This window comes from Gavia stellata, chromosome 15 (assembly GCF_030936135.1).
Source record: "Gavia stellata isolate bGavSte3 chromosome 15, bGavSte3.hap2, whole genome shotgun sequence".
Classification (NCBI taxonomy): Eukaryota; Metazoa; Chordata; class Aves; order Gaviiformes; family Gaviidae; genus Gavia; species Gavia stellata.
The window spans coordinates 5,862,420-6,006,598 of NC_082608.1; the positions used below are offsets into that span (position 1 = coordinate 5,862,420).

The 144,179-nt window shown below is 36.9% G+C and overlaps 1 protein-coding gene across 5 annotated transcripts; it reads right to left on the reverse strand.

The window, feature by feature from the left end:
- Window positions 1-5,105: 5,105 nt before the first annotated feature.
- CHD9 (chromodomain helicase DNA binding protein 9) lies at window positions 5,106-86,373 on the reverse strand. 5 transcript variants are annotated; one of them, XM_009814714.2, is made up of 38 exons: window positions 84,952-86,373; window positions 60,908-61,245; window positions 51,313-51,424; window positions 47,702-47,848; window positions 46,413-46,481; window positions 46,269-46,324; window positions 44,739-44,856; window positions 44,123-44,209; window positions 42,617-42,754; window positions 40,317-40,438; window positions 38,810-39,053; window positions 37,490-37,666; window positions 36,698-36,841; window positions 35,934-36,189; window positions 34,997-35,207; window positions 32,688-32,883; window positions 31,743-31,910; window positions 30,968-31,147; window positions 29,262-29,372; window positions 28,375-28,571; window positions 27,377-27,576; window positions 26,714-26,873; window positions 25,664-25,753; window positions 24,535-24,638; window positions 24,291-24,408; window positions 23,553-23,610; window positions 23,189-23,231; window positions 22,811-23,030; window positions 22,477-22,679; window positions 21,317-22,225; window positions 19,028-19,188; window positions 16,722-16,946; window positions 15,699-15,867; window positions 14,485-14,624; window positions 13,748-13,969; window positions 12,813-12,941; window positions 10,676-10,780; window positions 5,106-8,542 (listed from the first exon to the last, which is right to left on the reverse strand). In XM_009814714.2, exons 1-38 carry the CDS (start codon window positions 86,371-86,373, stop codon window positions 7,679-7,681), a joined length of 8,613 nt encoding a protein of 2,870 aa, XP_009813016.2. In that variant the 3' UTR covers window positions 5,106-7,678. The 5 variants fall into 5 exon arrangements, with proteins under 5 accessions (XP_009813016.2, XP_059680959.1, XP_059680958.1 ...); XM_059824976.1 differs by having other exon boundaries at window positions 16,674-16,946; XM_059824975.1 differs by having other exon boundaries at window positions 16,674-16,946; window positions 19,028-19,191.
- Window positions 86,374-144,179: the final 57,806 nt, after the last annotated feature.

The following is a 144,179-nucleotide window of genomic DNA, read 5'->3' on the forward strand; positions in this document are numbered from 1 at the left end:
GAGGGCTGTGCAGAGCATTTACCCAACCACGTAGAAACACTGACATCCAGTTCTTCAAACGCATTTGAAGAGTTTTAGAGCGTAATAAAACCCAATTTCAAAGAAAAGCCACAAAGATTGACTTTTGATTTGAATCCCTTTTGTTTGAGTCAAAACTGTTAAACAGTTGGCACAGTAACTGGAAGTGAACCAGGTGATTTCAGTTTTCAAAGAATAAACAGCAACACATTGGAAAGATACAGCGAGAGCTCCTGTTGGAAAGGCCCTACCGCGTAGAGAGGAGACTCCCAAAAATAAGCCTTAAGGAGAGGTCAGTCCTAGAGCAGGTACATGTGAATGAAGAGTTCTGTAAAACAGACCGTACTTGAGTAAAAGGCATTTATTGACTATGCTTGTTTGCTTTTGTACTACTAATACTTCAAAGCTAACAACAATGAAAGCTTCAGGGGAAAAAAGAAATGTCTAGAAAAGATGATTTGGCTAACCTGAGCTGTTTTCCAGGACATGAGTATGCATTTTTACCCAGCAGCGAGAGCACCAGATGGCAGCAGAAAGCCTGAGCTGGTGCTGGAAGATGGCGATGACAGAGCAGTCCCCCCACGCCTGCAGCCCGCAGCCTGCCAGGACAACTTGGGGGTCTTGGCCATTTCACTATAACATAAAAAAATAATGGCTAGGCTGTATCCAATGTCTTACATCTCTTTTTTAACACGGAGGAGCTGAGAGCTTTGCAGTGAGGCAGCAGCTGCTTCAAGGTGTGCAGGGCATTAATGGGATGCTCTCTACCACCCAGAAGTCTGTATGTAATACTGCAAGGCTTTTCTCTTAAGCTAGATTTACAGTATTTGTTAAAACAGAAAGCAGCAATAACTTACTACAGTATTTTACTTTCTACTGAGAAACATTAATCTACTGTTTCAAAATCCTTTAGATAAAAAAAAAGTAACAAACCCCCACAGTATTAAAACATAAAGCTTAGGTTAAATGTAAAGTTATTATGCTGTGATTACACCTGCATACAAAAACCTGTGTTTTTATGCATCCAGACTTTGTAAATAAATGGTTTACCTTGACTGCTCTTGTGTAGAAGACTTAAAAAAAGGTATTTTTTCATTTAAGGGTCTACTGAAAACTTAAGGGACGAGAAAAATTTTAGACATAATAGACACACTGAAATCTTTTTCATCCCTGAGGACTTAACTTCAACTTGTTCCTCCACTTCACCTCTCCCCCCTTTTTTTCCCCCCTTACAAAGAAGCAATTTTATTCAAGACAACAGTAATGTTCAACATGAACACTGAAATAAAGAGATAGCCTCATTTGGCTTGCTAATTACTTGAATCATTTCCACTACTGGACTCCGTATTATATCTACCAATATTGTAAGAATAAGTTACAGCCACTAGTGCTACCACCAATGCAACACTCTAATGGGGATACCACATACATCCTCTCCGTCTGGGTCCTTTACAGCTGCTAGGCTATCCTACAATAAAATACAACTTTCACTGTTTCGAAGTTTCAGAAACTTTGCTCATGAACGTAACTATGAAATGGACTTCCGTATGAACTGCAACGGTACTTAGAGCATCAAAGGGCTTCAGGCATAGGTATTTTCTTTGTGTCACACTAGGGAATGCAGCCGTGGCAAGCTGAGCTCTTCAGACAGGTAGCACTCCAGGGACACAGCTACTGTCTGCAGCTCACAGAACAACTAGTGAACCTTTTCAAAATAGGGTTGCACAAAAATAAGGTAAAAGGCCTCAAATTCTTTCTATCTTGGTGACTTTGAAAACAAACTGTAGTTTCCTTGCAAAATACAAAAAACAGGTAGCAAATCTTGAGGCCAAACAAATACCGCACTATCATAGCACAGGCCCTGACTCTACTGGCTCCAAGTAGTGAAGATTGATTGTGACAAATTTTTGAAATGGTGGTTAATGTTGTCTACCTGCAGGGGAATAAAGTAGCCCCCCAGATAAGGCTAGATACATACCAGGCAAAGTCTGATCTAATAAGGAAAGTCCAAGACGACCAACTCTTGGAAGTACACCACAAAAGCCTTTCTTCCAGTTTTCTCCCTGGGACCTCCCCAACACAGCCAGTCTTCTGATACTCCTGATGCGCTTTTGTCAGTGTGCATGACTTCATCAGGAATCTTCCAACATTTTGTATTTTACCGTACGTCTCAGCTGATGAAGACCCATGATTACATGAAGATTTCAACTGTCTTTTGAAAAGGAGAATGTTTCTTCATCTCATGACTCTGAGAAACATTCATAACACTAAAAAGAAAAAAAAAATCAGTTTATTTAGGTTAGAATTGTTGCTGCATTAAAATAAATGAAGCAGTGTACACTTATCTTATTTAGGGACTAGGAGTTAGAAACTCCGCCTTACAGGAGCAAAACGCCAAGCTCCGGCAACCTGCTTTGAGAAGCTGAACAGAGCTCAAACAGCATGAAGCAGGGGAGCTGACAGAGTAGTTCCCAAATCAAAACCTGTTCTGAGAAAACAGCTTGAGGACATGCTTTCGGTTTTGTTGAGCACTGGTGAAAAGGAAAGATTATGATACCATTCTGACATTAAGATCCCAAAAATTTCCCAAACCAGCCTCCCTTATATGCAGAAGAAACCGTAAAAGGGTTAGGCACAGGAGACCTTACCTGGAATACTAATGAGAATTTTGCACTCTTAGGTCTCGTTCTCGGTTGAAGCAGGCAAGAGGCAGGGGAAAAAAAAGTCCTCATCAAAAGAGTAACTTTACAGCAGGATCTTGTGAATGACACTTTCCTTCCTTCCTGTGTGAGAGCGCCTGAAAGGAGGTAGTGTTAAAAAATAGAAATCATAGCCTTAATGTGTCTAATTTGAAAATGCCCCTGGCTCCTTTTCAGTAGAGAAATGCTAGAGTTTGATTGATGCTAAGTAGTCTGGGTTTTTTAAAAAGAAAACTGAATGTTAGCTAGCCAGAGTATAAAATAATTTAAATTTTAGCTTCAGTTTAGAATATGTAACTCGAAGTGTTTTGGGGTCATAACTATTCTGAATGGAGATACTTACCTGTACTTCTCCAAGACTTCAGCCTTCCTTAATTTTTTGTATTTATTTCTCAGTCAGCAGTGTTCCTAAAATGCTGGGTTAAAAAATTGAAATATAACCATCAAAATATTGTTTATCATTTCTGGCAGGCTGGAACTTCTGGCAGTGAGGAATGATGCGATTTACTCACACCACTAGTTATAATGCATTTCAACATCCTTCCTCTGTGTATATTGTCAATATTTTCAGAAACCTATCTTACATATCTTTAATTACTAAAAGCTAGAGGTGGTTTTCTCCTAGAAGAATAGTTTTCCTCAGGGAAATGTTAACTGAAACTTACCTTTGTCATCAAAGACACTTAAACACCAGAAGTCCTTGCTGTATTTTTTAACAGAAAAATTTAATTTTACAAATCATTAAAGTGATTTTCTTACTGTTTAGTTACGGAAAGCTATTATTTCCTTTTCCTCTAAATGTGACAAAGAAATGATACTGCCTGTCTGTGTAACATTAGGGCCATTTAGATAAGCCAGGAGAGTTATTTTGTAAACTCTTGTAGCTACACTAGTAGAACTAGTCTCCTCTGTAGACACCAGCACAATGCTTTTGTCCTGACAATGTACAGCTGTAGAATTTGAGGTCACCTACAGCAGTGTAAATCTGTGTAAATGTGTAAATCATTACACTGATACAGCTTGCTTATGTTGACGATAATTATAGGTGTAATAGAACTAGATCAGAAACTGTTTACACAGCTAAATGTTAGTAACTTTCACTTCACAAATAATTTCATGTAATGCCATACTGCAGATCCCTTTGTATTAACCATATACACCAGGCACACTTTATCTCACTACAGCTTAAATGCAGGCATTAAGAAGTAAGCATTCATTTCGATGGTGTATCAGTACTGTCGTACAGAGCAATAAATGAAAAATATATTACTAAATAACATGGCAGAAATAATTTACTCAGAGACAAAAATATAACAAATAGGACAGGAATTTGCCCGGAACACCTTGTTAATAGCCTCATCTAATCATCATATCCAGATGCTGTTTCAAAAAAGTTCAAAGGAGTGCAAGAAATTAAATACCAATACTGTGCCCTAGATCATCTGTTCCTTGGAAATAGTTCCACTGAAAAAGAGATCTAGTTATATTTTAATTTACAGACTAAGATGATTGGATTGTAAAATTACAAGACATAATTTTTCCCTTTATTTTTTCCTTTTTTTTTTTAATCTGCGAGTTTTCTAGTAGACCTGCTAAAAATAAATTGAAAAATTACTATTAGGGATTCTGCAGGACGTCCAAGGAAAAAAGAAACAAGGCAAACATGAGAACAGAGCTCATACACATATATGCATTTTTATCACCTGTGTACAGATTTGAGAAAGCAGAAGCTCAGAAAGGATGATCATGATCTGAAGACAAAATTCAGACTGGAATAAGAAAGAAAGATACCACTGAATCATTCAAGTGCAATGACAGGTTAAAACAAGAAGGCACTTGACAACCAGAAGACAACTTGCATTCAGAAATGTCCGTGCCCTTTATGAAATATATGAAAAACAGCAATAGTAAGTGCTGTGTACATAATTAAAAAATTCAGTAAACATGTAGGAAGTAATGCAGAGTTTTAAAAAGAAAGATTCAAAAGGCACTTCACTGCCAGCATGCTTACCCTGGAACATTAGATGCATCATCATTTCAAATTAAGTCAACTTTTGGACCAGAACCTAGACTGTATACTCCTTCCTAACTGTAACTACTGAAGGGCTGGAACAACAGCTTATTTTGTTTGTAAGACAACAGAATTACAGGAAATTGATTCCCAGAAAAATTGCACAACAGTAAAGCACCATCTTGGGCAGGGGGGAGGGTGGGGGGGTATGTCACATCCTTGGCTTGAGGTTTGTTGTTTTTTGGGGGGTTTTTAAGGTCTTAAGAATAATTTCAGTTTTAGAGCTTAACACTGAAACTTAAGTTTTGCTGCTGAAATACACGTTTAATCCTTACACAAACAGCATTACTTTCACATATTGAGGCCGACATCATGGGTAGTCAAAGAATATGTTTAATAAAAAATAATTAAACTTCCATTTGCTCTATAGAACATCATAGAAAGTAATTCAATAAATTACAAATGACTTTTTAAGACACTTGTTCAACTACAGAAAGCAAATTCAGACTACACAGAACACAACTGGCAAATATTGCAAATGTCCAAAAAAACCTGGACTAAGACTTGGATCATGAAGCCTGAAACAAGGGATAGAAATACAAGGCAATAACAGCTAAGGTTCTTTTAGTAACTACCAACACACACTTTATCATCACCTTGGATATCCTTTTAACTTCAGTATTAGTGTAATTCTACTGAGGTTTCCTTATAACCCTTAACTTTATACAACCGTATTTGCATATAGTTTAGCTGATAGTGGGACATTTTTTCCCCTTCTGGTTCAAACTGATTAAAAATAAACCCAATATATTATGTTCAAGTCTACACCAGCCTTCATTACTTGAAACTGTAATTGCCTTATTACATAGAAAGAATCACTAGAATGGTAACCAAACTCACTTGACCATAATTAGGAAAATACTTTATTTCATAAATCTGATATAAATTAGGTTTTAGCCACAAGATTTAGGATTTGTTTTCTGGGGTAAGGGTGGGAAGTGATGGTATTGTTGACATACTCCATCAGCAAACTAAAGTTAATAACTGTTTGTAAAACTTTGGCTATTTCATAGATGCATCCTAGTTAAATAAAAGTGCTATATTACAAAGGGCAACATATTAAATATGAAATACTTTTTTTTTTTTCTGATGAATTGCTACCCCCTTCTCTTGGCAGTTTTTAATTTTCACTATTGCTAAGACACTGCATGAAGGGCCAAAAATCAGAATACTATTTGGAAAAATACGTAACCAGCACAATCCAAATGGTATTTGTGTAATTACATGGAATACTGCTTCTAATCATGGGGCTAGTTATTTTGCACATAGAAACTTATATTTCATTGGTAAAGTTCTTGATAAAAAACAACACAGTTGTTTTACTGTACAAGCAAGCAACAGAACTATATCAAAATATACAGTTTTTGTTTTTTATTTTTAAATTTATCCCTTTGTAAAGCTTTTTCAATGACTTCTACTAGTACCTGTATCTATTTTCTCTTAACACTTGCCTATTCTTGGACCGCAAACAACATAACCAAGGTCAACTGAAGTCTCAGTCAGTTCAGAACTTCTGTAAATGTGAATCTGGGCCTCGACTGTGTCAGAGTAATAGCAGCTTAAGAAGAAGGAGGAATCATATCACACATCAAATATTAGACAGATTTTATATAGTAAAGGGTTCTAAGGATTTGGACTTAAACAGATGCCTTATGCCCTGTTATTGTGGTTTCTAGGAATAATTTGTCTTCCTTACTATTCAAAGTGCTTTTTCTTTAGTGGGTAACTCAGCATAATATATGAAGTGATATCCCAATAATGATTTTGGGTTATATTTAATATTTAGTCAGATTTAAATCTGCAGAGAAGTTTAAACTCAAAAGGAGTTCAAAACTATCTATACTTTATTTACCATTATTAACTGGTAACTCCAGGAGGTTTTATGACATAAAACACAAATAGAAATCTACACAAACAAAGCAAACAAACAATTTTTACATGAAGTATGCAGTGTTGAAAGGTCTTTTCAGTGGCACTTTATGACAGTTTGCCTCTTCTGAGTCTTGGGGAATCTACTCCTCATTTTGGGACTTCTAATTCTGCAGAGGGAGCCCAAAACTTTGCAAGGTGTGAACTGAATAGATCTACATGGTGCCAAGTATCATGAGATAAGACAGTTTTTGCTTTAATGCCCCCTTACTGCTGTCAAAGTGAACAGTTGTAATAAGGGGGGAAAAAAACCCCAACAGTCTTATCTCAAGTAACTCAGATTTTAACATGATATACAGGATGTCTTTAGAAAACAAAACAAAACCTGAAAACAAGTAATAGAAACCAATGTAAACTTCCTAAACTAACTCAGCTGAGGTAACAGGTAGCCAGTTTAATTGGCTGATTGGGAAAAATTTATCTTCTTTTAAACACACTTGTACCTGAATTGGAAACAGCAGTGCATCACAACACTAGAGCATTTTCATGTAATTAAAGCAATGGATGGTGATGTAGATTCTACAGCTTTCATGACATTCATTAGCTGCCCAAATTATTGCTGAGTTTTGATCTGTAAATTATAAGTGTCAAGGAGGCTGTAAAACTATATTCAAATTAAATCAATAATATGCATAAAGTATTCTGTGTTCACTGCAAATATATTAAATATACAGCTCTTACTTGAGCATTATTTTCATAAAATTAACCCCCCAACAAAATTATAATGCCTTTTGTTGTAATTTTACACCGTTGTGTATTGATAGTACATACAAGTTCAGAAACTTATGAACTTCAAGAAATATTACATGCAAAACGTCTCTGAAAGCAGTTTGCACTTCTAAACAAATACTGAAATGTTCGGTCAGTAAATCATTGATGCACTCAACACTGGGTTATTTACAATGAAATAATTAAAGAATAAATTCAAAATCAGTTTATAATTTAAGTGCAGAGTCTGGGGTCAGTCTTCATCGCTAGAATCTGAATCCTCAGATGAAGACGATGTACTATCAGATCCAGATGAAGCATCTGCTTTCTCTGAACCCTCATCTGTGCTGTTTTCATTGTGAGAGCTTGGCTCTGTTCCCCCTTTGTCTTCCTGATCTCTAACCCTAGAATTTTCCTCCTTTTCTTCTGTGGGCTTGGCTGAGCCTGTGTCATTGCTTTCACTGTTCTGTACATCAAAAATATTAGACTGAGACAAAGCTGGGATATGAAGATTAAGGCCTGGAGTGAGAAGCATCCCTGGGTAAAGTATGTTGGACAAAAGTAAGGGGTTAAGAGAAAGAGGATTGGCAGCTGCAGCAGCAGAGGATGTTGAAGGAGAACTTGAAACAGAGTTTTCACCACCAGTATCCATATTTTGGTCTTCTGTCCTTTCTTTCTTTGTATCTGCCTCCTTTGAATCGCTTCCCTTTTTTTCCTCTGAAATAGATTCTGTAGACTTTGTTAGAAGTCCTCCCATGCCCAGCAAGTTTGGTAATCCAGCCATCCCTGACAACAGCATGGGGAACATGGCAGCCATGTTCTTAGCTTCTCCTCCAGCAGTCAAGCCAGCTGGCATTCCCATTAATCCTGCTGTTACTTGCAGCGACTGCAGGTTTTGCAGGTTTTGTTGTAAGGCCTGAAGACTAGGCAGATCCACTCCTGGAAGCAATCCGTTAGCTAGCAGAGGGTTAACTGATACGCTTGCAGCCGTGGCAGCTGCTGCAGCTGCTGTTGCCTTAGCAATCTCACTTTTGGGGCGCCTTCCTCTCCGGCTTACTTCTTCCCGCACAACAGGTCCAGTGAGAATACGGTCAAACATACCTTCTGGAAGAAATCCCTGCAAGACACACATTGGGTATTTTTAGTATTTTGAGAGCTTAAAGATGTAAAACTAAAAGCAAACAAAAGACCCAAGCATACAGTAACAGTGTCAAAGATTATTCTGGTATGTTAGCACAGCAGCTTGATCTCCAGACAACTCATTGGAATTTGTGGTGACTTTGTGCTATCACATATCTCAAACGCCTAAAGGCCCATTTCCACAGTGAGGTCTACACAGCTATTTTCTCAGACCCTCTGCTAACTCATCCTCAGAGGTCTGTTTGCAGATCAAGCCAAATACAGCTAATTATAGGAGCAATCTCAGTTTAAGATCTAAACCAGCACTGCTTTGCAATATTACCACATTCCAATCATTTGACAGTTTAAATTGAGTAGGTTTTTTAATTAAAGTTAAATAAAAATGTGTGAATGCACAGAGACCAACATCTCCACGCTCTTTTTATGATTGCTAGTGTCTGTTTCATGTCCTCATATTTCACCTCATCCATAAACTTAAGAATAAACAGTAAAGACTCAAGTTCAATTAAAATGAAATTCAGAGCACTTCTTTTTAGGGCTTGCACAGTACTACTTCACCTCTATAAGCCCTCCTACCTAATGATGAAGAAAGAATTGCAATGGACACTAATATTTTCTTTGAAATGCATTGTCTTAAAAACTCCTCCTAAAAATGGCAATCATAAGATCAACTATTACTCACCTACATACTACAATAGCCTTTTTTATCCCAGCAAATATCTCCAGTTTAAACTATCCTAACACAACTAGAGGAATTCAGAACTCATCCTCCGTTCTTCTGTCCTGTGGATCACTATTAAATTCTACAAATAATTCTGCTGTTGTTTGTATCTTTATTCACTGCAGTCTAACTCTGTTCCTAGTTACCTGTTTTTTCTACCAGAATGTCCCACAAGGGTACTGGAGAGAGTGGCATTTAGAACTTCACAGAAAAAATTACAAGTCCTGTTGATAGTGAACTAGAAAAAAAAATTAACTTGGTCATTTCTTTTCAGAGGCTGAAGGAGTAGTGTAAATATAGTATATTTGTGACAAGTTGTAGTAGGTGAGGAAGGAGACTTCACAAGAATACTGACAAAACCATCCTCACTTCTGTTAGACACATGGAATGGAAGAGGATCTGGGTTACCCAGAAACCATTCTTTATTATACAACACAACTTTTGAAGTTCAAAATATGTCCTTATCTTCAAGGCAAACAGGCAATGAACTCAGAACCATACACCATACTTGAACCAATGACACTTAAAAGGAAAGAGAGACCAGATAATATAATAGTTCCCGTAATGAAAATGCATACCTGCTGTTTTGTTGGAACTGTGGACAAAAAAGTCTATCAAAAAACTTTCTTCTTTTAAATTCAACCAAGTACAAACCTCAAACAAAACAAAACCTCAAACTCACTGAATGCATCTTGCTGCTAGTAAGAAGCTGGCTCAGGACTACCAGGGAATGTAGTACTCTTATCACTAACTCTGTTGGTAATCCATACAGAAGGAATACATGGGCAACACTGAAGTTGTAGTGCAGACCTACTCCTAAAAATATATATTAACCTCGTTCCCACCACTGGAGTCTCAACAGTAGTTTTTACCTAAAAAAAAACCCTCCAAGAAATAGAAATTCTAAGTAGCAGAAAATAGCTATCTTAATACATGATTTACATTTTGATTGAGAATAGTAATTTCTTAAAGGTGCACAATGAAAGTAAATTAATTAAAAAGTAAAATAAATATGTAAAACTATATTTATCTTCCTATCTGTAACTTAAAGAATAAGAAAGTATTCTGTGGGCTAATACCTTTCCTAAAAACCTTCAAGGCTACATTCATGAGATGAAAAAGTCTCCATATTACAGCACTCAAGTGAATCTAATTCGGGGTTGCCAGCCACTGTCACTCCCTTCCTCCTACTCACAGCTGTGCCAGCAAACGGTTTAGGGAACTGAGCTGGCAGAAAAAAAAAAAAGCTAACATTGACTCGCATTCTGCATTTAATAGAATACCAGAAATGAAAAGCATGCCTTTTGGCATGCCTTTTTTTTCCTGTTTGCCTTGTTTGTTTGCAAGATACATTTCATGTCACGGTTATCTTATTCTGCAAATACTCACAGACTGTTTTACAACTTCTCCCCATTCAGGAGCCACTCCATACTCTGGATTTTCTTTCAAGAACCTGCACAAATCCTTCAGAGGGGGAGCAAACGCACCCCCCACCTGAGAAGCAGAAGATAGAAATCAGTAAATACTTCTCATTCGGTAAGAAAAAGGCAACATTCATACCTGACACTGTTTCATTTTTGCCTTTTATATAAAACAATACAAATAAAGTCTGATTTCAAATTATCAAGGAGTATTATATAACTTTTGACTGATTCCTGGTGGTATATGCGAGATACTCTTGATTTGTTCTAAATCTACTGAACTCAAACCCATCTATTATACTCATACTTTGCAACTTCAGTATTTGACATTCCTACTAATGTTTAACATACCAGAGTTTATTTAAACATGCAATGAATGGAGGAGTAACCACATGAATAGAGAACAATATTGGTCCAAGTATTACCAAGAAGGTTGTAACTACAATCCTGTTAAACTTTTCCTTTATCCACTAAATCAGTCCTATCCTATCATCTCAGTCAACTTCTAAAAGTACTTCCATTAAGAGGCTCTGCTTCTCTTGTGAAATTATTTATTGTATTTTTCTCATATGAAAAAGGCCAAGTTAAGATTGCTAGACAGCATGGCCTAATAAAATCGTATAAGCAGGAAAGTAAAACTTTCAAATTAATCAGAAGTATTATTCAGATCCAGAAAGAAAGAAGAAATGGTGGAAAGAAGAAAGGAAAAGGAACTCCAGTTTCTGCTCAGCTTTCTCTATAAACTGCAACTTAAACTCACATTTTCTAGACTACTTTGGGTCCCCTCACCCCCTGCTACTAAACGTATAACTGAACTAAAAAAGAGAATGATATGAGTTTGGTGATGCAGAGAAGTTGGGGACAGGTTATAAATGGGAAAGCTTAGGTTAATAAAGTAACAGAGTCTCAAATATGGTGTGGAAATTTATTAGAGAGAAAAAGGCCATCATGAAAACACAGGCTTTTACAGCAAGCACAGATCAAATCTCTCACTTCTTGATCATCAACTTTGAAAAGACTCCTCAGGGCATGGCTTACTGTAGAGCAGCCAAGGGTCTCTTTTTCAAGAGACTAGCAAGCATACAGGTTCCTCTTTAGAGCTGCTGTCTCAATTCACTGAAGAGATTAAAGACTCTTAAATTCTGCCTCACCCTCCTCCACAGATGCAAAAAGCCAGCATAAAAAAAATTTCCTGCTTTCCTCACAACTGCTCTCTAACAAAAAGAAAAGCTAGCAGTATCACAAGAGAAAATGCTCCATACATCAACGCAGTACCTCAAAGACTCCCACTGGACTGCTGCTTTGGTAATACCCTGATGTTCAAAGACACCATCCCACACATCTATCCAAATACGTTCAATAAACAACAGTAATGTTCTGCATGCTTTTCTTGAATATTGCCTTTTAGCCTTCCCCAAAGCCTACTCAAATGCATTATGCCTTTCCCAAACTTTGATCAGGTGTCCAAAAACTTGACTTTAACACCTGGTCTCCCATCTTCCACTGTTGGGATTTTATACAATAATTCCCCTTCTACTTCTGTTCCCCTGTTACACGACTGTTTAACCTAGCAATGTGATTTATGATGGATATATACTGGTGAACCATAAAGGTCAAATGCTAGAGATAAATGAAAAAAGAAAAAAGGAAAATAATGCAGTACACAGGATTTAAGCAATTCCAGTGGACAAGTGTCTATGCAGGATGCACTACCAATACACTTTTAATCATGGCAAAAGTAGTAATTAGAAGATGTACACAAAATTTAGAACTTATGAGAATGTTACTACTTTGATCAGAACAACATATATTTCAGTGGCTGTGCTTTTGTATTAGTCAATGGCATAAATATTGCAATATATTGAGTGCTCAATTCTACCTGAACATAAACCACAGGGTAAGTTTCCAGCCATATCTTACATATTTTCATAGTTGCAAAACATCTACTAGAAGATTGTCATTGACCTTCTTGCTCTGTGCCAAAACCTTAAAACAAAACCCTTTCATTTGTACACAGTATTTTAACAAGCGTAGTATATAGAATTCTTTATTTCAGCTAACTTTTCATTCGGGGAACATCAAAATGGGAACAGTATTATGAATACCTTTCTTGCGTTTCTTCTATTTATGAGCTGAACACGTTCCTCACCAGTCAAACTATTAACGTCCAGTTTATTAGGGTTTCGACAACGGTGTCTTTTTTGTTTGGGTCTCCCATCGTGCAGCTGCATCCTCTGTTATAAAGAAATTAAAAAGCCAATTATCTTTCTGTCATAACTGCTTTAAAAAAGGTAAGATATCTGTGCATTCTCTCAAGTCAGGCATTCATTTGAAGTCATCTTCAGAAATATTTTTAGTAACAATACTAATTTACTAATCACAATTATATAATAAGCAGCCCAGTAGACAGCACTAAATCCTCTCTCTGATGCCTCTATGCATTGCTTTGTTTTAATAATTTTTCAGTTTTCAACAGTGCTTTAACTGTCAGGAATGTTGCTGCTATTTTGTATTATAACATCTTTATGGAGAAATAAGGTTGTTATTCCAGACATCATAAATATGATTTTTCTTACATTCTGTTCAACATTAACAAATCTCAAATTCAGAAGTAAAATGAGAACATCATACCCCCACAAACACCACTACCATAGCACTGTAATGTACGTATGAGATACACCCCACAGCGACGTCTTTAATCTTCTCGCACATCCCTAAATATGCTGTTACACATTTTCAGCTCCGATCATCAGTATCAAGGGAATATGAGTTTTCTTATCCAAGCTTATTTTTTAATCCTAGGTGAAATTAGACCAAGATCAAATGTCTTTGTTTAATATTGCTTTTCTTGGCAATTACATTTGTGAGGGAAAAGGCAGGAGCTTAAGTTACATAAAAAGAAACAGACATTTTCCTTTTCCTAAACAAAACAGAAGAACAAAGAAACAATAATTCCACGTAACACAGAACACAAACTCAAATACATTTTATAAGAAATGTTTTACTATTTAGCTAAAACAGAGCTGAAAGGAATACTCACAGATATACAAGCTCCTGAATCTTCAACATATCCAGGATGTTCTTTAAGCCACCTTTCTAAATCTTTTCTTTTGGGGGCATCATCACCTGCAAGCCTTGTTCCATCTTTTAGGTTAATAACAGGAACTGGACTCTCTGCATCAAGCATGCCTTGGGACTGCGTGTAAGTGAGTGCTGGGTTTATTCCTGCAGCAACTTGACAGGAGTTAATACCTGGATTAACCTGGAGAAATTAAAAACATTTGACTAAGTTCTCCATAGAAAACAAACATCACAATTAATTCATGTATGATACAATGAAGGGCACAGTCCTGCAGATCATTATTGCACACACTCAAGGACTCAGTGAGGTAACTCATGCCATAAAGATAGCTCCCTTTAAGTCACGGTACAATCAGGTCCTGTAACAGATGTTACAGGAAAGGATGTCAGAAAGTGTCACTAGGTCAAATATCAAATTTTTAATAAGACATTGTTAATTACAGTTCAACAAAACTAGAATTAAACTTACTTCTTAAAAATATTTATCAGTATTGAATATATCTAGTATTTAGTAAAACTCTACCAGTTCTCATTTGTGTAGTCATAAACCGTCAGTGAACAATTTCAGGAAAAAACCCAACCCAACAATTTTGAGTAATGAAGTTTTTGTTGTATGTTGACAGCTGGTTATGCCCAGTTAAGGGACTAACAGTAATTCGGACCTTATTTTTAGATATAAAAATCAACTTTACTTACATGATTAGGCTGTTTATTTCTATTTATAAAAAGGACATCAACTCCCTCTACATTCTTCCTTCTTCCTCTTCTCTTTTTGGCTACAGGCTGACTGTCAACTATGACTCCATTGGCACTGGCTGTTAAGTGACTGGAAGTACCTAATTAATGATGCAATAAAATTAGTGTCAGATGCTTGAGCTGTTTATAACAAGAAACATGCCTGAATAAAAAAAGGAAATAAAACTACTTGAAATAGTGCAAGTGCATGTAATTTCTACATGAAATATCTAACAGAAATTGCCTATTGTTTTATGACTGTTTAAAATACTTAGTATCAGGCTCTGAAAAGCTACTCTACTATGAAAGTTTCCTATTACTGCTTGCCACCCCCTCCAAATAAATCTGTACAGGGAAGAGAGCTGTTAAAAACTGCTGACATCACACACACTCAGCAGCAGACATACCTAAATAAATGTTTATAACAAGATCTTAATGGTATGTTGCAAAAGAACAAGAAACAACAAAACGCAAGTGAAGGGTAGTATTCTTTCAGAGGAAATGTTTTCATCCGCATATGTATGCAATCTCAATGAATTACAGTCATTTATTTAATCATAAGCTGGCCTAAACCAAGCACCCAATTCTAATAATTTCAAATATTTTAATCCAAATTTTAACTGCTTATTTTAGGCTTATTTTTATTTGTCAGTGTACATCTACTGTTACTTCTTACGAGAATAAAAAGTAAGTTTTTGGCTATACGCCAAAAAATTGGTTCTAGACTACTGTCATCCACTGTTTCTTTACATGAGACACAGGAAAGAATACGAAGACTGCAAATTACACAGGTATAAATTTGGAACTCTTCACCTTTACTTACAAACTAGCCACAGTAAGTTCTAATTAAAACTATCTACTGTCAGTGTAGAGTGATGCACTTCATAATTATTAAAATCTTTTTGTGGGGGCGTTTATAATATATATCGGCATCCTTCTTATGAATGAAGGTTACAGTAACTGACACTGTGAGAGAGTATTCATGTGGTTTAACCTCGTGCCTCAAGTTCGGTGCCCAGTTTCCCTAGCACACCAGAGAGAATTCCTCCAGACTGCAGTTTAGACCAAATAACATTGCAAACATCCCTCTCCACTGCCTACACGTGGAGATCAACAGAAGAACCCAGAAGGTAAGATTCATTATTAACTCTTATGCCCTCTGACATTTTATGTACCTGATTCAGGAAGCGATTTTGGGAAGTTGACAAGGCCGGTTTCTGAAGCATTCTGGAGTTCACGTAGCCGAGCCAGGTATTGCTGCTGTCCCAATGCACCTTCCTCGCTTTCAAATGGCCTTTTCTGAGACAGTCCCTGCTTCTGAAAAGTCAATTTCAAACCACCTTCCTGTTAAATAAATCCCAGGGTTAGAAGAGTCTCTTCTGAAGCAGAAATGACTACTTCATAATCAGGATTCTCACAGACAGTTACTCCCGAAGAGTTGAGGAAGAATGAAAACATTGTATTAGACCTTAGAACAAGCCTTGCTTATCTTCCATGTAAAAAAATCTGAACAGAAATTTCATGAAATTGCTTCTATGAATATACATTTTAAATTATCTACTATCTTAACTGAAAAATCCAGACATGAACAGTTGTCTAGCTCCCTAATCTAGTCCTAAAGAAATGCCAAGCCCAATTACATGAGGAAGTTTTCATACGTTTTTTATGTGCTACCAACAGGTCTCAAACTACAGATAAGAAAAACATTTGAAACTTCTAGCCTGTATTTAAACCGGGAAATTTACCTGTAACCCTCCAAAAGACCATGAAATAAAATGCTTGCTGAATAGGAGATATTGAAAAGTTCAAAAAAGCCAAACAACAGAAATAACTTTTTTTTTTTTTTACTAACCAGATTTCTTAGAAACAGCATAAAATAGGCTGTCTGAGGAAGCACCAGAATGGCAAAATTTCAGTGCAGAGAGCAATAACAGTGATTCCTTCCAGTGGCTTACACAAATTTAAAAAACAAAAAAACCCCCCAAAACCCAAACCCAAAAACTGAACACTCAATGCCCAGAAGCAGCAGACCCAAGTACCCAAACAAGTGTGTGAAGGAAGTTAGAGTGAGAGCAGGCAGCCACTTGCAGGTAAAGCATGCCGCACACCGCAATCGCAATCAGGTCCTAGGGCAATAAAAATAAACATACGTCATTGATTTTCACTGTAAACTCCTTTTCTCGTACATGCTTCTTCACCTTTGACATCTGTGGTGATTGATCGTATTCTTCTTTAACACCTGTAAGAGGGGGTGTTGGTGCACTGGGCTCACTGTAATCTGCAGCTGCACCTGGGCTATCCATAAGTTTGGTTGTATAGAAAGATGCCACCGTATTGCTGTCATAGCTCCTTCTTGCTGAAGGCCATTTACCTTTCAACACTGTTTGACAAATACTATCAAGTCGATTAATCATAACTCGATCCTAAAAAACAGAGAAAATACTTTTGTTAGAGTAACGCTTACCAACACTGTACACATTACATTTGCATAGTATCTTCTATTTCTAAAAAGAAGAGAAATTACCAAATGGTTAATCGCTAGGCTTGGACCTAAAAGATTTCTAAGTTCCTGGATTTGTACAGATTCCCTGTAAAACTTTGTGAAAGCCATCTCTGTACTTAATTTCACCACCCGTAAACAAATACGCAATCTCATCTATACAGGGTCTGGGGCCTGCAGGTGCTTAAAACACATTATCTCACCGATTTTTAAAGGAAAGATACATTAACTACCAAAGTAGTATTGGTGGGTCTGGCTTTGATCCATTGGTAGCAGGGTCTGAACCTGTGGGCAGCACCATAACACATCTGGCAAACAGCATTTATAACACTAAATCTACAGACTTTTATTCATGTCTCATTTTAGCTTTTGAAACCATATTATTCCTCATGCACTTTCTTAGACACCAAACACAGATTTGACTTAACACACCTGCATTAATACACAGATGTCAAGTCCCAATAAACTCAGCTAAGTACATGTAGATTCCAGAAACTACCAAGCTTTCTGACACCGTCAGAGCACAGTTATTTGTAAATAAAAAATGCGAACACTAAAATTATTTGTTCTGTAAGCAAACATTTTTCGCCAAGTTCAAGACCTTCCCCCGTGTTTAAAAAGAAGTCTGATTTTGTACACTCTGAATGTCATTTTTCACAATCTGCCAAGCACCTGTGACATGAAAGTTATGCTCCCCTTCTCAAAATGAACATTCAAAAATTATGAAAAGTAGTATTTAGACTTAAATGCATCTTCCAGGAGCAAACGTAACGATAACTAAAAGTTCCTGAAAGTTCAGAGCCTATATTTATTTTCACTGTTTCATCACCCTTTTTATCTCCTGCATTGCCCTTCCTTTTCAGACTTTCCTCAACTGCCTGACCTTGAGAGTTTTCCTTCTTTACAAACTTGTGATACGGCTCTGTTGCAACTCATGCCTGTTCCACAGAAGGAGATTTAGAAATTATGTTTTTTACTAAAATGCCAGTGTATTTTTTTTATATATATAGCATATGCCTAGCTACACACTGAACACGCTAAAATTTCTTTAGAACTACTGAAATATATAAGCATCAAACAAATCTATCACAAAGTTAAAATCACATGGGCTTTCTTACACTTAAAAAAAAAAGTGACACACTAAAACCTTTAAGTGTAATACTGACTATAAAAGCAAGTAGATTTTACAGACCCAGAATATGTCCAAGTCAGTCTCAATTTCCTTATATGTCAGGAAAGAAACCTATCCAAAAATACATCACTGTTAAAGTTTATGTAGCGAATAGGCATTCCAGCAATTCACAATTTTTGCTTCATTGTCTTAGTAAGCTAGTAATTGAAAGTGTAAGAAACTGCTCTGTGATCTTCCATGCTAGGTCAGCCATAGAAATTCAGATACGGCTAAAGAGCTTAAAAATATTCAGTATTTATTTCAAACAAGATGAATTTCAGTCACTTAGTGTTATTATCTTTTCAAACTATACTTTAGAATTTCACTAATTCACATAATCATGTAGTTAAATTTTAATGTAAAAGTTGTATTACACCAGTGCTTTAGCCAGACTACACTTTAACATGACTTAGGATTTTGCAATGTAGCTGAAGGAGTCCTATTACTAAGAAAGTTTTTCTAATATTTAGCTTAACTAATTTCTTGCTCTGTTTCATTTTTTACATTCTTTTGGACTATTCTAAACAATTCCTCTCACTGACTTAAGATCATCCAAATACCAGACAGATTATCTCATCTTCATCTTAAATAGGCTTCCTTTCAAGTTTTGTTTCCTATGTGAACATACTCTCTTTTACAGATATAGCTATGCAACTGACATATAGAATGCTTTGTCATAATTTTACTATAATTTGCCATGAAGAAAATTCTGGGGTGGTTTTTTTTCCCCCAAGATCTCCCCACAACTCAGTGGTATGGTTTCAACATATTTAATTGAATACTAATGTCGCAGCCCACCTTCCTTTGGTTTTCAAAGTAGTATATAAACTTGCCTTTGGCCAGTAGGACGCCGCCAACATGTATCCACCTTGTAGGAGATAACTGGAATTTGGTGTCCCATTGTTCATCTGGAAACTGTCTTGCGTCTCATCTTGTGTTGTACTCAGAGAGGCTACACTCTCTTCATCATATGCTTTTATATGCGCGGTTCCTTCTGCTAAATAAAACCACTAATATAATTTGATGTTGTAAAGAAGTTAAACACTCACTGTAAGGGGTTTAGGTGAACAAAACACACCAAACAATGTTCAGAGGAAGTCCAAACACAAAGTTAAACTGAAGAATTAATCTGTTAGGTTTTTCAGGATGACTACTCATCTTTTTCTAGGCATGTAAATTCCACACATATACCTGTTAATATTTCAAGAGCTTAACAGGTCAAACATTTAGCTTTTTGAAAACAGACATGCTTCAGAGTAATCTGATAGACAGTCCTTACTTACTTTAACATATTTCCTTTCTAAGCCAACATGCACTAATATATAGAACTAAATCGAAATTAAAGGTGTCTATCACCAGAACATGGCAAATCTATGGGGATACTACTTTGAAAAAACACCCCATTTCATTTACTGGATGTTCCACACCTTGAACATGTGTCTGCATCATTGAATTTTTAAAATTTTAATCAGAGGACTTTTTCCTAGTATCTTTCCTGTGTGTCCTCTGACTTTCTTATACTTCTCTCCTCATTGTTATTTTACTGTTGCCTCCATCCAAACAGTATACGTTTCACTATGATACAGGGAAACAGTCTGAAACAAAAGAAAAAAAACCAACAGTGCTGCCTGAAAAGGTAAACACTACATCAGCACAATGAGTAAGAGTATTGAGGGACAATTCTACACAATTCAATTTGTCCTTAACAGTAGCTATGTACTGAGTCATCTGATGCAATTTAGCTGTCCCTTAAAAGACGTTTCAAACGTGAAAGGTACGCCAGAGGTCCATGACCATTGTACAACACATGAAATAAAAACTGGGCTTAAAATTAAAACGCAAATGAAGTTAAGAGAATTTTCCAGCATTTACCAATCTCTTCAACACCAACTTGTCGCAAAATAGCCCTAAAAAGAAAAGCTGACTGATTTACAGGATTCTGCAATCTCAGGATGGCACAATTACTTGCCTGAACAGACTGAGCTGGCAGAACGGAAGCCTAATATTTGGACTCGTAGCACATGTTATAGCATCCACCATCTAGATCTAAATATTTACGTCATCTAAGCATTCCTTTTCTCTCACTGTTTTAATGTTTGCATACAACTGTTTCCTCTGAAAATGTCCTACAGGCAGCAGCATCTTAATAATTTTGTTTAAGTGGCATTGTACTTGCCCTGTAATCATTTCCCCAGTAAATTAACCCTATGGCTTCCATTTCTAATTTCCACAGACAAGAGGATCCATCTGATTAACACAATGCTTTTCCCCCGAGGTAATGAAAAAAAAAAAAGCTTATTTACTTATGCTGTAATCCCGTTGTCTAACTTCATCCTCTTCCTTTTTCTATTACCATTTGTTATCACATAGTAGAGAAATCTTTTCACATTCTGAGTTTCAATGGGGCAAGAGTAGAGGACACTTCATAGTATCAAAATAAGGAATGTATTAAATAATGATTGGTTGGTTTATTAAAAATCTTAAATCACTTCACTGATCAGAGGTTTTTTCTTGTACTTGGAAGCTTTCAAAAGTCTCTCTCTTATTTGGTCCTATGCTCTATAATAGGCGCAGTCTTTTCTAAGCAGGTACATATTTTTAAAGTGTTAGAAAATTTTCAGTGCAAGTACACTGCTTGGCCACCTCCAGTTTACAAGACAAAGCAGCTTATAGCTTGGACAGAAGGAAGCTTGCAGGTTTCATGAAAGCACAATGAAGAAGCTACAAAGACAGGTGAGCAAAAGTGGAAAAAACAAACAGGGAAACCAAAAGAATCTCTACATTTAGGAAGAAAAAGAAACAGTAGTCGGGAATACACACACACACTATATTTCCAGAAAACATCAGTCATTCAACTCTCCTCCCACACGTGAACCACATACACAATAAGCTTGCTTGGAGAATCATTCAACAAATCCTAACTACCTCATCCAAGGCACTGATACAAAGCAAAGAAAAAGCTGTATCTCTGAAGTTCTTCAAACTCACTTGAAGAATCAAGCAAATATGTTTATTTAAGTTTACTTTTGTGGGATTTAATATCCCTTTTTAGACATTTTTCCATTAAGAATACACTTGTTCGGTTTAAGAGTTATACTACAGAAATAAGACTACACACATACCACGTTTTTGTGCCTCCTCTTCTTCACTATCACTCTCTTCAGATGATGATGATGACGACGAGGAGGATGATGACGACGACGACGATGAGGATGAAGATGCTGAAGAACAAGATGAAGATGATGAAGAGCTAGAGCCTGACCGAGAGTGTGAACAAGATGAGGAAGACGAAGAGGATGAAGAAGATGACCTGGAAGAACAGGAAGATCTATCTGAGTCAGAGTCTGAGTCAGAGCTAGAGTCAGATCCCCTTTTGCTGACTCTCTGTTTTTTGGAAGCTGGGTTTGGAGTTAGAGGCTCTGTCCTTGCTGCCACCATGCGCCTGTCTGTTTCAGTCTTCACACTAGGTTTGTGGTCTGTATTTTGTATTGGTGTGCCATTTTTTGGACTCAAAGGTTCAGATTTCATTGTTGTCTGTGTCTCCTCTGTAGACATCGATTCCTCTTCAGAAGACTGAGGGTCCTCTTTCAGATTTTCACTTTTAGCTTTTGTGTCCTCAAAAGCATTCACTTTAGCATCTGACAATCTTGACTGAGGTGTAAGAGGAGAAGCAGATAACGCCATCTGGTACTGATGCAAGAGTGGAGTAGAAGTCCTTGAGAGTGCCACTTTATTTTGATTATAGTTCCTCTGGGCAGACATAAATGAGAGTTCAGGATCACGAAGAATATGATAATCTGTCCTGCTAACTCCATGTTTAGCAGCTCCAATAAGTAAATCCCTGTCATGAGTCCCACACTCCCACCAGACAGGTAAGTCTGGGTTTGGCTGGCATAGTTTTAGTCGTTCGAACAACTGTGGGTGTCTAAGAGCCTGTTCTCTCACTTTCCTTAGGAGTTCAATGCGATACAAAGTCCGAGAAGCACGCTCCTCTGTAATCGGCTGGATAAAAATGTTTGGGTCTACGAGTTCTGTATTAAAACAAAACAAAGATGAGAATCTGGCAAAAAACACACCCACTGCAAATCAGTACTAGAAGTAGATGGCTTTAATGAGTTCATATAAGTCTCCTCATTATAAGCTTTCAATTTTACACTTAACGTTCCCTTATTTCCTTCTCCCCCATTTTTGTTCTGGAACAAATGAAAGAAAAACCTTTTCAAGATAAGCACAGGCAACAAAAACTAGAGATAAAACTAAAAGTAAAAATATATACACCCACCTTCTTTTGAGGGGAGACGACAGACTCTCCGGCACATCGACATAAATGCATACAAGTACTTCTCTAAGCTCTCATCAGTTTTCTTATGTAGCCTAGCCATTGCTCTAAATTTGGTCCAATCAAATCGTCCCCTTTCAGGATCAAACACAACTCCAAACGTGGACACAACTCTATAAAAGTCAGCTTCTTCTCTTCTCGTCCATCTTGATCAACAAGAAAACATTTGGAAATTCTGTCATTTTCTTCACTATTTCACACAGGTAGCAATTATTATTTCTTCAATATTTTTTAGGTAAGGACGTATTAAAAATGCGTATTTACATGCTGCACATACCTTTGCTGTCTTTCAATCTTAGCAGCCATCTTTGGATTTAGAGCAGCTTCTTCATATGGAGGCTGCATCATACTAGTTTGTATTGGGAATGCTGGCTGGATCTGCTGGGCCTGCCTATTTTTACTTGTTCGTTGATAAGCTGTTATTAGGCGGCGAAGACGTGTTGTTAAGGCAGACTGAGTGGGCCAGTAGATTTTGTCTCCTTCCATCATTTGTCCATCTATATTAAAACAAAGTCACAGGAAAAATAAAGTTAATCGTTGCTGATGGCTCTGGTTCTACACTAGTCAATCTAAGTACATTTCAGCTACGAGTCAGGAGAATTGAACAATTAAAAATAGATTAAATTGCCTCAGATTTCAAGTTTTATGTATTTACCTCCATCTGCTATTACTAGATCACCTGGGGATGAAACATCATCCTGTAGAGAAACAAAAATGAAGCAAAATTAAAAATGTAGCCCTCTCCAGAGATTTAGGTTAAACTCCCACGTTGCAGGCAATTTATGAATATGACAAAGAATGAGAGTAACATATATTTTGGACAAATGGCTAACAAGGCATACAACAGAATTAGACAATTCCCTCCCATTCCCCTTCACCCACACAACTGCAGAAACACATGGAGTAAGTTCTATCAATTTAGAGAAATATAGAAAAATGTAGTAATTTGCCCAACGAAAAGGTGGAAATATTAAATTCTAAGTGTGTTAAAAGACGCTATTAATAGATGCCTACAATACCTCTATGTCATCTTTAAACATTGCTGGTGCTGGTTTATATTCTGGATCTTCTACATCCCTGTTAAAATTTCAACACAAAAGAAACCGTCTTAGTAATATTTTAGATGTCCTTACACACTTTTCAATTAAGCAAAACTCATTAAATGTAGTTAGATATGCTGTATTTAATTTTCTATTTGAAATGAGGAAAATATTTCATAGCTTGAATCCTGTCCCCCCAATTCACTATCTCATTCAAAGTTGTTCTTTGTGATCATAGCTGCTAACCTCACTGATGAAGCAACAAATAAAAGCAGTTCTCCCTTTCAGCAGTTATCAGTGATAGTCAAATTTTTCTACTGGGGTCGGTCACTGGTTAGCTACAAAAGACTAATACACCAAGCTGACTGTCTTGAAATCAAATCAAGTTAAATAGGTCTGTAGTACTCTGCCTCTGAAGGCTTTTTCACTCCAGTGTCTAAGTCGTATTTCTGATACAGCAACACAAGGTAGAGTCCTTGTTAACAACAAGTTGCTGCATTTTTCCTTTAACTGTGAAATGCCAAACTTCAATGGTTCTGTTACACTGTTCCTAACCCTTTTCCAATCTGTGGGAGTAAAATCAAAGTAGTATTCTTCACAACAATGACATCAAACTAGTATAAAACCAGTTAAGAAGAGAATCAAATACAACACATAAATTCAGTCTCATTTACTTTAAGGCCCTGAACATTTATGCCAACTTTTAAGTGCTCATACCCATCTATATAATCATTTGCTCTCTGTTCGGCAGCAACTGCTTTTTCATCTGGCTTGCCAACCCTTTCCAAGAAGCACAGCGCTGGGTCCGCTCTGATAGTGTTGTATTTTTCATAACCTATAAAGGGAAAAAAAAAGTGGCACAAATGCAACTTTCAGAGTAAGCTATAAAAAAAAAAAATGAGTGTAGGGTGTTTATATTGAGGGGTGGGGAAGTACATAGGTAGTCATCCATATTACTCACCATGTTTAAAAACTCCAATTAGAAGGGATTTATCTGCATCTGCATCCCACCACTCAGCAGGAACTTCAGAGTGATCTGGCTCAGGGACCCAAACATCAATTTCACTAAGGAGAATCACCAACAGCACACCAACATCAATAATATTCAGAGCAAGAAATAAAATTTAATTTTATCTTTGTACATTTGTACTTTGTGTGGGATTTTTAAACTTCTCTCTTCAGGCACACATATACAGCATTCCATGTCCAGCAAACTAATTCAAAGATTACTTTGAAGGTTGTAAAGAGTCCTCAGATTGAAATGTTTAATTTTTTTAATGCACTTTGTTATTTAATAGCAAGTAACAGTTAAAAAAGTGGATGGTTATGCTACTGAGTTACGTAAGTCATGCAATACAATATTAATTTATCATTAAGAATAATTTTGATAACCTAAAGAAACTGAGGCATACAATTTTCACCTCTGCATTCAGTAAGACCCTAAAAACAGCAATACAAAACACCCAGACAGCTTGGTATTTTCTATTTGACAGAGACCAGTAACAGGGAAAGAATATGAAAGCAGAGCCAGCACACAATATTCTTCCTCTCTCAGCAAACTCTGCCAACTCCTACAAATTCGTGCTTCCAAAACTTCGCAAGCCAAGGATCATCTGCTTTTATGTTTAACAGCACGAGATGGACTGTTCTTCCACAAATGTTTATAACAGCTTTCTGAATCAAATTAAAACTTTACATCCACCACAAGCTCCTGTAGCAGTGAGTTCAAGAATTCCCAAATGGCAATACTTCCATAAAAAAAAAATTAATGGAATATGCAGCGCATAACCAAAAGTGTGCACAAAGATGCAGGAAAACCCCACCAATTAGAATACAAAGGATATAATTCTATCTTTCACTCACTTTTTCAGTCTATTTGACTTAAATATTTTTCCTTTATATAGCTAGACTCATAAATTGGAATCAGGACTTCCTCATGTCAAGTTGATACAAAGTGTTTAGTAAACAAAACATTTTTCTCACAAATATTTGGTTTTAACATTTCTTGTTTAGGTCTAGGAAGATTTCTGAATTTTCATTTGATCATTTACATTTAAAATAGACAACCAAAAAACCTCTCTATACTTCACCTGGCATCAATTCCATCAAACACCTTTTGGAATTCATTACCAATGACTTCTTGTTTTAAGTAATACAGCATTCTTACTCGAAGCAAGACCCTACACAAACAAACAAAAAAGAAATACAAATATTAGCACTCTAAAAGCTTTCACTAGTTGTGGGTGGTTTTGTTTTGTCTTTTGTAATATCACAAAGCTTTCAAGTCATTTTCCTAAAACATACTTCCTTCAGTTATAAGAGGAGATAACCTCCAATTCAGGTCACCTAACACTTTTTATTGCGATCATTTTACAAATAGTTTCATTGCAAAAGTTATTTCAAATCCTGGACAAAGACCAGGACCAGCAGAACGCTCCTCACTTGCTTCATAAAATATTGCTAAGAACAAACTGCTCTTTCCCTTTTCCTACTTAGAAGATTCCTTTAGAAAGAATCGAGCGGGCTGACAGTGAACATCTTTCACTTCACCTTTTCGTTCCTTCTCATTTAGAATTTGGTGCATGACCTCCCCAATGGCTTCTCCATGCTTTATCTCAATTCTTGACTACAGCTGTATGAAGTTTTCAAGCAGGGTATGACAAGTTTTGCTCCAGAAAAATGATGTATCTAAAACAAGCTCATTTATGGCTATGAATGAGCTTTCAGCAAGCTAATAGCTCAGATTCTCAGAAGCCTAAAAAGCATGCCAGGCAAACAGCATGTAAGATCGAGGGGCAATGACTTTAGTGCTTTCAGTTCCTTTGCTAAGCACTCCCAAACTCTTTAGTCCTTTGGCTGCTACAAGGCTCCCCCGAACATGCCAGCAAGATCTCTCTTCCTCTGTACAGACACAAACATACAAGTTCTTTAAAAATGGTAACAAAATTATTTTAAATGTGAAATACTCAGGTCAACTCCTAATACACTGCAACCTGTTTATTCTAGTCAAGCTAACACCATTAAAATTTGTTTCTTCATAGTGCCACAAGTATTTTGAAGTCTAAGACAATGGAGAATTAGAAGAAAAAAGAATCTTTACATAAACATTGAAAGACATTCACACTTCAGCTACTGCTTACTTGTTGCAATGGTGTTTTATATGCTTTTTGTATCCTTCATCTTGCAACAGATGTTCTGGATTGTATTTTCGAAGCCATTCTGCTTTGTGTATATCAAAAGTGCTAGCCTGGGTCTTCACTTTTTTTCCCTTTCTTCCTCTAGGCACAGGGGCTGATAAGCCTATATAATTTAAAATATAATAACAGAAACAGCAACCAGTAGGTATAGATCCCCATGACACTTATAGTTCCTATATCCTATACCAGTGTTGTGACCTGCAGTGCAGAGAAAATACTAGCATCGCAGCCTCTGGATATGAGGGCTTTTTTCTCTTTTGTCTCTTAGAGCATCTCTGGAGTACATTTCACCAGCTAAGGACAAAGCAGGAGAGAGGGAAAGAAAGGAGAGTGGGTTGTCACCTACTATGAAACAGAATAGGTTCTTATGAACTAAAATGAAAAGAAAGCTTACACAAAGTATACCAAACCATTTGGGTAAGCCATCAAACACAAAGCAAAGCAGAAATGACACTTCTTTTCCCATCAACTAAATTGCGTATCTGGAATAAATTCCATTTATTTCAAGTAGGATGCATTCAGAGAGAATTTTTAGCTGGTTTTATCCCAGTACCACAGGCATACGTATATGAAGCTATTTAACTGCAGAAACATGTAAGTCCTTACCAAGGTGATTCTGTAGCTCTCGTGTTTGCCCATCCTCTGTTGGGGTAATGAGATCCCATATAAAACTTTTTATTTTCTCATCCCCTCTGTAGTGAACAAGACAATAGGCTAACAGAGCTCGGCAAATTATCTCCACATCCTGTTCATTCAGCTGTCTCTTGAAGCGACCATGTGACAAAATTTCTCTCCATCGACCCCACCTAGTCCAAAGTGAAACACAAATCAGCACTTAGAAGTGAAACACTTGGGTAGCCTGTAGATTTCTGTTACAAAAGGGAATTTGTCTGTAAAATATTTAGCTTTCCACTTTTTTCCTTCAGCTTAAGTTACTGAGTGGAAATATGAAAGTCACATTTGCAACAAAACTCCATGTGTTTAAAACAGAGTTTTAAACAAAACTTGCCTGTTCACAGAAAAATATGGATGATTGTTTTAGGCTTTTAAGACACAAAACTGAGAGCAATTCATACTGATAAACACACACAGTCATTTATCTTACAAGGTGGGTGAGAAAGAACCTAAGATTTTATTTCCGAATCAACATATCTGATTTAAGTATGCTTAAAATAACTGGTTAGATTTTCAGTTCCTATTTGCACCTCATGGAAGTGCAAGACATTCTGCAATTATGAAGATCAAGTCACCTACCAAGCCTTTATTTCAGGTATTTATTTACTTACAGAGTTTGGAGCCTGCCTGCAGCACTTACTGTAATGATTTTTAGAGACTACTGCAGTACCCACGTTAAATGTCATAATCTCCTTTGAAGAAAGGTTTTCACCTCTCTCCTTTCGTGTTTCTTCAGTTGCAAATTGTCAGAAAGATTTATGCAGGGTGCATGATGGACTCACATAAATTCATATTCTAAATAAATTCTATATATACACACCAGGTTATTGCCAATATAGGTAAAAGTTATTCCATAAATACAATTTAGTACATGGAAAAATACTAATTTTTTTAAAAATTCCTAGAATGAAGAAGGATGTATACAATACCCATAGACCAGCAAGTTTTTTTCCACCCGAAAGCACTCTGTTCTTCCGTATCCATTGGAACGGTCACAAGGCCTGCGGAGTTTTGGTTTATCATCACCCTCGCTTTCTACTTCAGATAACTCAGCCAGCTCATCTTTTGTAGCACTAAAGGGCCGTGTTTGTTTCCTAATTCTTGGGGTATCAATAACCAGGCTGTTCTGCAAAATTTCAAACAAACCTTATCAGAGAAACAGTTGGTAAGTTTTTCTTAAGTAGATGGCTTCCGTTCAGAAACAACAACTTCTATCTAATGTCATTAATAGGTATTTTGTAAAGATATCACAGTAAACACCGATAAAGCAAGTAAAATATTTTGTGGTATTTAAGGCAACAAAAAATGGGTTTCGTACCGTGATGCCAGTACATTAGTTATAAATAATACTGAATACCTCATCTGAGCTGAATGCTTACAGAGACTATGCTGCAGTCTTTGTGAGTAAAAAAGGGCACTGAAACCTTTTTAGAACTGACTGCATGGTAATGTCTTCAAGTATAGGACACAACTTCCAGTATTATAAAATTGGTAAAATTCTTAGTCACCTATTTTGCGGATTCCAGCCCAGGATTTACAGACAGAGAAACAAGGCAATCAGAACAATTACACACTTTCAACCATTTCCAAATCTCCGACAAAAATCAAAGACCCTGAAACTCTTCTGGGACAGCAGGGAACTAGGAAATAAAGCTATCAGCAGGCTGAGTACCCCTGCACAAACTAACCAGCACAAAAAATCTGATTTGTTGAAGTATTAATCAAAAAAGCACCAGAAATCCTACACCTGCTATTTCAGAATTCAACAGCAAGCACATACTTGAAAAAACGTGCATTAAAAAAGAGAAGTACTTACTCTACCACTGATAGCATCTATATCTATTTCTGCTTTTTTGGCCCATTTCTGCCAGAAGTTGGGATCATCTAGTGAAATATCAGTCCTGTTTCCAGATGCAACAAAACTAGCCTGTAATAAATAAAACTAAATCTTACCAACATCATACAAGTTTGTAGAGTTTGAATGCCTCAGTGCTGTGAAGACTGCATAACTTTATTTAATCAAAATCTCCCAAGCAGCTCTTAAGACTTTAGAAGTTACAGTGCAAAGCAACTCAAAAGTTCTCCTCCCCCTTTATTTTTTAAAATCAGATCCATAATATATCAGAAAAATCTAATGAACTTTTATGCACCACCAGGAGAGAACAACATTAAGCAGCAAGATTCTTCTGCTTCTAAGTCTGAATCCAAATTACTTGAATGGAAGAGAAGAGAATTTTTTGAAGAGGCTTATAAGCATTTGGGGATTTTATCTCATGCAAAAGTACTCGCTTGAGGGAAATTTCAAAGGAGTGTTTACACTACCAACAATCAAAGCTTGAGAGCATGGAATAAGCTTAATTTCAGAAGGCATTTAAAAAAATCCTGATACACTGCTTTTGGGAAAAGAGTAAATACATACAAAAATTTCTAACTCTTCTGAAAAAGACAGTGATGATGATGTTTCCCTAATTGGTTTCCTAGCTCTTCTTTAGAGAAGACTTTAGAAGTCTATTTCTTATTTAAGCCACAATCAGCAAGATACAAGAGAACCTAAATAAATGTATATTTATAAATAATATACATTTATAGTCTTAAAAGTTTTCTTTTGTATTTTTTTTTCTTATTTTTTGGGAGGGGTTTTTTGAATTGTCACAACTGCATCTGTGAAGTACTCACATTCCAAGTGCAGCTATACTGCTTGGGTTTTGGGGTTTGTTTGTTTGGTTTTGGGGTTTTTGGGTTTTCTTTTATTTTTTATTTATTTATTTACCTGAATTTGCATTTGTTTGGATTCATATTTGCACATGCATTGGAAATTAAGGAGTCCAAATTTACTTTTTGTTCTGTTCATCCAGTTTTCCGGCATAGGTTTTTGGATGCTACGATATTACTTTTTTCTCTTACCCCCCCAAAAATGAGAAAATGACAGTCCAATTTTTTTATAGACTATTACTCCTAAGACTTTACATTCTCAGTGCCCACCACATACATAAATATACTCTCCACTCCCTGCTATTTTAGGAGCTTTCTTATCTTGCTTTTCAAACTCTTACAAAAAAGCACAAGGTTCAAACTATATCCTATGTGTAGACATTTTTAGAATAACCCTCACAATTTTTAACCTTATTAATAATTGTCTTACATACATTTTCCCCTGCTCTTAATATATCTGAATGCAAATGGATCTGTAAACAAAACTGGTTTAATATTCTTGGTTACTGCAGTCCATTACATCTAACACAAGTCCTAGCCTTGACAAAAGCAGCACACACCTATTACTCATCTTTGCTCAAGCATGCTCTTTGCATCTGGCATTTACTCAATCTGTACCTGCAAATCTGATATTGCTATGTGCACACGTTAATACAAACACATAGATGTAAGAACCCAGAAAAGGTGCCTAATATACACACACATCAGATAAAAGTAAACATAACTTTAAAAAATAAAACATAAAGCTTTACAACATTCAATTATATTTACAGCTCTATATTGTCAAAGAAGAACTTGCTGCTTCTGCACCTTGGCAAACGTGGAGCCCCTCCCTTCTGATTCAATCGTGATAGTTTTAGTACGACGCTGCAAAATTTGGTCAATGTCTTCCTCGCAGAATTTAGAGCCTTCATCTTCTTCATCCATAATGGCACCATAGGCACCTCTTCGAAGCAAGTCTTCTATTTCTTTTTTGGAGAGTTGTTGGATCTGAGCAAATAGAACAGATGTTAGACAGTCTAGAAAAAAAAACCCCCAAAGCCTTTTCTATTTCTCTTTCCCTTTCCAATGTTTCTGCAACCTAACTGTACCTTATAAATTATAAACTTAAAATCCAGATTATTAAAAACTAAGAGAAAAGTCTACTAGACAGTTGAAATAATTTGTTACGTGGTTACTGTACACATTTTTACAAGTATGTATCTTTTTTGTTTTGGCTATGCTCAACACCGTGACAAACGTAAGTTTAAAAAAATTACTTGTTAATACTAGATGTAAATCTCACCTCATATTAAAGTAACACATTATATTAGTACGAGAAGATACAAGGAAACAAAAGAAAACTTTTCTCTATGTTTGAACTTTGACATTATCTGCCCTGGACCTTAAGAGGCAAGAAATAGTGAAATATTTATCAGAGTAACTGACTACATTTAAAATTATGTAAACTATATTGTCAGTCCACATCAGAAAACATAACAAGAGATGCAAATTACGGAAAAATGGTAGCTTCTGCAGTTAAAAATGGTTCCCACATGATTACAAAAACAAAAGGAAAGTTATTTCAAGAAATAAGTCTACGTACACCACCGACACTGTTTTCTCTTCCACTCATACTCTGTAAGACAGCCTTATCCAGTCCCAGTTTTAGACTTGCTCTGTCAAACATCTCTCTTTCATAGGAGTTACGCGTTATCAGCCTGTAGACCTTCACTGCTTTGTTCTGACCAATCCTGTGACAACGGGCTTGAGCCTTTTGAAAGAAAGGAGAGCAGCAGTAAGAATTTAGACTTATCTAGGCATAAGATACAATTCCTTCAATAAATTGTTTCTGCTGTAGCGCATTCTGAAAACCAATAGTATGAACTCAAAAGGAAGTCAATTCACATTTACTTAAATGGAAGCTATCAGGTATTTTCCACATTGTGAAGAGTTTTCTAAAAACAGTGTAGTAAGTAAAATGAATGATCTGTGTTGAATGCCACTGAATGGTATTTCTCGTGCAGTAACACTAGATAAAAAGGCATGCTAGCTCTTAAGTTATCTGATCCCCAGATACAAATGGTAAAGGAGTTGTGACTTGAGAATGGATTCAAATTCAGCATCCAATTCCTAGATTTGATTAATTCACCGTTTCTTAATGCATATTAATCCTTTTCTATATATTATGTTTTAGCTCAACAGCTGTATTTCCATAAACTGTGTCAGTCAGCATTTGCAAAATCTAACCCCTGGTTTCAGAATGTCATCAAAATCTTAAAGAGTTTTATAGACTCACTGACTTAGTTTACCTGTGTTGTGCATTTACAGAGTAATCAATTTGAATGAAACAGAACCTAGCCAAACCCAGATGACCTCTCCTATCCAAGTAGAAAGTATTCATCAAAAAACATTAAACATATGCCTCAAAAGTAACTTGAACATTTTAAAATCGTACATGTTCAAAACAGAGAAAATACTCAAAGCGATCAAATTTGTATCAACCAGGTTTGACTTCTTAGGCCTCACTACTATGCTCAACGGAAGTTACCTGCAAATCATTTTGAGGATTCCAGTCAGAGTCAAAAATAATACACGTATCTGCTGCAGTCAAATTAATGCCCAGACCACCAGCTCTGGTGCACAGAAGGAAGACAAAGCGATCGGAATCTGGTTTGCTGAACCGGTCAATTGCAGCTTGTCTGAGATTCCCTCGTACTCGCCCATCAATTCGTTCATATAAGTATCTGGAAATGGCCACAGACACACACACACAAATCATTACAATTTTTTTTATAATTTGAAGGGGGATTAGAACAGATCTCCTGCTTGCATATTTATTCTTTATAATGAATAAAAGTGATATAAACTAACTTTGATTATCAGTTCGTAATATAACCAGGAATCACGACAGAACTTCCATTATCTGTAGTACTAATACACATCAGCGAGTCCAAACATCGAGCATTGTAAGACAAGTTCTTCTGAACTTTGTCCATTAAAGCAAGTACCTGATTATACATACCAGGAAACATGTATTACCATGGCACGTAGCTGCATTAAAACACACCATAACCTGAAGTCCTACGTGGACACTTACAAGTTTTTCACATGCTATTAATCTTGGAACCCTGCCTAGGGTCATAGAAGCAGGACAGTGTACTTTTGTATTATATACCAAATTGTCTGAACATGTTAGGGGTAACCAAGCAATCAGCACAAAGCAGTAGCTGGTGAGCTGTGATTGCACAAACTGCATATCGATTCTGTCAAGATTAAGAAAAATGGAACAAAAATGACATGACAGCACCTCTAACAGTCTTTATCAAGGCACCAATGAATCCAGGGCTTCCTAAACTAAAACCAGCAAATTTAAAAGCCTAAAATAAAACTGTCATTTCTGTTACCTTTGACAATTACAAAGACTCCTATGAAACTTCCGAAATCAAGTGAAACGCTTAAAAAGAGAGCAAATACTTCTGTATGTTGGAAATGGAGTAAGATGCTGAATGCATATCTACTAGTCAAAAAGCTTCACAACCATTTTTCTTCTAATCAGCTATAAAATGGCACAGCAGATAATCCACAGGACCACAGGCATTTTGGCAGGCAGCCATCTCCTACAATCATGAATTCTGTTAAGTATTAAGTCTAATCATGTGTGCACTCTAACATTTCTGATCCAACAGTAGCATAGAGCAAATTTCAGCTACTACGGATTTCAGAAGATTCTACCTGTGGATATGATGCCACTAGTCTAGATGTTACATCGTTACAGAAAAAGGAATCTTTTCCATCTGGATTATAAGCACTACTATGAAGTTAAGATTAGTCTATTAAAATAAAACGCACAAACTGTTAAGCACTCTGTTCAAATAGATAGCTTTATGAAACAAAAAACATAGAAGCATACAAGTTACATGAAATTATCACAAAAAGAGGTATTAATATAATCTACCAACGATTTTCAATATACATTCCAGTATCCACTGCAGGAAGGCTTGACATTTCTACTAATTTCTATTTTTTCACGTATTAACTCTATATTAGTGCGTAGTTCACTGACAAATACACACTTCAAAGCATTCCAACAAATGGACTATTAAAACAACAAGAACTATGCCTTTTTATAGTTGTTCAGGTTGATATAGCAACTACTGACTGTAACCAAGTTTAAGGTTAGATTTTATGTGCTAAGGCTTTATGCCTAGTATTTAGTCATGTGCTTAAATAAGCTCTTAAGTTTTCATGGAGTCAACAGCATAATCGAAGGGTGCTATTATATGTGACAGCAAAAGCCGATCTAAGGAGCTGCTTTATGGCTGGTAGTTCAGTTCTGCTGCAAAATTCAAAGCAGTAATAATTTAGGAAAGATAAGAAGCACATTTTTATTTTTACATTAATAAAAAACAAACCTCCAGTTGTTTACCATTTTATACCTATATTCTCCTGGGAGTAAGGAACTGCATTACCCCTGTCTGGTCCAAGTTCAACACATGTAAATAACGAGCACATTCTATGCTTCTGGGGTTTGGATGAGCAATGTTGAGCTTGAACTTACTTCGTTTCTGACAGGCAATGTATAAACAGTACATACATACAAGGATGTTTAATAGAAAAAGCAAACAAACTGAAGGCACATGGTTTACTCAACAACCTCTCTTTAATTGTTCTCCTAAGTTTTTCATTTGCTGGTGAATATATGATAAGCCATCACAGAACACAGCAAGTTAGACAGTGATTAACAAAAAAAAATATTACTATCTTTGGTGTACTGTAATCATTAATCCTGCACTAACATTCAAAGATATGCCCACTGAGAACAACATACTACAGGAGACAGCATATGCAGTATCTTACCTTTTATGTATAAGATAATCCTCTAAAATATCAAGGCAGCGTACCATTTGAGAGAAGATAAGGACCTTGTGGCCTCCTGCTTTCATTTTTGGAAGAAGTTTATCAATAAGAACCAATTTACCAGCAGACTGTATCATTGCTTGCAGATGGAAGTCAGGAGCACTTGGGCTATAGGTTTCTTTAAACTCTCCAAGGATTTTCTCTTCAGCACCTACCAAAGAATATATTTCTGTATCTATAGTTGTATCTACACAAGTATCTCCGTACACATACAAAACTAAGTTACCAGAATCAGTGCTTGTACTCTAAACACCCTCTGTTCTAAATACACTCCAGCCACTGCTGGAGACAGAACAAACTTCTGGATGGATCTAAAGTCTAGCAAGAACATCTATTTCTATGCTCTCTGAAAACAAGCCTGAAGCTTTTAAGCACAGAAAAAACACCTAGAATGAGGTGAACCCCCCAAACTGCAAAAACAACAACACAACTTGAGAACAAGTGTTGTGTAAAGAACTGGCTAAAACCCACAAGTCTCTTTGTCTCTGTGATATTTTAAGGGGGACATGAGTCTTAAAAACAGTATTTTGAAGATCTTTTCTGAAGTCCCACCATGACTGAAATAGTAGCAAAAAACTTTAAGAACTTAAAGTGTATTTTCTTGCAAGCAGGAAAAACATCCAAGTTAGTTATAACTAAGTGAGAAAAGCAATGAAGACTGACACAGACCATATCACTTGCAAGAAGCATTAATTTTATAAGTCAGCTCTAGAAGTTCTTTTTCATACTGTTTTTAAAGAGATACAACATTTCCATGAGATAATTGCTTCTAAACGTTCTGTGAAATCCTACGAAAGAACAAGTTAGCATTTCAGGCCTCAAATACACAACTGCCTCACATCTTTGCCTTACAGCTATCAAAAAAATGCTTCTTTACCTTTGATGAGATAAGGGTGATTGCAACACTTTCTGAGTTCCATCATAGTGTTAACCAGATTGGGTACATTTGCTTGCCCGGCTCCTTTGGATAAGAATGCAAAATTTTTCTCCAAAATTGCTCGGTAATATTTCTTCTGAATATTAGTTAGTTCTACTTCAATTATAGTTTCCTCCTTAGGAGCCAACTTTTTTTCTACATCTTCCTTTAATCGTCTGAGCATCATGGGTTTCAGAATAGCTTGTAGTTTCTGAACCTAAATGAAACACAACAGTTTTTTGGAACAAGAAAAAGTGACAGTGTAGTTTAATTAAAATTTTTTAAACACCGTATCACTAGTTTTTGTCCTAGACGTACACAAAATATTTTCCAAGATGGGATATAGCCTAATTTTTAAACCCAAATTACTGAAGAATATTTTTATGTATCCAGCCCCAAAAAAGAAAATCTTCTTAGCATTTGTCTGCAAAGCCTCTGCCTACAAAGCCAGAAAACTTCAATTATTCTAGTTACTTGTCAAATTTACAAAACCGATCCAAAAAAGTAAAAATAATTCTTTAACATAAAATATCATACTTAACTGATTTCTACTGACTGCACAGTTCAGAAAAATTGCATGACTAAAGAACTCATAGGTGATATGTGGGGAGTGAAGGGGAGAGGGAGGACCAATAACAGTTACTATATAAAACAAAAGCATTTCCTTCAAGGAAGTCACTCTTAAATACTGAAGTTCAAAATGAACTTATTCAACAATGCAATACCTGCTCCTCTGTTTTAAGGTCTCCAAATTCTTGCATGAATGTAGACTCAGCAGGAAAACGCAATGGTTCAAGAAAATGAAGGAGGCTAAATAATTCTTCTACTGTGTTCTGCAGTGGGGTACCCGTTAACAGCACTTTATGCTCCTATATAAGGAAAGAAAACTCCCGTGACGTGATGTGTTGCAAAAATTTTTGTATTAAGTCTGAGCATCATAACCTGAAAATACCAGTTCTACGGGTCACTAAGCACACAGATAAACAGATTTATAAAAGAACAACAATAAGTACTTTCTACTAGCTTTTCTTTAAATTCTGTCTTCCTACATCTGTAATAAAGAAACGACTGAATGCTTCAACTTTTGCCAACTACATCAAGTAAAACGTTAACTACGGAACTAGACAATAATTCTGTTTTAAATTCTACTACTTGCTTGCTTTTATTGTTAAATAACTTGTTTAAAATACTTTCTAGGTTTTTAAACATTAATTACTGCATAAAAACTATTTTATTATTATAAAGTGTATTTTAAATGAAATCATCATAATCGAACTATCGAATAGTATAATCAGAAATAGATTCTGCTTACAGTTAGAACTTGACACATTTTATTTAATCAAAAACACACCAGCGTCAGCTATCAAAAATACATACATTTGAAGAGAGTATCAGGAATAGGTATCTTCTGAGAAAGACTGCTTGAGAGGTCTTCAGCAGGTAAAACAAATTTGTGATTTATTATCGTGCTATACTTAACTAGAATCAAACCCAAAAAGTGAAATATAGTTACTCACAAGGTTCATTAATTTTAGTCCTTCCAAGAGTTTGCAATTTTTGTTCTTCAGCCTGTGAGCTTCATCAATAATAACACACCGCCATTCAATTGCATTTAACTCTGGACACCCACCAAGAATCATTTCAAAAGTTGTGATAATGGCTTGGAATCTGTAGGTACCTCGAACAATACGTCCCTGGAGAGCCATCAACAGACAAAATTTGCTACATTACCTTGAATCCACTCAATTTAAAGATTTTGTTGCTGGAATTTTATCAAGAGCCAGACATCAGATCTTACATTATAAATTGTTTTGTCATCCCATACACATTTATTACATCTCTATAACTCTGTAATTAATACTAATGAATAATTATCCATAGCCACAAATCCAATATTGTCTTACCAACAGTAAAATTTTAACCACTTTTAAATTACAGATATAACCACCTAATAAAACTGTTTCAAAGGGTGCATGTAGATAGTACCACATTTTTAACCCTGGGAAGATCTGAAAACCTAACTGTCAGGAAAAACCCTACAGTCAATCAATCAAAATATATGACAGGAATACATTTAGCACTCATACAGTAAGTAATAAAAATATCACCCGAGAACTAAATGAACACTTTTTATTCAGCTTACTCTACTCCATTGGTCTGACAAAGAGAATATGGAAGGCCTTCCATAAGGCAGTATACAATAACTCACTAGAGAAACAAGGTGTCGTTTTAATATTTAGCACTACTTTATAAAAAGTTTTCAGCCTTACCAATTTTGTAGAAATACCATGATAGTTTAAAAAAAATTGTTTAGTTATGCAGAATACATAGAAAAGGCAAAAAAAACCCCTTTTAAAATAGTCAGATTTCACATTAAATGACATGAAAAAACCTTGAAGTATTTCAGGCAGAAAAGCAAACTGTACACAGACAAAGCTAGTTTACACCAGCAAAAGGAAATCAACAGCTATCTAAAGGTAACATAGAGCTTAATTGGCTGTATTTTTGTTCTCACTGCTCTTCAAATTCAAGACCCAACTACAATCACCTGTGTACACTTTAGTCTCCACATGAGTATCAGCATCACTGCTATCCAATTGCAAAATTACTCAGCATATTGAAACAACATACATCTTGCTGCAACCACTTTAACAAAATTTACTCAGTAAACATACGTTAAAAGATTCTGATATGCAAAAAAGCTTAAAAAGCACATCATGGGATGTAAAATGACTTTCACTAAGACATATGTACAGATAATGTAAAGTATACTTCTTATTACTACTACCTGAAACAGGTTTGGGGTAAGTTATTGCATGCAAGTGACATTACAATACCTGGGAGTCCCTGAAGTACATTTCATACTGCTGAATCATCTGCCTGCTGATCATACTTCCATGATACACCACAACATTAAGGTCAGTCCACGTGCGAAATTCTCTTTCCCAGTTTGTTATAGTGGAAAGTGGAGCTATGATGAGAAAAGGCCCTCTTATACCAGCCAGGAGAATTTCATAGAGGAATGTAATTGACTGAATGGTTTTGCCAAGACCCATTTCATCTGCTAAAATGCAGTTTCGCCTGAAAGTAAAATATATTTATTTGTTATTAGCACCAAAGAAAGTACAGACACTAAAGCTATTACTCAAATGGACAATTTATAAACACGACACTCAAAAATACCAGTTTAAAACAATAGTCAAAATTGAGGCACTGTAAAAGATGCTTGCAAACATTCCCTGGTTATGGTGAAAGAATGAACTTGGTACACCAAACCACAAGCTTTCAATCATGTTTAGCACTGGCAAAACCTGAGAATGCAATGTTCCATGAGGTTCTCCTAGAAAAATATTCCGGAAGTACTCTTTTGGGACTGCATCTGCCCTAATTAAAGGAATTCAAGTTAATCAGATTTCCTACATATACACTCACCTTGACAAAACTGCTAGAAATTAATGAAGATTCCCAAAAAGTCACAGATGGAAAGTATCCCAGCTACACTCACATAAAAGGAGTGCATTATAGCATCACTGACAAATTTCCCCTCGTTTCCAAAACCGAGACAGATGCATACAACTGAATTACTACACCAAGTACCACTATGTGCTCATCCTCAGCCATATATTTCAGCCCTTCACTCTGTTTGCACAGATGCTCACACAGCTATGTAGTGCTTGACTGAGAATTCAAAGAAAATTTTCTTTTGCAGATCATGAAACAGTATGGTAAACCGTTATGCTTGCTGACATAATCTCTATAAAAGGACAGGCGACTGATACTTTGGAAATAAAGTAAGCAGGAAGATTCATGAATAGAAATCCAACTTAGATACAGAGAAAATACAACCTTCTAGAAAATATCTTGAAAGTTATGATATTTCCATTAATACATCATAGCATTAATGAACAAAAGTTAACTTTAGCTTACAATATAGAAAACACAATTATTTACTAGCCTTATTTTTGAAGAGAGGTAACTTTATTTGAAATACATACTAATGTAGAAATCATCTGAAAGATGCAAGAGTTTCCCAGTTGTTCCAAAAATTCTGAAAGCTTGTACTTTGGTGTAAGTTGCTTTCTGTTTTAATTTCCTCAAAGCCACTGAAAATTTATTTTCAGTTGGGTTAGTTTTATTCTTTTAAGATTTGATTTTTGTTATTCTTGTTGATAAAAACATACTTGTACGCCCAAAAGACGAGAAATTTGTTTTTTCCAGTCACACCCTTTTAGCTATAAGCAGAGAAGTTCAAGATAAATTTAGTTAAAACAGTATCCATCCCCAGTAACAGTGATTCACTCCATATGGTTTAAATTTACATTAAAAAACATTCCATGCATATACCTATTGTACCAGTTGAATAGGAGCCAGTTAAGTCCTTCCAGTTGATATTCCCTGAGCTGATTGCCATTTTTATATTCCCTCGACTGTTCTATCTTCTTCCAGGAGTTTGGAGGTGGTCGGTCCTTTAACAGAAAGATTAATACACATGCAAGTTGGTACACGCTTTACATCTCCAAAACATTTTAACACGCTATTTCCTGAGTGTAACAATTTAGTTTTAGAATGTAATTATTCAACCTTAAAGCTGGGAAGGTGTCATTGTTAACATTACTTACTAATTATTAGTCTGCAGAAACCCGAAATCTATATTTATTTGTCTATATAACTTAATACTTTAAAAATTAATTTAAGACAACATTATAATATCAAGTAACTGATTTCTAAAACTAACCATACAAATAGCTTGGCACTGGTAATTTGAAACACTAATTCATTTATACAAGGATATACGGTTTGACTTTGGAAGCTCCAAGAACAGCTGTCCTACAACCAGAGCCAACTGAGTATTTGGGACTATCAAAATCCTCAAAGTCTAAGTAACTGGATGCTGATGCTATCCTCCTGAAGCAGTCTGGGCAAGCTACACTGAGTTACTATGATCTTGCCCTTCCGTTTCAGCACTTGCCCTGGTCACTGCTGATCACTCCATCTCACAGTTAGCCAATTCAGGAAGCCAACACCAGGAATGCAAAAAAGTAGACTTGTGAGGGGTTTTGTTCCCTGAATTAATTTCACCAAGGGATCAGATGAAAGACAGTATCTGCATACTCAGGATCATGATACAAAGAACATGACAAAACAGACTGTAACAGTATCAAGGTATATCATCTTAATGTCCCTAGCAAGCTAAAGGAAAGCTGAGAGGCTACATATAAAAATATATATATAGACACACACACACACTAGCTGCCAGGCCTGCAGACTCAGCAGGCTGGCCATTAGTTTAGCAGGCAACTTAGTAGAGAAATCATGAAGTTTTTGACTGATACTAGGTAGGATTCCAGCAGAAAACACTACACTCTCTTCGGATAGCTTCTGCATCCCGACATGAACAAACTCACAGGTTCAAGCACAATATTTTTAGTACGAGCTTTCCTGATCAGCTGTACTCCCCCCACCCCCAACATTTCTCAGTATTTATAAAAGCTTGCTCACTCATGTGACCTTATCTGGCAGCTCTGAATTTTAGATTTGGATTTTATATCTCTTTATTGCCAACATCAGCATCACCTGACACCAGGTCTCAGTGCAGCAGTAGCCATGGCTTCCTCCCTGCACCCACAAGCAACCATCTGTCCACTCCCCCACACCAGGAGCAGCCACGCTGCTGCTCGCAGGGCTGCAGTCAGCAAATACTTTCTTGTACTTGCTGGAGCCTAGAACAAAAAATACTTGTTGCTGATGCTAAGATGACTGTCAGTTGTACAGCTGCACTTTAATCATCTTCTCTCAAAGCCAAATACAGTAACAAAGAGGTACAAAAGCCCTTCTTTCCACATGCCAAAATGGCAGGATTTTAAATAAATACTACAAAAATGAACTAAATATAACATGAAGACGTTAATCATGACTACTGTCATTATCTGTAGATGCAAAAAGCATTAAAATAAAATCCAAAGCCTACAAATTAAAACACTGTGCATATTCAGTTATGTAAAGTAAGTAAGTTAGAACAAGTGTTGTACTACAGCATGCAGGACACATGTTTTACTCTGACAATGACATACTGGACTTTAAATAGAACTATTTTGTTTTCTCCTGCTCTATGAGACAGAAGATCGATAATTTAAAGATAAAACAAATTTCCTTACATGTATTTTTCTTCCTTTTAGCTAGCCCATTATGACAAGAAGAAAAATAAAAGCAGGAAGTAATTACAGAATCTGTTTGACAGATCTCATTTGCCAATTTCCTTCAGTGTTGAAGCACAAGACTTAACTCTGTTCTCTATAAAAGGATGTTTACACTTCATTCTGTTTTCTCCTCATCTTAATGGTGTTTAGATTCTGTGATAGCCAGTTTCAATGTGTTGCTCGTCACTCACTTAGAAGCTCAGAAAGTTATAGCAGTTCATATTTTTTCCTAAACAAAAATTTTGATATTTTTTTTTAACAGAGTAACAAATTAGATGAGAATATTTATCTAAGCCTACCTGAAAATATTACTATTCCTAGGTAACAAGGCACACAGATCCTTTACACAGAATGTTAATAAGCCTTATGTTTTAACACAAAAGTTGAAAATTGGGAAAACAAAATCCAATTTGCCAAGACAGACAAGTAAATTAGCTATAATTTTACCAATCTCCTTGAGTCAGGCCTGGAAGCTTGCAATTGTTCAAATTCTTCTATTTTTGCTTGATCTACATCTTCTTTCAGCTCCCACGTACTGTCTTCATATGGCAACGAACACCATTTTACTAAATAGTAAATAACAGGCTGCAGAAGAAAATTCTGAATGTTATCAGCTTTTAATTTAGTATACAGACTGTTAATATGCCTTCCTATTTGAGTAGCCAGCTTACATGAGAACTGGAAACAAAAGCACATTTCTGATACTTTTTAAAATTTTTGGTGTAGATTCTTGTTATCCTCCTACTTACCCTCAGGTTCTCATATTCTGCCACTTATAGACCCCTGGAGTACTTTTCAATCCCACTTACTCACAAGTGAATCTCAGTCTTAGGAAAGATAAAACTACTAACATTTGTGATGTTTGTGGAAATGGGGCGGGGGCAGAATTAACTACAGAGGTGCTACCCAGAACACTTCCTCCACTCTCCAAATCAGGTTACCTAAGCCTAAAACAACGAGCTTGAGGAAGTTCCTAAAAAAGAGGTCTTCTCAACAAAATAAAAAGCTTTACAGGTCTGCTGGGCGACGTATATAAAAATTTAGGAAAAGTCTCAAAAGATAGAACGGAAGCAGATAAATACTTATTTACTGAATCTAAATAAAATTTAAAACCAAATAAAAAGTCATCTTTCAAGAAGCTGGGGGAAAGTCTTATGACAACAACACTTTTTTTTCCTGAAAGTGTTAAGAATGACAAATCTCCTGCATGAAAAGTAATTTTAACACTCAACCCTGCTTTAGGACGATTAATGCAGAAATCACTGGGTAAAAGTCTGCTCATTTTGCTATCCAGAAGAACAGAGTAAGTAACGTAGCTATTCCAATTGCCTTAATCAACAATTTTGTCAGTCTTTGTTCTCTGCTTGCCTCAGACTCTGAATTTTGGCAATTTATTTGCTTTTATCTTTTTTTCTTTTTTTATTTTCTGATCTCACGAGGTTTTTTCCTGCTTTCCAGAAGAGGTACTTTAAGATAAAAAAAGTTTTGATAAATACAGAGGGAAAAGTCCACTGGTGGCTATCAAAACACCTCTCAGTCACTGGTTGCCTAAAGCCTAGGGACAGAGTTAGAGAGGAAGAGGGAACCACCACTGCCCTGCCTTCTTGTGCTTTTTTGCGACCCGTTGTCACTATCAGAGAGACAGGCCAGTACATGGGATCAGCCTTTTGTCGGAACTCACAAGGCAATCATCAAACCTCACATTTATTTCAGTAACTACCTAAGCTTTGTCTACTAAGAACTATTAATACTAATAAAAATATAAGCCATTGAATTCTGATTTCTATTTCAAAATACACAGCTAGCATAGGAAATGACAAGATTGTAATATCTCATTAAAAATATTGTTGAAGCTTAAAATCATTAAGGTGTTACTCTGAAATCTAGTAAAATTACAACTGTCAAACACTACTTGGAAGGGTATCTTCTTGACTTGCTTTAAGATATATTTACCTCACCAGTGTCCTTATCTTCACAAAGAGATACTTCTAATACCCGGTCTACTTCAACATAGTCAGGATTAAAAGGTTCTTCTTCCATCTGCAATGCAAGATTAATAAAATTAGTAGAGAGGCAAAAAAAGCTGGTATATGCTAAGACTTGGTCTCATCGTACACAAAATTAACTTGGCAGTTGGAAACTATTGAGGCTTTTGCACACACCTTAAAATCCACCCCCCCTCCCTTTTTTTGTTTTTTTTGCAACTGGCACTGAAGAGGGCTCCGACATTAGAAGAGCAAATGCAGTCATTTAGGGATGAAGTGCTGTTTTGGGAAAGCCATATAGGAGAGAAACTAGCCATAATAACATAATCTTTCCCTTCTTACCACTTTTAAATTGTTACCCAAACGATCCCAATTTTAAACCATGCAAGTCAGGTTAGTTCAGTGACTCCAGAAGACTTGCTCTTAAAATTATGTTAAACAAACAACTCCCTGCTGCAACCAAAAACCCAAGCTCGATGGCTAATTTTTACTTCTCAGCATTCAGCTCTCCTATTTAAAAGCAAACTACTAAACACAATTTTACAAGGGAAAAAAGATTATTTAATTGCATATTTCATACTCACATCTGCAAAAAAGTGAGCTCTCTGTGCTTGCCTTAGTTTGAATCGTTTTATTTTCTGCTGGATTCTTTTATCCTTTAAAAGCTGTTGCTCTGTGGCCCACTCACAGTGGAGATAAGAGCTAAAATTACAGAGATTAACATATTAGTGGAAACAAAAGCTTACTATCTATTTTTAAAATAGAGTTAAAATAATGTATTTTAACAACCAGTATTTCACTCTAAAAAAGAACATTTTGTCATTTAAGACAAAATGCACTGTAAAGATCAAAGATTTATTCCTCCAAATAATCACCTTACATCATCTAGTTAAGGCAGCATTTTTGGGCTAGGATCCATAGAACTCTATGGATTCACAACTTACTTTCATCTGTCCTAAGAAGAGAAACAAGCGTATTTAAAGTGAGCTTAAATAAATTAAGTGTAAAATCTGACATCTATCAGAAAGTACCCAGAGATATAAAATACTTGCATATTGGATCTAACTTTTTAATATATTTCATGTACCTTCACAGGTACTGCTGAACTATAGAGCTGAGCCCATTAAAAGATGAGCAAGGAGCATTAGAGCCCACGGCAAAAAGGAACACGCCATCAGATTGGGTTGGGAAAGAAGCCCAAAGTAGTAAGGGTCAAAGGAAGGAGGAAGCATGAGCACCGGTACCTACACCATCTAACTGCATCCCAAGTGAGCCTTGCAGAAGTTAGACTGGTTTGACAGAAGTACATATATTTCCTCCTCACACCCCCTTTTTAATATATTTTCATCGCTTTTCAAGCTTTCTAAAGATATGCTAGAAACAAAGAAGAGCTACTGCTGGGTATTACTCACTCTTAGATGAAAAAACAAATTTTACCCTTTCAGAAAATAAGAGCTAAGTGGTCTCCAGAAACACGTGAATCCAGAGTCTCAAAAAAGTTACATTTATTAGCAAGAATCTAATGAAATTACTCATATATGTAAAACTAAAAATGTGGTTGCATTTTCAACATCAAAAACTGAGTAGTGACAGGAAGATAGGTATGAAATTCAAAATAGGAAGATATGGAAAAAGTTCTTTTTCTTCTTATTATTTGCTGCTTCTGATATAATTTCTATCACTAGAAGTTTTTTTCATTTTAAAACAGTACGACCAACTCCGACACCAACCTCTCCTAAATGTACGCTACTAAATCTAATCTAGGTTCACAAAATAGCTCTGACTTAAATTCATGAAATTAAAATTAGCCTCAGACATGTAGCCCCTGCTGAATTCAATAAATACATCTTCTCTAAAAATTCTGTTCTTCTGGCAATAATGGCTGTCAGCTTAGTGGTCAGTGCTGGTTTCACAATACTGATAATTTTAAAATTGTTACTTACACTATAATGCAGATTCTAACCAATTTTAAAATTAAATTTGTAAAGAAAAAAATCAAAACATGACAAATTCTGGTTTTAAGTAATCTGCAAACAATACGAAACTTTAGTACATGAACATGGTACTTATCATTTCAGCCAACACCTCCAGTGAAACAACGTTTTCATACTTACTAGTTCTTGTATTTTACAAAAAACTCTTCTGTTTCTACTGTCATCCCAGCAGATATCTAGGAAACGAAATTCAGGGGAAATGTAAAATGATAGACACAAATCCCTTTTTCAAATAACCAACTTCATCCCATGACAATCACTTACTTCTTTCTTTATTACCCTGGAGGATAAGATTTTGTCTACAATTGCTGCATCTTCTTCGCTTGGATTTTCCTATAAAAGCAAGAAAACAATGACAAAAACTGAAGTAAACACCCTCTCTTCAAACTGATCAGGCTTAAAACCTTCAAACACAAGTGGCTTGTTAAAAGACAAACAGTAAAGGCAAATTTGACCTCTACCAGTAGCATTCTCTTTAACAGTCTGGGAGTAAAATTTAAAATCCAGATCTATATCCAGGGAGAAATAAATGCAGAAGTACACTAAGTCTGGCGCTTCCAAAGAGCATCAGATGCAATGCTCACCTGCCAAACACACTTAAAGAGTGCAAGCAATGGTGATTCTGATGCTTTCCAGACACAGACTTACTACGAATGCCCCGCTGAATTTATCTGATGCAGTGGACATACCCAAGATTTCGTTATACAGATACAGAGAAATAAGAACTCTGGCAGACAGGTTAAAAAAAAATTAATAAACCAAAACCAGCATGCGTCAAACTCAATTTAATAGATTTACTCTGAACATAGAAAACAAATATGCTGTGGAATCAGGCAGACAAGGTCATGCCTGGGAATTCCAGCAGGACTTTGGCGTGACATAGATATGGGATTACTTAGCTCTGCCAAGACTGAAGCTGTGATTCCAGAGATAAGAGCCAATCTTTAAAGGTTGCTCCCAATAGAAAGTCACTTTCCCTCTTGTCCGATTTGTTCCCAATCATACTACCTTTCTCCTTCCCTTAGATCTTTGGCACTCTTTCAAACGTCTCATGAACACTTTTTTCCCTGTTTCTTTCCTGCCACTTTATTTACCTAGAATGGGTCAACACTAAGTTTGAGTACAACAGCTGGCACAAGATAAACAGTGAAGTGTAAACCTGAAGGGGGGAAAAAAAGGGAGACATACCCTTTTTAAAAATCTTGGTAAGCTGAGATCCCCATAGGCTCAATTAATTTTATACTTCTGAAAGTCATGATAATATTAGCATACAGCTTTTTCATATGCCTATGGAGTGTAACACATTATTTGAGATATACCTATCCTTATCCTCATCCTTAAATTCAGTTAAGTCAATGAGTCTTTACAACAGAAAAGAAAAAATAGTAATAAGCCATTTTTTCCAGTTTTCAAGATCTTAGCAAGATGTCACATTAAATAAGCTATGGTGTAGTAATAATAATGTATTCCTTCCAAGTTATGAGCTTTATTCACTGAACTACTTGAGACAAATGGAAAAGTTCCCACTACAGACCAAGCCAGTTTTCCCTTACCACAAATAATTGTAAAGGCTGTTCAGCAAGTAAAGGGGCAGAATTCTTCTTGATTTTCACAGAAACTTTAGCTTCTTCTTCTGATTGTTTTCCTTCTCCTTCTTCAGCATATTTTTTCCTTTTAACTTGACGATTTGATCTTCTCTTCTGCATGCAGAAAAATAAAAAGAGAGGTTTTACCAAAAACTTCCTCTAACATGAATTGCAAGTTTTGGTACACTCTAAGCAATGCTTTAGCTGTATCTAAAACCAAAGGACAACATCTGATAGAAAGCATGATGCATGTGAATCAGAGGGACAGAAGTAGCCATATACTATTTTTGATCAAGTAAATTATTTTTTTTCTGTGTCATATAAACATTTGATACTTTTATTTTTAGAGTTCAAAAGCAAACATGGAACAATATTCTCAGGGCATAGGAACAAAGCTGATATAGAACAAATCTCCCATAAGCTTCAGTATTTCAACAGCAATTTCATAACGCAGTAAAACAGCAATGTGTAACTGTCCAATTCAAGAATCTGAGTGAAAGATACAAAATATGCTGAAGTATCTCTACTAAACAACAGTGCTATACAAAAAATTACGAAGATTTTCAATAGATCATATTGATCAGATGGCTGACGAAGTCTGATTTGATGACTAATAAAGTTTGTTGCTTTGTTAATGTATTTGTTTTCTCCTCCACCTTAATCAAGCTTGTTTAACAGCAGCTTTTGGATCACTTTGCAGTTTCTCTCTCTGATCTTCCACTCTTGTTTCTGCAAGAACCTGAGGACAAGTTCCAGTTCGAGAAATAATGTTCAGTCTAAGAAAACAATTCCTTCTCACTCGCTGATTAAGTTTCAAACACTTAGATTATTAGGATACTGCATATCCTTTCCACCCCTCAGTACCAATATATGAGACACTGCATATTTAACCATAAGATTAATTTGTAAATCCATCGGATAAATAATGATAGCAGAATCAAACTCGTCAGCTAACATTTGAAAACACTGCAATCGGCTTTAGAGAACTGATCATCACAAAAATAAAATCAGCAAAGTAAAACTGTCTCTATAAAATAAATTGATTATATTGAGCTACACAGCAAAGCATATTTTTGTGTAGGAAAAGCCATTGCTGGTTGCAATACACTTTAGTTATCAGTGGGGAGAAGAACAAGCTGTGAATAGAACAAAACCCAAAATCCTGTGGTCATACTGGCTTCTGCAGAGCAGATATTAAGTAACAGTAATATTACAGCACAGGAACTTTCTTCCTGACTGTTAAATTCAGCCCTCAGTCTGGCTGGTATCTCGTAAAAGACCTAGCTATACTTTAACAACTACATTTTAAGTGGTTTAGTAAGGTAGAGTAGTAACACTACACACACAGTAAAAATCAAAGAACGGGCACGACCATTCTTCTGGAGAAGCTGGGACAGTGCATATAAGAAACTACTCAATCAGCTTTCCACAATAATCTAGCCAGATTAGCTATTCTTCAATAAAAAGTGAGTGTGTGCGGGGTGGGGTGTTAGCACAGAAAGAAATTTCAGATTAAAACATACACATTTATGTGACATAAAATGCCACATTATGGTTATATCAACAATAGTTTGCTAACAGAAGTAGATTTAAAAAAAAAAAATGCCAGCTAATAGGAGCAATGTAAAATGATGTATGAATTTGGAAAAGACGGATTAAGGACCAGGTTCAACTTTTACTCATTAAGTATTTGTTGAATTTTTCTAAACCTAATGGGGCATTAACTGGCATTTTCAATCCTTCTCACTATGTCTTTTCTTAAAGTATAAAGTGATCAACAAAACATCAACAGATGTAGATATTAATATATAACCTGAGTTCTTTGAAAAAAAACCTGGTTTTCCCTGACCTGAGAAGCATGGTCATAAGCAAACACTCTAAGGCACAAAATAAAGTTGTACCACACATTTTTCCAAGAAATAAATCAACATATTTAAAGAAGACACTTACTATGAAACTAAGCATACAAAATGAATTAGGGAAAAAAAAAACAGACCTAAAATTGAGCTTAGAAAGACAGCTATTTGCAACAGGAAAAGAAAATCATGAAAATGTTAGAAAACTAAAGAGAGAATAAATTAATGAAGTAAAGCAACTTCGTTTCTCCTGATACACTTCTCCAAAACTCCTTTGAAAATAGATGGGGCAGTGCTGTGACATTACACAGTATAATTTTTTTCTATCCCATGCCACCGCTTATTATCTCTACTCTCTGTTCCCTTCATGTCAGGATCATGAGATTTGATGATACTCCCTGTCTATCCACACTAGAATTGAAGATGACCCTTGTTGTGCTAAAAATCAAATACCCAAAAAACCAAAAGCAATGAGAAGAAAGAAATTATCTTCAGTCTTTTGTATTATATTTGTTGGCCTACAAATTTATACCTACCTGATTACAGAACACTATTGATAAGTTACAGTACTTCAGAACCACCAAACCTGCTTTCACCTCCTTCAGTGTACTAAATGGACTTTCTATACCAAGACAAATTCCCTGAGAAATAAGTAATTTCATGTTCCCTTCCAGGTAACCTTTACCTAAGACAGGCTACCACTTAAATTAATAAAAAGTCATTCTGGGAAATGGCTTCTGCTTCTTTTCCCCCCCCCAGCATTATTATCCATGAAATACTAAAGGTCAACTCAGCATCTCATAATTGTTTTCTGACATTGTCATCAAATAATGCAATTAATTTTTACTGAACACCTTGTTTTGAATATTGATTTCATCTCTGTGGATGAAATTGCCACAGGATAAAAACCTGTGCATTTCCAGCATATAACCTTACTTTTAATGGAGTGTGCCCTAAAGCAAGAAAGTGATAATTCTGCTACTAACATAACACATAAAGAGGATATAGTCTCTTACAAACAGTTCATACTTCTTTGTGCATAAGTTTCGTAAATAATTAGCTACACTACTGTTATACCAGGGCAATCTACGAAAAAAATGCACGAAGAAAGTTACTAGGGAGATACTCCTCAAGGGAATGACTCCACCACTTCAATTCTTGATCTTGCATTTCCTTCACAAGTATTCCACAAGCAACTAGAGCCTATCAGCATATTGATCATTGCTCCCTTCAGATCCCACACTGCAAAAACCCAATTTTTTCCATTTCTATAGAAGCAGAGCTCAGAAAAAAACAATAGTTTGAAACAAGCCTTTTAAATGTTCTCAAAAGAGCCAGTTTCACTGAAAAATGTCCCTCCTATTAGGCAGTCTCTGCATTTTCCCCACGAAGTCAGCTAAAGTAAGGATCAGGTCTAACTGCCAGCTCAACAGACGAGTACTTACAGTCTCAAATCTACAGACTTCTGTACTGAAATAGAAGAGGTACAAGCAGGGCACTGATGTCCCATTACAGAAAGGGGACTCTAACCTGTAGGATTTTCCGATTTTCAACTGGGAAAAGTAGCTGATAATGTAAGGTTCTACCTATGAGAGACAGCAGTGAGAGAGTAACTGTCACGATGTCAAAAGGAGTGTAACTTTTTAGAGGGGGTAAAAAAAAAAAAACCTGCAGAAATAACAACACATACAAATTTAAAAGGGAAAAATTCCGACTACTTACCTGTGAGTCTTCATCTTTCAATGGCCGCTGTGGAGTCTGCTTAGCATCAGACAATTCATCTGAAGATTCATTTTTCCTTTTCTGCTTCTTACCCAGTGTGATGATTAGCTTTCTGTTAGGAAAAAACCCCAACATCTAAGTGAATGCCATATACTAGTCTACTTAACTTTAAGATTAAAAATAACACCACATCCACCAGCAATTCCTGTATTCTTCCCAATATAAAACTCAGGAGGCACCACTGTCTGAAAAATAAGTCTGAAAACAAAAAGCTACAACTTTATAGTAGACAGAGTTGCTCTACAGGCAAGCAATTACCTTACTATTGCAAGCTCCTCTGGACCCTACATAATTTAAATCTATAAGTAAGTACGACAGATGCAAAATCCAACATGTAAACTAATTCACAAAGGTAAACTATATAAAGTTAGCATAAATACCATCTGCAGATGACAACAGTAAATGATTTATTATAAACAATTTATCAATGCAAAACATATCTTCTCTTATTTTTACCTCAAAAAATTAGCTTTGGAAAACAATCTAAAGTAATTCAAAGCTGTCCAACATGCAAAACTTGCATGTTTAAATAAGTCATTCAATGGCAAAAATGAGGGACTTGCATGAATCCTTTTTGCCCTTTAAAAAAAAAGTAAAATAGAGAAGCTGTATTCAAAACCCAGTAGTTCTATCTGTAAGAAATCTTAAAACCTCTCAGAGTATATTAAGAACCAACATTGTGCTGAATAAATCAGTTAAATTCTAATGAAAAAGTACCAATTATTTCTTCGTTCAGATTTAAAGGTTACACTGTAGATCATGACACCAATTAATCTGATTTGTTTTTAACTAAAGGTGTCAAAATATTTATTTTTTTTTATTTGAAATGTGCCAAATACTCCTCTTTAAATATGTTTTCAGTGGCATAATTGCAGAATGATGACAAACTATCCAATAAAATTACAGCTAAAAAGCTGTCCTAAAATATATGTTTTATATAGTTTCTAATCGTCATATCTGTGTAACAGAAAATGAGGTAACTGTTTCAGCATACAAGCCTCTTCTGCCATTTTACAGAACAAATGAAACAAGACTTGAGTCTTTATACAGCCAATACAAGTTATTTTACACCAAAGAGGCATCAAATATATTGGCCACCTGAAAAACCACTGATGAGAAGGTAGTGGTTGAAACACGTCTATCTCATTTGCTTCTCTTTGCAAGTGTCCAAATAAGAGAACTATCACACATTTACTATGTCCAAACTAACAGTCCACACAGAAAATGAAAATCTTAAATAACCAAAACACTACAGATAATTTAAGCAACATGGCTTACAAAAGATCATCAGCATATTTTAAGAAGCAATGAGCATTTTCATAGGTTTTTAATATTTAACCCCTAGATATGTTCAGTGGAAAGGTTAAAAAAAAAATAAACATTTTCCACCCCCATATTTTTTACATCTAGTATGAAGTGAATGGCACTGGCAAATGCATGTTCAAATTAAGCTGCAGTAAGTGTAATCACAGACCTGCTTGTTCACAGAGCTGGTTGTTCAAAAGTAAATTCCGGTCCTCGAGTCCTTGCTTTTCATTAGGTGTTCTCAGTTCAATTATTACTTAGAAAACATGTTTCATAATTGCAGGAAATAATCTCAACAATGGACACACTGGTTTTCCTACTGTCTTCAAGAGTACTTTGGGTGGGTTCCCCCCCCCCCCTTCTCAATCTCTGATTAGGATTCTTTTTTTTTTTTTAAACAACTGTTGGATTCTCAGGTATTTGTCCAGCATGACTCTTTCTGGTGATGGACTTGGATAAACCACTTTTTCCATTTTTATCTCACTTTGTTTCATAGAATTTAAGTGTTACATTAGCATTTGTCAGCTAGTATGTCAAATTAGCTAATATATTCCCAAGTGATGCAGACAAGGCACACTGTGATTGAACTTCTGAGCTTGTTGTTAAATGGAATTGTGGCTGCTAAAATTTAACATGGATTTAAAGGGAAACCTGAAAAACATATCAGTGAGAATTTCTTGGAAGACCAGTAAATTCATGAAACGACACCTATCCCACAAAGTTCCTGCTTTGCATCTTTGGAGTTTGGGAAAATACTAAGTAGTATCATATATGTTTTCCCTGCTCTTAAATTCTTCCCATTGCATCTGCTTCTGGCCGTTGCTGGAGGGAGGATACTAGGATAGATGAAATTCTGGTCTCAACTGGGTATGCACTCTTGTAAACTTGGCCCATATGTCAAGTGCAACAAGTTGTGCTGATCTGTACCTGTCCCTTGTTGATCTTTTCATTGAAATAACTGGACATAGACCATATTCAATACAGTGAACTCACATGATATAATTTGTAAATTATTATTTTTTGACCAGTAAGATCCCAAGTCTTCTCTTTGATTGGGAGCAAAGGCGTTAAAGGCCTGGTGCATGTATGTCATGCAGAGATGACTGTGAATGTGATACACATTTTGATTTTTAAATGAACAAGACTATAACAACAAAGAAAAACAATAACTAAATGTTCTTTCATCAAGTAAGTGGTGAGATAAGTAAAGTAAGTAAAGCTGGAAGGGGTCTCTGGAGGACATCTGGTCCTACTCAAAGACAACTTCAGAGTTCTTTTATGTTGCTCAGTCCAGTCAAGTTCTGCGTATCTCCAAGGCTGACACCTCCCTGGGCAATGTATTCCAATTTTTGATCCTCTTCTGTGAAATGGTAGATTAAAATGCTTCATAAATGCATGTTGCTATGTTAAGCATTTGTATCTGTGCAACCATAGTTCATCCTCATTTCACACACACCTGTCTAATATTTTAGGCTCAGGTTCCTTTTGGATTCAAGAAGCACAATATTAAGAAAGGCACTAATTATTTGACCATGGGTTGTAGTGGTATCCATTGAATAGCAGTGGATTTTAAAGACCTTCTGGTTTAGAACATGGGCTTATTTTGTGATTAGACTGTTCTAGCTACATCTTTCCTTGCACATTTTTTCCTCTCTTTTGTAGCTGTAGTCGCCCCTTGTGTTCACCTCTTGCTCTGTCCCTGCAGTCTTACACATAATATTTCATTTCTCTGTCAGCTTGTGTGTCTTATCTTGAGCTTGTATTCCCTACCCCCAGTACTTCTCTTCACAAGGATCTCCCTGAAATTTTCTTACGACCTTCTCTACATGTTGCAGATCAGTATGTTTCTTCCTCTATATGGATATGGTGCCAAAGAGAGGAATAAATGTACAGTTTCACTTCCTAATGATCCAATGCCCAGAACCATAATGTTCCTTGCTATCAGAAGTTGCTGAATGACAGTATGGTGCTAAAAGTCACGCATTTCTATTAGTAAAAATCCAATCTGCTTATATTTTTGCCAAAAAACTTCTAAAAAATCTGCCAAGTGAAAACAATGATTTTCAGAAGCCTGTAAACTGGATCAATTCTGTGAAAATTTTTCACTGAGGGAGCAAGTTCTCTTGCCAGCTTATAAATTTCTGCATGAAAGCATAAAGATCCTTGGCTAAAATCCCTTTTTGCACCCCGAAACAAACTGTTCTGAACAGAAACTATCTATTCTGTTTCTATGAAAAGGAAACAGCACACTGTAGACACAGAATAAATAATATCACTAGACTCCATTCCAATTTCACTTTCTCTTGCCTTTTTAAATTTAAAATGTATATTATTACATAACATCTAGAAATACTTTAACAATTAGTGTAGATTTCGTCAACATGTATTTCCTTCTTCTGCAACTACAAACTGAAGTAAAGATGTTAAGAAACTTGTATCAATGGAAAAGTTTTAAAAGAAGCCACCTAAAGAGCCATTATTACTTCTGATCCTTAGCACAAGACTCCTAGCCTGGTTTAGATCCACTAAACTGAAAGAAAGTATCAGCAAGACCACCAGGAACCACTATTTGAGGAGCCTTGCAACTTCTTTCTTCTAAATTAAGAACCAGTAAGAATCTGCTCCATTCCCCTTCTCTTTGACAGCAGAGAATGTGATGGAAGAGTTGTCAGTACTTTGAACAGCTTTAAAATTACAAAGAAGTGTTTTCAAAGCCTTCTAAATAGTGAACACGAGGAAGTAATAAAGAGGAAAGGAAAGAAAAACAGCAAATATATACTAGGCGTGTAAGTATTGCTGGCCTTCAATGCATGCCTTTAATACATCATTTTACTTCAATTTTCCCAAAACAGAGAAACACCAAGTAACTAATTATTAGTGTCCAAAGCCACCTCCCAAATATCTTAATTTGTAGTCAACGCACTTTGTTGTATTACTAGCAATAAAATTCCTGTGTTATCAACAGTATTAGTATTTCTTCATCACTAAAAACTTCGCTTAAAAATCTTATCTAACAGCAAAATACAGGTATTCCGTTGATAAGATAGCGTATCCTCTTGGAATGAGAGTTAAATTGGTGGTATAAAAACACTTTCTCTTACCCTTTTAGCATATGTTTAATAAATAATACCAACACACTAATATTAGCCACTGTCTCCTTCTCCAGTTGTATTTCAAATTAATAACTTTTGGATTATGCACAGAGAAAAACTTCACCAAGGAGTCACAGCTCAGTGCATGCAAAGACATCCCAGAAAGATGATCAAATTTGGACTTTGTGTGCCATTTCTAATCATGACAGAAGTTAATGATCTAACAGATCTTACAGAACAATAAGATTGAGATCTCTTCCCTTTGAGCATGGATCTATTAGCCAACATTTGCCTGACCTACACAAAACACAAAAAGACAACTCACAGTGTCTGACTTCTAAGAAATTCACTTCAAGTTCTATGCATTTAAACTTAAATGACACAGGATCAGAGTGACAGGCGAGTCACCTCCTTTCCAGCCCCCTCCCCATGTCCCCTGTTGCTAACTGAGTTTACAAAGGTTTCAATCACTCTTAATAGTATCATACCTACAAGTGATCATACAAAGATTTTCTGTCAGGGTCTTGGGTCCTAAAAATGCTCTGCCTTGTAAACAGTACATGTGAGACCTACTTCAAGGCAACAAGGACATTTACTCATTTGAGTTGTGAACAGGATCACATAGGACTTGCTGGATTCATTACTACATAATTTAAGGGTTAATAAAAAAAAAAAGAAATCCACTGTTGTTCTTTTAGCACATGAAACAATACAGCCATTTTGGTAACAGGAAACAGTTTTGAACTTAAGGACTACCACCCTGAATTGAACTTCTGTAAATCAAATTCTTAGGATTTGGGGGATTTATGTTTTTTATTTGAACTATGCAGTAATAAAAAAAATTTCCTAAACGTAGTCTACTGATCTCGTCCTTTACATCACCAATGCAGAGCTGCTGCTTTTCATCAGGGCCATGATATTTAATTTTATGTTTGAGTAGGTGGGAATACATTGAGAGCTATAAAACTTAAATGCCAATCTATTTTTTTGAACAACAAAATGTTCACAAATTGGTAATTCTTCTATCCTTCATATATCAAGCGGTAAGTAGACTCTATAGTTTAAATATACATCACCTTAAATGGAAGAACTAGAATTATAATCAGTTAGAAAAAGCTTATAAATGGAAATAAGTTCTATGCAAAAATATTAAGGGTTTAAATAGATTCCTGAACATCAACACACCTTGGTAAATAGCCAGATTATGAAAAGCGGTTCTGCAGTCCCCAGAAAAATTTTAAAGCAAGTTAATTTTAAAGAATGAACTTTATCAGTAATCAACACATAAAGCAAACTCGTTTCTTAATTTGGTAACACTAAATACATTACACATGCATTCTTCTAATAATTTCTGTCATATGCTTACAATGTTCTTGGTACTAAAAGAATTTAGTCACTTAACACAGAAACTTTACTAATTACTGAATCCTGTTATAAACGATTTGACTGAAATTAACAGGCATTATTTCTATCATTCCAATAGGTTAGACAATTAAAAACCTTAATCCCCACCTTTAGAAAGAAACTATAGCCTGCCTAGAAAGTAACTGCTAGTGATTTATAACTAGCAATGATAAATTTAAAGAATCATGCTATGAATTTTTTCTGTACATGTAGCTCTCATAGGAATCACTAAGGAAAATGTAAACAGTTAACATGAAGCCCTCAAAGACATACCAATTATGCTTAATTAGCAAGAAAAAAAAGACTGTTTAAAAATCATCCTGTTCCCTAAATTGCCTCAATTAAGACACAGTAGTTAAAATCCTAGATGAGGGCTACTCAATTTCAGTAAAAGCTATATTGTATTACATTCAAAAACACACCTTTTTTTTTTTTTACTGATGGCTACCAGGCAATTTTATCAAGATCTGTTCAGCAACTGGCGTTCCAGGCCTGCCAAATCAGCAAGGCAAAGTATCTTATTTTCACAGCTGTGACAACTGTGTACCTCCACAAATCCTCCTTGAGAACAAAACACTATGTATTTGTTAGTAGTTTCTGCTCTTTCAGCTCTATACTAGCCTGCAAATCAAACAGGAGTCACCTGAAACACAAGTCTTGACTTCAGATCTTCTCAAACACACATAACTCCACACCACCTCCCGCACCAGTCTGGCTCTCAGAATCTGAACTACATCAGCATATTTAACGGTTACTGCAAGTTAACTATGTTTGCTATAGAAAACACTGAAAAGACAGACATTCATCTGGGATGGACATATCATAGCGGAACCCCTAAAAAGGAAAGCCAGATGCACTCAAACAAATACTCCAGTACCGTTAAAAAAGTATACTTAGCTTATTCTTTTTTTACTGCAGACCTTTACTGGTTGTAAGGTTTCACCCATGATTTTATTGCTTGAAGGAGAATACAGTTGATAACAGTTTGTAACAGTTGGAAATTGTTTATTTATCTTTTTAATCATGAGGGGACTTTTTACTGTCTTCAGGTTTTCTTGCCTGCTTAAATGGTAAGCAATGTCATACATACAACTGCTATGGTTTTTTAATAGCAGTTACTCCTTACTGAGTAAAAAAGAAAAAAATAGTAATTTTTCTCCTACAATTCTAAACAGATCTCAAAAATCCTTATTTCCAAGAGAAAACCAGAAGTTTTCATAGAATTGAGGTCCTCCCTTCCCCTTCTTAACCAATAAAGTGCTTGTCTTCTAAAGGTATTATTTCAACATGGTAAAATTTTCTCCCAAGATTCAGTCAGAGTTTGTTTTATTTTAAGATAAATAAGAAAACCAGTGTAGCAACCCACACATTTAAAACCCCAATGCTATTTCGACATAACAAGAATTTCCAGGATGTGCTTAGATTTATTAAGAAATATTTTCCTAAGAATGTAAGATACAAAGAAACCTTTAGAAGAGTTGTTTAGCCTTCTACCCTTATTAGTTATTTGATTTAATTTTGTTCTTCTCTAAATAAAGCAAATTTCATTAATCACATATTTTTTTAAATCACCTTTGAAAATACTAGTATAGCCACCATTCTATGGTAAATATTCTTCTTATATATCACCAATAGTTACATTTGCATAGAAAACAGAGCCTGGTAAGAGTATTCTTTTTAAAAAAATAACAAGGCCTTCTTGCAATTACTGCTTTTCAAAACCACTATAGTATATGCTTTGTTAAACAGTTAAAATTTTATGTATTTACATAATATAAAATAGTGCTAACACAATACATGAAGCTGTTTGGATACAAAAATCAAGTATGTGGATGCCTCAAAGCATCTGACATACTGCTCTCCATCAAAATACACAGAAATTCTGTAAGATCTGTAATTTGTGGCTCTAGAAGACTCTCTTCACTGCTCTTCAACAGGATCTGACTGCTAAATCTTTAGGCATGTGTCCCACAGAGTTAAAGCAATACCTGGCAGCATGATTAAGTTCGAGTGCTACTGCGGCATTAGTTGATTAGAGTGGTAAATAACAGGGAAGCAAACCTTCACAGCTCAATGCAAAATAATGAGAAGTTGAACATACTTAATTAAATGGGAGTCTCTCTACCAGCTTCAGCGTACTTTGGATGAAGCACAAATATCATGGTTAAAAACATAGTTTGATAAATGTCTATTTCTCAATTGATACTGTCTCATGAAATCTTGAAAACTGATCCTAACTGACGTGCCCAGCTAAGCGTTTCACGAAGACAGAAAACTGAATGCAGAAGTATAAATCAAAGGTAACAGTTTATTCCACTTTCTGATTAAAACCAGTAAAATATGGGAACTATGCAGTATACCGTAAGGATGGTATTTTGGCAGGTTTTGTTAATTATCCAAAAGAATGAATAAAAAGCACACTAAGGGCAATTCACATAAAGCTTTAGGAAACTGACACTAGCTAAACAACACTGTGTAAGTTTTCTGATTAGACAGACATACAAAATGCCTGTTACAGAACATCAGTAAATTCAGAAACATGAAAGTGAAATCAACTTTGGAAGTGGAAATCCCACTTTAAGCAAAATGGAGAGAAAAGAAAAGGAAGCACTATACAGTGCGCTAAGCAGTATTATGAGCAGCATGCATATGCCAATCCATAACCAGAAGAGAAAGAAATTAAGAGCATGACAGTTCAGGTTAAGAATCAAGTTTAGTTTAAAGCAGTAACCTTTACGCTACAGGATAACTTCTCAAGGAAGTTGTTTACTTCAAACATGTAAGAAAAGCACTGATCTCTAGAAAAAAAAAGAAGAAAATGCAGAGAAATAGGCTGATTAAATGAACATTCATTTCTGCTCCATATACACGAGAATATACATATGTATATGAGACATTTAGATTTGGAGGGATATGCCAGTTAATATTTCTGTTACCGCAAAAAGAGCATGGATTTAAAAAAATAAAAATCATCGACTGCAGCTAAGATTTCCATTTCAAGTCCTGCCTGACATACTTAACACTGGAAATTACACACTTGCCTTTAAAAGTATACAGGAGAAGTAGGTTAGCTCTAGAGTCAGAAGACATGCCACCTACTGAATCCCTTGGAGCGTTCTAACACACAATGTCTTTTGAAAGCTGCTTACCCCAAGGTATCCACCCAACTTGACCCAGCTGAGTCTGCAAAATTTTTAAGAGGGCAGATTAAATTGATATGACTGAATACTACAAAGTGCTTAGAATAGAATTTTTCCAATATGCACTTTATTTTCGATACATGTGACGTCTACAAGAATATTCACTCACTAACAAGTTCATTAAGCTTCCAGTTTCTTCCTGTGCAGTTTCTCACGCACACTGTATCGAAGATACATGCTAAAATTGATAAAGACAGCATTTATAATATCAGATAAACTTAATTTGGAGTCGGAACTGATTACAACACTAGATGAAACATACTTTGGTCTTGTCTATACTTCAAAGTAAGTATAGAGTAGTTTAGGATATGAATTTAAAATAAGTCCTTTCAAAAGGACAGTCCTACAACAATTTTATCTAAAGAGAAAACACAGCATTCTTGTTCCTGAATGAAAGAGTCCACACATGGACTTAATCAGGAAGAATTCTGTGTAGGCAGTGGAGGAGAACATTTTATTTCCAGTAAGCAGTTTTCATTTTAATCAAGGATTTACAGTCTGAACAGAAGTAAGACGACATTTTAATCTACTTACCCAATTTTTGTTTTCTCTTTAATTTTGGACGAGGAACCTGTTTTCGGTTTTTTGCTCTCCTTGTCCTTTGGTTTGGATTTAACTTTTCTACCCTTCTTTTCCTCTTTTCCTTCAGCTGAAACGCTGGGGAAGTTTTCAGGACTCATTACTCGTGGAATGTTTCTCTCTCCTCTCTCTTTTGCTTTTGCAATCGCTTCAGATATTATGCGATTTGCCTTCTCTTGTTTACTTTCCGAGTCTGCTTTTTTCTTCTGCTTCTTTTCAGACATTGCCCTCACCTGGGTATTCTGCAACTTAGTATAGGATCCTGAACCATCAGTCTTCTTAGAGGAAGGAGGCTGTAGCGCGAGACAAAAAGTAAATAAAATCACTTTATTTTAAGAATATAAACATATCTTGAAAGAAAAAGTCCATGTTTTTGATCTGGATATGCATTTTTAAAAATGCGTGGCAGGGACTCACGCAGACACAAAAAAGAAGGAATTCCATTTATACCACAGAATGGCACAGGTTTCAGAATAACTACATCAATTGTGGGCTTTAAACAACCAATCCATATACTGAAAATCAGTAAAAAACATCTTTTGAAAATTCTCTTAGCCTCATTTCCACCTCTGTAGTTAGAGACACCGATCCTTAACCTTTCAAGCATTCCCATACGTTTGACACACAGCTCCAACATCTCCAATAAATGTTCTCATAAAATCTGAAAAAGCAAAGAACTCCTGAAGGTAACAGCATCAGTAGTTCACCTTTGGTAAGACACCAGGATCACAGATACCTTAAAGCAGACGAAAGATCTACAAGACTAACTCAGTGCTAAACAGAACAGATGCTTGGACAAAAATCAAGACTAAAAAACAGGCAAAAGATAAAAGCAAACCTACAATTACACAGCTTTATATTCATAAAAAGATCAGAAAGTAGTATTTCTTCTCCTTAGATCAAGAGACGGTCAGTGCCTTAGTTAGGAAGTGTAACTTGTTCGTATTTTCAGGTTTTTACTCACCATTTCATAGACACAGAGTTGTTTACACTAAGAATGCAATATTCAGATTATCAGCCTCTCTTGAAACAGGCTAGAAGACATGTTTTTGCTGTCCTCCCCTCCCCCCTTCCCCTTTGAGGAATGGAAAGAATTTCCTATTCAAACAGACAAAAAAAACCCCAGCAGATAACAGTTATGTTACGTTCTCACCCGTAAATGCGCCTCTGCCTAGAGCACGAAGAAAAGCCACCAGGAATTTCCAAACACATTTTCTGGCCAAATCCAGTGCACTTCACTGGATACATTTTCTATACGTGCCTCATCAAAGGCTTCGCAGAGCGCTGCAGCACCGGGAAGGAGGCCGGGCTCGGGATCACTCTCTAAAATGCCACCTTAAGGCCTACAGGCTATAACAAATAACCAAGACTCGAGAAAGCAGCAACAAGCTCAAGATGGCGATGCAGCACGGCTCCCGCCGCAGCAGCCAGTAATAAGGAAGGTTATTCAATCCCATTAGCCTTTTAGCCCAAAGAACCCCTCCTCCTCCCACTCATTCAGGCTTTCACTTACCCTTCCTCTTGGCCTCTTCACTGAAGACATTTTTGGCGTCAGACAAAGGCTTGCCCTCTGCTTTTTCAGCACCCCAGGCAGTGCTCAAGAGAAAAGCATTGAAAGAAGATTGCTAAATGGCCTATTTAGCGAGCTGCAGCCAAGATATGCACAACCCTCCACAAACACACATAGTGATTTATCAACATATTCCTCCCTTGGCGAGTGCGCGTCCACAGATCCTCCAGCTGAGGTAGGGCAGGGGCTGCCTGCCTCCCCTCCGGAGCCGAGCGGGGTTTCCACAACAGCTGTAAGCAGATAGCCAGATTCCAACAAAGCACAGAAAGAAATGAATGCACAAAGCATCAAAATGCATCAGCATGAATATTAGAGATGTCGTTAAAAACACCGACTCCTTCCGCGGAAGTAGGCCAGCAGATGGTGCTGCCCGTTATTATTCCATTAGACTCTGCAGTTTAACCCCCAACGGACTGCTCTTCCCTACATGTGCTACCGGCATTAACTCTTGCTCGCCCGCCGCTCCGCGCCGGGAGGGAAAACCGTGGGAACTAAGCCCTCCTCTGCCTGGCACTCCCTTTCACGGCGACCCCGCCGCTCCAGTTCTCTCACCGAAACGCGGCCGGGGGACAGAGACTAAAAATTGAGTCTGTGGCCTCAAGCGTATTTTGCCCTCCGACGTACATTTTTAATTTTTTTTTTTTTAACGTTGAATTCATTACTATAAGCTAGCAACGGTGATTGTGTAAGCACTTGCCTACGGACTTCCCTGCTTCCTACAGAAAAATGGAAGAACTCCTTAACTTCATTTTATCCCTCTGCTCTCTGCCCAGACCTAGGGACGCTTTGCGGTGAAAATCTCCTCAATTACGTGGGACACGGCTACATGGTAAACTCCTCTTCATTCCAAGGTTGTTTTCAAGTGGTATTTTAAAAGATCAGACAAGTTTTTGAAGACTTACTGTCAACATAGCCAATAAAACCAAAAAAGAAGAGATGATCGGGTTTTTTGAAAGGTTACTAAAAAACCAAGACGCTTTTGACAGCATAGCTCCATCCTAGCAATACCCTTTATTCTCAGAAGCCCATTAAAGAAGAATGAAGAAAGATCAGGATTTGATTTCTGTTTTGCTTAATACATATTTATACTTTTATTTTGTGACACATATGTGTTTTTCCATAGAAAATTTAAAATACTGCAAGGATTTTGAGATTGTTAAGATTAGGCCCTACACTTAATCAGAATTTCCCTTCTATTTAAGATTCATTTCAAAATGAAGTTCATTGTCCATTGAAAATTCTAGTGGTACCAATACATTAAATGGATTCTTTTCTTAACAATACCACTTAAATTCAAATATATTTCTGTAAATATGCAGCTTAATCACAAGGACAATCATTACATCTTAATTTTACTTTTGAGAACTCAAGCCAAGATGCTTCTACATTATAGTTATAATATCTGTAACAAATTCCAGTGATTTATCTTTTAGGGTTATTATTTCATAACTTAGTAAAAATGCTAAATAATGTACACTTTTGCATTTTGAGATCAGATAACCAAGAAAATATTCCTAATGTACTCTTGGTATAATTTCAGCTCAAAGCCAAATGCTACTGAAGCCAGGAGGGTCAAAGGATTTTTAAAAGAAATTGGTACCTTCTTGAACATTCCTGGGCCAGAAATGAGCAAACCAAAAATACCTAATAATTAAGTGGGCAATATAGAAAGGCTGGCTTTTTCGTAATGCTTTTGCAATAATCTTCCTAAATATTGTATTACTTCTAAAACAAAGTTTCTTATGCTACATTTCCTCAGAGCTCAAAGCTGCTTCCCCAGTTATTCCTCAACAACTTTTACTACTTTCTTACTGCAGAATTGTCAATATGCCGGACGAGGCGAGGGTATGTTTTAATACCTCAGGCTGACTCTCTGCTTCTTGCTCTGTACTATTGCTTCTGTTTATGTCTCCTACACTGCACAAACAGTAAACTATTTGTTAGAAAACTGAGGATTTTTTTTTTTAATTTTGCTATGACATTTCTAACCATATGGAAATGACATTCATGAAGGTGCAGGAAAGCACCAGCCAGCCATTCTAAGCTAAATAAAGCTGTAATGAAACCTTCATCAAGGAAGTCACCATTGTCACAAAAACCAAAACTGGAAAGCAGCACAAGTGTTTTGAGATTAGAAGAACCAGAAACATGCTTGCTTTACAGAGGACAAGATCTGTATGTACTTAGCAACTAAAGCAACAAAAATCATCTAATTCAGCAGAGGTCTTTTATTCTGATAATCATTTCATGCTTCCAAAAAAATGTGTGGCTATAAATAGTTAAACAGTTATAAATCATCATGCACACCGAAAACAATTTCAAAAGCTACACAGCATCTACAACAAATAGGACAAAGCATTTTGCCAAGCCAAAAACAGCCCTCCCCCTTACTTAGAGGGGACACAGATCAAACATCCTAAAGGAGCATATCCTTTTGCCAACGGCTTACAAACATATTCCATCTATCAGTATTAAGAAAGAATTTCTTCACAGACGAATGTATAGGAGAAGGTGGAAAGGAAGAGAGGCAGCCGTGTATTTAAAAACTGAAGCTTTTATTTGGAAAAATACATTTTTAATTTTCACTGTTGCAAAGATAATCATCCAAATATAACTGAACCTAAACCAATGCAATGTTGCCTTGCATCTGCACAGAGAGAGCTCCAGGGTATCTGCTGCTGCTAATAGCTTTGCTAAGCAGCAGCCGAGTGCAACGAACAAGCCTCCCGTCAGTCCCCCGCTGCTCTCCGCAATCCTGTGGGCAGCGGGGAAATTGGCAGGAATCACGTCAATGCCATGCTATTGCTGCTGCCTGCGAGAGCCATTAACAGCAGCAGGTACAGGCCGTACTGCTATTCACATGGAAGAGCTAGCCCTAAAAATACTAAGGGTGGAACAGATATAAGAAAACAGCTGTAGACTTCCCCACATATGCCCTGATTCACAGCAGCCACAGGAGCATCTTCTCTTCGGCAGTATTCAAAAGAATTTGACATGCTGTCTTGCAGGAGTAGAAGGTACACGACACATGTCTGAATGATATCTTAATTAAACTAATGTAAAAGCAATCGAGTTACCAGACAATATCGAGAGACAGAATCCTGACAGCAGTCTTCCCAATAGCTAGCAGTACTCTGCTGAGTAGGCTTTTCACAGAAAGGCTTTTCTCCAACATTTTGTTGTGGGTTGCATAGGACATGCATTTGAAGGCCTTCACTGGCATAACAGTAATTCCCACAGCAAGGACGAATCACTGTCCTCAACATTTACAGACACTGGGGTTTCCCCCTTGAGGGCCTAAACCCATTTTAATTTGCTCCACAACTGATAGTTTCTTCACATCCTCTGCATATCACCACAAAGTAAGCCACAAGAACAATGTAAGCTTAACATAGAAAAAAACTTCTGTCTCCTAGAAAATCCCCCAAATCCTGCCTTATCTGTTCCATAGGTAAAATGTTGCTTCTACTGTAAGAACACCTTTCTTACAGTAGGTACAGCCATTCGTGGTAGAGGAGTATTACTTTCAATTCTGTGCGTGCACAGAATCTTTAAGACTAAGTATTTTTCCCAAGTTGCATCCATTCTTGAAATACTCTAAGGACTGGTAATGCCTTTCCCTGGAATTTTAATGAGTCACACATTCCTGATTTAATTATATAAAGCACTTATTTTTAATAATGATTTTCACTTGCGGATCTACTCACCCAAACACTAGCTACCACTACGAACTAAATTATGACCCTAACAATAGAAAGCTACGGTTTACATTCGCAATGCCTTGAATGATTCTTTTACTTCTACTGGTAGTAGTACACACCTGCAGGAAGATGCACATACTAAGTACCGTGTGCCTCAAGAGCATACCAAGTTCTTGCTAGTCTATCAGGTCCTTAGGAAAATCAAGATGACCTTGACATCAACTGCACTGAAAGCAGCTAAAATTAGCCACCTGGAAACCTGACCTTCATGCATTACCACATCATCTTTGTTCATGTTTATTACTAAACAAGGAATCCCTTTGTGCATGTCAAGTCACCAAAATAGTAACAATATATCAACCATAATATAAATAAATGAATCACATAACTAATGATAATCAACAGTTTGGGTTTTTTGTCCAAATTAGCTTCTCATTTTTTCACATTGTAATCACATCAAAACTTGGAAACTGCAGGTGCTTTTAAGCTGCTACAGTGGAAAATCTTAAAGCAATATCCATTCATCATTTGAATTATAAAATTGTATTTAGGAATGCAACTTCGAAAAAAATGCATGAACTCAACTCAGTGACTTCTGAATTCCATTCTAGTACTTTGAACTTTTTTCCTCTAGAATAATCTGCGTAAACAACTCTTCCAGTGATTTTTTTAATGACGGTTTTATAATCAAAAAGTGTATCTATTTAAAAAATGTAAGAGCTTAAACCCTTGACAGAGTCCATCTGTAGAAGATTTCTTACAATATGAATGCGTGTTACCCCACATGCATGCAGAAAGCAGTCTCCTTTGCTGAATGGCAATCCCAGCAAAAAAAAAAGTGGTTTTCTTCAGATGATATACTGAAATAAGATAGCCATGGTTAATCGAGCTACTTCTGCACAACTGATGGGAAGATCACCTAAACATAAAACAGGGTTTCTTTTCTCCAGAAAAAAGAGGGGGGGGGGGTGGGGGGGTGTCCCTTCAGAGTTCCTTCTGAATTGCTTTTTATTTTCTTGTTCAACAGTTGCCCCACACCATCTGTTGGGATTGCTCTACAAAGCCAAGAGCTCTGGCAAATGAAGATCCATGGGATTCTATCATTTTTCCATTCTCTTTGGTGCATATATGGAACTATTAAGAGAGCCAATGAAGCATTCCAAATTGTGGTTCTTTCAATATGCTACTACTACTCTTCCTTACTTTTCTTGCTTATTATCATCACTAATGAATGTCTCAGCATTTATGGGATACAGAATCTCAAGACATACATATGTGAAACCTAACCCAAATTAAAATAGAAGTGTTACAGATAGATTTTAAAAAGAAGATACAGGGGGGAAAAAAAAACCCTACCTTTTCTGTCTTCCATATTTGTTATATGTCGCATTGATAAATGAATGGCCAACAACCACAGCAACGTGGCCGGGCATCAGTTTTTATCTATACAGCAGTAGTCTCAGAACGTAAATTTGGTTACTGTGATTTGTACTTCGCAAGGCATTTAATGCCAAGCTTATGACCAAATTCTACATTTACGTGAAAATGAAAACATTAATGTAAAGGTCAGCAACCTTAAACTAGTCATGTTTCTTAGATGAAACAAGCACCTGCTTTGCATGTCACACACTCTCTACGTAGGGTGTTGTTTCTCATCTAAGTGCTACAGAACCCAGTAATACATCTCACTAATAATTTTTCACCACTTCTATAGCTAAGATACCATAGTTGTGATTAGTAGCAGCTTCTTAACCAGTAAGCCTCTGATTTACCATCTCATTCATTGGGAGAAAATCAAGCCACTGTCCAATGTGACCAGATGCTCCTAACCTGCGCATGCTGCAAAGGCAGCATCACGTATTACGCATAGGCTTCCGTTCGGAAGATTTTGCTTGAAGACAGTTTTTTGGGGCTCAGCGCCTAATATAGCATTATTATTTTTCTGAATATTTAGCAGTATGCAACTTACACAGTACCTCATTTAAGAATTACAGTGAAATGGAGCATATTAAATTGCCAGGAAATCAAAGAAATTGAGACCTTCATCCCACTTGCTCTGCCAAGCTACAGCACTGGATGCGTGTCAGTTTTCAGTGGCTTGGTGTTCTATGCCCATCATGTACCTACTTCTCTTTGGTTCTAGCCTGTAATGGTGAACACTGCTATTTGGAAAATGGCATGCAATACCAATAAAACCTATTGCCTCAGTGGAATTTCTCAGGTGCTGTTTTTCACATGCAGAACTAGTAACACTGAGTACTTGTATTGATCTAAGCCTGATGCAGTGCACATCTTTTGTTCCACCCATGGGGTGGGGTCCCCACTAGAAGTACCACTATACCTAACATGAAAAAACTGTGGGCTCTAATACATGAGAAAAATTTAATGACCATATTCAAGTCAACTGGCATTGTGGATGCACAATAGATTTGAATTACTAGGCTCAGACCAACTTCAGAGTCATGCTATAGCTCTACCTACAGATTTTCTAAAGCCTTTAATACCTATTGTAAGGCTCAAAATATTTTAGCAAAAAAGCTCCACTACCCTGTTCCTTTCTTCCACTCTTCACTGATGTTACCTGACAATTTTCACAATGATTCGACTCCTTAAAACAAGAGTTGACTTAACTCAATACTCTAAAAGGGAAGTCAGGTTTCCATTCACTGTTTGAAACAAGTCCTGTGCAAGCATCTGGAAATACATCTGTAAGATACTTCGCCAAATACTTATGGGCAAGAAAATAACAAGAGATCTTTCTGATGTAAAAAGATGAGTCATTAGAGTTCAAAACCCCCAGATAAAGCCCTACAAATATATTGATCCACTGAAATCTCACATCAAAAACAGAAGGTACAGGTAAGAGTTCGCTGCTTCTAGAACACACCCCTGTTTTTACAATAGGAAAACTTTTATTTAACAGGTAAAGCCAGATAGCTTCTATAACCGTGGGGAGTAGAATGCTGCAAAGCAGCAAAAGAGAACAGCTCTCCCCAATGTTTTTTTGAATGACCTTTTATACTCAGAAAAAACATAACATTAACTGAAACTGCACTAATTTCTAGCCTTTTGTCACTGAACACGTCAGTTAAATCTCTCACACCAGTAAGTGGTGCTTCAAGAACCTGCTGAGTAACAATATTGGAGAAAGTCAGAATAAGCTGTTAACTTTGTTATTTTCTGCAGGAAACCGTGCATTCCCTCACAAGATTAAGTTCAGTTTATTTTTGCATTATATTTTGAATCCAAAGTAAGGGGACTACCTGAACAGATATTAAATGTAAAGTGCAGTGAGGGATGCTAAAAATAATTTTTACTGTACTTAAAGATCTAAGCTTTTCTTTAGACCAAACTACTGTAACATGTCTTTTTTTTTTGAATGCCCCTCCGATTTCAAAAAGGAAGAAAACTTGTATTAAACTTGTGTTCTCCCTTCAAAAAATTAATACAATAAGACACTTTATTTCCTAACTTTAAGATTGATAAAGGGAAAACAAAACCACCTCACAAAATGGAAGCAAACAACAGGAAATCCCTAAATGACTTTTGGCTAGAGTAAGTTTGGGTTTTTTTCTCCCTCTCCCCAGGGCGAGTCCTCATTTCTGACATTTTCCTGTGGTTATTTTTTGAGGCTTTGGAAAAAAGGGAAACAAGATACAAATATTTATTATAAAACTGCAAGAACAAGCACCACCAAAAAAATTCATACACACATAAAAAATTAATTTTTCTACAATAGAATGATTCAGTATTCCATCTCTCCAGTCTGCAAACATTAGGTATCTTGAAAATATAACACATAGCAACAAAATGTATCAAGTATAAGCTTACTGTGGGCAAGATTTTCTAGTCCTCCTGCTACTATCTCCTGAATTTTTAAAAAGCAGATGTAGCAGAAATATGTATAAAGAGGGCAGACAAATGCCAGTATCAGTACTGTGAACCACATCATTGCTCTTCAGCTGTCTACAGAGCTCTGAATGGTGAAGTAGCAAAAAGTTCCACAGACACCAGTGGACTCTTTCCTAATGTTCCTCAGTCTAAACCATCTCTACCTAACTAAAACCCATGCCAGTCTAGCAAATGCCATGTATTTTGAAATTTAAAATAGCGGTGCAAAGTAGTAGCTCATTTCTCCCCCCACAACTGGATGCTTCATCACTGGACACAAAGACATCTTCATGTAGTTATCATATTCAAGATTAACTTGCCTAAGGATAACATGACATGGAGCTAGGTTTGTTCACTACAACTTCAAACCTCACTGGCTGTCCCAAGGAAACACATTATTAATACTTTCACCTGACTGGCCTCTTTCCCAAATTGCTCAATCTAAAACAAAATAGTAAGATACACTAAATGCCACCCCCCAACCCCCTAAGTGCCAGAACAGTTGTCCCTCATGGAGCAAGGAACTCTTCTGTCCTGTATTACAAAGCCAGTCTTTGATAATCATACATTCTTTGACTGAAGACTCACAAGGAAGACAGAGCTTTAAAATATTCAGCTAGGTTGTTTTTCAGCTCTCAGGTTACAGTTATACATGCACATTAAACTACGAGTGACAGCTGTTCAATTTTTATGCAGCTTGCTTGAAAAAAAAAAAACCAAGGCTATACAATCATGCCATAGAAGTTTGGTGCATTTATGCTTCCAAGCTCCTAGTAATTTCTAACCCATTGATCAAATTTAGTCAAATTAGAAGAACAGAAATCTCAGAAATGTCCCTACCACTTACATGAAGCAGACAAACAGGTAGAGAAGAGGTATCTTATTGAGTGAAATGAAACATGAGCTCAGTCTTTCTTGGAGCTCTGAGAATCCACGTAAGACATTACAATTGTAATAACCGCAAGCTGCAAAATCCATCCCTTTGACACTGCATCATCTAGTCATTCTTTCTTTTCTCCCTACTTCCATACAGATTCTCATCTGACAAAAGAAAACCTGAACAGAAGTTCTGCTAAAGCAATGCTAAACAGGCCTTCCTGTTACCTTCCTCCTCTTCCCCCCTTCCCTGAAGGCATTCAAATGCATCAAAACCAAAGAACGGTGGAAACGCTATAGGGACCCATATTTCTTCAGGAAGATGCTTTGACTAAGTGGCCAAAATATCAGTATTTTACACCTCCTGTTTTGTTATTCTTGTTTTAAATTCATGCTTAGTACTATCTAACATTGCCTTCTAACCTCTATTTTTTTTTCCTTCCTACCTGTGCATCTGAGCCTCTTAAATGTGCACCTACCAGCAGGACTCCCATAGCAAATTACTACGCTATATAGGTTAAGAAATAGCTGAATAAATACTTTAGAAAGGCAAATGCTGTGGAGTGTACTTGTCTATTTATGACAATATTTAAAATGTTGTTCCTCTATTGAAGTATTAATTTGTCTATGCATAATATCATTCTCTAGTGTTAAATTATGATTGAAAAGGAACTTTTCAATGTATAAATTAAAATGTATTGATTTTGAAGTTTTAAGGAAATTGTGTATTCCCAGAAATGCAGGGTTTATCACTCTTCCCTCTTCCAAAAAGTTGAATACAGGAAATTTAAAATTTAGGGTAATATATCCTGAAAAGTTTCTACCTACTGTACTTCCATTCTGATTACTCGAGCCTGTTTCAATTCTCTATGCATAATAAAAACAAAACAGACTACTGTAATAGTTTATATTTCTAACCATCATTTTCAGAAACTACTGCTTACTTTCTGCACTTTTTTTTCTTTTGATATTCTAAAGCTCCTGTCCTGAAAGAAAGACAAATTCACAAGTTTGGTTGTCTGAAGTCAGTAAGACAATTCACACACTCAGGTTTAAATGCAGAAATAAGTCTTGCAGTATGATGGTTGAAGTAAAGCTTCTGAAACTTAATCTTTTTTACTGACACAAAGGAAGTTAGTGACTAATAGGAAAGATTCTTTCTGAAAGTGCCTGTCTGGAAAGGAACAAGACCTGTAATAATACAGCAGCTCCCTTTAAGGCCTTATGAGTCACAAAAGGAAGTTAAGCATTAGCACTTCCAAAACTGCACGCATGATCAAAAAGGCAAACAAGGGGCCAAATAAAATCCAAGCTTGTATTTGCTTGGAAATACAGAACCTTGGAATTCTGGATTCAGAGTGCGAAGAATAATAAATCCAAATCTGTAACAAGAAAAGGTGAAAAACACCCCTGATATGAAATATACTCCATCCACAAAATAAGGCAAAAGAAAGAAATGTTGCCACAGAATATAGAGAACTTTTGAAGTTTCCCTTTTCAACGCAACTTCTATTGCTCTTTTTTTAAAATACATATTTTTTTATAACAGCTCAAATAAACTCACACTAATCCACTGGAACACTGTTGCTAACTTCAGCTTAGTACACAAATATTAAGCGAAACTATCAAGCAGATGCAGACTAGGAGTTCAATAGTTCAATAATCTAACTTTAAGTCAAACCAGCTATGAAAGCAACATACCCACCTGTATATACAACATAACACCAATACTGACCTGAAGCATCTAAGTGCTACTGTCATCCAAACAGCAAAGTAACAATATCTATGGCAATGACCTGATACCAAAAGAAATGCAAACTGCAACGCACACCGTAAAACAAATACTGTGAAAACTAAAGACACAATTGTGTTCGACCACTACAGCTATATGAAGTTGAAAACATACCATATCTATCATCTGCATGTATAAAATTACCTCACATTAGAAAGGGGGAAGGGGGTAGGAAGAGGTGCACAAACTCTATCTAAATAAATTAAAATTTTAAAAGCTACATTTTTTTTCTACGTTACTAGAAAGTCTTTCACACTGAGAAAAAGGTAAAAACTGGTGGAAGCAAGCATGCAGCTTTTTCAGCTGCCACTGTAAACTCAGGTTTGAGCTCACCAGGAAATACCAAGATACAGGACACTCTTTTCAACACGGTAGATACAGGTGGAAGAGTCTAAATAAAGGTTTTATTTTAGAAGCTGCATAAAGCTTTCAATTGTAAGCAGCAGCTGAAATTCTGACTTTATTTATTTTTAAGGAAAAAAGAACATTTGATTAATCTATACATGCAATACTACAGGGCATGAAACTGAATGTGCTGAGATAGCTTTTATCCAACCTCTTCACTACACGCCCAACAATTTAAATAACATAAGCACCATTCAGATTTACAGTCTTCAGTAAATATCCATATTACTTTAAAAGCATTCAGGTTTTAGCTACTGTTTTCTTTTCAAGTAGTCTTAAATGAAGCAATTTTGTTTACCTTTAGACAAATTATGATTTATACAACATGACAAAATCCTTGAAAATGCTGGTTTTAATGTAAAACAACAAAGAATTGGCTGCAAAAGTGTGCAGAACAGAAAACAAAATTACAAAAACCTCCAAATTAAACTGAAAAAAGAGCTTTCCTCTTTCCATTTGCTCATGTTGCTACCTGCCCACTCATGTTCTAAATGGCCACCACTTTTGTGTGCCATCAAGAGAGTAATTTTCTCATGTTTTTCATTACCAACCAGAGAGGAAGACAAGGAGACAAAAACCCACCCCAACTACCTCCAAGAAGAGCAACACACAAGGAGCTTTTTATTCATCTTAATCCAAACACCCAAGATCAGCTTCAGCATGCCTATCCCAAGCACACTAAGAAACCAGCAGGGCATACACGTCTTATTTAGCAAGAAAAAGCATTGGGACCTTAATGGTAGCTGGTTCTTGTCAAAACTTCATTTCAGTTCAAGTGTTCCTTCTACACCTCTCATGGGAGTGGCCTTGTAAGAAAACATTTTTATAATTAAAAACAAAATCCCTTTCATCCTCATGAAGTTGACTACTGCCACTATTTCATTACATTCTCCCCCTCAAAACCTCTCTGTTTTTTGTCCCAGAGTCAGAAGTCATTACAGTTGTGAAGGGCTGTAAACTGCAGAACCATCCATGGTCTATTTTTTGTACTCTTCTGCTACTTAAAGCAGTCACTTAATCTACTGAAGTGATGAAAGCAAAGGGCAAGTAGGCAAGAACTATGTAGAACTAGCATGAACCTGCCCACCTTTTGTCTCAACGCCTCACTTCTGCAATTACCTACAGAAAGGAAAGCTGGGCTAGGTCAGAGAAACAACCACACATTAAACAAAACACAGAGACAGATTCTCTTCCACAACATGTTTTAACAGCACAATTTACCAAATTCTACTCAAATTTTGTAGTACATTGAGTGCAATGGTAAAACAAAATTCACTTAGAAGTTATGTGAAGCAGCTTATTCAGAGTACAAAGGCTCATGGAACAATGTGCTGCAACTGATCCTTGTCTTGGTCAGTACCAGCAAATGATTCTATGATAATATTGGCAGCCTCCTTTTAAAATTTTTTTTAGTTTTTTAAAAAACTATGCATTTTCACTACTCATTCATGGCAGAACAATGAAGTATTGTGAAAGATGACAGACGTGAAAAAAGATATGATTTGAAATACTGATCATGAACTGTCTTTAAATCAAAACAGATTGCATATGCAAAAGGGCTATTATGTAAGATGTCTATTCACAATAATTTTATTTGCTAGAACAGTGAAGTTTAGAAGTTTACTCAGTCTCTGAACATGGCTTTTTTTTCTAGTATTCCTTGATACCTAACAGAGTAACCAAAATGTTTTCAATGTTTATAATGTCAGTGAGACAAAAAATCAGCTCTTAACATACATTAAAATATAATGACAGATATTAGGAAAAGTTTTTGTTTTTTTTTTTTAACATCAACAGCTAGGGAGTCACTAATATCATTAAAACCAATACTGACTGCACAGCACATTTCCATTTAAATTAAAGGGGGGCATACTTCTTCCACTTCAATTCAAACCAACTTAAATATTTTTATGTCGGCTTCAAATGAACTACTTTAACAGCTTTTATGCCAGAGCCTCCAATATAAAAGAGTACTTTAGCATATATGCAAGCCTAATGAAACCACTCCTGTTGAATCTAGTTTTCTCAATTAAATACTCCTGAACAAAATCCTCCCCCCCAATTGAGGAGGAAAAGTAGATGCCTGTAAAAAAGGAATTTATCAAAAAGAGACGATGGTTTGAATATAGAGGTCACAAGCAGAGGATACTACAGGATTCAATTTCAGGCAAAGGAAAAAACCCAAAAGAAAAAACCAAACAAACCTAAACTGCTTTTCCCCAGAAGTCTCCTAAAAAATTTCTAGAGAAAGAACATAGCATCCAAGAGCTTCACAGGGATAACCACTAAAAAACGAAACCAAAATGAAACCACAGGGAGCATGAACTTCTGGTAGGGATCAAACAGAAAAAGTTGCAAGACTGGTCTCTAAAAACATAAGCATAGCAATCATTTTTTATCTCAATTGAGTCTGGCTACTAGCAGAAGAGGCAGGAGTAGACCCAGTGTAAAGCTAAAGACAAGAGAAATTCTTATCAATTTTAATGGAGTTAAAGTCAACAGTAACTGCTGTCAACATATAGGAGAATGACAGCCTGCTCAGAGATGGCAGTGTGCTGCCAAGGACATCCTCAAGCACAGCCAAGAGCATGAGCACCTTCACACCTCTGTCCAACAAGCAAGGTTGGGTCATCATTTCTGAGAATCTCCTGAAATCAGTCAAAGCCTGTACACATTTGCAATTAACTGTATTAAGCCAAAAAACACACCGGGCTGGTACCATAAAACATGCCTCTTGTGCAGTGTCTGGAGTTGATCAGCTTTCATAATACCACATGATAGCAGCTCAAAGAATCCTCCATAGGATGATATAAATAGGAGCTACAACAGACACATCAAAATAAATTTGCCTAACCTTTTTACAAAATTGTTCCTAATAAACTCAAAGACACATGTCTGATTTTGTCACTCATATGTTCCTTAAATTAATTTACCTGCCTTCCCTGTGACAACCTGTGTTCTGTAACTGCTGGTTGTCACTTAAGACTTGCAAGAACCGAAGTTCCTGCTACAACAAAATTTACGCATCAAGCTGAGCCATGCCTGGGTCTCATGACCAGCTGCTACGAAGGTTTAGCAAAGAAGAAAAACAACCCAGATGTACTGCATCTTCTAGCACTATTTCTTAGCCTTCTGAAGTATAAAAACAGGTACTGTAAGCCACAGCATGTTGCAAGTCACGAAAATCACAATAGCTATGTTTTTCTAGTAAATTTACTTAATATACTATTAAAGAACTCTCCTTCTATATGTGTGGCACTCAGTAAAAAAGATGGTACAGTGAAACAATTGTTTAAGATTACTCTAAAGATTATTTTTTAAAACCTATCAGTTAGAACTCTCTTTCTGAAACAATGTTTCAAACTACAAGAAAAGAAACAAACTGCTCAGAACCAAAATATTTGCAATGTCTTCTTTAACACTACGGCCAACTTCTCTTTTCTTTCCAACATATAAACTAAAACTAAATTGAGAAGTCATGAATATCTCTTACAAAAGGCCTTCCTATCCGTCTATGAAACTAGTTCTGGTTTGCAATTCAATATGCCATTGAATAGCATTATGTGCACATAGATAATATGCTACTAAGATTGAAATTACTTTCAAATACAGACTAACTCCTGAAAAGGCAGTATGTAAAAGATGGGAACAATTTCCTAAGATACAAATTAAAATGCTAGCCTTCACAGTAAGACATCAAGGGGGCAAAAAACCCAAGTAAGTGCAAACACAAGCCAAAAAACAAAAAAGAAAACCTGCCACATTTATGAAAGAAAAAAAAAAAATTAAAAAAAAATTCAATCTCTACTACAAATTACACAGCTTTCAAAAACCTAAGACTTGTCAAGTGCTTCTAGCCTAAAGCTACATTCCTAGATTCATTTATCAGACTTACTCAAATCAATTCATATCAAAGAATTCTCAGTCTCCTCATCCTAGAAATCCACTCACTTGTATTTCTTAGCCTTAAGAGTTCCCAAATTCAATCCACTCAACACCTGAAGATAGACACTGTCTTGGAAATCCATGTAACCAGGAACTTGTGCAAATTTTTTAACCTGATAATGAACAAAGAAAACAATACCTCTCCAGATGGAGGAGGCTGTTAAGTGGACAAAGTGCTGGAAATCATTTTGATCTCTCTATATATTTAGAATTAACATAACAGCTAAAAGAAATTGTAAAACCTGAGTGCACAAAGCACACAGACATCTGGACCAAAGTCACATGAATTCCGAATGTACTTAAGAATTTTGGCTTCAAAATCATACTACTGGTTAACGTCTTCACAAGTTCGGCTTCTCTTTCAGTAATAACACTCCACTAACACTTTTTATAAAGTGTTGATTTTATACAAAATCTCTCAAGATGAAGCGCTGTTCTGGAAGTTTTAGAGGCAATGGCAAGTTTGAAGCCACTCAAAAATCCCAACTTTAGATAACAGTGTTAGACAAAGCAGATTAGTGGTTACCAGTGCCAATGGATAGTCCCACAATGAGCCCACTTGCACCCTCCCTGCTTTTGAGGCTGTGGTTCCATGCACAATTATTTTGCCTCTACTGCAGAAAATGCTGCTTCCTACTCCTTCCTCTCTCCCCACCACTGTTTCTATGGTACACAATGCTGTACAACTAAGAGGAGAACTAAATCAGGAACTTGTATTCCTGAAAAACACCCCCAATAAAAAAAGAAGTAAAAAGTTTCTCTGCACCTAAGTGAGTTTCCCAGTTCAGTTCCTAGCACAAATGGTTGCATTAATACAATATGAAGTGGACGAATAAGAGCTTTTTTCCATAAACTTTTTTCCCCTTAAACAAATTATACTTTAGGCATATACTGAACTACAACTTTAACAGTCTATAGTATGGGTTGCTGTCTTTAGAAGACAATTTAAGATGAGGTTTGTTTCCTGTTTTCTCTGTAATTAGGGGTCACTTCTTCAGACACTAAGCTTGCACAATTACATCAGTACTCTCACGTTACTGAATTGCTCTATAATTCTTCAGTGTTAACAAGACATCTGCTTGGAAATAATTTAGATTATTCAATCACACTTATTCTGCAATTTAATTAAAAAAATAGTATTTATTTTACTTATTTTTGTCAACTAGTCTCTCTGTAATATCTGTAGGATTACTCCTCTAAGTTGACCTAGCCAGAAGCTCCCTTCCTATGCTTGCCATCTGTTAACTACAAAAATGCTTCTCTTTTGGCACTTTTTAAAGACAATTATTACAGTCATTTAATGAGTGTGCAGTTATCTCAGGAAAAACTATATTCTTAAATTGTAACAATCATTACAACAGCAAGTACTTCATTTTAAGGAGGAAACATACACAACGAATTGGACAGCCTAATTATTTGACAAGTGATGAAGGATGACAAGTGACAAGGGTTGAGAAGGACTTAGGAAAAGGGTTGAGAAGGACTTAAGAAAAGCGTTAGTGATAGCAAAAAAAGATTCAAAAGAATAATGATGAAACAATTCAAGTCTACCCAACAGAGATGGTAATTACTAAAAATCTCATAAAGCCTTTAAAACAGTAAAGCAGATAGTCTGGTGCATTTTCTCTGTTCTTGAAAGTGCAGAAATTTGTCTTTCCCTTACTATACAGCTGTATTTTAAAAGGAAAAATAACGGAAGTGAAAAAAGGAGAAATTAAAAACAGTAACAAATATTAATCAGTAAATGTGTTACAAACATGTACTTCCTTTCCCCAATCTATGCAATTTGTCATTTTAAAAAGAAATACATGTATAAAATGCTTCCATAAAAACTTATATAAAATATATACAAAAGGAAATGCTTCATACACATTCACCTATAAATAAAGCTATCAAAATATTGCTATTTTCAATGATGAATACATCATTGGCAAAAAGCCATAGATTAGTAACGAAAACATATTATATACAGCTATAGTTTAAAAGACTTAGTTCATTCCAGGAACCGTGCTACTCAAGCTCACAGATGTTGCCCTACTCCTCATTAACTCTGTGCATTTGACACAGCTTCACCACTTTCACTCCCCCCTATTTGTCCAGGCCTTTCTGAAGATAATAGAAAAAAAGCCAAAAAGCTGGAAAAGATGGTACAAAGAAGGTCAGTTGGAGGGGTTACTTTCATTACTTGTACATACATGATAAACCTATTAGGTGCTAGGAGATGACAACTGAATTCTGCTGCCTCACTGTGGTAGAGAATTTATTAAGCTCCTACAAGGAAGGTGAAAATTGTTATTTAAGCACAGAGAACTAAATCCAGAGCATACAACTCCTAGAAATATTTAAAAGGATAGTTCAGGCAAATATTTACATTTGTTAATGATGGTGCCATCCATAAAATTAACCATAATTAAAGGAACAAAACCAATATAAAGACAGCGGAGCTATACCAGCACTATTAGGCATTTTAGGAAAAAGAACAAGGTTTTAGGGCTCTTTTGTTTTGGGGCTTGGTTTTTTTGGGGGGTGTGGGGTTTTTTACCTTTCAAGATTACCAGATATGACTTTTAATACTCCCCCCAAAACGCTTACTGGAACAGATGTCCAGATTTCAGTTTTCAGATGATGCAAAGCAGGGCAAAGTTTGAGACATGTATTTTATTATGCTCAGTCCCACCAAAAACTGTCATCCACTGCTTCACAAGCAATATATATAAACGGCATCATAATTTTACAAACTTGTATTGGAATACCACTTAGGAGCCATAACCTATGAACTTACTATGCAAAATACCCAGTCTTTTCTACAAAGAATTTGTATATACTGTGATCAGCTCATTACTTCAAAATATTTCTCTTTACAAGCTCACTTAAAATTAAACCATACAGAACTTAAGAAATACACTTTGACAAATACTATAACCTTGAGTTTTATACATCTTCCATACATACCTGCATCTGTCAAGTAATTGGCTTGCTGCACCCACCATAACTAGCTGAGAAAACACATCATTGCTTACTATGTATTTCGCTCACAAAAACTTTGCAATGCAAGATTTAATATACAAGTAGAACAGCAACCAATGGCAGAGTAAGAGGTTTAAGAGTAGAATAATCCAAGGGATACTTGTCTACAACCAATTTCGAGTTGTTATAAAAAGGCAGGCATCTGCTAACACAGTTAGAAATGAAAGGCCTGTGACTACTCAGGACATGCATCTCAGCAGCACGTAAGCCTGGACTTTGGTCAGGTGAAACTTAGTTCCACCTCTAATGACATACATATATGAGGTTATGCCATTCTCATATATACCAATGTCCCAGCATATGACACCAACCAAGCAATCATCTACAATCTTGAGAATTTCTTTGCTAAACTTTCAACAAGGGCAAGACAAGTTCTCTCCAAAAAATACAGTGTCATTTGTTGCTATAAAACAAGTGGTAGGAAAGCTCGTGCTTGCAAGCACAAAAGCACTTGCATGTTTCAAGTCAGTTAAAGAAAAAAGTCAGATGTGAGATACTGGAAGTCATGAATATACTGAATTACCAGGTTAGGTGCCAAACTTTTAGTCATAAAAAGGAAAAAAGATTCACCTGATTTAAGAACTAAGACTACTACCTTGTCCTATAGCAGTTAAGATTAAGAATGGAATATTATTTTCCAGTTTAATCTCAATTATTCTGCTTTCATGTATGTAGCCAGAAGAGATTAAAATGCTTATTACAAAATAATATACACAGCGAGATGGTTGTAAACTTCTCTTAGGACAGTTTATACTTAGATTATCTTTCCAACTTCCTTTTTCTTCTAAACATGCAGAAGTGAATGTTGAAGCCCGCATTTTTGTTGTCTTTTTTCAGCTTCATGAAAAGCAAATAGATTATTTAGCTTTAGCAAACTCAAAACAGTTTTAAGTGGAGTTAAAAAGATCAGAAGTATTATATTAGTGAAAGCTGAGGCTACAGGAATCTTCAGTGCATTTCTCTGCTTCTCTTTCTCTCCTCAAACTAACTCTGATGAAAAATGCATGATGTAAAATTAAGAGGCACAATTTATTTACAATTATAATCTAATTACAGCAGGCATAGAAAGTATAATAGCAGCATAAGACATTCTAGATTGTTTTTAATTCTGCAGTATTATTACACTGGACAGATTGTATTAATTTTTAAATTAACTTCTATCAAAAGAATAGCTGTACAAGTAAAAATGTGATGAGTAGGCTTGCTTTCAAATAATTAAACAACAAGTCTTAAGTATTCTTTCTTAATTTTAAATAACCTCAGCATAACTGTAGTTTAAGATCTTTGGTTGTCTAATGTTGGGTCCATTCCAATAGCTACAGTTCATTAAATATTTCAGAAAATAAAAGGTTTTCCTTTCTGAAAAAATCTCAATCATTATCAAAGCAAAACTGATGAAAATAATTAAATCCACTAGTAATTGTTTCCTCAATGTGTACAAAAGCCAGTATGAGACATTGTCTTGTTAAACAATAAACATTTCACCTTAACAATTACATATGAAAGTTACAAAAATCGCTTCCCACCTGAAACCCCTAGCCCAAAACCAACCAGTTTCAGTAAGACCAATATTCCCTCCCTGTCCCTTACCCCACACCTTTTTCCTCTCTGGTTAAACTACATACATTTGTAAAAAGCTCAAACAGAACAAACTCATCTTGAACTTTAAATTCTACAAAGTGATCAAAGAATAAAAGTGAGAATTAGAACTAAAACCCCTTTTAGAATTCTAATCAGACAAAAGATCAGAAACACTTAACTTCAGTAACTGCCATACTTTTCTAGTACTATTCATATTGTACACGCTGCTGACTTAAAGAGGCTTCTACATTGTTTGCTTCTGTCGCTCCCCCATCAATACAATCCTTGCAATACTTTGACAGCTACCACTTCACAACCTGTTTCTGAAGGAAACATTAAATATCTGTCCAATTAGATAAACTCAGGTCAGAATCCAATTTATACAATTTATTGCATACCCTGAAATAATAAAAACCAAACCAAGCAGTTTTATAACTACCTGTTTTCTGTCTCTTTCAATTCAAAGTCCCAAGGGAAAAACGTAAAAAAAGTTTAAATACTGTGAAGTTGCTTTGTCTTCACACCACAATAAAAAACAAAACCAAACCCCAAAAAACTTACAACTCTCCACAGGCCTTACAACTTTCTCTCTATTCCTAGTTACAAAACAAAGCGCTAAAACTGACGTCAGCGAGATTGAAGTAAGTCTTGAAAGGTTCTGATGTATACAACAGAAAAGTCACTGCACCAGAAAGTTTTATTAGACCTACTTTTCGCTGCCTGGCTTGTATCCCACATGCTCCTTACAAATGATACTACCCCCTGGATTTCTCGCCACCCCCACTTTTCCTGGAATCCACTTCCTCTTCACCCTTCACCCCTAGTATGCTCATGGGAGACCAACAGCCTCAACGCTACTGTTCACAGCTCTGGGTTCTACTGCTCCGCTTCCTGGCAGGGAACTCAGGTGCTGCTCCCTCGGCAGTACTGTACACACAGTAATGAACAGGCTCATGTTTCACTAGCGGCTGCTATACCATATGTCTTTAGGTTACCGAGATAACTGACAAGAGTAGCTACTTGGGCTGTGCCCTCTTCTGCCCCCTCCCTGACCTAAAAAATAAGAAGTGTTTATCAAAACCAACAGAACGCATCTACTGCATCATTCAGTTAATCAAGCTAATCTTAAATACTCAGCCAAATACATGTTCTATTAACATCACACCCCAGCTTTACCAAAAACGTTTCACCAGTAGGAATTGAAAATTACACGCTCCATAAACATAAGCAGAAGTTGTAATGGAGAAGCAATCTACTGAACCAAGACCAAAGACTGAATGTGTTAAACCCTTATCTCTACACTGATGACATGAAATTAAGGGGGGGGGGGGAAGTGTTTCATTGCCTCTTTTGACAAGCCTGTGCCCTGCAAACTAAGTAGAAGCAAGAGTCAGTAAGTTCCTTTCCTACCCAGTATTTTTTTTTCCAATAAGACAACATTCTATATTCTCAGGTAGAGAGAATATTGGTAGCAAGAATACAGAGAAGTAATACAGTTGTAACATTTTTAAAGCTGTCTGCATGTATATATTCGATGTTAGGGTTGCCTCTATTTTGAAATGCATAGATTGAAAATTAGAAAACATGTATATTCCCTCTCCTTTCCCAAATACAAGCTAAATTCCTACCAGAATTTTAAACAGGAGTTTAAAATAAAAATTCCTACTTTCACTGTTCACATGTACACGGATTTCAACAGACAGTCTCACAAGTTTGGAAACCCTAGATAACCAGCAACGGCAGCTGAATATGTGCATTTATCATACTGAAGCTACAGCTCCTTCTGCCAAGCCATCTAACTGAGGAAGTTTCAGTCATTCCTATCAAACCAATTTTGGGCTGGAAGCTACCAAGCAGTGCCAAACTGTAATATTAAGGTATTAACTTGTAGGTAATGCAGTCACTGATACCACTCTTCAAGCATTAACAAGGAAAGCCACTAAACCAGTCTCCAAAACCATAGCAATAGCTTTAAAGATTGATAAATTTTAAAAGCTGAAAGAATAGTTATTTGTGCCTTTGGTTATTAAGTGTGTCCTGTATTTTCCTTTGATTTAGGAAATTTTTTGAGCTGAAAAATCTGCAAGAATCTCACATAAGCTAAGGTTTCTAGTAGCTGTAATAAAAACATAATTTTGCTGGTTACAGTGTTGTGAAAACATAACTTTACTTGCCCTATTTTGTTTGTTTTTGAAAAGCTTAGCTACTCTCATAAGAGACCAAAGCAATCCTGAAGCACCAGTCTATGTTTCAATTTATTGACATTTACACACTTGCTATAAAAGAGAAGATGATGATACAGATAAAGATAAAGGTCAGCGTTAAAAAAGACTTCATATCTTAATTAAAACTATTTGAAAATTGATTACATTACATATAAGAAAGCCCTCGTAAAAAGCAGGCTGAAGGACTGAAGGATTGTCTTTCCAAACTCTTCAATGCTCACATAATTTTAATTTCTCTCAGATAATCTAAAAAGCACTGTCTGCAAAGTTTGTTTCTCTTGTATACCATTTAAAAAGTACAATATAATTGTTATGCTATCTTGTCCTCCATGTGGAGGGCTTTAATACTTGCAGTAGATGTGCATGTGATACTACAACAACCGCAGAGTTTTTTATTTTAGCCCAAAGTAACAAAATTGAACATAGGCATAACCTTTTACATGTTTTCTATTATTACTAATCACATCAAAAACAACAACAAAAAAGTTTGTATTTTCAGCCAATGAGCATGAGCACAAAGATACCAAGCAAAGGACCAAGTAATAACAAAACCAGTGCAATTCTTGCAGGAAATCAGCCACGCAAGCCTTATTAAAGCTCTTAAAGATATGTTGCTATGAGTACTTCAGAAGACAGTAAACCATTGTATTTGGACCAAAATCATAAAACTACCAATTCTCTCTGCTCTACTTTGGAAATACAAGCAGCAGAGGGACCAGCACCATTTTCTCTGAATAAATGTTTCAGGTCATATAAATCTTGTTTTTTATAATGGTAAGAAAACAACAGGAGAAATCAAGGTCTGCATCAACACGTTGGGGTTTTTTTCCTAAACTAGCAGTACTTAGACTTCTTCAGGGTCAAATGACAACAGCTCAGAGACTTCAGTCATGATGATCTGGCACAAGCACCAGTCACTATTATTCATTTCACCAGATCAACCAAATCAAACAGCCCAAACCCCCACCCCCCAAATCCCTACCTACCTGTCCTTGTAAGGTTACACGACTTCTGTCTTGCAGATGCTGATTAGAAACTGAAGAATGCCAAGGATGGATCTGACTTTGAGACTGTGCCCGAACGAGATCAGATGACGGTGGGGTTATATGTTCTAGGTCATGCTCTAAAACATGGCTTGTGCTATCCTGAACAAATGCAGAATCATCGAACTGTGGCAGAAGGTCTTCCTGAAGGAGGTCATCTGGGTCAAGTCCTGTAAATGGTTCATTATGAGTCTCCACTTGATGAAGTAAGTTCTCATCTAAAGATGTAAAACCATTGCTTTCAATAGCGTCAGTGAAATGGCTTATCTGAGAAGCAGAACCAGTAGAAGCTGGAAAATTAATATTCACAGGAGAGAGTTTTGAACTACTGAAGTTGCCCTGAGGATGCGCAGAATGCAACATTTGAAAACTATTTGAATTCAAAGGTGTATTAGGATTCAAAATGTGCTCAGTTGTTTCTTGCTTGGTCCCTGTTTGAGATGTAAAGGCATCGCTTCCAGTGAAGTCAGAGATAGAGTGTGTCTGCTGGCTAGTAGAAAGATCTGTTGTAGACTGAAGAAGGCTGGTAGGAGAAATGTGGTTATTGGAGTAAGAATAAGGAGATGAAAATTGTTGGCTATTATTGACAGAACATGGAGTAATAGTTGGGGACTGTCCATCAAAATTTCCTTCCTGATTCCCACAAAAATGTATTGAAGCACTTGCAGTTTGAGAGAACTGTTGAACAGACAGAGGCTGCTGTGAAGTTGATGGATTAGAAACTGGAGGTGGGTGGTTAACACCAACTCTGTGAGAAGTAGATACGTTAACTTCCATGAAGTCTTTTGGCTGACTCAGAGCATCTTGCCCCGTGTTGTTTCTGCTTTGTTGTGACCGTAGCGAGGCACACTGATGCTGCGGTTCATTAGCCTGAAATAAGGCAAAGTCATGGTGTGCTACAAAGCTTTTGTTTTGCTGCATAGACTGAGAATGTCCTTGGTGAAAGGGTGACCCATTTTGATTCGAAACAGTCGTGGCAGTTTGATGACCCCACATAGGACTACCATCAGCCACATCTGGAAACATCCCATTAGACTGGTTTTGCGGATGAATTGGTGAACAATTGAATTGAGAGTGTGGTGATAAGACGTTGTCAGCTGAGCTATTGAAAGACTGATTTACTGAGTGAAGTTTCAGTGAATCATACTGACTCAGTTGATCAAACTCACTCATCTTTTGTTGATTTTGAACATCTTGCACATGGTTCAATGAGTCTATGTGCAAAGGTTCAAATTCTGCACCCAAATTCAATTCATCAACAAGTGAAACAGGTCCAGGTTGAACAAAGGCATCATCTGACAAACCTTCTAAGGTCTCACTAAAAAGATTGGCATCATCAAAAAAATCCATCATAGGATCAGTCATCTTGATAGGTCTGTACTGCTTTTTCTCTCAACTCCAAATGGAGTCAATTTTGGCTCTCTGCAGCAAACAGAAACAAATGACATCCAGCGGTCACCACCTTATCCAAGGCATGCCAACATCCATTAGGGCTTCTGATGAAACATTCGTCTTAAAGTGTTAAAGCATCCTATGGGAGAAAGAAAAAAAAAAGAAAAAATACTTTCATGACTTTCCTCATCACTCCTTCCCTTCCCCAACACTTTTAGGGATTTTTGAAATTTTATTCATAACTTTACAGTTTAGTTAAACCACAAATGAATGAAGTTATTTTTGCTTATACTCAATGCCCTGTGTTTATCATTTTTGTGCCTTACAAAATTAAAGTAATATTTGATGTTTTAAATGCAGTGGTTTCTTTTTTTTTCCCATTCAGTTTGCTCTATTACCTAAGCACAATTTTAGATTCTCCTTTGCCATTTTCATTAAAACTACCAAATTGTAACAGAATTGTGTTTTTTAGTAGTCCAGAATTAAAATTTGCTTGTAGAAAAAAAATCATGTAATACATAAAATGTACACAATAATTCTGTATGTTTAAAGAAGAAACTTGAGAAGTTATAAACTACATCAAAATCAATTTTCAGTAGGAAAAGCTGAGACACTCTGTTTCTTCTATTGAAGTTGCATTAAGTAAGATTCTGAAAAAAATATATATTATCTCACCTAAGAAAGGCATAATAAAACTATTTAAAGGAAAGACAAGAGGATGAACACAGTGATAGTGTCAAAGATAAACACAGGAAAAGAACTACCTTTGGTTCAATAAGAGTTTACACACTTAACTAGTTTTGAAACACAAGTTGTTTTTCTTTTTTATTTATTCATAGTATCACCGAGCGATCACAAATGAATTAGAGTTTGCAGTCAGGGATTTCAGGCAAGGGGAGCTAAGAAGGATGGTTAGTTTAACTTTAGCCTAAAAACTGGCACATTCATAGTGTAATCAAACAGAATGGGAAATGAATGAAAATGCGTCTCTGATAATTTACCTCCCCAGATAACTAGTAAACCTCTAGAATAGAGGAGCAATCACGCTAAATGAGCATCTTCATGGAATAATCATTCCTTTATCCTGTCAGTACATATATCTAATTACTATAAAGAAAAAAGGAAAGAAAACAGACACAGCTTTTAATTCCTAACCCTACTACGAAAGCTCACCTTCATGCTCTCCTCCTCCACTTCAACTGCAATTCTTCATTAATGAATTCTCCTAAGAATAAAATGAGTATAGGATCCTTCCAGAAATGGACACCCTGGAAATCTGAAGTATTGTCTTATGGACAAGGTTCATGCTGAACCTATTAAGTGTAAGCTGATGAAAACCTGTTCTGCTTATACTCCTAGTCCACTGAAAGTGTTGTGACCATAGTCAGAATAAAGCCTAACCTAAATTAATAAACCTTGTTGAGAGTTTGGGTATATGAAACTTCTGGTCTACACAGGAAAAGGACAGATGGATCCTGTATCACACCAAAAAACCACGAACTGATTACATCTATCAAGTATGGATTGATATGAGTGTTAGTTACTGTGAGTATAGAGAATAAGCATCCTATAAAAAAGGCACAAAAGCTTAGGAAGGTGACAGCTTAGTGTAGCAAGGTAGCCATGGATTCCAGATGATATATGTACAACTTACTGCTTAAAGTTAGGACTTCCTGAAGTCCCAAGTTAAAGGAAGCACTAATATAAATTAGACCCCATTATCTTCTAACACTGATGAAGTTGTCTGCTTATTATTGAAAACAACAGAATGATGACTTTCCCAGTATCAAACACCTTCCAAGAGATGATAAACCAGTATCAGGATCCAGGCAGACAATGTGGCATGGTTTTAGGTTTTTGTAACATTTGTAATATAATCATCTCTCATCTTAGGATATTCAACTCAAATGATAAGTTGGGGGAGAGCTATTTTAACAGAAGACAACCAAGTCAGATTCAGTATGAGGAAAAAATACCGGAGACACAGAACAAACAATCTAATTAAAGAAACCCCCATCTGGGGAAAGATAGATGGAAATTACGGTGGCCATGTGTAAAATGTCATGTTTCAGGCTACCAAAGAGACTACTGTTAAAAACTTAAATTTGAAGCCTGTATCAATAAAAGTTTACATATTGAGACTGAGTGCAAGTAGCTCAGCAGACTGCATATAGCTCCTTGGTTATGCCTAGAGATAAACAATATTTCACTGTGATTTGTAAGGAAGGCTATTCAGTTTGTGCTAAGTTGAAAAAATAGGAAAAAAGACATTTCTTCCATCTTTAGCGATATTGATACAATAGGATGTACAATTTTTTTTTTTTTTAACATAGGGTAAGTGACATATGGGCCAGCTACTCGATAGTAATTAACTGCTATACATGCTCTTGAGTTTAACTACATAGTAGTCTAGAACGATCGAACAGGACTAAAACAACCCTGTATTGAAAAAACATGTACCAGACAATCACTTTCTGTTTTATTGATTACTGTGTACCTTTATAGTAAAAAACGGGAAAAAAGCATGCATAACAACTGGCATCACTGCAGTTGCAATACTAACTCTGAGCTTGCCTCACAGAAATTTCCTTTTTTGCTCAGAACCCAAGAAACACTTTTCATCCTAGTTTTTCCTACCTTCTTTCAGCATAAGGGAAAAAAGGGAGGAAATAAGAGACAAATAATACAAACTCTCTTTCCAAAATGCAAAGGCTTTGTAAAACAAATAAATCCTAGTAGGTATAAAAAGGAAGCATAACCTGAAGATGTCAGCTTCACTTCAAGGATCCAAGCAAGATAGATAGCACAGATGAACTTCCAAACTGAGAAATCTGCAGGCTAGATTCATGAGAAACCTCTCCAGGCTAATGAGCCCCACATAAATTTATTATGAAGAAAGCCTCTCTTTAAAGGGGAGATCATGAAGTGACAAAAACCAAACCAACCAACCTGCTTTGGAAAGGATACAAGGATACTGCTGTAGATAGCCTGAACACAACTCTGTTGCAAAGACACCTTGTTTTTTGACCAGAGAAGGACTTTTACCCCTAGCCTTTTTCTTCAGTGTCTGCACTGTCCAAGCTATGCTTTTCAGCCCAACGAAAAGCACAGCTTGGAAATTCAAAGATACTTGATTTGGAAAAACTAGCTTTTCACACAAAGTCGTCTTCCAAATTTATTGCACAATTGTACTTTTTGTTTCTCTCTGCTGCACTTGAATACAAAAACGTTAGATGCTAAGCTTGCAAATTGTGAAGGCATACGAAGACAATTTGTGCCGCATTTCTGAACTTAATTGGCACGCAAGTACTATTTTTCCTTAAAAGAAACCCTACCTCCTCACATCTAACTTAAAGGAAGAAAAAAGTTCTGACATGAAAACTTTACATGCTTTCTGCAAGTGATTCTCTTGTCCATGTCCTTGCTCCCTCTTATATAGAAAATGATGACAGCTGCAATTATGTTTCAACACACTTTCATCCAGCCTTCTCCTTTCCCAAACAGATCTGTGGTAACAATTTGAACTTTGGACATGCTTTTACCTTGAGCTGGCAGAGAAGCTTTCAAGGAAATAAACATTTTAAAGACTTTCATCTATTGGACTTGACAACTACAAGTTTAACAATGCAATGGCAGCCAGTGTTTCATAGTACAAGTTCCAAATTACTTCTCATAGAAGATAAGCTCCTATTGGAGCTGCTTTTTAATTAGAATGGGGAAACTAGTTTTGAATCCCTATTCCATAAAGCAAACTACAGTAAAAGCAGCAGAATGTGTAAAAAAAAAAAAAAATCAAAGAGAGGGGGGGAAGAGAGAGAGGAAAAGGAGCTCTTCTTTCTTTCTTAAAGAAGATGATCTTTGTTTTACCAAAATTAAGTATTTCACCACAAGCAATCACTGCTATGGTAAATAATTCCATTTTACAGCAATCTAAAGTTTGATTTACCTTAGTAAATACAATTTGATGTCTTTGTGTCCTCTTACATCAAGAATTTGTGATGAAGTTACACTACTTGTAAAAACTAAACTAATTCTAATACTGTGTATGTCCAAATTATCTACCACCATTGTACACTGATTTAATATGAATCTATACCCAGTTTAAAGCGAACAACTACTTGGACAAATTGTAGAAAATAAAACGAGTATCACAACAGAGGTAAAACCTGACAAAGCAATTGGAAGACTACTGTGGTGGTATTCAAACTTAAGAAGTTACTGCACCCTATCAGCTAGTATTGCTTCAACAATATTTACCACCTATATGACATGTGGTAAATTTATCATTTTCTGCAGTGGGTTTTGGTTTGGTTTTTTAAATATAATGGAACCCAGAGGCATTCAGCACTGTTTCTTACTAGTATTTAGTTTCTCCCTTTGTATTTTAAACTCTCAACTCTGCACCAATTGAGCTCATTTTATGTAGAAAACTAATCAACAAGAACTACTACTACAACTACAGGGTAACTACTAGCTAATGGCTATATAACAAAATCATACATTAGACTCACTATTATGAAAACAAAGTGGGGTTTTTTTTCTTTAAAAAGAACATGACGCTTTCCAAAATTAATTACCAGGAAATATCAACAGTATTCCCCAACTTCAGCTGAGACATCTCAAGATTTGCCATCTTCAGATATGCTGAAGCATCTAGAATTTAAATACTAAGTTTTTTCAGATTGCCAACTGTGTCGTCTCACACAAAACATCGCATTTTCTCAAAAAAGTATCACGTTATTCTGCAAACATACTTGAATCAGAACAGAAACGTCTCCCAGCTCTTGGTTTTTTTAAGTCTAGTCACTATTCATTAAGCAGAACATCTATACTTGCTTCAATCTACTAGTTAACATTAAGAGATCTACTTTAAATTAAAAATTGTAAACAAAAGTATTAGAACTGGGGACCTGGTATTAAAATAGATCTTATAAGTCCAAGTGAATAAGAAAATAGTACTAATTTCTGCATAACCCATGCTTTTCATTTAAAAGCAAACAATGTTGCATTCTGTATGGTCTGAAACTATCTTTTCAATTACAAACAGAATATAAATCAATGCACTATTGTTCCTCTTAATCTGCAAAAGCAGCTCTCATGTACTTCTGTAATTCTAACTCTCTTAAACTTCAAGATCTTTTTCAAATTTTACTTACTATATTCAAAACCACTTAGAAATGAAACTGGCTACACTCAGCCCAGTTTGATTCCCTTCTGTAAGCGTGTGTGCAAGAATGAACCAATACCAGAGCTAGGTTTGGAAACTGAGGTTTCAAGTCAACACGGTTATTGCAACTCCTTGCAAAGGGAGGAAAAAAAGAAAAAAAGAAACTTTCTCTGTTTTGGTTGCCCGTCAGAGTTTACTAACAAACGTTTATTCTTATCAGAAAGACCAAGAGGAAATAAGACAGCCTGAAAGTCTCAAAGAGGTGATCCCCTTTTATACTACGTTAGCATGCGGTAGATCTGAGTTGTAAAAAGACAAGCTGTAGTTACAGGCACAAGCAAAAGCAGAAATTAAGGGAATAGTACAAGACTTAAAGACCAAAAGAAAAGTAAAGAAATTTATTTTTACATAATACATCAAAAAAGAATGAACACATAAGGAAAAAGAATGGAACAAAGGTATCAAAATTTCCTTTCAAAAAAGTGAAGTGGGAGTACAAGATAACAAAATTTTATTTTATTAATTTTATTTTATTAATTGCATTCTTGATTACTTTTGATAAAGTGACAACAGAAAACAAGCTACTCTAGTTTTAGGTAAATCAGGTAAAGATTCAGCACATTACCATGACATCCACACTTTAATACTTTGATAGACTTAAGTATCACTGCTACACACGATTGATGTGTGACAGTACCATAGATAAGAGGAAGTCAGTGACTTTGATGGTCATTTTTCACAAAAGAAGTTGAAACAATGGCTATCCAGACAAATCACAAAAGCTATCTCAGAACAAAGCTAGGGACAAGTTAGTAGACAGAAGGAGTTAAAACTGAAGTCAGAAAAGCATGACATAATAGAAATCCAGACTACAGGTAGAGGACACAGAAGGGGTAAACACAGATAGTCTTAACTAGGGAAGCGTTTTACATTACATGCAAAGTGGTTTGTTTTTGTTTTAGGAAAGCCACGCAACCAGGAATAACGGACTTGCTTCCAAACAAGAGATCTGCCAGAGAGACTGAAAAAATCATTGTATTTGCCAAGTTCTATATAGAATACAACAGCATGACAGGTTTGTGGCTTTGTATGATTTGCAGATGGAACACCATGTCAAAAGAGGTAGAAAATACAGTGTGTTAAAAAACAGGTATTCAAAAAACTGATCACTTCTGCTTAATATTTGGAAGTGATAGAGACATTCTCTCCCCAATGTTAAAAATAAAAGACAATTATACACTATCACTATTTGTCCGATTTAATTATAACTAAAGCTTTGGCCGAGTTCAAAAAGCTGAAGTATATTAAATAATACAGAAGTTACTTTCCATCGATGCGCCAATAGAAGTGATATTCCATTATAGATTCAAAGATCAATGTACACGTTAAATTTAAAATGCACAAAGGGACAGCACAATTTCCTCAAAATCCCAGAAATGTAGATTAAAAAAGAACATTTAGACATTTAGTAGAGATGAACAACATCTTCCAATGCAACTAAAGACAAATTTCTACCATTCTCAAAGATGTTTGCCTTCACTGTGAATGGGACAGCTTCTTTATTGAGAGCAGCTTTGCTTAAGCTGAACAGAGCAAAACCACACCAAAGAGAAAGTGTATCACAGAACTCTCTGTATAAAACAGCATGATATCAGAAAGTACCACAGCCTACGTTTGGGCCACTTACTATAGTTCTTTAAGAGATCCATTTTAACATTAATTTTTAACTCGAGGTAAATTTATAAAGTCTCAAAATGGTATTTCAGCAAGCAGTGCTTAATGTGTGGAGAGAACACATTATAACAAATGCTGTAATGTAGAAGTAATCCTAGCTGTTTTATTTAGAGACCTAATAAAAATTAAAAATACTAGCAGCATTTAGAAAAATTCCTGTTTTCTAGTGAGATTTTTGTGGTTGTTTTGTTTCTACTGTTTTGAAGCGGGGGTGTGTAATACCACAAAGTTTCTTCAGATGAAATATGGTTTACACTATTGAAAAAAGTGTTGTTGTTTCTTTAATTGCATAAAATTCACATCCCTTCCTTTCATTGCTTTACAGGACGGAGTTTCTTTCTTCCCAAAACTCCAAATTCAAAAAATGTACGGTGAGATGCCCAATTAAAGCCTGTAAAGGTGTTGTATATATCAGAAAAGGAATCTCAAATCACAGACCAGTTTTTAAATTATTTACCTATTTACACCATACTGTTTCTCTATCTTTAATACTAAGAGTTAGAGTGATTTAGTTAGAGCACTGCTACTTAGATATATGAAAACTGAAGTTTAATAATTAGCTTGGGTCAAAATTAAGAGCTAGCACAGGCACCTAAAGAACCCTATACTAAGTATCCGATAAACCTATAAGACATAAATTTAAGTTGCTGAAATCTTTTAAACTAAAAAATATATCACAAGATATTTAAGAAAAGGGCCCAGGTCAAGATAAAAGATATCCTTACCCATGAGTATAGAACACATCTCTAATGAAGAAGAAAGAAGCTCAGAGATGTGCTTTAAATTCAGATGGATACCTCATCATTACAGACCTGAAAATGAAACACGGTAAACAAGTCACACAATAACCAACTTCAGGACTATATATTCAAATGCAATACTTTAAACTAAAAAATGTAATAGATACCATAAAAACAAGAACACCAGCATTAATACACAATCATTACTAGCCATGATTTTATAAATGTCTGCTAAATAGGCAAGTAAAGTGCCCATTTTGTAGGACCACTGAAAAAACCCCCAACCCTACAAACCTCTAAGTTTGAAGGGTAGTCTGTGCCAGAATACTAGAAGTTTTAGGGCAACTTTAAGACACAATATAAAGACCAAAGAAAAAAAAAAAAATGTTTTGAGGTTAGATATTAAACCTGTCAATGCAAAAAGGCCCGTACATATTATCTTTTAACAGCAGTATGCTATTACATACTGACGAATGTACTTGCCAATAGGAATTGACACTGCCTTTCTAGGGGAGCATACTTGCATGACAGTTTTATCTTACTCCTTGCCTTGACAGCAGGTAGAGGAGCTCAACTTCGAGAGGTTCTCTTTTAATCTGAAAGCAGCTTGAAAACATTACACGGGAAAATGTGCATGGAGTGAAAGGCTTCTAGGGCCTATATGTAAAAGCCTCAAAGCAAACATAAACACCCTCTAACATTAAAAGACAGACAAAAAGTTTGTATATGAACTTACATTCTATACCAGTGTGTTTCGCCAGAAACAATGCTACCCTTTCAAAAACACGACCATTCTCTCCAAGGCACAGAGCATCCTCCAATTCCAATAAACACAGACTTCCCTCTCCCTAAATATAGTTTCTTGGTGACAAACTCTTCAACACCTTTGCAAGAATATTAATACAGTTCAACCTTTAATCTATTAAAAGATAAGATAGCACACATCACTGCATTGAGAAGCAGATTTTAACATAAAGATTGTTTGTTCTCCCCACATCTTTGAGACAATGCTGTAACACGTCAAAGATATATATTGGTTATAACAGCTGTCAAAAGCCTGCAATGTTACAGTAAAAAAAAAAATTCAGTACTAATTTGGTACACAAATTATTACATTTATCCTCCTTTTATTTTTCAGTAACTCCAGACTTATTCCAAGGTTGCTAAACTAAAATGTGTCTGCTATACATTAACAGGACACTTAAATAACATGCAGAGATTTTTTTCTAAAATTCATAAACAATAAGCATGTGCCCAAACACATACTTAGGTGACGGTTGCTAAAATACTTCCATCTTTGTTTGCGATCTATGTGAAGCGATATGAATTTTGCATCAGAAGAGCCAAAAAACTTTCTATACTGTAACTCCCATCATGCAAATAGAGCCCCCATCATGCAAAAGTCCTCTTCACATCCAGAAAGGAGAATCAAGTTTGAAATTATTTAACTGTCAGGTTTTATGCAGCATTTCAATATATTTTTTTAATTCCCAAACTTCTGTTTATTTAAAAGTTCTTTGTTGACTAAACAAAGCTATAGTATAAAGGTTTTACAATATATAAATTAACTGAATAGAGGCATTCAAAAATTTACTTTTAATTGAAAAAAAAGAAAGATTGAAAACTTGCAATCAAGTAATTTCTTCTAGCTCTAAGAGTTCGACAGTAAAAAAAAGAAACCTAATTCACCTGTAACTACTACGTAATACAAACACTATCTTATGTTCTTGGTGATCTACAACATAGCTGTTTTGGATCCTTCCTCAACTGGATTCTTCATGAATCCTCAAAATAAAGAGAAAAAAGATATTCCTTACTCTTTAGGACAGTGTCCACTTGCTTGAACAGCTTCCAATATGGAGACAATTGTGGACTACTTAAAAGTTTGAAAAATCCTGTATTGAAAAGAAGAAAAAAACATATATAATTAAATATACATTCACCAGATCTACGATACAGTATTCTAAACGTAAAATACAAGACTTCAGACAGCTGAAGAATCACTGATGATTATACTAAGTGCCCGAGAAATACGCACAAAAGGAACTTAAAGCTTTCTTAAGAAGCAAAATGGGATCTCTCCACAGATTCTCAAATAAGCTATATTGCATGTGAACTTTTAATTACATATATATAAGTATATATGTGCATATATATATGTTAAATGAGATATGGTAAAAAAATGCTCTGTAAAGTCGCCTTCTTTGGAAGACAGTCTTAATGCTTGCTTTTAAATCTTGAATTGAGAAAATTCACTGATATATGACAAACCTTACACTTTATTAAACAGAACCCGAACTAAATTTGTTACAACTATGTCTAGATACACATTAAGCTATCTTAGAAATTTTTTTAAAAATTATCTTCCACAGCCCAACTAATACCGTTTCTTCATAAAATACTGAAAGAAAAACACACATTTCCCTAAGTGTACATGGATTTCCTTCTGTTCTTGATGGACTCCTAACGCATTACTATTACTAATAAAAAATTTTGAACAATAGTAATATTTCTTATTTTGGACACTAAACCACAGACTTCTATACACATCAGTGTAACAAGAAATACATTACTCGTTTCAATTAGCTTAGAATAACCACTTTACCCCAATTTCTATTTTTTAAAACACCACGTAAATTTAATAAAACAATTTAGTTTTGTACAAAATCCTTGTGTGCTTTTATGGCTTCAGTCTTTGCAAATACCCTTTAGAAAATCTAACAGCAGCAGTTTAAGAAGTTATTATTTTCAACTACCTTCTTCACCTCTCTGCCAAAGGTTATTGCCCTCAAAGCACAGCCTGCAGAACAAAACATGTAGGTGTGTATCAGCTGCTTCAGCGTATAGTCTCCCAATTTAGTTTTAATGCTTCTTCTTGTTAGTTTAAACAAACCCATTAGACTTCGCATTAAAATGGCTGAGGTGTATACATACATTCTATTTTGTCATTTATATTTTGTGGGCATTAATTGCAATAAAGGGACAATACAGAGAATGAGAACATCTTAATTTGGTACAATTGATTGTGAGCTAGAAAGATACCAGAACTTTGAGAATCTTCTTGAAAAGAACAAAGTTTATCCCCGAGTCAGTTTACTTTAGAGAAAATAACTGTTAACAAGTTCAGGGGTTTGGCCACAAGACTACTGAGGGAAGCTATACCAGTAACTAGTTCTGCTCTTTAAACATTATTGCCATTTTGCTTCTCCAAAGTGCACCTGTGAAGACTTTCATAAATTTCAGGACTTCAGTGAGTTCCTGTTTATTTTTCTAATACAGATAACAAAATTTCCCAATGTTCTTTTCTTCAGGTTTGAATACTGCTAAAAACAACTTTTTGCTTTAAGAGATCTGCTGACAAATCTTAGAGTATCTGTACAGAACATGAATGTCTCTTTTTACCCTCTTTAGTTGTCAAAAGAGTTAGAATAACATATTCAGTCTAACGTATTTGTAATTTACAGTTTACTTCTGGGCAGTAGAAAGACAGTTACACAAGCTTCCTTGTAAGTTTAAAAAGAAAATCCTCTTGGTGCTGTTCAGGTTTCTGATGTAAGCATTATAGGGTTTCTATAGATTTGTCATAAATTTCAGCATTACACCTTAAATTAGACCTACAAAATATGCTTCTGAATTCTGGTATCTTTCCTGAGGAACTACATTGCCATTTTAAGACGCAGAGAAGCATTTGCTTTGAAAACCAGAAAAAAGCCTTCTCATTTTCACATGTGGCCTAAACCAAGATTTCATTACAAACCATCAGAGACAAAAGACTTCACAGCATAGCCTTCTTTCAATTCACAATCTGATAACACACTAACTTCCAACAATTCTAGCCTGATAGGCATCTTTGCGAACTACTGTAAGTTTATAATCTGGAAGTACCAACCAGAACAATGCAAGGGATCACGTCTGTTTTACAGATGCTGATGGATAATGATCTATGAGTACAGACCAACAGATGTGAACACTTGACACTGACAGAGAGAAGTCTTCTCTGTGAAGATTTGGAAAAAAAGAGCACAGTTTCAAGTCTTGACACAACTACATTAGGATACCATGATAGTACTCTACTGAACAGAACAGGTTCAGACTTCCCACTCCATACTACATTAGCTGGCATAAGGAATTCCATCTGTAACAGAAGGCTACACCTTTCAGAGAGAGGCTGCAAACAATTTTTCTGCTTTTAAAAAACTATTTCTAAGGAGATTTGATATGAAGTTTGTCAAAAAAGTCCCTCCTAAGCACATGTTAAGCAAGACACTCCGAGTTGGTGACTAATTCAATATACTTTTCTAAAATTAAGAAATCAATTAAAACTGATAACTCAAGCAAACCAACATTTTCCATCTTGTTTCATGGCTTCCAGCACATTCAGGACATGTTCCTGAATTCACTTGCAATAGACAGAGACTCCAAACTTCTTCTACTCTAACATCAATATTCTGCCACAACAGCCTGATGAAGTGGAATTTTAAAAAAAACTTCCCCCAGTGAAATAGGCCAATAGTCATCTCTCCCTCAAGGGTATCTATGAATTAATTCTTAAAAACTTACCTAAAAATCTGGCTCTGAAGCTAAATTTTAGTTTAGCTTCTGGAAACTAGCAAAAAATACTTTCAAAAACTACATGCTGCAGCCAGCAACATCATATATGGAATGAGGCCCATTGTCTTACTTAATGCTGTTTTTAATGTTGGTGAAAGCCACTAACTACAATGGCTTTACTACAAGGTAACTGAAAACAAAAATATATCCTATTTAATTCTTAGATTTCTTCTAACACATGGAATATCAGATGGGTAGAGATGGGTAGATTTTTCATGCCATTATACAGATGTAATCTTTCTGAGGCTTAAAACTTTCTTCATTAGGGTGTTAGGTATCAAACAGAATAAAATCATTTACTCTTCAAAAGACATTTGCAGAATACTTTTTGGAGGAATTCCTTAATTTTAGTCACCAACAGAAAAGAGTGAACCAACCTTTCAATACTGCTCATGCAACACAAGGAAAAGCACCCAAGAATGCACTGCAGAAGGAAATAATTTGGTAACCAGAGATTCTACATCTTCTAATATGACTCAGATAAAGAACAAAGTCAAAATTACTATTTGTCTTCAGAAAAAGGATGGGAACATTTTTCCATCTTCCCGCAAATTTTAACTGTTGATTTAAAACAAAAACATGTATCTTGAAAAAAAAAAGAAAGATGCATGTAAACTGGCAGCCTTAAGACATTAATATTTGATATCTCTTTGGTAATCTGTATGAATGAAGTTGAAGGTCTCAACACATTTGCTCACTGACAGATGCTATATCATACCAATATATTTCTGCTGAATTCCGAGTTTAAAAATAATACTTCCTCCCTTGTAACTTGTTTCTTGCAGCTTAGTAAGTAAACATAATGTAAAGACAGCACTGAAAGGGGAACTCTGTTCCAAGGTGCTGCCAAAAGTAGCCTTGTACTTGATCACTAAAGCTCGTTCTGAGGTAGCTGTGTATCCATCTGAATACTACTATATATATGTTTTGAAAGTACTACTAAGATGCTAACATTTCTGAAGTCAAGCTATAGCTTCACTAACACATTGTTAAAAAGTGTTTGATTTGGAGCCCGTCTTATGCAAGTTTCCAACACTGAAGTTACTCAAACACATGGTCATTTGTAAATCACGTTATACTTTTTTCAAGTAATACTTTAGAAAAAAATACTGTTTTAAAAAAGATCTCTCCTCCCCACACTATTGTAAATAATAAAGTCACGTGTTCAGCCTGTCTGACTTGGCCAGCTCGCTCTCACATTTATGAATTGGCCAGACAGATAAAATACGAGAACCCTGCTATTCCTTTAACCAAAGCAAGGGCTGCAAACTCTTTCCAGTGGCTGTTACATCAGCAAAAGAATTACTTCTTAGCATCATAGTTTCTTTTGCCGAAGGGGAAAGAGAATACTTCAATAATATCCTAAAATATTTCCAATAATGCTAACTATCAACTCTTGAATGCTTGACTAAATCAACAGATGGTTTCTCCATCACCCATTTACATGTACGCAGATACCTGCATTCCTGAAGCACCATTTCTAACTACAGGAAGAGCACTAGAAAATAGAATGAGCATATACTACATGAGCCTGAGTGTGAGATTGCCAAGCTTATAGTTCATTAAGCTTATAGCTCCACAGTTTGATAGAACCGAGACCATTAAAAGGACAGTGGAAAAATAGAAAGCATCCACAAAACTAGTTCGGTTAGAAAAGACAGCGAGTGCTAAAGGTTACCGGATTTCAGTTAAAGACAGGAAAATACTTCAACTAGATGACTTATGAACATAAGTACCAAACGCTACTGAGAATTTAGTTCATAGATAGTGATGGAAAGAAGTAGAATACTGCAATCCAGTGATGAATAGGGTCATGCCATTCGACTCCATCAGATCCAAGTTCTAAATTGCATGAAAAGTATCGAAGACAGACAATGATGCAGTGTTTGGACACTTATTTCTACAAGACTGATATAAAAGAAAAAAATGTACTGTAAGGAATCCTGACCCATAAAATAGATAATTGTCCAGCTTACCTGTACTTTTGAAGCGTTTCAAGGATACATATACTTTAATTACAGGGAGAATTTGTATTGTAAGATTGTAACATACCCCCCAAAAAATAATCTTACAATTAGCTGTATAAAGCAAGCAAGAACAAAAGTGCATCTATTTACTTTATGGGTTGCACGAACAAGGCAATTTTAAAACAGCGCGTCAATCTTTTTGTTTTAATCTGCCCGCATCACTAACTTGTCTCTCATAAAAGGAAACAAATGAACAATGCCTGTTTTAGGGCCTCTATAGTCTCTTAGTAGTGGTTCATGTCATACACCTTTTAGATAACATCACTAAAAATACTTTTTAAAAACCACACTGTGCTTTCATCAACATTTCTCCATGCCTGAATTCTTGGACTAATCTTCAGGACCATTTAGCACCAGCAGCTCATATGAAATGAGTAGGTGCTGAGATTCCTCAAAATTCTTGAAAAACTGTGAGACTTAAAATTCCAGTTCTTTTTACAGTAAAAATGACAGCTTTGCTCAGAGTGAAATGAGTTAATACATCTTCATCACGAAGAGCAGCATAAATCCTTATAAATTGAACTACTTGGTTAAACACAAGTTAGCACAAACTAAACCAGCACAGATGCATTGTAACTACCTGTCTGCCTGCCCTGATCATCTTATAAATGCAAAGTAAATTGATGTAGCTTACCCAGCAACAGGGAAAAAAAAGAGAAAGCTAGTTCACATTTACTTTAAGAGTGTTCACAATGGGCAGTAACCACGGAGTTGTTGGTATGGGAAGCTCACATCCTACCTTACTCCCCGCTAACTTCTCTGTGTGCCCTTGATTTTGTAGGGCCTGGCACACGGACCACTGAATTGCTTAACTTTCAAGAACATGTATGTTAATATTTGCTCTTTGGTTTACAAAAACTGGGCACTGAAGTCCATGACGCTTTGGAAGCCTCATCTGCCAGATGCAGGAACAATGAAAAAGTCATTCTTCGTTGGGGGTGTGAGGGGTTGGGGGTGTGTAGAAACTGTGAGTAGGTAAAACCAAAAGATACTAATTGCGACTCATTCTTTAACAGTTAACAAAGTATAAGGTAAGAATAATTATTAATGTTAAAATATTTACCTTGAGAAAGAAACTAGCAAAAAGTTGATCGATGCACCAATAAACTAAAATTCAGAGCCAGGTTAAAAATCCAGATATTGCTTAAATGTGATTGAAAGTTAATATTCTGCACTGAATGCTGAACATATTTATATTTGTATACAAATGATTACATGTAAACCAAGGTGAAATAATCACTTTACCTCACACCTGCCAAATGGGAACTTGATGGTGTCAAATGACACAGGTTTAAAAACAGATGCAGAGAGCTCTTACGACTGATGGGCCTAGTTTTCCGGAGAGAAGGAGGATTACTTTTTACGGCTACTTCTTATAAAGTCTCAAAAAAGACACAAGAAGAGAACTAGAAACCTTATCCTTTTACACATATTGTTATTTTGTCCCTCATGAGCATGCGTTATAACACTAAAGCGTTCTGATCTCTTCTACATAAAGGAGGGAGACTGCGCTGTATTTTCTCACACTGATGGAATTAAATAACTTTCATGAACCGAAGGAAGTTTTAGTTGCTAAAGATTCAAGGCAATTCTGATATGAAGATAGTGAGGAGTCCAAACCATTTCTTACGAACTGAAAGTGTACACGCCAACCTTGATGTCAAAGCTATACAGCCAAATGAGAGAATTCTGGACTCTCTTCACCTGGACTTTTTATCCCTACTCACAAGAATTCGTGTGTGAAGAAGGTTTCAACATTTCACTGCTTCAAGCCTCAGAAGGAAATAGCATAATTTCTCCACTGCATGCCACCTATCCTCCCAGCGCTATATACGTACAGAACCAAGCTAGCCTCAAAACCCTCTCTCTTTGTCATACCCGAAGGAAGTCAGCTTGCGGCCCCTACCTGGAAAATGCCAGTCCATAAATTCCAACCTTGCACTTTCACAGCCAAGTCCCTTTTTAAGCCTCCACCCATGCAGCGGGAACCTGCGGCCATGCGCCACCAGTTCTCCTCACCCCAGAAATCTTCCAGCCCAGAAGGACAGCAGACTGCATGTCCATCTCCATCTTTCCTGAATACACCTCAGCCAATGCCAACCCTCCCCTTCCATATTCCTTTCCCCAGCTCCCACGTTTTCTGCTGTCGTGGATCCAAGCCAGTGGGCTGCCAAACTCACCTCCTCTTTTTCCTACTGTTTTGCTTGCCCTAGGAAATTATTTTAATTCCTCCCTCCTCTATTATCTTGCGTAGTGAGAAACCAGGTCTAACATTCCCACTTTTCTGCCTGGGAGGGTGCCACATCCCTTCCCTACCATGCAGCCCCCTTCCTAAACGACATAAGGCGGCTGGGGATATTCCTGCACCACCTTCCCCCACCCAGCCCTTCCCTCCCACTGCCACCTTCTCGCTGAGGGAGAGAGGGACATGCAACCTCTTCCTCCCACTCCCCTGAGGAGGGGAGCTGCCCTCTCCCCTTCATCCTGCCATCTTCTTACCTGAAAGAGGCCAGGGGCAGGACATCCAGCCTCTCCCCCACCCCGCTACCTAGGGAAGGCCCCATTCCTCCCCTCCAAACTTTGCCCCCACCCGCCGGCCGCCCCTCCGCCCGCGGGCCCCGCGCCGCCTCCCCAGCCCCGCTGCGGGGCAGGGAGGACGGGGGCGACGGGGCCCGCATCCCTGGGCGCCGCCGCCCGCCCCGCCGCCTCCATCCTGCCCCGCTCCACCCCCGCCGCCCTCAGGAAAAGCTCGCCTCGCCGCCGCCCCCCTTCATCCTCCCACCTCCGCCGGAGAGGTGCGAGGGACCGGCGAGAAGCCCCGCGCCCGCCGGCTCCGCCGCCGGTGTCGGCGAGGGGCGGAAGCAGGTCGAGACGCGGCGGCGGGGAGAGCCCGGGCGGCGAGCAGGCCGCGCCGCGCCGTCCCCCGGCGGGAGGAGGGGCGGTGGGGGGGCGCTGACGGGGCGCCGGGGCCAGCCGGTGTCTCCGGCACCTGGAGCGCGGCCTGCTCCGGAGGTGGCGGGGAGCAGCCCGTCCCTTCGCACGTACTCACCGCCGGGTTCGCCATTACGCGGCGGCGCCCGGAGCCGCCGCCGCTGCCCGGCAGGAGGCACACGCGCAGGGAGGAGGAGCAGGAGGAGATGCCCCGCGCCTGACAGCTCCCCGCCGGGGCGGCCTCGGGCAGACGCGGCGGCTCAGAGGCGGCGGCAGGAGCGGCGGCGGCGGCTTCCCCTCCCCCCGCGGGGATTCCCCCCGCCCCCCCGGGCGCCCAGGGAGCCGCTGGCCGAGGGCGGCACTTACCGGGTGGCAGGGTGGCTGGCGCAGGCCGGGAGAGGCGGGCGGCGGCGGCGGAGCGGACGAGGGCGGCGCGGCGTGACTGGCTCTCCTCCCCCCGCCGCCCACCGCGCAGGCCGGGCGGGAGGGGCGCCCGGGCTGTGGGCGAAGTTTCACTCGCTCCGCGCCGCGACCCCACCGGCCCCAGCGAACCCGCGGGGACGGGCTGGGGGGCGCATTTGCATATTTGTCACCCCCGCGCTGATTGGCCGCCCGCGCGGGGGCCGCCGCCGCGCGCTGACACGGCGCCTCGGGAAGGGAGGGAGGGAGCGGGGTGTGAGCGGCGGCGAGGGGGGGGGGGGCGGCTGTGCGGGGCCGGAGGGGGCCCGCGAGCGGGGGGAGGAAGAGGAGGGCGGAGTGAGGACGCGAGCAGGGGAAGGGGTGTGTGCAGGGGAGGAGTGTGCGCGGGAGGCGGAGAGGGGAAACGGGAGCGTGCGAATTTCCTTCCCGAGACACCTTCACCTCACGCCGCAGCCCCCGCGGGAGGGGGCAGCCCTGAGCGGGAGGGGGGCGGGGGGAGCCGCCGCGGAGCGGATAAAATGGTGTGTGAGCGGCGGGGCGAGCTGATCCAATATGGCCCCCTTCGCTGACAGAAGCCAATCCCGGGCGCGTTTACTCTAGAGGCTCCGGCAGCGGCCAGGCCCGGGATGTGGGGCAGGCCCCGCTGCTGGCGGCGCCCCCGCTGAGGGGAGGCCGCCGCGGAGCTGGCTGGAGCGGCGCCCGCCGGAGTGCCAGCCTCTGGGCGGCGGGGGGGAGCGGGGATTTTCCCTGGGAAAGGGAAGCTCGGAGCTCCGGCACGTTTCCGCGAGGCGCTTACGCAGTCGCTCTCGGCCGTTTCCTCGTGACGAGCGCGGCGGGCGGCCCAGCGCCTCAGGGCAGAGCCGAGCCCGCCTCGCCGCCGGGGCCGGGATTCCTGCCGCGGCGTTACCTCACGGGAGGAGCGCTGCCGCGTCCGCCGACGCGCATACGTTCGCTCGCTTCGTTAAAGTATTGGGGGTTCGTGTCGCAACTCCACTCGAGATGTAGCTTGTTCGCTAGAGCTAAGATTCTCTCCCTCTCTCTAGGGAAAGCGTATGTGGTCAGGATTTCAGTTAACTTGACCTATTGATGGCATCACCAGATTTTGCCTTGAAGCCCAAGTACTAGCAGGGAGGGCAAGGAGAATTCCCGCCTTGCAAAGGTAAAGGTCGACAGCAGGCAGAGCAAGCATAACCTCAGGCATACCATATCAAGCCATTTTCAAATGGATCACTTGAATACGCTAACAGGGCAAATGCATTCCTGTGAAAGTTCATTATAAGCCTTTCCCTTTGCTTTTACATAGTATTTTTTCAATCATCTAAAGCAAAGTGCATTAAATACCAAGTATTGATTTGAAGATCAAAATTTAGAAGTAGCAGTTAACAAAGAAAACGCTTTACATTCATACTATCTGAAGAAACGTTTAAAGAGTCTTGAGCAAGAAAGTTGCCACAGGACCCATTTCCCTGTAGCAGAAGACCAGAGCAAAAAGCTGGAGAAGTAAGTTTCCAGTCTGGTTGAAAGGAGAATCACTGAAGGGGCTTGCTTGCAGTTTTATCTGTAGTGGCATATAAATAGAAAAAGCTCTTCAGATGAGCAGTTACATAACTCGTGCCAAGTTGACCTAAGGACTAAAAGAATTCCAGGAATACAAGAGAACTCCCAATCAGAGTTATATACACTTCGATGTTTTACCTGGGAGGACTATATGCACAGAGGTAAAGAGAAATCTCATCCTAAGGCTCTTTCTGTAGCTTGCTAGCAGGGAACTAGGGAGATACTTCCACTTCTCTCGAACCTGTTGCTTCTATATTTAGGATATCATTTAAGATAAGAGTTTGTCATTATACCCAATATCAGGCTCTTTGCGTATCTTATATGCCTAGTTATATATTGTAATACATTACTTGATTTCAGGGTTTCTAAGCAGCTCAGATGAGCTTCTGTAGATGCAAGCATAAGGGAGGTTCTTAGTTCAGAAGACAAACCTTTAAGCAAGCTACTTGAATGTTTCAGCTTTACAGTACCTTTGTCTTTCTCCCTACCTTTCAATTCTTTCATGACTGAAATTTTAATCTTGCTCTCAGACTGTTCAGAAAGACGACTGTTAACAGTTATGCTAAAATTTCTGGTTTTTTTTTTTTCTGTGAATCTATAGGGCTGCCAACCCCATAGACTTTCCTTTTTTCTAATATCCCTTTCTCTGACTAACAATGGAGAAAAACTTCAGAAAGTGAACATACCTGATTTTTTTCCATTCTAGTGGTTTCTGAAATAAAACATGTATGTCTCTACTGCTTTAACATCCATAGAAAAAAAAACAAGTAGATTTATGGAAAAAAAGGCAGCCTTCACCCTTTTATTAGAATTAGCCAGCCAATTGTAGTACTTCCTTAATAAAGCTATCAACACTATTGTAACATTATGAAGGGCTCTCAGCTGTAGATAGTGTGAATGGTAATGTCAGAAGTTGAGAGCACAGGTTTAGAATGATAAATCACATGAATGACTGAAAATAGGATCATGTGACTGGTTATTCTGTTGCTCAAGAGGGCATTGAATCTCATGAACACTTAATGTCTGGATGGATCCCCTTAGAATTTAGAAGAAAACCAGGTTGCTTAAATGTACAGAACTAAATGCTGATTTTTGTTTTGGGCTTCATTTTCTTAAACAAGTCAGTATCTCATCAGCTTTGGAGATTGCTTTTGTGCAGTGTTAAATTTTCTTTCTATCAAAACTTCTGTCCCTTTATTTCACCACCCTGCAATCCTACTATTGTTTCAAACAATCGTAATTTTAGCAGGTTTTATAGATTTTATGAGATTTTTGTTTTCTCAGCACCACTACTTCACAATGTAATTATATTGCCTTGATCCATCATAGCATCCAGATGACTCTTCTAAAATGTTGGGTTTGGTAAGAGTGGAAGAATACTTTGTCCCTCCCCTCTTTTATTTTCCATAAATATTTTTCTTCAGATGTCCCATGTACAATAGAGTTAGAACACATGCATTTTTTTTATGTTCTTGACTCCCCCAGAAATACAGCAATTTATTCTGCTTTAGGATTTACCATGTGTGTGGCTTATAACACATTGTAGTCTATAGAGGGAGAAGTCCTGTGTACTCAAAACAAGGGTACTCATCCTTTACCCTTCTGTGAGGGGGGGGTTAAATTTTCCAAGAAAAAACAACAGAGGAAATGGGTTGCTGCATTTGCCTGGTTTCCTGTACCTTGATTATCCATGGAAGTTGCTGCAGGGGTATTGAGGTCAGGGCTGGAATGAAGTTCACATGCAACTGAATCAGCTGCTGAGATTCCACTGTTGCCACAGTGACTGCTTTGATCCTTCTCAGTAGCCACTCTGTGTGACTTGGGAAAGCAACGAGCAGCTGTCTGCACAGATTGCTGTTATTAGAGCAGCTCTTCATATGTCTTTGTATACACGCTCTAAAAGCCTGGTAGGGATCTGTGATGCAGGTGAAGACTTGTAGTACCATGTAAACTGGGCCCTTGCTGAGGTGTTTCGGCTGCTTGGTGTATTGCCTCTGCAACCTACAGCATGAACAGGGAAGAAAACACTTTCTCTAGGTGACTTTTGGAGCCATTAACAGGTCTGCAAGGTGAGGGTAAGCTCACGTCATTTTACCTCTGAATATATTCGAAGTCGTAAGTTCCCGTACAGTTCAAATCGGGGAGCTCTGCTTGTTTTGTTGTGCTCTTGGCTGACTGTAGGTTTGTTTGCTCTAGAATATACACTGAAACTCCTGCAAGGAGCAGCTATGCTGTACACCTGCAGATGTGAAACACTGCAGATGCAAAGTAAGTATGTGGAAGCAGATGGTTTCTCTCATCGCCTTGCAGAGGCAGATGTAAACCAGGGTATGGTTATAAATCTCTTTAGATTAGGACAAATTTTAATTCTTTTGACTCTGTGTGTGGGAACAATTGCGTCCAAGGGTATGGATCAGAAAGAAAAGCTGGAATTCTGAATATAAATCTTTCATATTGTGATAAACAACTACAAAAAAAAATCTGATTGCTAATGAAATGTGCAAGTAATCTACTTTGTAAAGTGGAAATCTCTTCGTAGCTAGAATGTTTTACTCACAGAGGGATATGTCCTAAAAGTTTACCTGGCAGCTGAATGCTACTGATGTAAATTGAGTAAACCTGCAGTGAGGGTATCAAAATGCTGATTTCTAAAACTGCTTCCATTGCTGTTTCCTCAAACACCTACACCTGTAGTTTGATTGTCTGCTTGCCACAATGAGAGCCACAAGTACACTGTTAATTGATAAAACCATAATGATAGTACTAAAATGAGGTCTGTCACACAATAGTGTGAAAGGAGAACATTTTAAATCTGAGCTTACTGAAAAAGTATTTTTTTACTAAATTGTGTTCTCATTAAGAAATTTAAAAAGTGTATTTTGCAGGGGATTGCTGGCAGTAACCAGTTTCAGGTTGGGGCAAAGGTTTGCTGCATTGTCTTCTGAGAGAACAGAAGTTCATGTCTTGATAGGCTGAGGCCAGTTTGTGAATCTGGGTGCTGAGACTTAGGAGATTTGTGAATTGGGGTTTAAAGTGTAGTCTGTAAAGATCACATTCAAAGAAGAAAGGTAATACAGGACCTCTTCTAGGCACTTGTGTTAGGAAGAAAGTAGCCCTTTTAAGACCACAGTTGGAGGATTTGATGACCAGGTGGAGCACAGGACTGAAGGTCACCTGACTCTCTTTGGGCTACATAAAACAACACTGACGCCTTGTTGAAGTTTTCTGTAGAGTGGTTGAATGTGGAAGAGTTTTCAAGAGAAAAGGAAGATAGTAATTGTAGAAATAGTAGGTAAGAGGTTTCATTAAAGTAGGCATATATTGGAGATTTTATGCTGTTTCTATAGTATAGAGGAAGCCTGGAAGTGGCTTTAATGGTCTGATAATAGGGTGAGTGTTTTGAGTTGCGCTAGTAAGATGCTGAAAGTGAATGCAGTATTGAGTTTTATAAATATTTATCTTTCCTGTTTTTATATTCAATTCTCTTCTATTTGTTTTTATCTATAGAAACTGAATGGATATGCTATTATTTGATTTTTTGAATGTAGAGCTTAGAGTGAGTGTAGCAGTCTTTCTGAAGTTTTGTGTTGGTAAATACTTTTTACTAGGATTTATTTACTGTAGGACTAACTATTTGTGTTTATTGTTCCTGGGCTGGCTTCAAAGGTAGCTGGAGTTGGGAACTGCTTCTTGATTTTGGGAAAACTTCTAGGATATTCTCGAGTAAGGACTAAGTAGCTCTTATGAGGAGGAGAAAGGAGAGGGATAGTGTATGAGGAATTTTAAGTAGATGTGTGCTTTTTGTTTTTCAACCAAAAAACACTTCTTGAGGTATCTGGCTCCTGACTGTGAGATGGTAATGGGTGTTCTGCTAGAACTGAATTCTGCTCTTTGCTGTTTTCCTTTGCTTTTTTCTTTGACAGCAGAACGTGTGAAGAGCTACTTTTTAAGTGTTGTGAGACAAGACTGCTGGAAGGGACATCTGAGTACTTAGGGCCACAGGGTTTTCTCTGTAAAGATGGATAGAGGATTAGTGGTAACTTCTACTCCCTGTTGAAGTGTTTTGGTGCTCTTACTCATGTGAGGGTGGTAAGCATGTACTATGGGAAAATCAGGTATAAGTTAAAGATTCAAAGTGTCTGGTAAAAGTTTGGTAAGGAGTGGGAAGAAAGGGCAGTATTGGTGTGGAGCTTTATCTGATTCCGAATACTAGAGAGGTCAACACTTCAGATGTTGAAAAGGAGGTTTAGAAACTCTTCGGGTTGTTTGAATGTACAATATACAATGTAAGACAAGTTACTAATTTGTTAGCTGCTATATTCTGGGACTCTAGTAGGGAAGGAGCCCTCCTGCAGGAAAAACAAAATTATAGTCAAGAACAGTTGCACTATAAATAGGGTCACTAATAATAATCAATAGGCTTGTGGGACTTGCCCATGTAGTTCTACTAATCCTCTTAGGGTTCTAGCTTCAGGACTGTTTTGCAGTCCAGAACTAGCCGTAAAATCAGATATTGTTGTGGCCCCTTAAACTTGTCAGAAAACATAGTAACTCCTGAGTACTGGTATGATAGATGTACTGGGTTCTCTTAGGTACTTATGAAAATTCAGCCTGAAGTACTGTTTTATGTAAGGTGGATGTCCATATTAGTATGTAGTGTGTCTCAATTGTGAGCAGCATATGAAGTAAATCCCTAAAATGTTAGGTTTTAATGTAGTACTTTGGTGTAAAATGCTGTTTGTTTCTTGACTTTATATGAAGTGTACTGCTACAAAGCAGGCAACAAACTGTTAATGTTATGTTATGCTTTACTCTTAATTCCCTTTTACTCTTTATGTAATACTAAGCCAGTGAAATAAACTCTGGAAATTGACTTGTTTCCTATAATGCCACATGCACTTATTGCCTCAGGAGAGCCCTGTCATCACAGATAGGTGTTTGAAGAGTTTGGGTTTGAGATCTTCCTTTTGTATGAGGCATTCATTTATCTGATGTGATTGATAAAGCAGAGCATGACTGAGCAGTATGAATGGGTGCTCAAAACCAGCCGTACAAGACTAAACTTTTTGTTACTAAGTGTGGAAAGCTTCTGCTGCCCTCTTGTGGTCTTTGTATAAATACATTTTTGCTCTGAAGCTCTTACAACATGAATTTTCCTTTAAAGCTGAATTTCTAGCTGCCGGTGAAGTTAGATGTCCGTATTTTGGTAGGCAAGAGCTAATGTTACGGGATATGGAGTATTTTTCTATGATAAAAGTACTAGCTTTGTGGATGACAGGAAAGCAGTGGATATCATTTACCTCAACTTTTGCAAAGCTTTTCACACCATCTCCTGCAATATTCATATGTCCAAGTTAAGACTTTATGCTCTGAATGGGTGGATAACGAGATGAGTGGAAAACTGGTTGGATGATCAGGTGTGGAGAGTGTTTAATGCTCTGCAAATGCTGGTAACAGATGGATCACTGTGGTATTCTGTACTGAGACTAGTTCTGTTTAACAACTTTATTAATCACTCAGAGGAGTTAGCAATCAATTGCTCAGAGGACTTTGCAGGTTACACAAAAATGGGGGAGGACCAATTGACAGGCTCAGTGACAAAGGCTGCCATTCAGAGGTCTAGGCAGGCTGGAGGACTGGCAGGAACTTGCTTTCCTGAAGCTTGTTTTCTAATACCAGATCCCTAGACTGTCTTCAGAAATCTCCTGTGCTACCTTGAACATGTTCAGAAATTTTTTTTGGTAAATCTAAATAATGTAACATGCCAAACCAACTAGTCAACTTTTTGTCTGATGAGAAATGTGGATTATCTATTGGCTGGTTTACAAAACTTGTAATGAAGCTATGAAGCAGTGATTTAATCTCTTGTCAGTGTTGGCTTCAGTAAGTAAACCTGAAATTTGCACTGAGGTAATAGCCAAGTAATCATGAACCTGAAAATGAGGATGTGTTCTTTATAATTCTGTATTGGTAACTTAGACTAAATATCATCTGCTCCTAGACAAATTTTAATAAATAATTTAATTTTTTTTAGTGTTAGTAATGCATTGCATTTTTGAAGTGAACCATCTTCCCTTTGCTTTTCATGTGATATATGTGGAAGCAAGATCTGTAGCTCAAGACCTGTGTAATAGAAATTTGGTACTATGTAAACTTGATCAGTACCATATAGCTTGTGCAAATTGTTGTCTTGTGAGTTTGTAAGGTACTGTAAACTGTGTAGCTGAGCACTTAAAATGTATGCACTGCAGTAATCAACTTAGGTCATCTGCTCTAGACCAGAAATCTTGTTGGTCTGTGTAGTACACCTCTGTGTGACTGCTGTGCCTGCCATACAATTTTCAGTAGGGTACTGACTGTAAAATTTCTAAACCAAGGAAGTTTTACATTTGCGTGCCCCAAAGTATCTTCTCTTGAGGTCTGATTCGAGGTAAACTGTGTGGGAGTCAGCAGTCATTTGGCTAAAGTGATTTCGGCAATCCCTGGTAAAATCCGAGTACTAAGAGCCACACAAGTGGGCTGCAGCAGTTCTGCTCGTCTGCAGTACTGAAACTGCCCAAGAGGGAGCTGAAGATAGGACAGAGATGTGGCTGTCTGCCTGTGGTTTTAGAAAGTCACAGGAGAGAGGTTTTGTTCCATTGGGGTTTTGCAGTAATTTGGACCCTTGTGCCTAATTCAGTTGAAATCGTTCTTTGGATTTGGGCCTAAACAAATGAAGTTCCTTTGGACCTTGACTCTCTGGGATGAAGTCAAATATTTAACATCTGCTTACAAGTGATTAGTTAATGTGGTAAGATGAACTTTTAAAGACTTATGAATGTTCTGGCTTGCATTTCTTGTGTTAAGCTTCATTTATGTGAAACTTCTTTACCAGTCATGAAATACAAGAATATGGTGAAGTAAAACTTAAAGGCCTTTTTAAATGTTACCTGTGGAAACCTTACTGAAACAGTAATGTGCAGCTTAGCCTGCTGGTGATTGTCTTTTGTTCAATGGTTGACTAGTACTGTATACAATAAACGAGATCTATGCAAGGGAAATGAGAAATTTGAGTCTTTTAGAAAAATGCTTATTGGCCAATAACACGCTCACTTTTCAGAAAGTTCACTCTAACGTGCATTTCCTAGGCAACAGAATCAATGGTATGGTACTGTTTCTGGTCCTTCGATGTCACTGGTTTAGTTTTCTGCTAGCGCCATAGAACTTAACTACATTTTCAGCTATTTGTAACTGATCTTGTATTTTGTGATGCTGTGGAATATAAAAATTGACCTCAGGATGGCTGAGAGTTAAACTGCTGACTTTTAGGTAACTTCTAACTGTAGTTCACTAAAAATGAAATCTTAAATATTTGTTCTATACAACTAGCCATGCATTGCCTCTACAGATTTCTATCACTATCTTCTAATTGTTCCCTGTGGACATCTATGATTTGGGATTGTATTTTGGCTATACTGGGCTTAATTGTTCAGCTGCTTTGTTGCTTTTACTCTCTCTACTACAAACTGTTTTCCTTCTTTTTTTTTTCTAAAACTTCCACCAATAGTTACCTTTCCCTCCAGTCCTTGTTGGTCTAGTTATTTAATGCTTAAATTGTAGGAAGGCTTGTTGAGCGTGTGTGTGCACACATATGGTTTTATGTTTTTTTTCAAGTAGCACGTAATAAAAGAAGATTGTGATCCATGATAATGGCTCGAAGAAGCTGGTTTTTGGTTTTTCCTATTTGCAAGTTAGGAATAGAGAGATGAGTATTTCCCTTTTTGCTGAGTTCAGTAGAATGTAAATATTCTTCTTTTTTTTATATGAGCATCTTTATCTGTTTCACAACAGTTAGGTGGCGGATGTGTGTGTATATATATACACACAAGTGCCACACTTAAAAGGTAGTCTGGTAGCACAATATCGATGCTAAAACTACTTCTGCAAAATTAAGACTTGACTGCTCACAAGAGGGCGCTGCAACTTTACTTTTGTGCACATTATTGTGAGGCATAAGCCTTCCCATGAGCTATAGCAACAGAAAGGCAAATAATATTGTCACTCTCCAGCATAACTAATTATAAAACCAAGCTCTTATCAGTGAAGACTGCCAACTCTTTCTAAAACAGAAATCAAATTATTGGAAGAATGCAGAAATTTGAGTTGAGAGCTTTGAAATGGAATGTCCTTTTGTCAGCTTCAGGGTCAAAGTATTGTAACTGGTGATGACTGAGTAAGGCATAAAGAAATCTGTGATCTCATTTAAAAAAAAAAAGACTGTCTGACCATAATGAACTAATTTATTTACTTATCAAAGCCTTAAGTGTCATTAGACAGCTCAGTAGGCAAGTCATCGTAAGAGGAGTGTTCACTTGCTAAAGATTAATTATAGCCTCCAGCATATGAAGTTTATTATGTCCAATAAGTATGGCAAACAGCTGGAGGAACATGTTTGTCTTCACACTTGATAGCATTCTCTTGCCTCAAGGTCTGACTCCTGAAAGAATAATTAGTTGTTGTGGGTGAATTGTTCCAGATTCTGCAAACTGGGTTTTTTGGTGTGTTTTTAATTCTGTGCTTTAAGTAAAACAAAATGAAGGTATTGGGTCTGCTATTGAAGTTGTCAATACATAATTTTTTAAATAGTGTCTGAACTCTAAAGCAGAGTTTGTTGGTTTTTTGGTGGGTGTTTTTTTTTTTTTTATTGGTTACCTTTTATCCATGCATTCATTGGATTTAAACTTCTGGTCTAGAATGGTTTTTCTTAGTGGAAATATGAAAGACAGGCAACCCACAAATGGCTGGACTTTCAGGGTCTACCTGTTGAAGAAATTCATTATAACAAGCTGGTTTTACCATTTTCCATAATGGCTCTTTCATTTCTGAAATTACTTCCCATTGAGTGGCACAGAAACTCATGAACTTTAAGTTACAAAAAAGCATATACACTGAATAGACAAGGCAGGTTTGGAACCAAATTATGTGAATAGCTAAAGGGATCATTAAAATCTACTGAGGAAAAGCCGTATTTTATATTACAAAGTTTTATTATATGTTTTTGAAAATCAGATATGCTATAGGATTATGACCCAAGCTGGGGGGTGTGTGGGGCTGATAGGAGCTAATAGAGACATCGAAATATTACAATGAGGAAAAAGATTACTGAAGAAGTGAATAAGAAATGGTGTAAGGTGCTTCTGTAGAATAAGGAAAGCTTCTGATAGCAAAATGAATTTAGGATCTCAAGAACAGGATTTAGCTTAAGAATTTAAACTTGCTTCTTATGCAGTGCTCTGAATGTCAAAAAGGAAGGTAACTTTTTGTTTAAACAATAAGAACTTAATATTGGTGAGAGGCAGGGACAATTATTTTGAGTTTTGGAAGTTAAGACTGAGCTGTCAGGATGGACTTGTTACAGTGCAGTTTTGAAATAAGGGGAGAGCAATTTTTCTTAAATAAGAATGTCTAGATAAATAATGCATCAAGAACAGATAACAATTACTGGGTGCCTAGGTGAGTCTCTTTTCATGTTGTATGACTGCTGTCCATGGCACATGAGTGTGATTTACTAAATTTTGATGTGAACCTATGTGGGAAGGAATAAATCACAGCAGTGTATTGCAGTACATTTGCAAATCTACGCAGTGACACTGCTATGATCTAACTTGAAAGTATTAATGAGCCGGAATACCTTAATCCTTCACTTGCTCCTTAAGAGCAGCTACTAAGTCATGATTAACAGTCAATTGTGTGAGGACTGGAATTTTAATTCTAGCTAATAAGCCTAGTTTGCAAACAGAGGCTCATGTTCTAGATCTGGAAGTTCTGCTTTAGCAGCTTGTCCAGTGGTACTTGTTAAGCTTGGACTCTCACTGTTCTGACCTGTGAAGTGGACTGTTTCAAGGTGGAGCTAGAAAGAACTTTAATTAAACAACAAATGAATTCAGAAGTCCTTTACTTTTTTTTTTTGGCTGTTAAACCCTTCAACTTGGAGTAAGAATCTCTGAACCCTATTAGCTAAAACATTTATTTCTTAACTGGAGCTGATAGGCAGCCTTTTTCAGCGCTTTGCACAAAAGCGGTCTTTAGAGCTGACATAACAAAACTTTGAGTATTTTATGTACCCAGTGTTCTTGATAATACTAGAAAGATCTTGGAACATAAGAAAGAAAACATTTCCCCTGTGAGACAATCTGCCCCAAAAGAGAGCTTGACTACAGGAAGTATTTAATAGAATACTATAATGTCTTACTTCGACTGTGTTAATACAGGAGCCTCAGAAATGAAAAACAAACCCATTGTCAGTATGTTTTTCTTTAATTCAGTTTGTCTTCAGGACTAAAACATCTATCCAAAACTTTGTGTTGACAATTGCTGAGGGTTATGGTTTTCTATTTCAAGCCATAAATGGTCCTATGGAGCTCAATAACTGCTGTATTTGACAGACTTGGGGGGAAAATAGTCCAGTTGTCTGAACTTGTTCACATAGGTTTAAATATTGCTGTATTCACTTGATGAATTTAACTCCAAGTTGAAGGACTAATATACATTTCCTGCCCCTGTATGCTCCACATGACTCTCTTTGGCAGTCGCTGGTCCAGTTCTCTCACTTTGTGTACTGCTGCCAATTCTGTCTCTACAGATAATCTTGTGGGGGGGGTTTCTGCTGAGAAATGATCACTCAAAGTGCATCTCTGTTACTGTATGGAACAGCTCGGTGTTTAAGAGGGTGGCCTTAAAGGGTGGAGGAGGCTCTACTTAATTGGTATACAGACAGATTCATTTTGTAACCCTGAGGCATGGGTTGTGTTGTGTTTCCGTGCAAATTAATTCTCAGGAATGCTTGGTCTCCTAGTGTCTGATGGCTTTCTCTGATACCTACTCCCCTGAAACTTCCCCTTTACCTGGCTCAGCAGCTACTCTCTCCAGCTTACCTGTTTTCTCCATCTTCAGTAGCTTTGCCTGTTTTTTCCATTGAGTTGTTTGTTCACCTCTGTTTTGGGAGCACCTCCCCACCTCTTAAAAACGATTCAAAATAAATTGTGAAGTGCTTTCTGCTTTGCTCAAAGAGCAAATAGTTATGAACAGATTGTCTGCCAAAGTCAGGTTCCAGTGTCTTCTGGGAAGAACATTTTGGTCATGGTGTATTTTCGTAGTATGTGTAGCACCTTTCCTACAAAAGTATCAGGGTACCATTCCTCATGTGTTAGATGGCTTATTTGGTCTACAGCAGCTATTAACTAGACTCTAGAGAAAAAGATCAAGGACTTTCCCAGAAGGTGTTTCAATAAATGGGAGCTGTGTACTGGGACGTGAATCTCCTTGTTTCTGTTGACAGAATTGAGTAATTGGACTTCATCTCTTCAAGAAATAGGTGAATATGCATGCAACTGATGGAGTTTATTTTGAATCTAGGCTTTTCTGCACAGCTGAAAGGATTGATTTGCTGCATCAACAGCCTACTATAAAGTCTATTGGTCACATTATGTAAAAACTTGTTATGAGATGTGCAATAAAAAAGAAGCTAATTCTCCATTGCCTATGTCCTCTCTGGTTAAAGGAAAACTCCCTGCAACTTTCTGGCAGTACCATGAAATCACTACTCCTGAAGTTCATAGGTCAACTGGAGCTTTCTGCCCTCAAATAGTTTCTGATTAAAGTACTAGAATCTCTGAAGTAATTATCACTGTGGTGGTAGAGCTTTCATGTATTGTTTAAAACTCAAAGTTACTGTGGCCATATAGGTTTTGGACTAGTGGTTGAAATGCCTAGTTTGATTTATTTTTAAGGATTACTGATGCTTCATGGTAATTGAAGAGCCTTCTATCCTGGAATACACTGTTTACCACAGTCATGACCTGTGACACTGATGTAGGGCTTGGCAGAGGCAGTACACTATTTTTCTGTGTATTTATCTGACACCCAGAGCATGTCACTAAAGCACTGATTTCGCCCCTAACTTGTCATGTCTCAGACTGAAAGAGCTTCTTATGTGACTTTTGCCACTCAACTTGCAGACTGCTTTTAGTATCTTTGTTTGCAAAATATTGTTACGTGTTGCCTATGGCTAGAATATGTCCATGTCATAAATCCCCCAGTAGAAAAAAAAAAAATAGAATGACAGGACAGTTTTTCTGTGATACTGAAATACTCTTATAAAAACAAAACTTAAGAATGCGGTAAACCTGCAGTGGCTTGTGGTCTGTCTTTCTGATTTTTGCTATGCAGTTTCTGACTCCAGAGATACTGGGTCAGGCTGTTGTTGGTGTCTGTTGTATCTTGCAGGCGGATGCTTGCTGGCATGTATAGAACTTTTATTCTCTGTCAGAATGGGATTCCTGCAAGATTTGAAACTAATACCAGTTCTATATCTAACTGATACAGCAGAGTTTTATTGTTTAATCTTCAAGAGAATGATTTAATAAGTACAAACTGACCAATTGTGTGTGTATATACAGCAACCAATAACACCAATTAGGTAATATCAAACTCCTTGATTATTTTAGCTGCACAAAGTTGAACAGACTAACTGTCAAATATGAAGAAAGGCACAAAAGTACTGTGTGTTGCTTTTATTCTTGTTCTATTACGTTACCTTCTATTATGTTCAGTTTTGCAGTAGTTTAAGTACATAAACTTGTTTTGTAGCTATTCTAAATCTTTGCACCTTCAACTCTTGTAGAATCTTATTTGTATAACAGCACTATATATCCAATTGTCCTTAAGGATTTGCTATTGATAGGTATAACTTTCACAGGCAGTTGAAGCTTTTGAGTGTGAAAGAAAACAAGGTAGAACGTGATTTTTCTGAAAATTGCTACATTGGACAAAGTACAGTGGAGTGTTCTGTGAGAAAATAGTGGACAGAAGATGTGATTGGATAAATCAAATGGATGTTCAGTCTCTCTTTTCTGTAATTTATGAAGGGATAAAAGGAAACCCTCTGTTCAGAAGGGTACTGTTGGCAACATTGATTTGAATTTATTTTTAACCTACAGCTCTTTCATGAGTGTGCTGAACTAACAGCAATTTTAGAAAAGACTAATGTATCTCTAACCTACGTTTATTTTTTTACCAGTCTCATTGTCCAGTTTGAACTTGTTTGTTTAATTCTAGCTATGCGAGTTGACTCCTTTTAATTTAAAGTTGCTCCTTTTAGAATAAATTGAATTGAATACCACTCTGTTCTAGCTTACCTATGAAAACAAAAACTTGAAAAAATGGATGTTAAGGTATTGGTTTTAGAATTAATTTGTGAATATTTGTCATCTTGATATTTATTTTTAATGTGCCTCATCTTGAAATGAGGGCAAGGGTACTAATTATATTCTTCTACGTGCTTCCAGCTCCTTAAATGTGCCAAAATTTGACTTTTCCATTTTGTTTTTGAAGTGTAGTTAAATCATGGCCCCAGCGAGTTCATGGCGGGTCTTCTGATCTTAGTAAAACTAGTTAGAATTTCAACTACTATGTAGAAATGTTAGTGAAGTGAATGAATACATGATTCTGGATGTCGCTAAGACTCGTAATACAAATGATGCCCTCGATATGAAGAGTTCATGGATCGCATTAGCATTTGGATAACAGATTGCGGTGGTTTTAAAATAACAAACTCCAAAAGAGCACTTGAAAATACTGAGAGTTCAGATAGCTGATGAGATATAATATCGGGGTGGCTGATGTAGAATAGCTTAAGTTCTGATTCTAAGTTCATCAGGAAGAACTATGTAACTTAAATACCCTTGGTAATTTGAAGATATGGAACAACAAAGCTTTCAAAATAATACTTAAAACTTTGGTTCACAGTTTTGCAATAGGTGTAACATCTTGGTGGCCTCAAGTTGTGAGAGAATAGTGTTGTTACATTTTTTTATTAGTACTTAGTGTTTCATCTGGTGGTGGGCATCTGGCTGTTTAGGAATGCTGCTTCCAAACTATAAACAGTATGTTTGATATAGCTGCTTATAATGACTAAAGCTCAAAAATCTCTGTAATAACTTGAAATAATGGAGCAACTGGAGCCACAAACAAGCTTAGCTAGATAAGGTACTATGAAAAATATATTGAGACCAAATTTTAAATGCTCTGAACAGACCAAATTTGTGGAATTGATCAGTTGTTTGTCCTAATGCTTAGCAAGTTACTACACTAGTTCTGCAGGTGGTTAACTGTGTAGACCTACTAGATATTGCTACTGTAGCACCTTGTCTTACTGTCCACAAAAACATGGTGTTAACAATAGTTCCTGATACATCGAAGGTAACTAAAGCAAAACTTAAATATGAAGAAAAACTGTGAGGGCACTTAAGAGAATTGTGTGCCTTTATGGGAATGCAGGATGGGAATCTCTAGGTTACGAATGTGTGCTCTTAAGAGCCTGCTATGAGCTTTCTGGACTTGAAATAGTTGGGTTTACATGTTGGTGCTCCCTGCCCTGAATTGGTAAATTTCCCAACTCTTTCACGAGCCGTAGAAGAAGATGCACTTCCCACTCATTATCAGCCCATGCTTTAGCTTGACTTTTCTACTCTGAGCTCTTGCCTTCTTTCTCTTTCCTTTTCCATTGTTCATTCTGTCCCAAACATGATAGAACCTGTGTCTATGGAGCTTCTATCACAGGTAAAACTGCCATTTTTTACATTGATAACTTGGAACAAAGACCATGATTTCAGTTTATAAATCTAAGATGTTTGCTATCTACTTCATTGTTTGAGGAAGGTATGCTATTTAATTAACTATTAAAACAGTCTAAAGTGGAAGTGATCTTAACTTAGAAGTGTGTCTTGTTAACATCTCTAACAGGTATAACTATTCACTTCTAAAATGTTTGTTCTTATGTCCCTTTCTGTGCACTGATTTTACATTTATCTTTTGATGCATTACTGCAGGCCTTGAGTATTAAGGCAGTACTTGAACATCCAGTTGTTTAGGCTATTTTGCAACACTGAATTGTTGCTCTAATGCGCATCTTGGAATTAGGACATGTATGTTCTAAGTGTCAGGATTTTTGAAAAATTCTGGTTGCAAGGCATCTAGGATACTGAAAGGGAAGCTGGAAAAATAGAAAGCCTCCTTTTCAAATTAGTTTTGTACTTTTTTTGGGGTATGTGATAATGGAATATTGTAAGTGAATACTTCTGTAATTGGGGAGGAGGAGCAGGTAAAGTAGCTTGACGTGTCCTGTTAAAACAACAAGACACACAAACAACACTATTCTTGTTATTTTTGGGGTTTCTTCCCAACCTGGCTACAGGACCTTGTTAGGTGGTAAGCTTTCTAGGGACTACTGCTAACTCCAAAGAGGATACTGTGATTTCTTGTGACAAACCACGTAACTTAAGGTCTAATGCTGTCTCTGATATTCAGGGCCACAGAAGAAGCCTTCTACTAGTAAATCTGGAAGGAAGCTGTATGTGACCTGGCTAATGGACAATACTTGTCAGATCATTAATGGAAATTATTTTTGATTTGCAGCTCAGGCTAGGTAATAAGACTTGCAATGAAACAGAAAACAAGTTATGATAGATGATAGTTTAATGTGGGAAATTTGTAGTGTGTGTTTTCTTTGCAGAGGTAACCTTGCCTTACAGCAAAATAGACAAAAGCTTAGAAACTCAGGGTCCTTAACTCTATCATGTCATGTTGTAGGCTTGCTGTTTCTCTGTCCTGCTCCCTCACCCGGCAGAAGGCAGAAATCTGGCGTTTAGCAGTTTAGTGAGATCCATTTCTTACTGATGTTCAAAAACCATGCACACAAAGCTTAGAGTGACGTAGCTCTCTCAAGAACTGAGCTTTTAGAATTCCTAAACTTAGTTCAGTGGAATTGTCAAGTACTGTAACATATTTACTGGTTTGACAGACTTTTTTTTTTCAGCCAGCCAAACACAGCTTGTGTTTCTAAAGAGAGAACAGATTGTCATGGTTCCTTCTCCTTAGTGTACAGAAACACAGGCATATTTGACAGCAACAGAACAGCATGTTAGGATTGAGACACAAAGACAGGCATATATGGATGAGTTTTCCATTGAGCTATTTGCCATCTTGCTCTTTTAGGTTAATAAATAGCAAGTAGGTATTCCTTTGAGAGTATACTGCTAAAATAATCCTGGATGTCTACTAATTAAAAACACTTAGGAAATAGTATCTTTTCATATTGCTATTTGGAGCTTAAACAAGACTGACTTGACATGAATTCCATAGCAAAATCTATTAAGATTACTTATCTGAGGTAGGCAGACCAGTTCTCAAAGAACCGTAGTTAATATAAGTACAGAATGTCACCAGTCTAGTTTAGCCATTCAAATTAAAAAAATATCTCTGGTAAATAGAGAGATGACACAACTTACTTTATGTGCCATTGAAAGTTTTAACACTTCCTTTGTATTTTCACTGGAAACGCAGAACACAGTAGTGGGGAAGGAAGTCATATTAACAGTACCCACAAAATTTAAATACCTTGATTGTGTACCTGCAGAGTAATTGCAGTTCAATTTTCTTGCTTGGAAGTGCTTGACCAGGTAGATGGGGCTGCTGGTGATCAAAAACCGCTAGTCAATAGGAGGAAAGTCATAAAAGTACTAGCTAAATGCATGACCCAAGGCAATTCTCCTGAACATGCCAATGGGCCTCATCATCATTGTGCAGTGCTGGGTGAACATTATCACTGGAGTAGTGTACAGCTGTAGGAGCAGTGTATAGCTGTATTTCATATTATGGAAATGTTTTTCAGGCATCTGGAGGAAATGGTGTGCTGAGCCTGCCTCCTGTGGGAAGATGCAGCTGTTTCTGATACAGAATTTGTCCACACAGGCATTCAGACTGTTTGAAGATTGCTGACTTTCCTTGAAGAAGTAGAGTCTTCCTGCTCAAAACCAGTTGTAGGCCTGATATCTTATTGTGTGCTGTAGTTGTAGTATGAAATAAAGCCATAATGTATTCCTGCACAATCCATTTAACTAGCCAGAAATATTTTAATAACAGATTTTGCTTTCCAGTAGACCTATATATTTTTTTAAGGGGTCACGTCTGCAAAAAACTTCTAATTCATTACCTGTAGTAATGAGTAAGAGCTCTTTCAGTTTAGGTGTTTGATTAGATACTGTGTAGAGGCTTGGCTTGTATATTAAATAAACAATACTTTTTCAAAACTGAATTACCTTTCCAGTTACTGTGTAATTGCCAAAGCAACTCAATGTTTGAGGTAGGTACAACACTAAATACTAGATTGTGGACCCTGTATTATATGTGAGCAAATTCCCCACTTTTTTATAGAGACTTTGGGGGACTCAAATATGTACTTATTAAATGAAGAAACATGAAGAAATCTTTAGAAGTCTTAAAGTTGGTGTGTGTTTTTTATTAGATACTTGTAAAAACTACTATGATTGATTAGAACAAATTCCATTGAGAAAAGCTGGGATAAAGATGAAAGCAATCCTTATTCTCCAGAGGATGCATGACCAAGGTCATGTAGGTCACTGTAGGGTCTTGAAGAAATGGAATCTAGCTAAAGCTGTTAGAGTTGCAGAAGAGATGTGCTAGGTAAATGGGGACACTCACATAGCATACATGAACATGACTTCTGAGGCTGGTCTCTCTTCTTTTAACTTTCTCAGTCTAACCTAGGTAAATTGAGATCAAAAAATCTGTTTCTTCATTATCTCTTCCCTTAATAAAAAAAATTGTTCAGCTAGAATCAAGGCATTGACTGTACAATTATCACTTGCTTAAATTATCATGTATTCAAATGTTGGATGCTTTTCAAAGGTTGTGCTGGAAAGTCTTCTCAATCTGCCCTTCAAGAGCTTAGAATGTGTCTTCTGTTAATGGATTGTGTATCTGTAATTCATGTAGCTGACTCTTTTCATAGTGAACCAGCTTACTGGTTGCTATTCCTAGATTTTGTAAAATATTAGAATTTTAACACAGGGGTTCATAGACTAGAAAGTCAGAAAGTGACTAAAGAGCATGTCTCTCGAGATATTAACTGGTTTAAAGCATTCAGTTCCCAAAGACAGTTAGCTGCTTCCTAGTTTTTTGTCAACCAGATTCATCTGCCGTGCTTGTGGTCCACATTGCTTATGATTGCATGTTGTCTGTCATCTTTAGACTTGGTATGTGACTCCCTACAAAAGCTTTGAAAGGAGGTTTTCTTCTGGTTTTAGGGGAGATAAATGGAAGCTGTTCAACTCGAATCTTAGGAGAAGCACAATGAAACTGAGACTACTTTGTAAATGAGGTCTACTAGGCAGCCTTTAAACCCTGGAGATGATGGGCTAGTTATAAGATTAATCATGTGATCTCCCTGACTGTCATGGGAAATAAAGGGCACAAATATACTGAATTAAGACAGCACAACATGCTCAGTCATATGTGTCAATGTGGAGTTTTCTCTGCTGCTTTCAGGGTGCTTCTGTAAAAGTAGTTCGCAGGTAGTAGTCTGTCTAGTAAGTAGACGAAGGAAAGAAGTTGTCTTTTAGTGTCTTAATTCAAACAGTGAAGTAGTATTCTAAACTTAACCATGCAGTAGACCTTCTCATTTGTCTGGCTATTATGCATTTCCAGTTTTGAAAAGGAAATATGGGATAGAAAAACTACTGTTGTTGCTATGGGAACAATAATTTGGTGCAATTGAATAGAAACTAGTTGTTGCTGTTGAAGTTTGTAGCACATCAGTACATTGACTGCTACCCAGATACTAAAACAATGTGCAGCCAGACTGTAGTGTAGAGGGAGGTCAAAAACTTTGAGAGGAGGTTAAAAGTATAATCAATAACACCTTAAGCCTTTTTCAAATACTCATAAAAAGTGCTTCTGCATTTATTGTCCAGTTCTAATGACACTTGCTGCCTGAATTGCACTAATACAAGCAGAGCATTAGTACTTTAGCTGAATGATTTCTCATTTTGAAGAAACCTGTTTTGAAATTTTTCAGTTTTTTCAGGGATGTATTGAAGAGCCTTACAAAAAAAGCATTCTCTTTCAACAGAGGAAGGAAGTAAATGTGTTAAATCAAGAGACAACCCAAAGAAATACCTGACTGTAAAAGCTGGCAAACAAATATTTGCCCACTATTGCAAACAAAACTGAACTAACAAAGTGGAATGCAATGAGACCAAAGTAGTCTTAAGTAGCAGGATAGTATAATTATCTAGCTACCTCTTAAACTTAAAACAGTGTCATCTCTGAGCATGTCTTAATTTTACTGAAAGCTATCGTGACTAATCCTGTAAAATTGTAATCATCAGGTGCAGCTCTTGTGGCTGCCATAGGCTGTATAATATTGCATGATCAACGTAGTATTCAGCTACCATCTAGTGGAGAATTTGAGATAGTGTTCTGAAAATGCAGACCAGTAAACACTCCAGAATCATTAATACCTATACAGGTATTACGTGTTGGCAAATTACTGAGATATTTGTCCGATTGTACTCCTTAAAGGAAGACCGTTCTGCCTTTTAAGGCCTACCTGAATTAAAAAGGATGAAGTATACTAAAGTGGATGAAGAATACAAATTGAAATGCAGAAGCATAGAATTGTATTCTTGGGTTTTCCTCACAAAACCAAAAACTGCCCATGTCCTTTTAGAGTCTGAATGCCTCCATCTTCCTCTCTTACATTTTAAAAACAAGCTTAACAAGGGTTAAGTTACTCTGGGAGATACAAATTCCAAAGTTCATTAGCTAGATTACAGTTGCTTTGTCATCTAAACTATACATAAAATTAAATGCAGGAGTAAAGCAGTATGAATTAAATTTCTAAACCAGATATGGTACATAAACCTGTATGTTCCTCAGGTATTTCTTAATGAAGTATGTTTTTCCTGCTCTGTTTATTTAACAATGCTCATAGATGTAACTGGTTGGCTGGGTGTTCCTAATAGAAGTTGAATAAAATGGAGGGTAGTAATGATGTAAACAAAAGAAACTTTTGCTTAATAGCATTTATTAAAACAAAAAGAACAATGTGAGCCTCAAAGCAGAAAGCGATGTTGCCTTTGGTGATAACTGGGCAGAGGCAGTAATCTGAGGAAGCATTTGGAGTCATGGAGTTGAACTCAGTCTGGTGCTGTTCTGACTCGTTTTAGATGCACAAATCGGTGATCCTCCTTAATTTGGGGCAAAAAGAGCGCTTCCTTCACAGAACTTTAAACATCATGCAGCAAATTCAGTACTCTCTGTCTCAAAAGAACTGAAAATTAGTTTCCCTCTTTATTTCCATGGAACATCTTTGAGGCACCTGTTTACTTGTTCTTCCATATTAACATCAGTCTGTCTTTTGCACTAAGGCAGTTCACCCTAGTGTACCTTTTAATAAGGTTTTAAAGTGTATGCAGGAAAAATGGGCAGTTTCGCACCTAGTGATGAAGCTTACTGATGCAGCTTTCAATAGATCTAGAAGTTAAGGGCCTACTTAATACCATAGAGCTAACCTGTGCTTGTCACCTCTACTAAATGTGTACCTCATCATTAAAGTAGTGTGTGTGTATGGTTCCATTTGCAATTGTGTGGACCTCAGTCTGACAAACTACATGTAACTTTAAGCCAAGCTAACTCCCAAAAGCCACTTATGTTGGATGTTCCAGTATTGCCAGTAAGAGCTAAGATGACTGAACTGAAGTGAAACTCAGACTGGTTTAGAGGGTTTGGCTGAAATGCACTGATTTTTGTACTGGGAAGAGGAAATGTGGTCCTGGACTATGTTTAAAAACAGTAAGAGATTAATTGCAAAATGTTCCAGCACAGCTATAATTCTCCTCTGGTTCTTCCCCATACTTCTGTTCAGCTCTTTTCTTTTTTTCTGGAGCTGCTGGATGCTGCGTGTGCTTTGATCCGCTGAGGATAAACTAGTTCTAGCCTTGGAATAGAAATGATTCTGTAACTTCCCTCCTAAATTCTTTCTTTTCTGACTTGATGGATGGGTCCCTTAAAATTATCAAAGTTATTCAGAGGTTGTCCTTTCTTGATCCCTGAGCATATTATGGAGAATTGCTGCTCAACTTGAATGCATTGCTGATTGAGCGCTGTGCCGGGAGGGAGGATCTTCCTATAGTCAATTACATATTTGTGGAAGCCCTTATGATACATGTATGACTATAAGATCTAGTATTGTTGAGCACTTCTCTACTGTATAGTTTTGTGAAATACTGGCATATTTTGTTTAGCTAAATATACCTCTGCAGTTAACTGTTTAAAAATTTGAGAAGGGAGTTTTTTTCATGGGGGAACAAACAATTGAGGTCTAACTGTGCATGAGTGTACCACTGGCTTGTAGTTAGTTTGTAGTGGATAATGATAGTATGAGCCAGTCACTGTGAACTCATTGTGTACCACTTTCTAGAAAATTCTGTCTGCTGGGTTAGAATGTGAGTCAGTTTGTTGGTTTAGAATCCAGTACAGATGTGCTATTTGACATGCTTGAGTTTTGAGTGTATGTATTCAGTCTCGCTTTTCAACTGAAAACTTGAAGCTACTCCAGTGTTGAGGTATTTTTTTTATTTAAGTCTAAGATTCAAGCTGATATTTTAAGAGGGTTTGGCGTATGGACTTATGTCACTTGTGAGAGACTAGTATCTTGAGCAATGAGTCTCCCTACTTTTGGGGCTTTTTCTTGTGGCTGGTAGTGACAAAACAAACATTTTATGAGTAAGCTTGGGAAAATCAAAAGTTGTTGTATGGTGCTAAAACATAATCTCTATAAAATCACCTTAGTGATGGGTTTAGTAATCACTCTGCTACTGTTACTTCACAGCTGTGTTGAAATTGAAGCCTAATTTGTGAACAGGAAAGACATTAGGGCATGCCAGTAGCCCAATTTTTTGTTACACAAGTTGTCATGTTTAACATGAAATGATAATTTCATGACTTAAATGAGGAAACTGGATTGTGTAGACGAGTTGAGCAAACTATTTATCCCTCAAGAATGGATCAAGGAGTTCTATTAAAACTAGCATTGGAACTGGAAAGTTGTGGACTCAAAGCTATTAAAGCAACAAGAAGAGAACTATGGAGATGGTACTGTTTATTTAAAATACCTGGTAGATATATAGTAGTATAGATTATGATCCTGAAGATATTTAGAAGATTGTACAGACTTGCTACTTTAACAACATAGATTTTTCCCTGTAACCAGACATTGTTTCCTAGTACTGAGCTTTAGAATGTTTAAAAGTTAAAATAAAGCAGACTTCCTTGGGCAAGGCAACTGTGAGTTACTCTGTTAGGAAAAAATACTAATGAAGAACAGTTTCCTAGTCTGAAAATTTGCCTTTTGCTGGCTGCAGTAAACCATAGCTCTTTATTAGCCAGTACTTGATTGGCAGGATCAGTGGGTTGTCACAGAAACCAAACATACTTGCTCTTAACAATACAATAGGGAAGGCTATTTAGCTTGGAGTTTCTTTCCTCCTTCTTCATTCCTGCAATGCAGGGAGCCTTCTAGAGACATCTACAAAAAAAGAGAAAAATCCTTTCAATGACTGTTTAAGACCAAAATGGGCTGCACTACCAGTAAGAGCACAGCAGTTGTAGAATCTGTCCAGAAGCCTGGAGGACAGCCTGAGGAAGAAAGAAAAAATGAAGACCCTGGCACAGAAACAACTGCCAATGCTATCCAGAATTTAGCTATAAGGGACAGTGCGTGTGACAGAACAAGCTGAAATTGGATATTGATGTGCTCCAAATACAGGCTGTGTAACTATGAAGTAAGCAACTTGTTTATTGGCATTTTGCGCGTGGAGGGATTGATCTTTGTGTTACTGACAGACTGTGGAGTTAAAGGCAAGTTTCAATTGGATCTTAAGGAAGTCTGCGTTTACAGACACTGGTGTGAGATTGCCATCTAAGCTGATGAATTCCCTGCATGAATACCCAAGAACAACTATGTATGTTGCATGAGAAGCCCTGCCATCAACATAGCCTTCTGGAAACTTGTGCTGAATCTGAAGTAATTTCACAGAAATCAATCAAGTCCTAAATCTTGGGCATTGACTGATATGTAAAACAAAACCTACTATGTGTATGTATCTGTTTTAATTCTCTGACTCAAACAGTTTCTATTGCAATGAATTCTAAGTATAAATAGCAATTATATTTGTTGAATAATCTGAAAGTATTATCTAAGAAACATCTCACAAAAATCTAGTTTAGTATTTAAAAACGGAAGTACATATTAAGTTCTGTCTATTCTCAACTGTAAAAGTTGATCCATTGACTCGTCTTCATATTTACTGTCTAACTCCAATGTATTTTATTGTAACAAACTCTATTGTAGCAGTTAAAATCCTGGTTATAATCCATCTTGATTCCTCTTGATGCAAAGACTTGCAACAATTTCTCCACAGTTCTGTGCTTAAAGACATAGCTAAAGTAAATTACTGTCCTAACAAGGCCTATATCACTTGTATTTTAGGTTGAGGGAATCTGGCTAAAATTTACCTGTTACATATTTGGTTCCTTCTGTTATTAACATTTGCACTAGAAGATCTACGTATGCCAAGACATGCTGCTAGGTGTAGATTTTTGTGGACTAGCCTATGCTTCTAACTGTTTCCTCTGTTAAAGAGTCTGACAGTTCTTAAAGCTTGTTCATAAAGGGCTTGTGAATAATGCGTATATATGTTCATTTTGAGAAGGTGAAATTTGAATTGTATGTCTGTAAAATGTTAAATGGTGTGTATTTCTTTAATGGAGGTATAAAACACACACATAAACAGAGCTTGTAACTGTAGATAACTGATGTATTTATAGAGCTGAATGATTGCTTTATAATAGCACTGACCTTCTGGGTTTTTTGATAACTATATATAACAACTCAAGAACAAGAAAATATATTTGAGAACCCTGTTTTTATAAATATGGCAGCTCTTAAAATTATTTGGTTAGCCTATTAATAATCTGAGCCTGGTGTCTGGTAGATAGGCCAGAATGAGGTAGAACTATCTTAATTGCTTTGAACTAATGTAGCAAGCCTGTAAAGGAATTGATTCAAAAGTATAGTGAGTTGGAGAGGAATATCAAGCTGCTTCTGATTTCTGAAGAAGTTCTAGTTTAGTCATGGGCATACACACAATGTGCTTGGTTATCTGCTTAAATATCAGAGGATAAGTTAATTCTGAGGGATGGTGGTTTATTGCCTCAAACTGAGTAGAGGACGAAGTCTGATTATTGAAAGACAGGTTAATTTGGCTGGGGAGTGGGGAGGTTACTAAAGACTAGAGGTTGTGTCATTTATCAACTGTTGGGTTGTTTTTTTTGGGGTGTGCCCCCCTCTCTTGTTCTTGAATCCTTGAAGTATCAATTTGGGGGTGAAAAATCATTCATTAGGTTAAGTCAACTGACAAGTAAAATCCTGTAGATGAAAACACTGGTTTTCCTCAATCAAATACTTTGAAATACTTGAGCTATGTGTCACTCGTTTGTGTTTAGACAGAGTAGTATTTCTGTTTCTTATTCATGTATCTAAACCTCATACAATTAACTGTCATGTTATGTTATACCTGTAAAGGACAAAATTAACTTTTGGGTAGAGAAGGAAGAGTAGAAGATATATTTCTTCAAAGGGTCTGTTTCTTGCTATGTTGGATATCTCACTAACGTGGAGTTTCAAGTCCAGTAAGCAGTCTGAGTTCAGTAAATGGCATTTTCTTTAGTGCACCTATTGGACCTACGTCAATTTGCGTTGAGGGATGGATGAGTAGGAAAGAGAGATCAGGTCTGTTACTACTTGCTGTGATATTTTGTTTGGTGTTATTATACCCTCAAGACCCAGTGAAGAAAGCAGAAGTTAAAGGTGGCTGGCACTTCCAAATAAATGTCCAACACTTGTCAGAATTAAGCCATAGTTCACAGATTTAGAGCCTCTCTTTAGCCAAATACATGTTGGTTGGTGATTTTGTATGTCTGCATTAGCATCTCGTGTTTTAAATGCTGATGATGTTTACTTAGGAGTATGAAATAGAGCTGCTATCTCTGTGCAAACTGAGAGTTTAACTGGAACAACCTAGGCATAATTTTACTCCCAGTGAATAGGCAAACAGATAGGGTAGCTGTGCTTGTACTTCTTTATACTTAGCAACCTGAAGCTCATGGGAGTTGAATCCAGAAATGTATAGCAGGAATTACTCTGTCACTGAATAGCTGTCTTAACTGTTAGATTTGGTGGGGTGGCTGGTATCTTATTTCAGGTTGATATTGGACAAATAGTTTGAGATGTTTAACAAGTGGTGCAGGTATTCCTCATCGAAGTGATTGGTGTCACCCAGACTGTTTCAAAGTTGTGTGCAGCCTGGCTGAGAACTGGAAGTGGCCACTGCTAATAGCTGCCTGTTGCTACTGATGGTATATGTGGTATGTATACACTCTTTCTTTCTCTTGTGAACAGGATCCCGAGTTCTTAGTGGTAGTTTGGGGCCTGAGGTACCCATAGTTGGTCATATAGAAAAACTTGGTGTGCTTCCCTTTTTCTGGAGACCCAGTGTGGGATTTCTTAGTGTATTTACAGCTCCACTCCCTTGTGGGAGGAGAAAGTTGCAGGAAAAATTGTACTACTTGCCATTTTGACTACCAGTTTAGTTCTTGCACTATACAGCTGGCAGTTCTAACGTGAATTTTTAAAATGGGACTTGATCCTCAAGTACTTAGCTTAAGGCATTGCCTGGATAGTTACTTAGCACTTGGTGATACAGGCTTGAAGTCACAGAACTTACTAGTTGTTTATAGTGTATTTATAGTAAGAAAATAACTTACATTGTTCTAAGCAAATTATTTTTTTCTGATATGTTGATGTTCTCATATCCTGGAAGTTAAGTAATGATGGCTTAAGATTTTAAGCTAGTGGGTACTGAATGTCCTGTAGTTTCTTTTAGACATTGCACGCAAGTTCCTTGTTCCTTTTCTTTTTGCCAAGAGGTAATCCTGTGAGCTGCTTCTTGGCTTCCTTCAACTCAAAGACTTCTGGCATCTTCAACAGTCTCTTCCTTTCCCCACAAAAAAGGGGTTATCTATTATTCTGTCCTACTGCATTCTTCATGACATCTTTCTCTGTGGCACAGCTAATCTGTGCACTTGTCAGAGGTACTGCTCTTCAGAGCTAGGGGTTTTGCATCTAGGCTGTTGTGACAGATTAACTATAATAAGATACTGCTACAGAGGGAGATGGAGATGCAGATCAGTTTGTTCATACCTAAAAGGATTTTTAAAATATGGCTCTGTTGGATCCACATGTAGTGTAGTGTTGTGGAGCCCTGGACAGGGCTAGTGAGCTGTGTCTTGCTAACTAATAATGTGGAGGGCTAGCTCAAAGGTCGTGTATTGTACCATGATACATCACAAACAGTGCAGGAATGGAAAACGATGTGGTAGGCACACACTGTCTTAAGTCTTACTATGGTATGAGAGTATTCGATCTCCAAACATCAGGGATTTTATTGGGGTTTTTTTGCTTGCACTTTTCCCTTCCCATCCCCCTGTTCTGTAGTCTTATCTTTGTGTCCTGGGAGCTGTTTTATGTCCTTATCTTCAGCTTTCTTCTTTCCTTGTTACTTCTGTGTCTGTCTTTGGGAGGAAAAACAGTTGGTATATTATGTTTTATTCAAAGAAGGAGGAAAACTGTTGCCTGTGCAAGAGTTGCTGCATAACTATTGAGTAATTAACTTAAATATTGCTGAATCCTGGTAGTGCCTAGTTTGTTATTTTTAAAAAACCAAACAAACAACCCCTCCTGAAACATACTTGTTTTTTTCCTCATCTACATCCAGTCATCCTTAATGGAGTGCCTTAGGGACCTGGAAGGCTTTATGCTGATGACTGAAGTACTTGAGGGTACTGTTTTTGTGACTTTGTTGAATGTAGTGAGACTCGTGTTTGTGGGTTTTTTCCCCCCAAAACTGCTTTTAATAACCACTAATGTTTCTCAAGAATTACCTCTATCTTGAATGCTTAAGAGTGTGTGTCTATATATATAAATTTATACATAGATGAATAAAAAAATTACTTTTTTAATCAAAAGTGCTCTATTCCATGGAAAAATTAAATGCAACTTGTCACGTAAGTTTCCAACAAAATTTCATGTATGTGTTGTGTCTTATTCTCTACCTTAGCAAAAATATGGAGTGACAGAGGTAAATCAGTAGTCTGAACTGGAATTTGTGGCGAGACCTGTGCACTAGGCTTTTTTGGAATTAACAGCCCTTCCCATCTGCAATTAAAAATACTTTTTATAATTAACTGAAATGCCAAGAAGGTTGGGTTAGATGAAGTGAGACCTTATTTGTATATCCTTTTTCTCCTCTCATAGCTGTAGAACACTTAGTGCGTACAAAAATACTTGGTGAGATACATTAAATTTTCTCCAGAAGTACTAAATTGCTGAAGCAAAGGAATTGAGCTACTATTTAAGAAAGTATCTGCAGACAAAACCCACTAGAGGGCAATGCTGTAAAAGGGATTACGAGACTATAAGTTGTGTTAAGGGGTGTGGGTACATAATCTTTGCGCATGACCAATAGGGGGGAATGCAAGACACTAATCTTGCATGCTCTCTTAAATCTATCAATTGGAAAGGCTATACGTTTTTTAACTATCAAGGCTTTGATCTAAATTTTTGTCACTGTTACAAATTGAACACTTAAGCACTAGTTGAAAAAAAGGTATTATGTTCTAAAGTATTTTCTGTTGCTGTTGTGTAACCAGTGTCTATTGGCCACATTTGGCCACCTGTAGCACTAAGTTCTGGAGGCTGTTTTTAGAGCCAGAGTATTTTTCGTGTGCCTCCATTCTGTCAAGCTCTTAAGTAAAACTTTAAAACTTCTTTTGCTGTTGTGTCAATTATGACTCCAAAATGCTACAAATTACTTCTAAAATTGAAGTTAAGCAGTAGTGAAAGATAAGGTCAGTGGCTTGATAGAGGATCCTGTTGGGAGACCTCTGAGGAAACACGTGCTGCCTCTAAACTGTGGTTACTTTGAAACTTACAATTTTTTTGTTTTTCAGTGGCTGAAAAACATCGTTTTGCTTTGCTCTACAGAAATGTGATGGTAGCACTCTGGGGTAAGTTCAGAATAATGCTGGAGATGTAAGATTTTTATTATAGTGAATGTCTTGAACTGCTGTGTACTCCACATTTGAAATACTTGAAGAAAATGTTCTTGAAGTACAGTTAAAAATCATCATGAGTTTAGGCTTGCTGTCTTTAGATTATGATTCTTAACAAATTGGAAACAAACAACTTTAGGTCTACCATTGAACAGAGTAGATTTAAAATCTATTCTAATTTAAATGTATTTCACTCTTAAGGTGCAGTAAGAAAATTACTTTTCAATGTACGGAGCTAGGTATGGCTAGGTGATACCATTAAGAAGCTAAATTGGTCAAATGAAATGTTTATAACAGAGGAAAATTAATTATGTTTTATTCATGAGTCTATGCATGTAGCTCTAGAAAACTCCAAAAGTGACGGATCCTTGAAAGCAGATTTTCTGACTGAAAGCTGTTTCTTGTATTTGTTGTGCAATTCTGCAGTAAGTAGAAGTGATCTCAAATTAAAAAGAGTATTTGTTTTTGTCATTTACAAAGTATATGAAAGAGTCTACTTAAAGGCTGTCATAGTAAATGCTGCTTTCTGAAATACTTGGTGCTTTGATCCACTGAACTTCTGTAGCTTCTGCAAGCCAAAATTGCTGCTTTCTGATGAATTTATTCTAGATTATCTACCAAAAATGTCTTAGATAAACAGCAAGTATTTGTAGTACTTTATCTGGCTAAATTCCTAGGCCCTGCTGTGATGGGAAATTATTCTGAGCAGAACCTTTGAGAGAAGCCTATCTAAGACTTTGAGTACTATGTCTCACTGGCATATGTGTTCTTCACTAAGACTATGCTTTAGGATCTTAACTCCTGAGTCCTGGCATCATTTTTGTCTCTGTAGCTGTCTACTCCTGGTTCCTGATCTGTCCTGGAGTCACCTTGCTAGCCCTGGTCCGGTTTATTTAAACTTTCCAGAGCTTGTGTTGACTCTCCCTCCGTATCTGTCAGACGCCATCTTACTGTATATATATATATCAGAACAATGCAATCTCTTGGCTTGTGTGTTTTTCACTTTGGCTTGTACTGCGATGGTTGCTGTCTGCAGTCCTGGCATCAGAGCCCATCTGGATAGGCTTAAATCCTCTGGTAAAATAAATGTTATAATTGAGCATTATTTGCTTGTTTGCTTTTAATGCTTTTACTCAACCTGGTCATGTGTTAAATATGTATTTTGATAAGAGATCCTCCTTTTGGGATGACAGTTACTTGCAGATCCATAGCTTACATCTAGGACTCTTCTGGTGTCTAAAATGTTAAGATACTGGGTGATTCTTCAAGTGCAGTCTTTACTGCTCTGAAAAAATTTGTAAGATTGCAGTGGAGTTGATCGTCACTTCCAGTTTCAATAGTAGTTAGTTATGTGGTGATTAGTCACTGAGAATGTTGAAGATTGATATCCTCAGTTTTGGCTTCTCATTCAGCTAAGAAAACATGGCTGCTCCTCTGCCTATTTCAGATCACTCTCTATAATCCACAACACTGTTCTACAGATACTGAAATATTAAACATTGATTTCAATTTTTTAATCAAGTACCAATGTTTTTTGCACGTATCATAGGTGCCAACTTGGTTAAGCACCTGTGCTCAGTAAGGTGTCAGACCTCCGGAGCTCATAGGAGTTGGGGCTAAGCTTCTGTGCTGTTTCTCCAAGTGTATAGCAATATTTATATCTACATTTATATGTATTTTATCCCATATCCCATATTTTCATTCTTCTTGTGGTCTCCTGATACTGAAGCAAACAATCTGCACCCAATTTTCCTGGTCCCTACACTGAGTCTGATGTTTGAACACATGTTCAGAATACAGCGTTCTTTTCATTGTTCCTTAATTATTATCACTTGAAAGACAATAATTTTGAAGTGAAATCTAATTGCTCTGTTAGTTCAAGCATCTGCTAGAAGATTTCAATAGATAATGGTACTTTGAATTGCTGCAAGCTGGATTTTGTTACTGATGGCTGGCAAAAGTCTTAATATATTAACCTGTGAGCTACATTGACTAACAGTAATAGCAAACCATTTGTACAAATGGAGAAGTCAAGACACATATTTGCTTAAAAATTATTCTGATACTTTTTTGTGTCTTCAAAAAGGTTCATTCTGACTAGAAATTTTCAAGTTTATTTTAAGTTAGAAATTCTTTGCAGGGTTTTTTAATTCTGAAAAGCCATATTAAAGGTAATCATCAATCATTAAAGCTAATCATCAAATGGAGCCAAAATAATATTAGAAAATCATTCCTATACAAACGGAACTATTATAATTTAAAAAGGTGCAAGTGAAACCATACTTTTTTCAGAAGGAGATCAATGAAAAGCACTTTATTAGAAAATATAAATCACTTTTTAATTTTAAATGCAGTAAGGGAAACTACTTCTTCAGTTTCATTGAAATTGATTGGTATACCTGCAGAGAAAAGCAGCATTATCATCTCATTATCAGTCAATTAATATTCAGGTCTAAATGTGAATACTGTTGCAGTTAACTGTAAATGAATGATTTTATTGAAGTCTTAATAGATGAGGAAAAGCAGGCTTCTGCTGTGCTAAATGAGGTCAGGTGGGGGGGAGGGAATAAAAATGAGTAATTCTGTTAGGGATTTTAAAATCTTTGAGTGTTTCCAGAGCTTTAAATGGACACTTTTTTTAAGCAAACTTCCATTTTGATCATACTGAAGTTTCCTTATAAGGGATGCTACTGCTTGTATTGGTAAGCCTCCACATTTAGCCTTTCTAATATTTCGAAGTGTTAAAGACTTAAGAAGAAGTCGGAAGAATAGATTTGCATACCAAAGAGAATACTATCTAAACATTTATCAGACTCCAATACTTGAAATTAATCTTGGACTGTTTGCTTTCTCCTTCAATACATGCCTTGTTAGCATTTTTATGGAATAGTTGGGAGGGACTTCTGAAAGGGAAGGAAGAGTGGGAATGATAAACTTTTCTCTTATAGCAGGAGTAAACTTTTTGCTAAACCATAAACAGAGAAGGCCATAGCTTGCTTCAGTTCCTCCTTGAAAGTTGTTAGGGTACAAAGACAGAAAGAAGTCAGCTGATCACAGCTAAGGTTTGTATTTCCCTGTAATGCAATTTTCTTTTTGGGCTTGGACATGAGTCAGGCTTTAAGTTAGTGTTTTGAGTTGGGTTGAAGTATGAGAAGATCCCTTTTTTTGCACAAAGAAAGGGGTAAAGAGCAGATATTGTAAGGCTTTAAAATGGAGTTGCACAGAAAAAAGCTATTGGAAATAGGTTGAGGTTGAACTTCATGGTGGATCTGATTCTTGCATTGGATTTTCTTTTTATAAACTAATATAGTGCTTTTAGGATACTAAATACTGTGTATATGTAGGACAAAAAATACTAGCCTATAGAAGTAATGGGCTTGCTTTGAACTTCGGTAACTTCTGCCACACGTGGAAGTTAACTATAATAAATACGTAGCAAAGGAAGAAGAAATTCTGCCTAGGATGGAATATTGCAGTATTCTTAAGTTGTAATGTTCAGTTTTCTTAAGTTGTAGTGTTCTCTCTTCACTTAACCTTCTTAAAACAGAAAAAAATGCCGGGGGGGGGGGGGGGGGGGAATTGACAATAAGCATTTGATTCAAAACAACTGCTCTGGAAGTTCAGAAAACACATTTGTACTCATCATTCAGTACTGCGCGATGGTGACGTTATTGTTTGGCTAACTTCGCTCAATAAAAGCTTGTGTAACCAAAAAGGAACTTCTTACAGTGTAAGCAGTAACTCCTTCACGCATTGGCCAGCACTTCCATTAAGTGCATAAGGGGGAGAAAATAGTGGTCTACTTGGTACCACATTTGATGACAGAAAGTCACAAATGACTGGAATTGGTATAATTTTTTTTTTTAGTGACATGCCTTATATGGATAACTTCAGGGGGTGGGTGGATACCCGCTTTTGACTTGCGTTTTGGTGTTTTAAATAATAACAATGAACAAATAAAATTACTTCCAAACCAAACTCAGGATAAATGGTAAAATTTCTAAGATTTTTATAATAATCAAAGGAAAAGCACTGGAGTGAACAGATGGCTCACATAAGTTAACTTGCGATGTTTTGAAACAAAAAGCTATTCTGAAGCACCAGATATGGTCTCTTAATTTAGAAAATGTAGAACCATTTAAAAACTTTTTAAATTTCAGTAGTAGTCTTATATAAATTTTTTCTGAACAAAAAGGTTCCATTGGAGTATTGCCAATTATATCAGTATGTTATAGAGTTGTTTTCTTCCTCATTTCCTCTCTGATTTAAAGCTTTTATGATCAACCTATACTATTCCCCTTGTCACCCCTACTCCAAACCCAAAAGAACTCCCCAACCCAAGCTGCTATCAGGATTATTTCAGCTGCAAGCATTTCTGTGGTCACTGTTTCAATGTATAATCAGTAGGAACGTAATTTGAAGATATGTGAATATTAACTTCCTAAACCTTTTCTAGTTCATTACTTTCAAGTGGCTAATGAGCTGGAAAGCCTGCACAGATACCGTTATTATGAAGTTGTCACCCAACTTCATACATTCTGCCTAGAGAACAAAACATCCTGACCATACGCTCAAAACCCATAATCTTCTATTTTATGTATAGGAGAAATTCATCCACTGTTTCAGTTAACAAAAAGAATTTACAAGAAAAGACTTTTGTGACTGTATAAGCAACTTACTGTCTTAAGGAGAGTATGTTTTAGTTCATGGTGCTCTTGAGCCATTACAATTTGTAAGTGTGTGTGTGTCAGTATAGCTACCTGTTTGTTTCTCTAGGGTGCTCTTATATTTGGGAAATAGATATGCTTCCGCTAAAACATCAGTTTTACTGTCCATTATTTGAGCAGATAGCTGATATCTGTCAAGCGATGTATGCTGGCATTAGTTACATTTCTCGTGTATGAAAAACCTTAAAACTGAAGAGAAGGCAAATTGCTCATTGATATATGATGATTCACAAACATGCAACTGCAGATGTAAATCAGGTAGAACTGAAATATATGGAAGGGGGAATAAATAGAAAGCTGGTTCAATGTCTGCTTTAATCATTAGCAAGCTTTTCCCCATGATCCTTAATTATCTCATTTATCTAATCTAGTGAGGCATAAGACACTAACTGCTGTAAAAGGACCAAACAATCATTAGTAGCCTACCCCTATGGATAAGATAGGTGGAGTAAGAGTGTAAACTCATTACAGTCCTTTCTAGAGACAACCTCTGCAGGCATCTGTTTAAGGACTGCTGATACTTTCCCCAGCTGCTTTATTTTTTAAACTGCTATAGCAAATCCAGTTATTGACCTTAAGTCCCCCACACTCTGTAGCTCTATTGAACGTTCATCAGAGGGAACTAAATCTTCTGCAAAAGATTTGTCATCCTCTCTTCATTTGAAGCTAAGGCTTCATTATCTTTGTACTGCATTTGATTTGACTTTCAATACCTGAATCTTTTGTACAAGACTAGAAAAAGCATCCTGTAGCTTATTCTGACCCTTGCATAAATGTTTATGCCATGTTACATAGCTACATCGAGTGACTATGTCTCAGTCTTGTGATAGCTGAATACTGAAAATTACAGTTAAATATTCCAAATTACTCCATAACTTTGAAAGCAAGCTGAGTAGGATATTCTGTACAAGGGTATTTTTCTTTTACATAAGAATGTGAAATGTTTGTTGAAATATTAGTATTAAATGTTAGTATCTGATCATACTTAGTTTTAAACATTTGAGTCTATAAATCTATTTCTGTTCTATGCTCTCCTTCCTTTCAAAAAATCAGTTCTAAATTCCTTTACCTTAAGTACATTAACATGAGTTTCAGTGTAATTCTGTAGAATCTGATGCAACAAAAACAAGAGGGGGAGGGGAAACAAAATTATTATTGTGTGCTAATTAAAAGCTCTCTCTTTAATGAGGCAGCAGTGAATGACATCTTTGTACTTGTTTGATTAGAGTTCTTGAGTTTGTTTATATTTTCACTTAAATGCAAAGGGAATGTCATTGTCATTCTATTAGTGAGCATATATTTGTAATTCATACATAGTGATGTTCCAACAATTTCGCAACTGTTACCTAACTAAGTAAATAGGCAAGAGTTTTTCTTGACAGTAGGAACTTAGGTCCCTAAGAGCACATTTCCCCCTGCCCCCAGCCAATTAAATGCTGTGACCAAGTAATCTAGCCAAAGCCAACTTTTCCTTTTTGAGCATTTCCAGTATCTTTCAGTTGTAAGAGGGGGAAACCCCAAAACACAAACACACTTTGAAGACAAACTTAATACTGCAAAAACTGCAGCAGTTTCTCACTTTTCCTTCTCTAGAAGTGTTCTAGTTTTGTTCTTGGTGGTTGGGGAGGCAGGATTACTTTCATTATTACCCATTTTCAGATGTAGAGCAACTTTCCTATACGCACACCCTGAAAACGTAATATAGGCATTCAAGTTAACGTGTCACTGGATCATTGAATAGATCAGTACACCATCCATCTAGTTCAGTATTTACTTCTGCCTTCTGTTCAGCCCCTTCTGTAATAAGCTAAAAGCTAGGCAACTGCCTGGTACCATTGTTCAATCAGTAATGTCAGAAAACCCTTTGATCTAATGAGTCTTAAAACTGTAAAGGTGAAACTTTATTTGCTTGTCTTCAAGTATTCTGAAATACCTTACTCCCTTCTCTCCTGTCCCATGCTGCCCCTGCCTCTCAGTTCTTGCTGTTACCTTGAGCCCAGAGTCTTTCAGACCACCTCTGCAAAAGTACCTTTTTAAATGTGCTGGTCGACAGTTTGTATTGTGACATACCGTACCAGGGTCCGTAAGCTATATCATGCAATGTTGTGTAATGTTAGGTTTGTCAAAATCAATACGGCGTGTTAAAGTGAAGAAAACGTAAAAGGTGCAACATTATGGAAGTTAGCCAGAGAAGAGATTTCTGTGGTACAGAATATGTACTTTCCTGGTTTTTAACCAGTTTTGTAAGCAAATCCCAGAGAAAGCTGATGTACATATTCTCCTTTTTAGTTTTGTATTAAATACTATACATGCACAGTGTTTCAGAGTCAGATTGGGTATAAAAACTACTGCAGAATCAAGTAGTGAATATTTCAGCTAGCCCCTGACCCATTGCAACTCAATAAAGATTTTGCTAGTTTTGACAAATTAGCTAATGTGTCCATGGATTTTTAATGGATACCAAAAATCTCTTGCACTTGACACGTGTACATGCTGTTTTAACTGTCTAATGTTTGTAACCATTCCTGGTCATGATTTCATAACTATAAAACTGGTGGCAGGGATGAATTTAAGTCTGAATTTTGTGAACTGGCACCTGAAGCTATCTTGAGCTTTTTTTTAAAAAAAAAAGTCTAAAGGTTCAGTTTTAAAATATTTTACACATAAAAGCAGGATTTTACGTATAATACAGGGAATAGATACTGTACACACTTATAAATATGTACATATATATAATATACCTCCTCTATTGATTCTTGAAAATAGTAAGAAGAGGGAGGATGAGAAATAATACCAGAAGCAGCATGTCTTCTCTTGTTCAAGTTTCTACCAACCCACTCTTTCCTCAAAGTGCCATGGGAAGGAATTTTTTTTCAATTCACCTCAGTTAAAATAAATGGTTGATATAGGATAGATACTAGGTATGGAATAGTGATGACAAATGTGCCTGGGTTAGGTAAGTCTTGATTTGTATTTAATTGTGCTAGTGTATGCTAACAGATCTCTGGGACCTGTGGATGATCTTCCCAAGGGGAAACAAGGTATAAATTCAATTTTCACCACCTCCCCTGCCCCGTACTTGAGCGTTCTGTATTGTGGTGATGCTTTAGGTGGGCTGTAACAATGAGGAGAGGGAAGACAGCAACTACTACTCGCTTAATATATGAAAGCTGAAAGACAATTTTGGGGAGAGCTTGAGAAGATAGTCAATTTAAGTTATGATCATCAACTTTGACTTACTACAGTTACCTGAAAGGGGGTTGCAGAGAGGTGGGTGTTGGTCTCTTCTCCCAAGTGACTAGTGACAGGACAAGAGGAAATGGCCTCATGTTGTGCCAGGGGAGGTTTAGGCTGGATATTAGGAAAAATTTCCTTACTGAGAGAGTGGTGAAACACTGGAAGAGGCTGCCCAGGGAGGTGGTGGAGTCACCATCACTGGAGGTGTTCAAGGACCGTGTGGACGTGGCATTGTGGAACATGCTTGAGTGGGCATGGTGGTGTTGGGTTGATGGTTGGACTTGATGATCTTACAGGTCTTTTCCAACCTTAGTGGTTGATTCTGTGGCGATTCTGGTTGTATTTACCTATTTGCTCTAGGTATTTCTTTTGTATGGCTAATGTGCTTCTTTATTCTCTCCCTCCTTTTCTCTCATCTCCTCAGCTTCTGCTGTTTGTTTTTGTTCTCAGTGTACACAATAATGTGTTCTGATCATCCACATAATTATATTGGGCTCTTAAGCTTCTGTAGATGCAATACAGTAACTGCTACTTGCGTTATGGAAGAACTAAAGCATTAGGGAGCTACTTTAGAGCAGAGCACGGAAGGAAGTGTCAAAAATCTGATCTTATAACCCTCAGTTTCCCAATACTTGCTATCTATAAATCTATTCTGGTTTTCCCCTTCTGCCTACAAAATAGTTTGGTGGGTTTTTTTTGCTTTAACGGGGTAACCTAAACTCTAGATTTATTTTAAGTTGGTCCCCATTTTTTTCCCTCTTTCCTAGTGAGATAAATGGAGTATGTTCCTCTAAGCTGTAATAGGATGCAGAAATAGATTTCTTAATGACAGCTAGGATTTTTCTATTCCCTTGCTTTTTCTTTCTTTTCAATGATTTTGATATGGTACATGATGTATGCCTATCCTATATGTAAGACTAGATTACTAAGGAAATAGATATCGTGATAGATGTACCATTTTTGTGGTTGTTTGCTAAGCGTCTGTCTTCAAACAGCTGAAAGCTTGCAGATTACCCTCCCAATAGCTCCATGTAGGTGTTGACAATATCAGGCCCCAGAATTCATGTTTTTAACGCGACTAGATCAGAAACTAGTTTAGCAAAAAATAAAAAGGTTTTTTTTTAGTTGATGACAATGCAGTGGAGGTTTTCCCTCTGAAATGCTTTTCATTTGTTGCTTTTGAAGAGTCTGTCTATGTGGGAACTAAATAAGCAGTGCTCTAGCTCAATGAATGGAAGGAATGAGTGTGAAGTATAATATATTGTTACTTTCTCATTTCATGTGAACTGTAGTAGAAAAATGTAAAGGTTACTTGGTTTATCCTTTATTTATAGTTTAACTGAATGTTTTCGTTCAACAGTATTGCTGTTTGTGTTACTACAGAATGTAAACACATGCAACAAAGCCAGTGTTCTTGTATGTATGAATACATTTGTGTGTGTGTATTTGTGCTGAAATGTAAACCAAATACAATATTTATTTCCTGCTTGAAAAGAACAGCTGGTAAATCTTGGTGACTGGTAAAGAATAAACTGACAAAATAGGTAGTAACTTTCATCCTCTGATTATATGGCAATACCTGTATCTACAGCAACAAAGCAACTGATCAGCTGTCTGTAGTTACATCTGATACTAGGATATAACAGGGATCCTAAGCAAGGTTTGTTACATTGATTTTGCTGTTCTTTGTTAGCTAAGCAACATATTTGAACAGAAGGAATGTGATAATGCTCCTTTTTATCCAGTAAAATCTAGCAGGATTCATGTTTTACAAGGAATAGGCATATGTTATCAAATGGGCCCAGATGAGCACCAGTTATGCAGAAGCATTTACTGGGAGAACTATGTCACTGCTGTTTCTGCAGACTGCTTTCTTTTTTTCTTTTAAAAAAGGCGAAATTTTTATGTCTCTCTTTTCTGCGTTTTAAGCAGAAATTTAGGGTGAAACAGATATATACAGCTGATGTGAAAAATGATTCCTTGGTCATAAGAAAGGATGGTTTGTCAAACATCTAAGAAGGAAGCAAAATATTTAAGAGTACAGGATGTTCCCAAGTGTTAGCACAACAGTATTGGAGAAGCATGCAGAATACATTTGTTTGACTTCTTGAGGAGTACCTTGATACATAAGAAGAGTTTGGCAGTTGCATCAATGGTAAGAGACAGCTAACCATCTAAGTGTGGTTGTGTGTGTGGGGGGGTGTTTCGGATCTTTTTTGGTGGGCTTTTTTGTTGGGGTTTTCCCCCCAAGCTTGTGATGAGATAACCACTTATGTTTTGTTTAGCTTATAGTTTATATGAGGATAGCCACTGCAGATTTTCCTGGTGCTTTGTGGGTAAGGTGGTCTGGCTGAGGAACTTAGAAAGAGGATAAGTACAATAGGTGTTTGGTTCAAGGTGCTGCAACAGAGCAGGTGACTGTAAAGAATAATATTGTGGCCAGACATGTTCTGTAGTTCTGACAGTGAAGTTTTTAGTTGTCTTGGGTTTTGTTTTTTGAGAAAGAAAATCTCGGTTTCTGTCACCAGTTTAGTTTGTGCAAAACTTGTCTAATGTA

Bases quoted from the DNA above. Each gene is read 5' to 3' on its own strand.
- CHD9 (XM_059824975.1), bottom strand. From the start codon at position 86,373: ATGACTGATCCTATGATGGATTTTTTTGATGATGCCAATCTTTTTAGT. The intron at 29,373-30,967 runs GTGCAGAAGCAG...TATTTATTACAG, and splicing joins GGGGCTCCACGTTTGCCAAG to GCTAGTTTTGTTGCATCTGG. The intron at 13,970-14,484 runs GTAAGTAAAGTT...TAATTTCTCCAG, and splicing joins GAAATAAACAGCCTAATCAT to GTTAATCCAGGTATTAACTC.